Below are 144,179 nucleotides of genomic sequence, written 5' to 3'. Positions count from 1 at the left end.
AGCAAGTGAAATAGATAAAACAAAAGTGAAATAAACAAAAAATTTACAGTAAACAATACACTCACAAATGTTCCAAAAGAATAAAGACATTTCAAATGTCATATTATGTGCAAATAGTTAAAGTACAAAAGGGAAAATAAATAAACATAAATATGGTTTGTATTTACAATGGTGTTTGTTCTTCACTGGTTGCCCTTTTCTTGTGGCGACAGGTCACACATCTTGCTGCTGTTCTCTCTCTCTCTGCAGTGGTGGTGGTTGCCCATAGATAATATACTGTATGTGGCCATATCTCTCTCTCTCTCTCTTTCTGCAGTGGTGGTGGTTGCCGACGAGCGAGTGAGAAGCTGTAGGATCTCTCCTCTCCCAGGCCTTGATAGTAGAGACAGGCTTGCCTTGTTAAGTGAGCCCGTTAATATGTTAAATCACACCCCCTGATACCACGGGGGGCTCTGGTTTCACTTAACACTGTCACCTTATTCAGCCCCGCTCATCAATACACAATGCAGGAGGAGCTGCTGCTGTGGCATCGTAGCAGGAGCCTGGGTCTGGGTCTTTGTCAGGGGCCTGACACCATGCTAATGCAGGCCTGCAGATGATGAGTGGCCCATATAGCAGAGGCAGGCTAGCGCAGCAAGGCCCAGCTTATCAGCTAATGCATTTCCCGCCTCTCTCAGCCAGCCAATTACCAGAAGCAGGTAATCTAATTAGCCAGCTGTCAGATCAAGGTAGTTAGTTTCAAATTCCATTGATTTACTAGCTTCCCCTTTTAGCTTTGTGGGAATATCATACTGGTTTCTTTACAATACAGTATGACTGTAAGAATGATATATAATAAACCGTTATCCCTATTCACTGAGAAACTCTTAACATTGGTTCTGGTCATGCCTTGTTTATGTCCTACTACGTGAAGCTATCATATGAACATCAATGGTCTATTAAAGGGATAGCTATGGTGCATTCAAGTGATAGTTTTGGAGCATTAAAGGGATAGTTCGCCACCAAATCATAGTTTGTCAGAGGCTTCCATACCTTCACTGTCGTCTATGTGCAAGCTGAGACCATACTCTGTGCCATCTGTTGTGTAGATTCTGCAAGCCGGCATTATGCTAATTAGATGGTGCCAATCTTCCCGTTGTTTGGAAATGAGGACTGCAAATTTCTCCCTGTGCGTTTAGCGGAATCTACACAACAGATGGTGTGGAATATGGACTCAGCTGGACTTTTTAGGTACAGAAACGTCTGAAAAACTCTGTTTCTACAGGGCGAATCCCTGTAATAATAATGCAATACTATAGAGAGACATAGTGGAGATTAATACATTTCCCTGCGACAAAGCGTTGCGCTCTTCTCTCATGGGGCAGAATGCTAACTTGAGTTAAATGTGCATGACTCACATTTTCACACAAATCTCCCACTGACATCATGATTTATGCCTAAATTGGAGTTACCCACGCTGTGCTGAAATTAGGATTCTGCCCATGAAGACAAAACCTAAGGAATGGGAACACCCCACACAAGGCTTTTGCTCCCTTTTCTACATTTCTATTAAAGGTCTGGCTTACCTGAGAGACACTATTTGAGCACTTGCATGTCAAACATATGCTCAGCGTTTCTCCCCATCCTCTTTTAGACACACACACACACACTCAGAATCTCTGATGCACAGCTTCCTTCTCTCTTCTCACAGAAGTACAATTTTAAGCCCTGAAATCCCTCTTTACAGTCAAGACTTTGCAATACAATCCTGCACAGTTCATGATGAGAAGGCAATTGCTGTTAAATCCAATGGGAGGTTTCATGGAGATACAGATGAATACATCTCTCTTTCAGCCACATGACATCCACCCACAATTATATCATGCAACACACGGCGAGGGAATACTTAACTGGCGGGGAATCTCTCTGTGGGCAGCGCTTCACTGCTGAGTGTGCAACACCACCTGCCTTACTGAGGAGCCTCCCTCGGTTGAGGCTTTATCCGCTTCCTATCTAATATTTATTAGCTGCTGGGATATTCCTGACAACAAATCAATTTGATAGGCTAACAATGCTCTGGGAATGGTTTGTGTGTATCTGACTGTGTGTGTGCATGCTTGGGTCTGGGCATGTGGCCGTTTTGATTTAAATGTGTTTTTATTTGCATAAATGGCATGTAATAAATATCCCTCATCTTTAGGATTTACGCTCAACGGGCATAATGTTGCTGATACCTTGAGCAGAACACTGAATACCAGTATTGCTGTAAGTAACATACAGGCATACCATGAACCACAGTATAGTGCCATACCATGAACCACAGTATAGTGCCATACCATGAACCACAGTATAGTGCCATACCATGAACCACAGTATAGTGCCATACCATGAACCACAGTATAGTGCCATACCATGAACCACAGTATAGTGCCATACCATGAACCACAGTATAGTGCCATACCATGAACCACAGTATAGTGCCATACCATGAACCACAGTATAGTGCCATACCATGAACCACAGTATAGTGCCATACCATGAACCACAGTATAGTGCCATACCATGAACCACAGTATAGTGCCATACCATGAACCACAGTATAGTGCCATACCATGAACCACAGTATAGTGCCATACCATGAACCACAATATGGTGCCATACCATGAACCTTCAGTGTCATTGCATGAACAGTATGGGAGCTTCTTTCCTAGAGACACAGCGATAGTGTGAGCGGGCATTTCATAACACCTCAGTGTGTGTGTGTGTAATGTGTGTATTTGAGAGACAGAGAAAGTGTGTGTGTGTGTGTGTGTGAAAGAGAGAGAGTGTGTGTGTGAGAGAGAGAGTATGATAGAGTGAGAGAGAGTGAGAGTGAGTGAGAGAGAGTGAGAAAGAGAGAGAGAGAGAGAGTGAGAGAGAGAGAGAGAGAGAGAGAGAGAGAGAGAGAGAGAGAGAGAGAGAGAGAGAGAGAGAGAGAGAGAGAGAGAGAGAGAGAGAGAGAGAGAGAGAGAGAGAGAGAGAGAGAGAGAGAGAGAGAGAGAGAGAGAGAGAGAGAGAGAGAGAGAGAGAGAGAGAGAGAGAGAGCGAGAGAGAGAGAGAGAGGCGACAGAGATGCTGGCAACCAGCGTGAATCGACAGGGGACTCCTTTTCTCACTCACATTCCCACAGTCTGTCATCCACACACAATGAGAAAACTCCATCCCTCTCTCCATCTCCCTCTCCCCCTCTCGCATCCATCACCGTCCATGCGGAATGGATAGTGAAACAAATTTCTCTCACATACATTACGATTAAGAAAAGACTGGGGAACGTGTTTTATACCGGGTTCGATTTTTATGTGGTGTTTCGTGGTCATCCGTCATCGCACCCTTGTGCAGCACCCTTGTGCAGCGTGACCCCTGATGAGAGGTTGTCATGGTGCGCCATCAATCAACCATCAGTCCGGCAACACCACCGAACTCTCATGCCTTGCCCGATACGCCATGGTGGGCATAGGCTGGATTCCCTTCGTCCCACCCCTTTACCTCCACAGACGTGATGCAGACTTAAACTGCCATCCGTCATTTGAATGGTATTGTATAAGTGTTGTCTCTTTTCCTGTTGGAAGTTGATTCTCCCACATGCCCAAGGTGTGACATCAGAGGGGTTGAGAGATAATTGGTCTCCGGCTGTCAGGTGGAAGGAAACGCTTTGTGTATAGTGATGTGCAGTTCGCAAACAAGTCGTTATTTTTGAACAACAATTTTTACTGACTCGAGAGTCATGACTCATTTTTTCAGAGTGACTGATTCATTTTAGTCGTTCGTTTGACCTGCTGACCTCAATTAATTCTACAGTAGGATTAATACGCGCTCCTCCGGGTCAGTGGCTCCGGAGATGTGCTCCGACCAACAACTGTCTATGGCAAATAGAAATCCAAAATGGATGGTGTTAAGAGATAGATGGGTGGTGTTGAATGGAGTTGAAGGATGGGACTAATAACAACTAACAACAACTAATAACAACAAGATAACTAATAATGTAAGCATTCTGTGTCCATAATAAGTATATAGGTTATAGGTTGAGAGCTTTTGTGAAAGAGCACAGTTAGAAAGATATGGCATATAGAAGCAAACCGGATGGACATGATAATCATCGGAGAGGTTGAGGGTAGAGGAAGTTCAGGAGTAAAAACAAACAAAATATAATTATTGTAAAATTGACTGTCCATAAAATGTATATAGTATGTATAAGCTGGAAGTAGAGGCCTGGGCATTGTTGTTCACTGGTTTGCTCCAATTAGGGAAGGGGTGGTTGGGTTGGTTAGTAAGAAAGGAAATATTTTTTTTTTAAGGATATGTATATGTATGTGTATACAGTGAGGGAAAAAAGTATTTGATCCCCTGCTGATTTTGTACGTTTGCCCACTGACAAAGACATGATCAGTCTATAATTTTAATGGTAGGTTTATTCGAACAGTGAGAGACAGAATAACAACAAAAAAATCCAGAAAAACGCATGTCAAAAATGTTATAAATTGATTTGCATTTTAATGAGGGAAATAAGTATTTGACCCCTCTGCAAAACATGACTTAGTACTTGGTGCTAAAACTCTTGTTGGAAATCACAGAGGTCAGACGTTTCTTGTAGTTGGCCACCAGGTTTGCACACATCTCAGGAGGGATTTTGTCCCACTCCTCTTTGCGGATCTTCTCCAAGTCATTAAGGTTTCGAGGCTGACGTTTGGCAACTCGAACCTTCAGCTCCCTCCACAGATTTTCTATGGGATTAAGGTCTGGAGACTGGCTAGGCCACTCCAGGACCTTAATGTGCTTCTTCTTGAGCCACTCCTTTGTTGCCTTAGCCGGGTGTTTTGGGTCATTGTCATGCTGGAATACGTTTACGTCATTTAGCAGACGCTCTTATCCAGAGCGACTTTCAAATAGGAATACCCATCCACGACCCATTTTAAATGCCCTGGCTGAGGGAAGAAGGTTCTCACCCAAGATTTGACGGTACATGGCCCCGTCCATTGTCCCTTTGATGCGGTGAAGTTGTCCTGTCCCCTTAGCAGAAAAACACCCCCAAAGCATAATGTTTCCACCTCCATGTTTGACGGTGGGGATGGTGTTCTTGGGGTCATAGGCAGCATTCCTCCTCCTCCAAACACGGCGAGTTGAGTTGATGCCAAAGAGCTCCATTTTGGTCTCATCTGACCACAACACTTTCACACAGTTCTCCTCTGAATCATTCAGATGTTCAATGGCAAACTTCAGACGGCCCTGTATATGTGCTTTCTTGAGCAGGGGGACCTTGCGGGCGCTGCAGGATTTCAGTCCTTCACGGCGTAGTGTGTTACCAATTGTTTTCTGGGTGACTATGGTCCCAGCTGCCTTGAGATCATTGACAAGATCCTCCCGTGTAGTTCTGGGCTGATTCCTCACCGTTCTCATGATCATTGCAACTCCACGAGGTGAGATCTTGCATGGAGCCCCAGGCCGAGGGAGATTGACAGTTATTTTGTGTTTCTTCCATTTACGAATAATCGCACCAACTGTTGTCACCTTCTCACCAAGCTGCTTGGCGATGGTCTTGTAGCCCATTCCAGCCTTGTGTAGGTCTACAATCTTGACACCTGGGAGCCAGAAATCTTTCTGATTGAGAGGGGGTCAAATACTTATTTCCCTCATTAAAATGCAAATCAATTTATAACATTTTTGACATGCGTTTTTCTGGATTTTTTTGTTGTTATTCTGTCTGTCACTGTTCAAATAAACCTACCATTAAAATTATAGACTGATAATTTCTTTGTCAGTGGGCAAACATACAAAATCAGCAGGGGATCAAATACTTTTTTCCCTCACTGTATATGTATGTATGTATGTATGTATGTATGTATATATGTATGTATGTATGTATGTATGTATGTGTATGTATGTATGTATGTATGTATGTATGTATGTATGTATGTGTATATATACAGGTCTGGAAAAAATTAAGAGACCACTGCAAATGTTCTTAAATCAGCATCTCTACATGTATGACAGCCATTCCATTCCAGTGTCTGTTGAATTCCAACACAGGCACACCTCATTCTACTGAATTAGGTACTGATTAGGTGATCACCTGAACCGAATCTTATTTAACGAGGAAAATTATAAAAACCACTGCTGTGGTCATCACTATCCTCTTGCAATAGGACCAGCTGGATGGCAAAAACAGTGCTAATAGTACCTCAAAAGTAATATTAATCAAAAAATAACTATTGACCATGCCAAAAGAGTTGAAAAGGAAAGTTTTGAGTGAGGAAAAGAAGGGTTCAATTCTGGCTTTACTGGCAGAGGGATACAGTGAGCGTCAGGTTACTTCCGTCCTTATAATTTCAAAGATGGCGGTTCATAAGAACAAGGTCAAGCAGCAGACATTGGGGACAACAAAGCTACAGACCGGCAGAGGGCGAAAACTACTCTCTACTGACCGGGATGACCGCCAACTCATTCGAATGTCACTCAACAACCGTAGGATGACATCAAGTGACCTACAAAAAGAATGGCAAACGGCAGCTGGGGTGAAGTGCACGGCGAGGAAGGTTCGAAACAGGCTCCTAGGGGCAGGGCTGAAGTCGTACAAAGCTAGAAAAAAGCCCTTCATCAATGAGAAGCAAAGAAGAGCCAGGCTGAGGTTTGCAAAATACCATAAGGATTGGTCCGTAGAGGACTGGAGTAAGGTCATCTTTTCTGATGAGTCCAATTTTCTGTCACACCCGGGCTCTGGGACTCTATATGTTGAGCCAGGGTGTGTTCATTCTATGTGTTATATTTCTGTGTTGGGGGTTCTAGTTGTTCTGTTTCTATGTTGGCCTGAGTGACTCCCAATCAGAGGCAACGAGTGTCAGCTGTGGCTGGTTGTCTCTGATTGGGAGCCATATTTAAACTGTCTGTTTTCCCTTTGTGTTTGTGGGTTCTTGTTCCGTGTTGGTCTATGTTACCTAGGACGTTACGAGTCGTTTGTTGTTTTGTTGATTGTCCGTATTTATCACTAAAGATAAATAAACATGTTCGTTCATCACGCTGCGCCTTGGTCTACTTCCTACGACGATCGTGACAGAAGAACCCACCATCACAGGACCAAGCAGCGTGTCCAGGAGCAGGCAGCCTGGACGTGGGAGCAGATTTTGGACGGGCAGGGGTCCTGGACCTGGGAGGAACTCCTGGCCGGGATGGATCGCCGGCCATGGTGTGAGACGGTAGAGGCGCGACGGAGAGAGGAGCAACGGCGTAATCTGTATCGTCGTCGGACGGACGAGAGGCAACCCCAAAAAATGTTTAGGGGGGGGCACATGGCATGGACGACGGGGCTGACGGAGGCAGAAAAGGGGCGTATTCAGAAGGCCACCAGGTTACGGGGGCCACTGGTCAAAGTAGGGAAAGAAGGTTTAGAGGCACGGCGAGAGGTACTGGGGTGTGTTACCAGTCCGGTCCGGCCCGTTCCAGATCCCGGGGTAGAGCCAGTGGTGTGTGTCCCCAGTATGGTCCGGCCTGTTACGGCCCCTCGCACCAAGTGTACGGTGCGCGTCGCCAGCCCGGCCCGGCCTGTTCCTGCCTCTCGCACCAAGCCTACGGTGCGCGTGCCGCCAGCCCGGCCCGGCCTGTTCCTGCCCCTCGCACCAAGCCTACGGTGTGCGTCGCCAGCCCGGTCCGGCCTGTTCCTGCCCCTCGCACCAAGCCTACAGTGTGCATCGCCAGCCCGGCCCGGCCTGTTCCTGCCACTCGCACCAAGTCTACGGTGCGCGTCGCCAGCCCGGCCCGGCCTGTTCCTGCTCCTCGCACCAAACCTACGATGTGCGTCGCCAGCCCGGCCCGGCCTGTTCCTGCCACTCGCACCAAAGCTACGGTGTGCGTCGCCAGCCCGGCCCGGCCTGTTCCTGCCACTCGCACCAAGCCAGGGGTGCGAGTCGTCAGCCTGGTCCAGCCTGTTCCTGCCACTCGCACCAAGCCAGGGGTGCGAGTCGTCAGCCTGGTCCAGTCCGTTCCTGCTACTCGCACCAAGCCAGGGGTGCGAGTCGTCAGCCTGGTAAAGCCCGTTGCTGCTCCACGCACCAAGCCAGGGGTGCGAGTCGTCAGCACGGTAAAGCCCGTTGCTGCTCCACGCACCAAGCCAGGGGTGCGAGCTGTCAGCCCGGTAAGGCCCGTTCCGGCTCCACGCACCAAGCCAGGGGTGCGCATCGTCAGCCCGGTCCGGCCCGTTGCTGCTCCACGCACCAAGCCAGGGGTGCGAGTCGTCAGTCCGGTGAGGCCCGTTCCGGCTCCACGCACCAAGCCAGGGGTGCGCATCGTCAGCCCGGTCCGGCCCGTTGCTGCTCCACGCACCAAGCCAGGGGTGCGTATCGTCAGCCCAGTCCGGTCCGTTCCTGCTCCACGCACCAAGCCAGGGGTGCGTATCGTCAGCCCGGTCCGGCCCGTTGCTGCTCCACGCACCAAGCCAGGGGTGCGCATCGTCAGCCCGGTCCGGTCCGTTCCTGCCTCACGCACCAAGCCCCCTCCGTCAGCCCCGTCGTCCATGCCGTGTGCCCCCCCCTAAAAAATTTGGGGGTCTCCTGAGGGATCTCCTCCCAGACCTGGACTAAAGCATCCGCCAACTCCTGGACAGTCTGTGGTGCAACGTGGCGTTGGTGGATGGAGCGAGACATGATGTCCCAGATGTGCTCAATTGGATTCAGGTCTGGGGAACGGGCGGGCCAGTCCATAGCATCAATGCCTTCCTCTTGCAGGAATTGCTGACACACTCCAGCCACATGAGGTCTAGCATTGTCTTGCATTAGGAGGAACCCAGGGCCAACCACACCAGCATATGGTCTCACAAGGGGTCTGAGGATCTCATCTCGGTACCTAATGGCAGTCAGGCTACCTCTGGCGAGCACATGGAGGGCTGTGCGGCCCCCCAAAGAAATGCCACCTCACACCATGACTGACCCACCGCCAAACCGGTCATGCTGGAGGATGTTGCAGGCAGCAGAACGTTCTCCACGGCGTCTCCAGACTCTGTCACGTCTGTCACATGTGCTCAGTGTGAACCTGCTTTCATCTGTGAAGAGCACAGGGCACCAGTGGTGAATTTTCCAATCTTGGTGTTCTCTGGCAAATGCCAAACGTCCTGCATGGTGTTGGGCTGTAAGCACAACCCCCACCTGTGGACGTCGGGCCCTCATACCACCCTCATGGAGTCCGTTTCTGACCGTTTGAGCAGACACATGCACATTTGTGGCCTGCTGGAGGTCATTTTGCAGGGCTCTGGCAGTGCTCCTCCTGCTCCTCCTTGCACAAAGGTGGAGGTAGCAGTCCTGCTGCTTGGTTGTTGCCCTCCTACGGCCTCCTCCACGTCTCCTGATGTACTGGCCTGTCTCCTGGTAGCGCCTCCATGCTCTGGACACCACGCTGACAGACACAGCAAACCTTCTTGCCACAGCTCGCATTGATGTGCCATCCTGGATGAGCTGCACTACCTGAGCCACTTGTGTGGTTGTAGACTCCGTCTCATGCTACCACTAGAATGAAAGCACCGCCAGCATTCAAAAGTGACCAAAACATCAGCCAGGAAGCATAGGAACTGAGAAGTGGTCTGTGGTCACCACCTGCAAAACCAGTCCTTTATTGGGGGTGTCTTGCTAATTGCCTATAATTTCCACCTGTTGTCTATTCCATTTGCACAACAGCATGTGAAATGTATTGTCAATCAGTGTTGCTTCCTAAGTGGACAGTTTGATTTCACAGAAGTGTGATTGACTTGGAGTTACATTGTGTTGTTTAAGTGTTCCCTTTATTTTTTTGAGCAGTGTATATATATACAGTGGGGAGAAAAAGTATTTGATACACTGTCGATTTTGCAGGTTTTCCTACTTAAAAAGCATGTAGAGGTCTGTAATTTTTTATCATAGGTACACTTCAACTGTGAGAGACGGAATCTAAAACAAAAATCCAGAAAATCACATTGTATGATTTTTAAGCAATTAATTTGTATTTTATTGCATGACATAAGTATTTGATCACCTACCAACCAGTAAGAATTCTGGCTCTCACAGACCTGTTAGTTTTTCTTTAAGAAGCCCTCCTGTTCTCCACTCATTACCTGTATTAACTGCACCTGTTTGAACTCGTTACCTGTATAAAAGACACTTGTCCACACACTCAATCAAACAGACTCCAACCTCTCCACAATGGCCAAGACCAGAGAGCTGTGTAAGGACATCAGGGATAAAATTGTAGACCTGCACAAGGCAGGGATGGGCTACAGGACAATGGGCAAGCAGCTTGGTGAGAAGGCAACAACTGTTGGCGCAATTATTAGAAAATGGAAGAAGTTCAAGATGACGGTCAATCACCCTCAGTCTGGGGCTCCATGCAAGATCTCACCTCGTGGGGCATCAATGATCATGAGGAAGGTGAGGGATCAGCCCAGAACTACACGGCAGGACCTGGTCAATGACCTGACGAGAGCTGGGACAACAGTCTCAAAGAAAACCATTAGTAACATACTACGCCGTCATGGATTAAAATCCTGCAGCGCATGCAAGGTCCCCCCTGCTCAAGCCAGTGCATGTCCAGGCCCGTCTGAAGTTTGCCAATGACCATCTGGATGATCCAGGGGAGGAATGGGAGAAGGTCATGTGGTCTGATGAGACAGAAATAGAGCTTTTTGGTCTAAACTCCACTCGCCGTGTTTGGAGGAAGAAGAAGGGTGAGTACAACCCCAAGAACACCATCCCATCCGTGAAGCATGGAAGTGGAAACATCATTCTTTGGGGATGCTTTTCTGCAAAGGGGACAGGATGACTGCACCGTATTGAGGGGAGGATGGATGGGGCCATGTATCGCGAGATCTTGGCCAACAACCTCCTTCCCTCAGTAAGAGCATTGAAGATGGGTCGTGGCTGGGTCTTCCAGCATGACAACGACCCGAAACACACAGCCAGGGCAACTAAGGAGTGGCTCCGTAAAAAGCATCTCAAGGTCCTGGAGTGGCCTAGCCAGTCTCCAGACCTGAACCCAATAGAAAATCTTTGGAGGGAGCTGAAAGTCTGTATTGCCCAGCGACAGCCCCGAAACCTGAAGGATCTGGAGAAGGTCTGTATGGAGGAGTGGGCCAAAATCCCTGCTGCAGTGTGTGCAAACCTGGTCAAGACCTACAGGAAACGTATGATCTCTGTAATTGCAAACAAAGGTTTCTGTACCAAATATTAACTTATGCTTTTCTGATGTATCAAATACTTATGTCATGCAATAAAATGCAAATTAATTACTTAAAAATCATACAATGTGATTTTCTGTATTTTTGTTTTAGATTCCGTCTCTCACAGTTGAAGTGTACCTATGATAAAAATTACAGACCTATACATGCTTTGTAAGTAGGAAAACCTGCAAAATCGGCAGTGTATCAAATACTTGTTCTCCCCACTGTATATATATATATATATTTGCGAGAGAAAAAAACATATGGGGGATTGGAAGTGATGCAGACAATTACATTGATGGAAGTTACAATCTATCTGCAATATTAAAGCTGATCTACCCCCTAAAAAACAAACAAAAAAACAACAACTGTCTATCAGGTGCATGAGGGGAAATAGATAATGCTGCACGTAGCATAGAGAAGAAAAAGGCATGTTTAGAACTGATAATTGATCGCATGGTGCAATAATGAATGCAATTAATTGATTATTAAGTGTTATGATGGACACAGCTTTGTAGAATCAAAACATACACAGCCTCTGCTCAACAAACTAGAACTCGAGAATGAATCGTTTGAGGGGCTGCAGTTTGCGAACGATATGGTGCATATCACTCTCACCGCAGTCAAGCAATGCATTCCGTCAAGAGTCGTTCACACTCTAGTCCGGTTGCATTCACAACTAAATCTCGTTTCAAATCAAATGTATCAAGAAATAATCATATTTGTTTGCCTAGCAATCAACAAATGTACATTGTTTAAAGCACACTTTTACAAGTCTCAGTCACAAAAGACTGTGATTTAGAACGTATGAATGAGATGCTTATAGAATCATGACTCTTTCGAGTTTTCAGTTCATCGTTCGCCGGTAGGGGGTCCTGTGTGCTCTGGGCATTACTGATTCAAGTTAACAAAATGAGTAAAAAGATTTGTTCTTTTGACTGAACGACTCAAAAAGATCTGAGTAAAAAGATCAGTAAAAATGACCGAACTTCGCATCACTATTTGTGTAAGGCTGGCTGGTCTTGTCTTCACTCACCACTCCAATGACACTTGGGTCAGAGCCATTAAGAAAACATGGGGTCACCTCTATGATATGGTATGTGTAAACCCCTACCATATACAGCAGGGGGCACCATGCCATTTGGTCCCATTCAAAGGAGATGATACCAAATTGTTTTATACGGTACAGTACAGTCTCTTTGCCATATGGACATGTATTTTCGGCCACAAAGACAGAGGATATCGAAAGCTTATTTTACGAAACACTATTGATGCTTGAATATAATCTTTCAGAGTCTAAATCTAAGTAGAAATAGGGTTAAAGGGATACTTCTGGACTTTGGTAGTTTCGCGAGCCAATGCTAACTAGCGTTAGCACAATGACTGGAAGTCTATGGATATCTGCTAGCATGCTAGCAGATACCCATAGACTTTCAGTCATTGCTCTAACGCTAGTTAGCAATTGCGCTAGCACTAGTTAGCAACTTCCTTCAAACCGCTCGTAGAGACATCCGACTCTGGGGAAATAGATAAAGGGCCTCACTGCCAAAATCTAGAAGTATCCCTTTAAATAGACACAAGAGGCAGTGGGAGGCTGTGTATGGTCGCTCAGGGTAGCACTCGACTAATCATTTTTCTGCAGAAATCAGGGGGATTATGAGAAACACTCCCTTTGCCCTTCACACTCTTAGGGAAAGTCACCAACATCCACAATTAGGCCAGATCAACAACCCTCCCACAGATCCCATCCACTTAATATCCTGTGAAATCATATTTGACTCCTCAGAGGAAAAGGGAGAAACAATAAAATGAAGGCTTCTAAAGAGAAACAGGGCAGTGAAGGGATAGAGAGCAGATAGAGATGCTGTGGGTTGAGAGACAGCTGGACGGTACATTTCTGTTGGCCCTCTTGGTTTTTCCAATCCCATACAGTTTAAGTGTGATGTGATCATTAGCATAATCTTTAATAATGTAATTGTTATCATTTACTATTCCATTATCTCTTCTAGACTAATGTAACTGCTATAGTCAAAGCTGTAGTGTGTTTGATATCAACCATAATGACATCTCCGGCAAGAATGCAAATGATGCCTTAGATGCTGTCAATCACTAGCCTGGCGTGACAAAGACCATAGGAGTTGACAAGACAACACAAATAGATTGTCCAGGCTAGTCAATCACCAATTTATATAACAAATGAGTCCTTCGGTGTGACAAGACACATTTTCTACTAGAAAGTGCCTGCTTATCAGTTCAGAAAGTTCTGTAATCAGATTATCAGACGATGTCAAAGCTTTATTTTTCCCAAACCCCCAATCGCTAATTACCACACCCCCCTTTCGTCTTTAAAAGCAGAAAATATAACTGTAAACCTGTGGACAAAACAGCAAGCACCTCTAATTGCAGTGCTGTGGGGTAAGGACTGAAGCGCAGAGGAGCCCAGTCAGTTTTTCAGGCGAACAGGAGACTAAGAAGACTAAGGCGGAGAGTTAGCTAATCCTCCACTGTGATTACTCAGCCAACCCATTCAGGAGGAGCACACAACAGACCTACACTCTCTGCTACCACGGGGAGATGATAAAAGCATCCAGGGGCCAGATAGGATCTGGGGGTTTTCATTAGGATGTAAGGCAGCATTATCGGCCACAACATCTGAATTTACCCCCCTCCTTTTCCACTTTCTATCGCTCTCCTCCCTCGTTTCTAATACAATCTGTTTTTCGCCCCTCCCTCTTCAATATCAGGCTACCTCCTGTTTTTTATCCCTTACCTCATTAGACCTGTTCTTTCCCTCCATTTTCTTCTCTCCAAAAGTGTTTAATTGGAATTTTGAGCCTCAGTTCTGCTTATGACACAGTGGTCCTGAAACATGAACTTAATACACTAAGGTCTCCTATCGAGAGGTTGTTAAAAAATTACATTTGTTTAATTTGCATTAAGGTGTCCCTTTCACATTCAAGATACGTTATCATTACTGATCGTTCGTCGTCACTGGCCTTCTAGCCACTGCTGCTCCTCATCTCATCATTCCATTTGTTTTGTCTTGTTTATTATACACACCTGGTTTCAATTCCCCTCACCAGTACCTGTATAAGTGTTTCCTCTGCCCCCTTGTCTTTGTGTGTGATTGTTTATTGTGGAGGTTACATGAGCTCGGTGGAGCTCCTTGTTCTTTGTATCGACATATACGGAATAAACCTTTATTCTGTGATTTACCCTCCAGCGCCTGACTCCGTCCAAATCACACGCAACAGAATTACACACCCGCCATGGAGTCAGCAGGAGAAGAGCCCATGCCTGGAGTTGTGGCACGGGTCCACAAGCATTCCAGGATGCTAGCCAGCTTGGGAGAAGCGATGGCTCGGGTTCTCCAGGTCGTCCAATGCCTGGAGAGGAGAGGACCTGACCCGTCGGGACCAGCTGAGCGACTGGATCCGGCCACCCACACTCCAGCACCCCGAGGGATTAATCTATCCCGACTGAGGGAGTTTGACGGGACGGCTGCCCGCTGCCAGGGATTCCTCCTGCAGCTGGACCTCTACTTCGTGAACATCAGCCCGGCTCCATCGGAGCGGGAGAAGGTGTCCGCCCTCATCTCCTGCCTCTCTGGGAAAGCCCTGGAGTGGGCCAACGCGGTCTGGAGAGAAGGAGGAACCGTGTTGGACAACTACGGGGAGTTCGCTCGCATCTTCTGGGCAGTCTTCGACCACCAGCCCGAAGGACGAGAGGCGGGCGAGCGTCTGGTCCAACTGAGGCAGGGGACAAGGACCGCGCTGGACTTCGCCCTGGAGTTTTGGATCCTAGCGGCTGGGTCCGGGTGGAACGAGCGGGCCCTCATCGACAGCTTCCGGTATAGCCTGCGAGAGGACGTCCGAAGGGAGCTAGCCTGCCAGGATGCCATGTTAACCTTCGACGAGCTGGTGGACCTGGCCATCCGGATGGACAACCTGCTGGCTGCTAGAGGACGTCCAGAGAGTGGCCTGCCCGTTTCACCCCCCACCAACTCGGAGTCCATTCCGATGGAGCTGGGTGGGGCAGCGATCCGGGAGACCAGAGGAGGACAGCTTCAGTGTCACTCTTGTGGTCTGGAGGCGGCAGGCAGGGCACTCTCGCATCACCCCAGGTAAAATGACCTTTATGCCAAAGCAGAGAAGTGTCTGTTTTTCCAGCAGTCTGTCTCCTTCCTCGGATACCGCATTATCACCTCAGCTGTGGACATGGAGGGAGATCACATTTCAGCTGTGCGTAATTGGCCGACTCCAACCACGGTAAAGGAGGTGCAGCGCTTTATTAGCTTTGCCAACTACTATCGGAGGTTTATCCGGGGCTTTGGCAAGGTCGCAGCTCCCATCACATCTCTGTTGAAGGGTGGGCCATCCCGGCTCCGCTGGTCTGCTGAGGCTGACAGGGCCTTCAGTAACCTGAGGGTTCTGTTCACCTCAGCCCCGGTACTGGCCCATCCCGATCCATCACTACCGTTCGTAGTGGAAGTGGATGCGTCCGAGGCAGGGATAGGCGCTGTCCTGTCTCAACGCTCGGGCACGCCATCCAAGCTCCGCCCCTGTGCCTTCTTCTCCAAGAAGCTCAGCCCGGCGGAGCAGAACTCCGACGTTGGTGATCGGGAGCTGTTGGCTGTAGTCAGAGCACTGACAGTGTGGAGGCACTGGCTTGAGGGGGAGAAACACCCTTTCCTCGTCTGGACGGACCACCGTGACCTGGAGTACATCCTGGCAGCGAGGAGGCTGAACCCTCGCCAGGCCAGGTGGGTCCTATTCTTCACCCGGTTTGAGTTTACTCTGTCATACATCCTGGGTACGAAGAACGTGAAGGCAGACGCGCTGTCACAGCTGTACGACACAGAGGAGAGGCCCATAGACAACAACCCCATACTCCCGGCCTCCTGCATTGTGGCACCGGTAGTATGGGCGATTTTTTTTATTTTTTATTTTTTATTTCACCTTTATTTAACCAGGTAAGCCAGTTGAGAACAAGTTCTCATTTACAACTGCGACCTGGCCAAGATAAAGCAAAGCAGTGCAATAAAAACAACAAACACAGAGTTACATTTGGAATAAACAAAACGTACAGTCAATAACACAATAGAAAATCTATATACAGTGTCTGCGCATGTAGTAAGTTATGGAGGTAAGGCAATAAATAGGCCATAGTGCAAAATAATTCAATTTAGTATTAACACTGGAGTGATAGATGTGCAGAAGATGATGTGCAAATAGAGATACTGGGGTGCAAATGAGCAAAATAAATAACAATGTAAATAACAATATGGGGATGAGGTAGTTGGGTGGGCTAATTACAGATGGGCTGTGTACAGGTGCAGTGATCGGTAAGCTGCTCTGACAACTGATGCTTAAAGATAGTGAGGGAGATAAGTGAGATTTTTGCAGTTCGTTCCAGTCATTTGCAGCAGAGAACTGGAAGGAATGGCGACCAAAGGAGGTGTTGGCTTTGGGGATGACCAGTGAGATATACCTGCTGGAACGCATACTACGGGTGGATGTTGCTATGGTGACCAATGAGCTAAGATAAGGCGGGGATTTGCCTAGAAGGGATTTATAGATGACCTGGAGCCAGTGGGTTTGGCGACTAATATGTAGTGAGGGCCAGCCAACGAGAGCGTACAGGTCACAATGGTGGGTAGTATATGGGGCTTTGGTGACAAAACGGATGGCACTGTGATAGACTACATCCAATTTGCTGAGTAGAGTGTTGGAAGCTATTTTGTAAATGACATCACCGAAGTCAAGGATCGGTAGGATAGTCAGTTTTACGAGGGCATGTTTAGCAGCATGAGTGAAGGAGGCTTTGTTGCGAAATAGGAAGCTGATTCTAGATTTTACTTTGGATTGGAGATGCTTAATGTGAGTCTGGAAGGAGAGTTTACGGTCTAACCAGACACCTAGGTATTTGTAGTTGTCCACATATTCTAAGTCAGACCCACCTAGAGAAGTGATTCTAGTCGGGCGGGCGGGTGCAAGCAGTGTTCGATTGAAGAGCATGCATTTAGTTTTACTAGCGTTTAAGAGCAGTTGGAGGCAACGGAAGGAGTGTTGACCAGCTCGGAAACCAGATTGCATAGCGGAGAAGGTACGGTGGGATTCGAAATGGTCGGTGATCTGTTTGTTAACTTGGCTTTCAAATACTTTCGAAAGGCAGGGCAGGATGGATATAGGTCTGTAACAGTTTGGATCTAGAGTGTCACCCCCTTTGAAGAGGGGGATGACCGCAGCAGCTTTCCAATCTCTGGGGATCTCAGAAGATACAAAAGAGAGGTTGAACAGGCTAGTAATAGGGGTTGCAACAATTTTGGCGGCTCATTTTAGAAAGAAAGGGTCCAGATTGTCTAGCCCAGCTGATTTGTAGGGGTCCAGATTTTGAAGCTCTTTCAGGACATCAGCTATCTGAATTTGGGTGAAGGAGAAGCAGGGGGGGGCATGGGCAAGTAGCAGCGAGGGTGCAGAGCTGGTGGCCGGGGTAGGGGTAGCCAGGTGGAAAGCATGGCCAGCCGTAGCAAAATGCTTATTGAAATTCTCGATTATCTTAGATTTATCGGTGGTGACAGTGTTTTTCTAGCCTCAGTGCAGTGGGTAGCTGGGAGGTGGTGCTCTTATTCTCCATGGACTTTATAGTGTCCCAAAACTTTTTGGAGTTAGTGCTACAGGATGCAAATTTCTGTTTGAAAAAGCTAGCCTTTGCTTTCTTAACTGATGGATGCGGACATAGAGTGGGCGGTACGCACAGAGCCATTGTGGTCCTCTGTAGCTCAGCTGGTAGAGCACGGCGCTTGTAACGCCAAGGTAGTGGGTTCGATCCCCGGGACCACCCGTACACAAAAATGTATGCACGCATGACTGTAAGTCGCTTTGGATAAAAGCGTCTGCTAAATGGCATATTATATTATTATATTATATATTATTATCTCCACCTCAGTGTCCAGCTGGGCTGCAGTACGTGCCTGCTCTTGTCCGTGACAGATGACGCAGATGCTAAGCTACAGGACTGTTTTGCTAGCACAGACTGGAATATGTTCTGGGATTCTTCAGATAGCATTTAGGAGTACACCACGTCAGTCACTGGCTTCATCAATAAGTGCATCGATGACGTTGTCCCCACAGTGACCGTACGTACATACGCACTGAGCTAAAGGGTAGAGCTGCCGCTTTCAAGGAGCGGGACTCTACACCGGAAGCTTATAAGAAATCCCGCTATGCCCTCCGACGAACCATCAAACAGGCAAAGAGTCAATACAGGACTAAGATTGAATTGTACTACACCCGCTCTGACGCTCGTCGGATGTGGCAGGGCTTGAAAACTATTACAGAGTACAAAGGGAAGCACAGCCACGAACTGCCCAGTGACACAAGCCTACCAGATGAGTTAAATAACTTCTATGCTCGATTCGAGGCAAGCAACACTGAAGCATGCATGAGAGCATCAGCTGTGATCATGCTCTCCGTAGCCGATGTGAGTAAGACTTTTAAGCAGGTCAACATTCACAAGGCCGCAGGGCCAGACGGATTACCAGGACGTGTACTCTGAGCATGTGCTGACCAGCTGGCAAGTGTCTTCACTGACATTTTCAACATGTCCTTGACTGAGTCTGTAATACCAACATGTTTCAAGCAGACCACCATAGTCCCTGTGCCCAAGGACACTAAGATAACCTGCCTAAATGACTACCGACCCGTAGCACTCACGTCTGTAGCCATGAAGTGCTTTGAAAGGCTGGTCATGGCTCACATCAACACCATTATCCCAGAAACCCTAGACCCACTCCAATTTGCATACCGCCCCAACAGATCCACAGATGATGCAATCTCTATTGCACTCCACACTACCCTTTCCCACCTGGACAAGAGGAACACCTACGTGAGAATGCTATTCATTGACTACAGCTCAGTGTTCAACACTATAGTGCCCTCAAAGCTCATCACTAAGCTAAGGATCCTGGGACTAAACACCTCCCTCTGCAACTGGATCCTGGACTTCCTGATGGGCCACCCCCAGGTGGTAAGGGTAGGTAACAACACGTCTGCCACGCTGATCCTCAACACAGGGGCCTCTCAGGGGTGTGTTCTCAGTCCCCTCCTGTATTCCCTGTTCACCCATGACTGCATGGCCAGGCACGACTCCAACACCATCATTAAGTTTAATTAAGTTTTCCGACGACACAACAGTGGTAGGCCTGATCACCGACAACGATGAGACAGCCTATAGGGAGGAGGTCAGAGACCTGGCCGTGTGGTGCCAGGATAACAACCTCTCCCTCAACGTGATCAAGACAAAGGAGATGATTGTGGACTACAGGAAAAAAAAGAGGACTGAGCACGCCCCCATTCTCATCGACGGGGCTGTAGTGGAACAGGTTGAGAGCTCCAAGTCCAAACACACCAAAACAGTCGTGAAGAGGGCACGACAAAACCTATTCCCCATCAGGAAACTGAAAAGATTTCGCATGGGTCCTCAGATCCTCAAATAGTTCTACAGCTGCACCATCGAGAGCATCCTGACTGGTTGCATCACCGCCTGGTATGGCAACTGCTCGGCCTCTGACCGCAAGGCACTACAGAGGGTAGTGCGTACGGCCCAGTACATCACTGGGGCTAAGCTTCCTGCCATCCAGGACCTCTATACCAGACGGTGTCAGAGGAAGGCCATAAAAATTGTCAAAGACTCAAGCCACCCTAGTCATAGACTGTTCTCTCTGCTACCGCACGGCAAGCGGTAGCAGAGATGTGGTCCTCTGTAGCTCAGCTGGTAGAGCACGGCGCTTGTAACGCCAAGGTAGTGGGTTCGATCCCCGGGACCACACGTACACAAAAAAATGTATGCACGCATGACTGTAAGTCGCTTTGGATAAAAGCGTCTGCTAAATGGCATATTATATATATTATAAGTCTAGGTCCAAAAGGCTTCTCAACAATTTCTACCCCCAAGCCATGAGACTCCTGAACAGCTAATCATGGCTACCCGGACTATTTGCACTGCCCCCCCACCCCACCCCATCCTCCTCTTTTACGCTGCTGCTACTCTGTTTATTATTTATGCATAGTCACTTTAACTCTACCCACATGTGCATATTACCTCAACTACCTCAACTAGCTGGTGCCCCCGCACATTGACTCTGTACCGGTACCCCCCTGTATATAGCCTCCCTACTGTTATTTTATTTTACTGCTGCTCTTTAGTTATTTGCTTTTATTTTTATTTTTATTTAATTAACACTTTTTTTCTTTTACATTTTTTCTTTTAAAAAACTGCATTGTTGGTTAAGGGCTTGTAAGTAAGCATTTCACTGTAATGTCTACACCTGTTGTATTCGGCGCATGTGGCAAATAAAATTGCATTTGATTTGATATATGGACGCCATCATTTTGTTTTCTTCGTACCGCTGTTGTCTTGTCACGCACAATGAGTTCCCTAAAGCTGTCATTTGCTTGAGTTACTTCCTGGTAATTTGGCACACTTCCGATTATGTGCCTGATTTATGATGTTCCGGGGTGTCCCCCAGGGTCCTGACCCGCAGGTGACAGGGAAACCTGCGATGATGAGTCTGCTCTGAAAGCCTTGCTTCCATCACAGAAGCTGAGCTAAAAATAATCTGCTGGTGAGATCACCTCTCCATAAACCCTTCTCATTGTCTCTCTCACACAGACAGTAGTGCAGTTGTTGTTTTTTACCTCAGGTGTAATTGGCAATGAAGCGAGAGTAAATCCTATCTAGTGCAGTTTAGTTGGTGAGGATTTTGAATAAGTATTTGTGCACTGGTCTGGTGTAGTGTTTGTTTTTGTCTGTTTTCTATTCCCCATGGCCATCTTTCAAGACAGACCTGAGGTGTGTGGAGTTTTGTTTAGCAGTGCACACAAACTTGGGAAGGAATAGTGTGAGGGGTGATGCACTGCCATGGTTTATTCAGATTTACAGTAGCCTAAATCAAATACAATTTATCTCGAGTAAGGACCTAAAAAAAACAATTTAATTCCGTTATATTCCGTTTTAATTCTATTTTAGGCTACCCTCACTACTAGTTTAGGCTAAGGTAATATCAATCTTCCTTCTACAATTCATATGCCATTGACTTTCAATCTGGTATTTTACTGTATTGCGAAATAGAGGCATAGACTATGCAACAACAATAAAATGGACAGCTATTATCAAAATACTGTCTAGGCTTAAATTGCATGCATTCCGACATTTCAATGATGACCATATTTCAGAATTGTATCAAATGAATATCAGCAAAATGGCAACAATGTCTGCAGCCAAAAGAGGCAAAAGCTCTCTGTGGAGAAAATTCCACTGCGCCCTTTTCTGTTTTTCAATTCTGATCCAGTTGCCTGGTCACGATTCAAAGCCTCACCGTGGAGAGCCTTGTGATCGTACTGCAGTTGGAGTCTGCCTGCATGGGAACCCCCGCGCCCCCTCCTCCCTTCTCCACCCCGCCACTGCACTGCTCTCCACTGCCAAGACCTAAAAATAGAACCAGGAATCCCCACATCAATTTAGAAGAGAAACGTCACAAGATCATAAAACCCTCGCCTCTCCCACTGGGCAAAAACTGGTTGAATCAACGTTGTTTCCAGGTCATCAACAAAAAACTCGATGTGATGACATTGAATCAGCGTGAAAAACGGATTGGATTTGCAAAAAATCATCAGCATAAAGGAATTTCGTATGTTTTTCACCAAACAATTCACCTAAATCTAATGACATTGTGACATATTTTGTTAATTTCACGTTTAATTCACATTAGTTGACAACTCAGCCAAATGTAAATCGAAACTAGACGTTGAAGTATTAATCTATCACCGCAACTGTCATAATTTTATATCAGCATGGATTGGTAAAATCAAAATTACACCGACCTTGTAAATCACTCTGAACGCCCTATGTCATGAATTTCATGTCAGGATGGTGTAAGTAAGCTTTTATAACCGACACACGCAAGCCCCACAATTAGGCAAAAAAAAAAACGTGTTTATGCTCTGGAAGCCTGTCCTTATCAAAGCACAAACATCCCACTGGACATAGACATCATTTCAACTTCTAGTTGAGATTTTTGGTTGAGTTATCAAATAACGTGAATTCACCATAAAAAATAAAAAGTAAGAAGTAAATACGAAATTCCCTTACATTGAGGACTAGCAAATCCAATTAGTTTTCCACGTTGATTCAACTTCATCACATTGCATTTTTTTTTTTAAATGACATGGAAACAACGTTGATTCAACCAGTTTTTGCCCAGTGGAATGCACCAATGCGCAAAAATATAAAACAAATTAACACCCATGGTCGGAATAATTAGACATAATAACGCTGCACTTCCAATGTCAAAGTGAAACATGCTTGGCAACACTATTTAACCGGGTTCTTTCCCCAGAGCTCATTAGCACAGGCGACAAGAGACTGTCAGTGGGAGAGCCTATTCACCCAAAGTATCTAGCTGGGTAAGAGTATTGATTTTCTTCCTGTCGTTTATAAGCTCCGTTGATGTGTCTTCCTCCAGGAAAAGCCTGCACAACCCACAGACGAATCAGGTAGGATTTTTCTCTCACATTCTATTGAGAGAAATTCTATTGTCTTTTTACTAGAGTAACAGTAAAGTGGTATGAAGAAAATGCATGATAAAATGATGCTGAATAGAGGAGAAACGGTGTGATAGCAGTTACAAAGTACATTTTTAGCCCTTAAGGCTTGGCATATGATTTTGCATTAAGGGACTAAATGTGTAGCACTTAAGGCAGGAAGGCTGTTGTTTACTTTCAATGGCCAAGCTGATTATATGGTTCCATGGTTGTAAGTGCTTGCTTGCTGTGGTCAGTTCCCTCCTTTGTGTGTTGCTATTGCTGCTGTGGCTCTGAAGGGATGAGAGGCTCGGGGTAAGTCTTTGAACCTCGCATGAATTATGAGTTTCTCTTCTACCTCTCATCCCCATATTTCGCCCAGATAGTCTCTATCGCACACAGACCTCTCCACCCACACATACTCTCCACCAATACACACTTTAAAAGCAGTGTTGTGTACAGAGCTTGGTCATGGCCATCTCTGAAATCACAAGCCTTGGACCCCCTTCAGAGTGGCCTTCTCTTTCATTGTCCTTGTCCCATTTAACGTCTCCACTCTCCTGTCATTGACCGCTCCTCCAATCTGCTTCCTCTGGGATCACAATTGGCTCAGTAGTGGGAATCTGATGATTCAGCCCAGTGGGGGGAAATCAAACTATAAGCAATGAGCATCAAGGAGCTTCTTCCTTTGTCGTTCACTGTACAGTTAGAGTACTGTACATTCTGCTTTGTCGACAGGAATCCCACTTCATATCTTTATAACTATAATCCGCCCCTCATCCTCCATCCATCCATCCATTCATTCAAAACCTCATACCTCATATCAGCACCGGGCACACCTACCCCGCACCCCGTCCCTAACGAGAAGACATGATCACGATCAGGCAGCGTAGTGGCAAGGATGCGATTTTATTTTATTTCATTTGATCCCTCGCCACGGGGACTAATTGGTTATTGGTTCCTTATGCCGCGTTCAAGACAACTCGGAACTCAGAAACTCAGACATATTTGACTTGGAAACTCGTTGTAGAAAGATGAGTTTCCCACTTGGTATTAGAATCAACCAATAGAAAGATCTACGCAAAAAAAGGAACATTAATTTGTGACGTCATCCGCGTCACTTACAGGAACAGGCTTCCTCTCTCAGAGGCGCTGTCACATGTACCTGCCTCACCCTGAAGGATGGCGAGATGCTTAGTTATTTGAGTAGCCTTAGCAAATCTAACTGATGATCTAGCTGTCGGAGATAAATTATATCCAACCATTGGGTGGTCGACTGCCAGTGCTGCTGCCTGCCGATATCTGCCTGGTTGACGAGGCCTATGCCTGTCTCTCTCTCTCTCTCTCTCTCTCTCTCTATAGGTGTGGTGTGTGATGGGCAGGGCTGTTTGAGTCACTGTCTCTTATTTCAGAGTCCAGGGGTCATTCATCATGCTATTGGCACCAATGCTCTACAAATACATTACTTACATTGGATGTCACCTCATCTGTGTCATAAAATTGTACCAAGGACCGTCACCCCCTCACTGCTCGTAATAATTACCGTTATTAGTCATCGCACTCAAGTGAAGTCGTACAAATGGACCGAAGTTTATTTGAATCAGCAGAGAGCAATCCAAGATGGCCATCACTCCTGTCCATAACATGATCGTTAGTGCTACAGCCCCATCGATGTGAATGGGGGTGTGCTGTAGACCACAATCATCTTGACTGACATCTTGAGAGCATATTGACTGTCTTGCTGACATTAAGGGAGAGGTTGTTACATTTTAGTCATTTATCAGACACTCTTAACCAGAGCGACTTACAGTTAGTGAATGCATACTTTTTTTTTTTTTTTTTCATACTGGCCCCCCGTGGGAATCGAACCCACAACCCTGGCGTTGCAAACGCCATGCTCTACCAACTGAGCTACATCCCTGCCGGCCATTCCCTCCCCTACCCTGGGCCAATTGTGCGCCACCCCATGGGTCTCCCGGTCACGGCCGGCTACGACAGAGCCTGGATTCGAACCAGGATCTCTAGTGGCACAGCTAGCACTGCGATGCAGTGCCTTAGACCACTGCGCCACTCGGCACCACACTGCCAGGTCTCTGACCTCCTCCCTATAGGCTGTCTCATCGTAGTCAGTGATCAGGCCTACCACCGATGTGTTGTTGCCTACGCTCACCACCTGGGGTCGCCCCGTCAGGAAGTCCAGGATCCAGTTGCAGAGGGAGGTGTTCAGTCCCAGGGTCCTTAGCTTAGTGATGATCTTGGAGGGCACTATGGTGTTGAACGCTGAGCTGTTGCCAATTAACAGCATTCTCACGTAGGTGTTCCTCTTGTCCAGGTGGGAGAGGGCAGTGTGGAGTGTAATAGAGATTGTGTCATCTGTGGATCTATTGGGGCGGTATGCGAATTGGAGTGGGTCCAGGGTCCCTGCGATGATGATGTTGATGTGAGCCATGACCAGCATTTCAAAGCATTTCATGGCTACAAATATAAGTGCTACGGGGCGATAGTAATTTAGACAGGTTACTTTGGTGTTCTTGGGCACAGGGACTATAGTGGTTTGCTTGAAACATGCAGGTATTACAGACTCGGTCAGGGAGAGTTTGAAAGCGAAGTCACTTGCCAGCTGGTCAGCTCATGCTCTGAGTACGTGTCCTGGTAATCTGTCTGGCCCTGCAGCCTTGTGAATGTTAACCTGTTTAGAGGTCTTACTCACATCGGCTAGGCAGAGTGTGATCACACAGTCATCTGGAACAGCTGATGCTCTCATGCATGGTTCAGTGTTGCTTGCATAGAAAGCATTTAGCTCGTCTGGTAGGCTCACATCACTGGGCAGCTCGAGGCTGGGTTTCCCTTTGTAATCCGTGATAGTTTGCAAGCCCTGCCACAACCGATGAGCGTCAGAGCCGGTGTAGTAGGATTCAATCTTAGTCCTGTATTGACGCTTTGCTTGTTTGATGGCTCAGTGCGGATGTTGCCTGTAATCCATGGCATCTGGTTGGGATATGTGCATACGGTCACTGTGGGGACGATGTCGTCGATACACTTATTAATGAAGTCGGAGACTGATGTGGTAAACTCCTCAATGCCATCGGATGAATCCCTGAACATATTCCAGTCTGTGCTAGCCAAACAGTCCTGTAGCTTAGCATCTTCTTCATCGGACCACTTCCGTATTGAGCGTGTCACTGGTACTTCCTGTTTGAGTTTTTGCTTGCAAGCAGGAATCAGGAGGATAGAGTTATCGTCAGATTTGCCAAATGGAGGGTGAGGAAGAGCTTTGTATGGGTCTCTGTGTGTGGAGTAAAGGTGATCTACAGGGATTAGAGCCTGGTCCGGGATGAGCAGTATGTCCTGCGCCACCGACTCGTTGAAATATAAATCTTAATCCAAATCGAGGCTAGTGATCGCTGTTCTGATGTCCAGAACGTATTTTCGGTCATAGGAAAGGATGGCAGAAACATTATGTACAAAAAAAGTTACAACAATGGGCTGTAGTGGAGCGGTCGAGAGCTTCAGGTTCCTCGGTGTCCCCACCACTAAGGATATATCATGGTCCACACACAACAACACAGTCGTGAAGAGGGCACGACAACACCTCTTCCCCCTCAGGAGGCTGAAAAGATTTGGCATAGGCTCTCAGATCCTCAAAAAGTTATACAGCTGCACAATTGAGAGCATCTTGACTGGCATCTTGACTGGCTGCATCACTGCTTGGTATGGCAACTGCTTGGCATTCGACCGCAAGGTGCTACAGAGGTTGTGTATGGACCAGAACATCACTGGTTCCAAGCTCCCTGCCATCCAGGCCCTACCCTAAACCCTAACCCTCACCCCTACCCTTACCCTAACCATAACCCCTTACCTAACCCTAACCCTAACCTTAACCCTTACCTTAACCATTTGAAATGTAAAGTTCAATGGCGTAGGGATGTCCCAAGGTTCCCGAACAGCAAGGACCAAAACATGATGGCGAAACCTTGAAAGAGAACTCCCTTCCATATAAGGCAGAGGAGCAGAGATATCTTTTAAACCTGACGTCTCTTTAAAACCTCTAAAAGTCTAAGCTGTTATTTGATTTGGAATTTTAGGACCTTTAGGTATACCCCATAGAAACACATTGAATAACACATTCATAAATGGCAAAAAAGACAGTCAAAAAATACATCATAAGAAATAAGGTTTCAGGAATTTAACCCCTTATTTTTGTTGGCACAAAACTATACCTCCATACTTCCATTCATTTGTATGGGTTACCTTCAGACGAGTCCCATGACTCGTCTGGGGACTGTAGAGATTTTTTAAAACACTATCATGTTCATGAGTGTCTCCAATTTCCACAGTGGGGTCATATTAGTTTGTAGCCCAAACGGTTCGGATGCTACAGACAGATGTTGGCACATCAGAGTTACCGACTTCAGATGAGTCCCGTGGGGCTTGTGGGGGTCGTAGAGCAAAACGGAGAACCGGTCGGACAATACAGACGTTTTCGGGAGAAGACTGATTTTCGGGATGTCTCATGGTCTGACAAACACTGCTGTAGCTCGGACACCTTCCACCACAGATGCAGAAGGCCGACATAGGCGGATACGGTGGATTGAGACGCAGCCCATGGAAAAGAGCTCTACCTTAAACTGACAGATTTTGATGGGGATTTTTTTATTATGTTACTTAGATTGACACACGGGTGCATCAATAGACTTTTAAGGATTATTTAAATGTAAAAACCACAGCCTCCAAGCACAGCCCCTAATCTCTCTCCTTCTTTCCTGTTTCCACAACAGCTGTCGGCTCCACCGTCTCACAGTGAGCACAAAGAGAATACGAGGGAGAGGGCATCTCTCATTACACATGGATAGATTCACACAGAGCCTGTTGGACTCAGAGAACAGACAGGCACAGATTGTGCACTGTTTAACAGAATCATGTCATGATGCTACGCTCTTAGAAAACAAGGTTCCAAAAGGGTTCTGCGGCTGTCCCCATAGGAGAACCCTTTTTGGTTCCAGGTAGAACTCTTGGGTTCCATGTAGAACTCTCTGTGGAAATGGTTCTACATGGAACCCAAAAGGGTTCTACCTGGAACCAAAATGAATTATTCAAAGGGTTCTCCTATGGGGGCAGCCAAATAACCCTTTTTTGGTTCTAGATAGCACCTTTTTTTTCTAAGAGTGTACACATGCATAGGTGTTGAGTCTGACGCGACATGGTGGGTTGGGGTTGGGGTTGGGGTTGGGGGCGGGGGGCACACCTTTCACCTTCTTAAGCCCAGGTGATTTCTCCTCAACTCATATTGATTGTGAGATCTAGGCAGTGGATTTACATACAAAGTCAGAAGTGTTTAGCTTTACCACAGGATTTGTTATTACACCCTTGTTCATGTGTAATTACATGTATTAGAGATTGTACTACTCTCCTAGTGCTTGTTGTTCTTTTAACCTCTTAAGGCTTTTAATAGAGATCTTACACGGGCAGGAGTACAAGTCTTAAGAGCACTCTGATCTCAAATGCAACATTTATTACACAATGCAGTGGCATACCTACAGGTTATACACATATATGATGTTGAGAATTGATAGATCAATACAACATTACTATTTCCTCTGTATCCTCACAATTGTAGTTTTATCCTACACCTTACATCATGTAGTGCTTCATTTTGTTGTCTTCTTTGATCACATCACAACATATTTTCTATCTCCCTTCTGTTCGATAGAATATTTTTTTGGTTCCTCTAACCTGCACCTGCTCTTATTACATACAACATCATCACTCTCTCACAGAGACATTTTCGTGGCTGCTTTGCACTTTCTTCTTCTTTCACTGTAATTACAGTCTTATTATCTGCTTCCTGTGTTACGTGTAACTCCTTCCCTTCCCCTCATCCATGTTCTCTACACTGCCATTTATGTGTCCTTGGGCTTCCGAAGTATTTCTTACGGATGTCACACAATATACTTCCTAACGCAAATGGCCAAGCTAAGAGGGATGGGTACCGGTATGTGGGCTCAATCCAAGAGGAATTAAATAGACATGCCAATCTTTTTTTTTTTTTGCTAGAGAAAGAGAGGATGGGAGGAGTGGAGTGTGTGAGTGAGTGAGATAGAGAGTGAGTGTGTGTGTGTTTGGGTATGCACACGCTTCTGCTTGTGTGTGTGTGTGTGTGTGTGTGTGTGTACGCTCATGTTCGTGGACGTTTGTGTTTGTGTAAGAGTTGTAAAGTTTGATTTCATTATTTATGTGGCAGCAGTGACATTGATTCCCAAACCAGCAAATGAAACTCCATCTTGCCATGGAACCCACACAGGTCAAGGCGACCAATTACTTAATGAGAATGATCAGGTTTCTAATGTGCCTCTGGCCAGGGCTACTCCGAATTCCTGCAGTCTTTCACAGGACCTATAAAACAGTGTACCCAAGCCTTCCCTCAACTATTGAAGGAAAGAGTCAACATCTGCAGTCTGAGCACCATCAAAACTCCAAATGGCTGAGCCAGCTTTGGAAAGTATTACTTATTAAGAAGTACTCCTAATGTATGATAAAAAAAGAGTTGGCTCCCTCTCTCTTGCCCAACCACTCCAGCTTCTACATAAACTGTCAAAATGTCATTTTTGAGTGTTATGAAAAGTTAGGCCTATAGGCTATGATCAGTTTTATTTTGAAATGTGTTTTTCCCCTTCGAAATAGATAGTGAACCACAACCCCATCCTTTTCTGTCATAACACTGGTCATTCACATATCATTTTGGGTTGCAACCTCACCTCCCTTTTCACTCTCCTTGAATGCTGTCCTTCTCAGTTAGTTGACAATGTCTATTTTTGTCGCTCGCTCATAGCTAACTCTCAGGACCCTGGACAGCACTCCCCCTGTCTCTGCCCCGCCTCTCTCTCCCTCGCTCTCGCTCTTTCCCTCCCTCGGATCTGTCAGCAGGTTGTCTCATAATGGCATACACAACACATCCTACCATATTGCCAGACAACAACATGCTTTTATATCAGTATGCTTTGTGTGTAACGCAATACGACAGCATCTACAGTGTTTTATATAGGCGTTGTGACCACCTCTGGTTACACATTTTGTTGTGCTCGACTATGCAGGCTGTGCGTGCTAGATCATGCCGAATTTTTCTGCCTGGTAATCCAAAACCATGTCTAGTCTTGATTAAATAGTAACCACTGACCTGCAAGTCTCAAGAATTATAACAAAGGAGGATTTTTGACGATTATTTAAAACAATTTCTCGAATGGACCAAGTGTGAATAAAGATAATGGTGCGTAAAGTCGGGTTAGGTGTCATAGGTTTTATTATAGGCTATTATTTTTCAATTAGGCCTTTCATTTCATGCTTATGTTGAATGGTTGAATGTAAGGGTTTATATAAAACTCGTATTATAGACCTATAAACTATCGTAGTGATACAACTGAGTAAGTAGTAATGGTACGATATTTAACGGGCACATTTGGTAGAGACTGCAAAAGCAGATTCAGTTGGAGAGGAAGTGATATTCTGCATGGTTGTTGTGGCAACAGTGGAAAGTCGATAGTCAAGATCCATTGCGTTTATAAATTATTGGCCTTATGTAGATCCCTTTAATCCCTATTTGTGCGATCACATCAAATATGAGAAATCCATTGCGCGCATTGTTTTCGTTAAGAATATCCACTAACATGTGTGCATATGGTTACCAATATTCTAACGAAGGCGGTGGTTTGTCCGTAAGGTGGCGTTTTAAGGCAGGTCCTGGTCAAACCTACCAATGAGACGAGTCGGCTCTATTCTGCTGGGACTGATCGCAATGAACGGGTGTCGGAGCTATACAAGGCAAACGAGCAACCACAGCAAGACTCGGCTTTTAAGGGGATGCGGCATCGATACGCGGGAGCTGTCTATCAGCACCAAATCCCGGACGAAGAGCAAGGCAGCGCGCAGAGCCGAGACCCAAACCCAGTCTCTCCAGTTTTCAGTCTGCCGCCCCCTCCTCCGTCTTTCAGAGAGCGTTCAACTACCACCTCACACTACCAGAACCACCACGAACTGCCTTGTCTGAGCCAGCCCTCTCCGAGAGGTAACCATGCCTGTCAGCCGCAGCACCGCGAACCCCCACCTCTGACAAGCTACGACATCGCCCAACGACCGTCAAACCGGGTCTGTGAACCCGAAGGGCAGCCAGCGCACCTGAAGCAGAACCTTTGGGCCGCAGTCGGCTCGCAGCCGCAGTCAGAACAGCCTGTTATTCAGAGCTGCCACTGCAGTTTTTCCGAGAAGGCGAACCTTTCTCACCAGCGCCAGCCCCTCACTCACCCGCCGCAGCCCTCCCCATCTTTGCCGCCGCCGCCAACGTCGTCCTCTTTGCTGTTTTTGCAGGAATCTAATCGCGGGGAACATTTACAAAGCAGTGCCAATTACCAACAGGCGAGCATCGTGGAACACTGCAGGGGAGAAGGAGGAGGGCTCCGAGACCAGAAGCAGTTGTTGCAGCAACACAGTCAAAGACTCCGACACAGGGACCCCTCCCCTGAAACAATCCGAGCAAACTCGCAGAAAGGGCGCACTGTAAATGTATGTGAGTCAATCGAGGCTAATCAGCGAGCATACGAGTCCCAGACTCAGGACCTGCAGCAGCTACAGCAACTCCCACTATTGCGAGCTCAACAACAGCTACTGGTGGGGAGCAGCTTGCCTATCAACTACTGCGCCAACGGCTCAGGAGAGCTATGTAGGAATAACCAGGCATCACTGCTGCAACAGCATCAGCAGCAGCAAGACGCACTGGGGCTATGTCCCCAGCGTCCGCAGCACTGTGACCAAGACTGCAATAAGCCGGGGAGGACGAACCAAGCCAACCTGCCGCAGCACCATTGCTGTGACTCCCGTGTAAGCCCACCAACGCAGCCGTACGGGGAGAACTCGTCTGCGACTGGCAGCAGCAGCAAGAGCAGCCCTAACTACGGCTCCAGCTATCACCTGTGGCCCGAGAGCCCGCATAAGGGAGAAGAGCGGATACTAATCGAGCATCATCAGGTACATTTCTAATTTGCTCATGCACCGTTGAGATGTAATAATTAGGGTCTGAGAAAGCTGTAACCTGTAAATTGACTTTAGCCTATAACGTTTCTATTCCATGGCCACGCCTGCCACATGATTTTTTTTTTTTTATATAACAGCGCTGTATGTGGGTTATTTGTATGGATGGATACAGTAGGTATGTGTTTCACAGGTAAGGTTGGTAAGGATCTATGTAACTGTGCTACTGCTTCTTCACAAATCCCTCATATAACCTATGACACCCCCGCACGAACAACGCAAGCACACACACACACACGCGCGCGCACGCACACACACACACACACACACACACACACACACACACACACACACACACACACACACACACACACACACACACACACACACACACACACACACACACACACACACACACACACACACACACCTGTTCCATGTTGCAGGAACAGCGAGTCTTTTTTTTTGCGTGTTGAAAAAATGTAATCTGTTCTCCAGCAGCTGGAGAGAACTGTCTGTTGCATCTTCACAGTAGGCTTCTCTCTCTGGTTACACGGTTTGGCATAGTACCAAAGTTATGACAACACGTTTTGTGTTTAAGCACCTTATCATAGTCCCGTTTTTCATTGGATGCTTTGTACTGCAATGTACAAACTAATGAAAGGTTTGGATACACATACTGTGCAAAAGCCAACCCATGACATAACAGACATGTAGCCTAACAGTAAATTCAGGGGGGAAAATAAATGCTGAAATATATTTGCATCAGAGATTGTGCTATTGTAAGTAATATAATTGTTTTATTTAATCTATGTCCTTAAATCATAAAAAAGGTCCTTCTTGTGAATTTATATAGCTTTTACATTAAACTATAAACTATGCATTTTCATATTATGCATGCACCCTCGCTCATCACAAAATGACCAGAACCAAAATGATTTTAACAATCTTTGAATTACCTACATTATACAATCATATTAAAAGCTTGTATAGTCTATCAGACGTGAACAACTACTGCAAGTATTCTGATAGACTCATATACTTATCTATTCATGTTTCCCTCAAGCTTCCTGCTTCCATCTTATTGACTTGCCCTTAATGAGGCTGGCTCCCCCGTTTTGAAATCCCTTAAACAAAACAATTGTGACAGCGCGAGACTGATAAAGTGTATACAATTACAGTATCCTGTAACTCAATAGCTGCTCCATATTGATGGCAGTCTGATATTGTGTCCAGCCTCAATAACATTGGTGTTTTGAAAGGTACCTTGCTGGTCCCATTGTGAGCCTCATGTAAGCACTCTTTAATTATTTCCACTTACTGGTATAGAGGTGTGCCCTTGGACAGGACAGTGGCTCCGGCTGCCGACTGGCTCATGTTGCAAGCCTATATACCTCTAAAGGGAAGATGGGGTCACGTGTGTCATCAGCAGGATGGATGGAGAGACGGAGGAGAAAGCTGTTACAGTAAAGCCTTTGTACTTCTCCTGCCAAACTGTAGTAGGACACAATCATAATCACCCCATATGAGCTTTAAGAGGTCAATACGGTATATATCACTGTGCCACTGCCACCAACCTGATACTGTGTGACATAATGCTTGGATTTATATTGAGGCTGTGTTGCTGTGTTTGCACCTTTTGTTGGCCTTTTTGCTCAGTTTTTTTATGTGTTATTTTCTAAATAACAGAGGCTTATCAAGACTGGTTGTTTTCCAAGAGTAGTCTAATCAAGTCTATCACTATTAGTGCGGTATTTATGTTGGGTATATGATTAGACTTAGGTTAATGCAATGGTGTGAGTCAAGAGCCTGCGATGTCGACAGATCCCCTGTTTTGTTATGATTAGTGGTGCTGTTAAGGCTCCAACCTTTGCTAGAAGAAACGTATTTGTTGATTTAACTTTCTCTATCATTCACCATCAGGCCTCTTGTACAAGGCCCTTTGTTTTAGCTCCATTAGGCGTGCAGTGTTGTGCATGTTTCCACTGGTTATCTTCCCGTCCTCAAGCTCAGTGCAGCCAACACCTTGAAAGTAAACACACACCAATGAACGAGCGTCACCCCCATTCATTAACAGGGGTGGAACCCGGCCACATCCTGTATGCTGGGAGTGAATGGCACGATCTCTGATAACACATTCACATTGTATTGGGGAGGTGTATGGGAAACCATTTTCCTGTGTGTCCGGCATGAAGGAGGGAGTGAGTACTAACCTAAAGGCCTTCAATAATTTATTGGGGTTTTTCCCATTTTTTTGTTCTGCATTTAAGTGCTGCTACTCTACGCTCGCTCACTGAAATAGATTTGTGTTTCCATGTTTGTTGCTATGGTGAGGAAAACCTGGCATTGTATATCTAGACCTCTCTAAGGCATTGCCTGCGTACAGAGAATGAAGGGAAAAATGCCCTCCAAGGTTTGACATACATTGTACACTCATATTGCACACACACACACACACTGGGCGGCTGCTACGGTCCTAATAGGAGATGGCTTCCTATCCTCTCCACTTGAACAGTTCACAGCTCTGTTGCGTTTCATCTGAGTGATTTTGCACAAGGAGAGGTGTATTGAATTACGTGCAGAGTCCAGTTAGATACAAAGAGTGGGGGGTTTCGTCAATAGCCCAGAGCAGTACTGCCGTAGGCCGCCATCGCTCTATATGCAAAATGTTTTTGCTCTGGTTATCCAAGTGCAATTTGTCTCATGTATATTTGACCTCTGCTGCTTGTCCCATGTATATTTGACCTCTGCTGCTTGTCTCGTGTATATTTGACCTCTGCTGCTTGTCTCGTGTATATTTGACCTCTGCTGCTTGTCTCGTGTATATTTGACCTCTGATTCTTGTTTCCTGTTTTTAATGCATGTTGTAACCTGACATTATTCTTTAGTTTAGTTTCTATTTTGTATTTACATTTTTTACTGTGTCCACACAATCACCATAGCACATTGCGTAACAAATGACCCAGGTTCATTTATATGGTAATTTTTGTGCAATCGTAGCCAAGTTAAGTCAACCACATAATGTATCACAGCCATGCATATGCTTGGTGTCTAATTATGTAATTGATCTTGCCTACGTCCTGTGTTAGGGCCATGATCAGAGGACAGGAACCTGGAGAGTATGAATAATGGCACTGCAATTTGATATTGATCATTCATCATGAGATAGAGACTGGAAAAACTTGTTATCAGTGGGATGTGTTTCATTACATCTGCCATAATGGAACCATACCAGTTGGCAGGTGTTTCTGAAAAATTATTGTAACACTAGTTCATATTACAGCAAATTGCAATTCCCTGTAATGCATGTAATACACTATAAGATTGAATGAGATAGCCCTTACAGCAGAGATAGGATACTGTATGTCTCATTTCATCCTACTGTGCCTCTTACACTAAATCAACTCACGGTTCCCTGACTGCACTAAAATATGCGTGTCTGAAAGCATCTCTCACCATTGTGAATTACATTTAGCCCAGTTAGTGCATGTGTACTGTAGCGTGTTGCCATTGTGTGGTTACCCAGGCACTGTATTCCACCCCTTTAGTTTGAAGTCTTAACCCCGGCTAAGGTCCTGGTGCCCTACGGTTTGGATTTGACTGGAGACCACTTAATTGTCTTCTGTATCAAACATAACGCTGCTGTTGTAAACCTCACCAAAAACCCTTGGGCAGATGAATACATATTTCGTGCAAAACAAAAGGTGCAGTCGAGCCGAAAGAGGAGTTTTCATGTTCAGAAACCGCCTTGAACCACTGTTTACAAAGGACACGAATATGAGTTTGCTACATTTCCACAGAGATGTGTGACAGTGTGTCACGATCGTTATGAAAAGCGGACCAAGGCGCAGCGTGATATGCGTACATACTTTATTAAATGTACAACACGAACCAAAACAACAAAACAAACGATACATGAAGTCCTGGGTTGAACACAAACCTTCCGGAACAAGATCCCACAAAATAACAGTGCCAAACAGGCTGCCTAAGTATGGTCCCAAATCAGAGACAACAAGCTACAGCTGCCTCTAATTGGGAACCACCCTGGCCAACATAGATATACACAAACTAGAACACAAACCTAGAAAACTAAACAATGAAACCTACACACCCTGGCTCAACATATAATAGTCCCCAGAGCCAGGGCGTGACACAGTGGGAGGATATCCAGTCTCTGTGGCTGAATTTAAACCCTTTTCACACCGAAATATTTCTATTAGCTGTTTCTACCATAGACTTATGGACTTAGTTATTATACAGACTGGACATGGTGTGGCATTTATTTGAATTTATAAAAAGCAAGGAGAAGTATTCAGAATAGTTACATATTTGTGTAGCCATCATAGGACAAATGTACAATACATGCCATTGTAATGAGTATCACCAGTGTTTGCATAGTGTTGAAACTGTTGTTCTTACTTGCACATCATTTGAATTGGACTCTGTTGATCCACAGTCTCAGTTGATTGAAGCATTGCAGTACAGTTTGATCTCACTGCCTTAGTGCCTGTATCTGTTTAGGATAACTCTCATTGAATTGGATAGAGCATGGCTTTTGCAATGCCAGGATAGTGGGTTCGATTATCGGGACCACCCATATGTAAACAATGGATGCACGCATTACTTTAAGTCGCTTTGGATAAAAGCGTCTGCTAAATGGCATATGCTATGTGTATAATTGTGTTTGAATGCGTCTGTGTGTGCGTGTGTGCATGCGAGATATAGAAATACAGAGAGAGTGTGTAGGCTACTTATGTGTGTGTGAGTGAGTGAGTGAGTGAGTGAGTGAGTGAGTGAGTGAGTGAGTGAGTGAGTGAGTGAGTGAGTGAGTGGGAGGGTGTTAGCAGATTTGTCCTGTTTTTTTATTGAATTAATTACTGAACTTCATTTTTAAGCCCACTTTTTATCATCATGATTTATAAAAAGATCTGAGCTGTATTTTGCGGAATGGGCACATTGACTGGACCAGGCAAAGTGTACCCACCCCTATTCTCCCTAGTAAGTGGTTCCTTCCAAGGTGCACCACAGAGCAAAGATATGCTAGGTAGGACACTAGATACTCTAGTGCGCGCAGACGGTATCGTCAAAGATAGAACGATGAGACAGATATTTCACATGACGTATAAATGTGAAGCATCCGCTTGGCGTTTCCACTCACTACCAAATATGGTAGTGAGAGGAAGCCCAGTGGCCGGCAGTGAGAGAAGATGGAACGAGATGGATTTTGCCCGAAATTCTGCAAATGTTCTCATCAATGAAACATTTGATCTCAATACAGTTTTCTGTTCCCAAAACTAGAATTTGTTACGAGTGTACAAAGTTTTGTAGGCTTTACCCTTTGCTAAAGTTGTAAAAAATAGTGGACAAAGTTTTGTAGGCTTTACCCTTTGCTAAAGTTGTAAAAAATTGCATTGCAAAAGGCGAATTGAGTTATTGCACACGCGCACTTCACAGAGTAGGTGTTCCCTAACGGAAATATGCATATGTATGCTAGAACGCGCCAATAGGATCTCGCTAGCTCGTGCTTGGCTCTGCCTACCTACTTGCTTGTTCTGCCCACTATGACTAATTTGCTCCCATTGGAAACGACAGGCTGTGGTCTATCTTAGTTATAAAAATCTTTGGTATCATCAGTGGAGGAGGGAGAAAGTGTTGAGTTACACACAGCGTTTGATTTGATTTTAGCTGTCGGTGATGGGCAGGACTCACAGAAGGTATGTTTGTAAATGAATTTGATCAAGCTATGTAGCCTATTGATTCCTTCTTGATGAATAAATAAAACACTTAGCAATTTTATGAAGTTGGCTTTAGCTAGCCAGCTAAATAGGTTCCCAACCTCATAACTAGCGACCAAGCATCTTCAGGTTATCAATCAATTTAGAGTAGCTTGTTTAACTATCTTAGCTGGCATGCCTACTGGCAAAGTTGCTAGACTTTAGAAAATACTAATTTGCTTTAATTCTTGGGTTATGATACTATATACCAGTGTGTCAGTTGTACTAAACTCCTAAGGCATAAAAGTTCTTAAAGAACCAATGTGCACCATCAATTAAAATTACAATTGAACAGGTAAAGAGGTATGCATAGATAAACTACGCAGAAAAAATATACATATTTTTGACATAGAATTAGGCATAATGATTATGGCTCTAGATTGCAGGAAAAGCTGTTTCCATCCTCACATACTTCGTGCCCCCTCTAACATAATGGGTGTATGATGCCCCTGGGTGTTAGCATACTAGTACAATCTCCATGCCACGATCTTCCCTTAAAAGCGTAAAGGGCATATGGACTCAATTGCTCCCCACAGTCTGTTGAAACACCTGTTTCCTCCACAATGATACTGGGATGCATTTCATTTGTCTTTGGGAAGATTCTCCCTCCGAGTCTTAACAACAACCTCCATATGCATCTCTGGGCATGATGTCACAAAGAGGAGGGATATCCAACATGATTCCTCATGGTGAAATTCATAGCTATGTGGTTTGATATATGTTGTTATTGTGAACACACACACACACACACACATACACACACAATGTTCATAGCTATGTAGTTCGATATGTTGGTTTGAACACACATGATGATAATGATGATGTTCATCGCTAAGTGGTCGCTATGTAGTTTGATTATCATTGTGAGCAGCCAGTGTGGCTATAGACCTTTCCATTGCTAAGGCCTTGTTGTGTTGTGCAACACTAAAACAAATATAGATGAAAATAATATGGAACCTCCCTCTCTGTGTTTCTAGCGAAAGCCCCCGTTGTGGTTCCATCCTATGGCTCTGTGGTACATCTCACTGCGCACAGACGTCAATTCAACGTCTATTCCACGTTGGTTCAACGTGATTTAGTTGAAATGGCGTGGAAACAACGTTGATTCAACCAGTGTGTGCCCAGTGGGATACAACTGCGCACAGCCCTCCATTACGGCCGTCTGATACTTAACCCCTTTAATGGACTCCCTCACTAGTCCTTTTGTCACTGTGCCAGCTTCTTTTTAACCCTTTCATGGTCAATTTTCTAACCGCCTCAATCCCATTTCTTTCTCTACAGTAAAGGATCCCGAGGGCATTAAAAACAGCAGCACTTAATGTTATTACAATAAAAACACATAATAGAAGCAAACTGTATCTGGGGGCTGTGAGCTCAATTCCCAGAACTTGTATCATGTCGGACATAATAGCCGGGCGTTGGGAGAATCCTATGGAGAATATAGGGATTTTATATTTGGGCCTCCCAACCTCAAAACAACACAGGTTGCGCGAGTAGTATAGTGTGTTAGTGTACTGACTGTAAGTGTCTGGGCAGCGGGTGGGCGGGTGAATACAAATGTGCTGCTATTCCAAATGGCTTCTGTTTCATTTAGCAGAAAAAAGAGGGTTCTAAAGCAGATAAGGAAAATCAATTAGTTTCTAGTGGGAAAGGGTGCTGCCGGAGTCAGAGCCACGTTACGTCACATATCGTCAGGGCTTTCTCTTAGAATAGACCTGGAGGACAGATATCTTGGTGTCATCTTGTGTGTTTCTGTAATTTTCCTTCTGGACTCTAAGGAGAACTAATGTTATGAGAAGGAATAAAACAGGTGTGAAACGCTTAGTACAACCTGGGTCTAATCTCCATGTTAATGCATTGCTCTCTCTCTCTCTTTCTCTCTCTCTCTCTCTCTCTCTCTCTCTCTCTCTCTCTCTCTCTATCTAAGGCTAAGGCTGGACGTATCCACAGAGTCCTCCAGTCAATCTTTACTGAGTTTGTTATGGTATTGATCCATCCTATGCTATAGGTTGTTATGGTATTGATCCATCCTATGCTATAGGTTGTTATGGTATTGATCCATTCTATGCTATTGATGTTTCGGCCTCTGTAGGAATTTAGTGGAGTTGCGTTCTGAGACAGTAAGTTCAGCGCTGTGAGACAAAGTCGTGTGATTGCACCCAGTGCTTGACTTGGACTGAAATAGGTTCCGGTACTGTTTTATATACTGTTGAGCTAATATTCTATAAGAGGAACAGGAGCTCAAGCAGTAGAACATTTGAGGTGCCAGTACTCAGCTCCGGTGAGCTCCTGCCCAAGTCCAGCACTGACTGCACCAATGAAAGGGTATTTATTGCCTGTTTTAATAACCTCAGAGTAGAATTTATGACTGTTTGGCCCTATGATGTCAAATAGTCATGAGGGGGAAAGGCTGCATAATGGTATGATGTAGTCTACTGAGTCAGCAAATGTTGTACATTTGAAAGCAGAGAGGCCTTTACTGGTTTAAAGTGTGTGTGCGTGCCTGTGTACGCGCGTGTGTCTGCACAAGCATGTGAGGGCCTTTTCCTTGAATGTGTGTATTCAGAAATGTGTGTGTGGAGGGGGGCCGACTCATACTGCGAAAATAGAGGGACACACAGGGAGAGACTGTTAGCGTGCATGTGTGTGTCTGTGTGTGTGTATTAGTAGGGTATTCCACCTAATCTAGAATATATCTACATCAATCAAGCATCAATCAAGCGGTAATTGGATTCTATGGAGGGGAATGGGCCAATAGCAAAGAGGAACACGCCAGAGAGGATAAGCAGAGCTTTGGAATGCTGCTCTGTTGCATTTACATATTCAACAGCTAGACAAAATTAGACTAGGATTGGAGTCACACATCAATGTTTAGTTTGGTGAGAAAAGTAAGGATTTGTTATATTTTTGTCACATTCTGTCACATTAAAATTCCACATTTTGTGAGGACCATTGCAAATTCTGCCAGCCAGTCTAAAGCTGTGAAGCATTATGTACTAATACCCTGGTAGTGCGCACGACTAATACCTTGGTAGTACGCACTACTAATACCCTGGTAGTACGCACGACTAATACCCTGGTAGTACGCACAACTAATACCCTGGTAGTATGCACAACTAATACCCTGGTAGTACGCACAACTAATACCCTGGTAGTATGCACAACTAATACCCTGGTAGTACGCACAACTAATACCCTGGTAGTACGCACGACTAATATCCTGGTAGTACGCACGACTAATACCCTGGTAGTACGCACAACTAATACTCTGGTAGTACGCATGACTAATACCCTGGTAGTACGCATGACTAATACCCTGGTAGTACGCACAACTAATACCGGGGTAGCTCACACAACCAATACCCGGGTAGCTCGCACGACCAATACCCGGGTCGCTTGCACGACCAATACCCAGGTATTAGCACGCACGACCAATACCCGGATAGCACGCACAACTAATACCGGGGTAGCACAAACAACTAATACTGGGGTAGCACGCACAACTAATACCCGGGTATTATCGCGCATGACCAATACCCGGATAGCACGCACAACTAATACCGGGGTAGCACAAACAACTAATAACATGGTAGCATGCACGACTAATACCAGGGTAGCATGCACGACTAATACTGGAGTAGCATGCACGACTAATACCCGGGTAAAACATATGACTAATACCTGGGTAATATACATGACTAATACCTGGGTATTAGCACGCACGACTAATATGCACAGATAATACCAGGGTAGTACAAACAACTAATACCCGGGTAGCACGTATGACTAATACCCGGGTAGTTTGCACGACTACCACCCAGGTATTAGTAGGCACAACTTCTAATACCTGGGTAGCACGCACTACTAATACTCGGGTAGCACGCACAACTAATACCCGGGTAGTACGCATTGCTAATACCGGGGAAGTACGCACGACTAAGAGCGGGTCAGTATGCACGACTAATACCCGGGTAGTCCGCCCTACTAATACTGGGGCAGCACGCACGACTAATACCCGGGTATTAGTATGCACAGCTACTAATACCCGGGTAGTACGCACTAACAATACCCGGGTAGTATGTTCCAGCATTATCTATGTTTACATTTACATTCTGTCATCGACTTATGTGCTGAACACATTCAGGGAGTCAAGTCAACGATAAATTCCAGTAAATTCCGTAATTGCGTAAAATTTCAATTAATGACTTCATGAGAACACCTCATAGATCTATGGACAATTTTCGAAACCGAGAACTGAATTCCAATTCATTCTCTGAATTGTCTGGAATTGAAAAAGTAAGACATGCTACTAATGATGTCCTACTGTATATTTCTCCCAAGAGAGTCCCACAACCTTCAGTTAGAACGCTCTGATCACAGTCTTATTCAGACTCTACGTAGAGTACTCTTAGAAAAAAGGGTTCCAAAAGGGTTCTACCTGGATCCAAAAAAGGTTCTTCAAAGGGTTCTCTTATGGGGACGGCCGAAGAACCCTTTTAGGTTCTAGATAGCACCTTTTTTTCTAAGAGTGTGTGTCTCCTTTCGAGGGGACAGCTTTGTGTGTCCTAATCAGTGCACTATTGTGATGCTTCTGAACGCCTAGTGCATTATTAGCCCTAACAATGACCAACACGGGTAATATACCTGTCTTGTCATCTCTGTAGTTTTTTTTCCTTCTTGTTTTGGCCATAATTTATTTATATTTTCATCTCAGAGGAGAAGAGGGGGATGATAATGCCGCTTCGGGAAGCCTGTAATTGTGCCTGTTATCAAACTGCAGTCATTTTAACCACAGGCGTTGCTCAAAGGACGACCCATACTGATTCCACTGAGGAAAACTCCTGCTGAGTTGTCTTTTCTTCTGGGAAATGCACGCTGACTGTTGTACATAGGATTGTACTTTCTTAGAAAGATTACAAATATGCTGAACAAAAATATAAACGCAACATGCAACAATTTCAACTGTTTTACAGTTCATATAAAGGAAATCAGTCAACTGAAATAAATTCATTAGGCCCTAATCTACGGATTTCACATGACTGGGCAGGGGCGCAGCCATGGGCCCACCCACTTGGGAGCCAGGCCCAGACAATCAGAATGAGTTTTTCCCCACAAAAGGATATTATTACAGACAGAAATACTCCTCAGTTTCATCAGCTGTCTGGGTGGCTGGTCTCAGATGATCCCGTAGGTGAAGAAATCGTATGTGGAGGTTCTGGGCTGATGTGGTTACACATGGTCTGTGGTTGTGAGGCCGGTTGGACGTACTGCAAAATTCTCTAAAATGACTTATGGTAGAGAAATGAACATTCAATTCTCTGGCAACATCTCTGGTGGACATTCCTGCAGTCAGCATGCCAATTGCATGCTCCCTTAAAACTTGAGACATCTGTGGCATAACGACACATTTTAGAGTGGCCTTTTATTGCCCCCAGCACAAGGTGCACCTGTGTAATGATCATGCTGTTTAATCAGCTTCTTGATATGCCACACCTGTCAGGTGGATGGATTATCTTGGCAAAGAAGAAATGCTCACTAACAGGGGATGTAAACACATTTGTGCACAAACTATGAGAGAAATACGTTTTTTTGTGAGTATGGAACATTTCTGGGATTTTTTATTTCAGCTCATGAAACATGGGACCAATACTTTACATGTTGTGTTTATATTTTTGTTCAGTATATATTAGTAAACCATGAGTTTATGCTGTTAACTGTGCATACTGTATAATACACAGCAATGTACAATGTATAATGTATAATATAATACACAGCAAGGATTCTAGAAGCAATTGGTCGCACCGTTTACATTGAAACGTTGTCGTTATACTGTCTATAAAAGTATGAACATTTTCAAAGCCACATAGACAGTCTGAATGGGTGGTGGTGTTTTACATGTTTACTAGTAAGACGTACTGAGATCCTGGCTGGCGCTGTTGGTTGGGTTGGACGGCCCTGCCCTGCCCTAGCCTGTCACAGAAATATGACAACGTGACAAACCGTCAACTATAGCCTACAGCTCTCCATCTCAACAGGGGCAGGCTGAGGAGGTCCCCAGGGGTCCTCTCTTTCTTTATTTCCTTCCCTCTCACCACCCTCCCTCGTGTCCCTTCATTTTCCCTGTATGAGTTGGCCCCCTCCACACATGTGCCACATGTCCGAATACACAGCAGGCAGGCACACACCTCTCTCCCTCCCCACTATTTTCCAGTTGGGCCAAGACACACACACATGCACGCACTCTTAGAGGGATGAGTAAAGCAAGCAAGCAAGCAGAGAGAGAGAGAGAGAGAGAGAGAGAGAGAGAGAGAGAGAGAGAGAGAGAGAGAGAGAGAGAGAGAGAGAGAGAGAGAGAGAGAGAGAGAGAGAGAGAGAGAGAGAGAGAGAGACAGAGAGACAGAGAGACAAGAGAGAGAGAGAGAGAGAGAGAGAGAGAGAGAGAGAGAGAGAGGCAGAGAGGCAGAGAGTTGCAGTGCTTCATCTAAACTGTTCTGCACTGTGGCTTTTCAATTTGATTAGGAGGCTCCATTTCATACGGGCAGGATGCTGTCTGCCATTCAGAATGAAATTGAAGCGTTCGCCGGGACAGACAGCCATCCCATGTCTCCTTCTGAAGGAGGATCAGCGGACAAAGTCAACCGCGGCCTGTTGTGCCCCTCACGGAACACTTTGTGTCCCAATGGCACCCTACTCCTTATATAGTGTAGGGTATAGGGTACCATTTAGAACGCACACTTTTCGTCGGGGGTGAGAAACAGGAGAGAGCACCCTCAGCATGGCAAAGAGTGTGGTTTTAAGTGGATATTATTAAATGCATCATACTTTTTTGTTTATTCTGTTTGGAAGTCAAATACGATGAACTGAAATGCATGGGAATTCACCTAAATGAAATGCATCACAATAGAGAATCAGTAGTTAAAATGTAAAAATGTAGTATATTATGTGTTGTGAGTTGCGAGGAAGGTACAGTGTGAGCTCTTATGGGATATCCATGTGAGATTTGCCTGAAGAAAAAGGTTATGTATTACTGTACATCCATCTTACCTTCTTGTATTTCTCTTGTGCTGTCTCCTATACGGTATGGACACACCCATCTAGCAGTCAGTCAGTCAGCAGTCAGTGGTATGAGAGTCTGCAGCATAATGGTCAGAAATGGAGACCGAAGCCAACGGGAGAAGCGCATTCTTCCATCTCTCTCCATCTCTCTCCATCAATCCTGTTCATTATGTTATTGGAATAACCTGTCATGGCTGCTTTTAGTTTACTTCCCTTGGCTGATACGGCAGTCACGTCATGTCCATTTGCTTTGATCGATTGTCATTTAATCACTGAACAAAGCAAACTTTGTCATTGTGTTTTATTTTCATGAAATAAAACACATGAATGGTCATTTTATTGGGGAAATTAATGATGACAAATAGCCGTCGCTAGGGAACTGTAATTGTCCCACCTTTGTAAGCAAAAGGAGAGGTGCTAATATCTAATGACGTTTAAGGTCTTTCAAGCAACATTTATAGTAGGAATGCGCCACTATCTGAAATACGTTTCATAGAGGGGTCTTAATGGCTCTGATGATGAAGCTCTTTAAAAGAGTAAAGGGGATTAGAACACTATGGTTCCCTCTAATCCTTAACCTTTAGTCTGGTCTGGTCTGTGTCAGGAGATAGCGTCAGTGGGCCGGACTTACTGTAGTACATTTCCATTATGGGAATCAGAGTTTATTTCCGAACACATTTAGAGGCATTAGGGAGCTCACTCAAGCCAAATGAAAAGGCAGTGTTGTCAAACACCCCCCGCTATTAGTTTTACAAGCCATTATGATAATCTAAGTGAACTCCCAGAAGAGCTGTGGAGATGCCGCTGGAATGCACACTCAACTGCCATTTGTATACGCTTCTGCACTTCCAAGGTCCGTGTAACTCCTCAATTCCTCTACTTTCCCACCTAATTTAATTCTCGCCTCTCCTTGAACCAGCGCTGCAATATAATCACACTCTGGATCAAGGATTTACATTTCAGTCATTTAGCAGACGCTCTTATCCAGAGCGACTTACAGTAGTGTGAGTGCATACATTTTCATACTTTCTCTTATAGGTCCCCCATGGGAATCAAACCCACAACCCTGGAGTGGCAAATGCCATGCTTTACCAACTGAGCCACACGGGATTGGGCTGAGCAGGATCCCTCTTCAATTTAGATGCAGTTTTTGACATACAGAGAGGAGACGAAGACGCATTTTTGGCTGAAGAATGTCCTTGTTTTCCCTTTGCAGAAACTCTTGATTCAGTTTTTCCTGCATCTCTGATTATAGAAGCACCACTCACTCAGTCACTCAGTCTTTTGGACACCCCAACTCTGGGCTCTGCAGGAAAGAGTGTTTCTTTAACAGAAAACAAGGTCACGCAGCACATTAATCTTTCATGACAAAATTTGTGCAGCGCAAAGAGGACATTTTCTGCACTGTAGGGTCCACTATTAGTTATATGGCTTTATTTATACATCCATCTCCATTTATTATTCATGTGCTTTTGCCCTGCAGATTTGGATGCGCTTTTCTTGAGGGACAGCTGATATGCGTGCAATGTACAGCAGAACACACAACACAGAGATTGCCATCCCTAAGCACTGATTTAGTGCAGGGCAGTGTTTCTGGTTCGTGCTTCTGGTTTGTGGACCGGCTCCGGCCCATGGGACATTGCTCAAATTGAAGTTATAAAGGAAAGGTGCTCCTCAGAGAAGGAGGACTATACTGTAGTTTCCCATTCTCTGACACCAGACCGATTTGGTGGTCTGTTTCTCTAACATCCGCTTGTGTTTTTGTCTGCCAGGCAGCCACTGAGCAGAAGAAGCTGAGCCATGCTGGATCCAAGCCCTCCCTCTCCGAGAGCAGCGGCCGACTCCCTCAGATAGCCATGAACACCTGCAAGTACAATGGCGGCGTAGTGAGACCACTGGGCAGCCTGGCGTCTTCGCGGCGCAACCTAGCAGAGCTCGACTCGGAGACGCAGCCCCTCCAGACGCTGCACAGCTCCGGCCTGGAGGTGGTGATATCCAAGGGCAACGGCGAGGACCCCAGCAAGGCGTCCAACGAGAGCCTGGTCAGGGACGGAAACGGTGCTCCTGTGAAGAAGAACAAGGACATCGGCTATAGGCTCGGCCACCGGAGGGCACTCTTTGAGAAGCGGAAGAGACTCAGTGACTACGCCCTCATCTTCGGAATGTTCGGGATCGTCGTCATGGTGACTGAGACTGAACTGTCCTGGGGAGTTTACGGCAAGGTAATTAGTGTGGGTGGTCTTTTTGTTTGTTGAATACCTCCAATACTGCTATACTCTGAGTCGCTATACACAATTTCCCCACTGTGGGGGAAAACACGAGGGAGTTCTCATAGACCGCCAGCAAAAAAAGCCTCATGTTGCTTATGAATCCATTTCACACTACTTTTGGATTATAATTGAATTGTAAGGCTTGTATGAATGTCCTGCTTAATATATTGTTTGTGTCATCGTCGCAAATCAACTGCATTATACTTAAACACTTCAAATTCAACCAGTAAAATGTCAATGAGCGTTAGCATTCTAGCTAACTGCTGCATTCAAAATAGGATTTTTGCAACTATCACAACCAAATGTAATCTTAGAAACTGTTCAAGCAATAATCAAAACAACATTGTAATCCTATGAGAACTCCACCAAAAATGATTTAGTTTTGAAGTTATAACTACGTAAATCTAGGCTATGTTGAATGGGCACAGACGGCAAATGGCAGTTGTTTTCCCCCATACTTGTTTATGACGTGAATAACGACTCGGAGTATACTATGTTTAGATATGAAGTAATGTTAAACATGGTGAACACACAGTGAACTGCATAGATATCTGTGGAAGTAGAATGACAATTATTGCGATTCAAACAAAAACCTGCCTGAACATCATATTTATGAGGATGGCCTTTTTGAATTGTTTGATTTCGTATTGGAATAGACAACTACTGCAGTATCAGAGGGCAGAGCTTGGGCAAAGGGCTGTTTTCACTAAGCTGCTGCTGGTATTTTGAGAGTCACTTTGAAGCCTGCCCTGCAGCCAAACACGACGCTGCCCAATCACAATAGAGAGAGCTGCTTCAAAGTGTCTGACATTATCTCTGCCCAGCGCGTGGGAGTGTCAGGACAACCCAACATGGCGGCAGGCTGTTGTAATTTCAGGGTCGCCATGGCCTGGTCACGACTCCCTGACCTATCATTAGCTTCATCAACCAATCAATTTGGATTTGGGCAGTGCTTTCTGTGCAGAACATTTGTCACAGTGCACTTAAGGAAAGGTTTGGCCCCAATGTTTCCAAGACTGCACTGTTGGCTAGCGTCACCACATAGTCAATGCAACGAGCCAGCATGATAGGCCTAAGTAGTAGCTGGATTTTTTACAACTGCATGAGGTAAAGTAAGATTAAGCAGCAATGTTTTGGTTAAGTCCAGCCAATTTGAATTGATAAATTCAATATTGCCGATATGTGTCTATGAGGTTTCTATTAACCAATTTTCAAAGTAAATTTAGATTAATTGTCGAGTTGACCTGAGTTGAAATTGAACTGACCCACCCCAAGAGAGCATATCAACATCCATTTACAGCGACTTGGTCGTCCGCAGCCTTGACAACAGAGCAATGGGCAGCTTTTACAATCGCCCGTGACGATTATTTAAGAATGATTCCTATTGTTGTTTTTGTCGCTGTTGTCAGGATTACAACCCCCCCCCAATTCATTATATAACATGTTTTATTCCCACCACTATTACAGCTGATTCATCAAACCGCTTTTTACCCACAGAGGGAACTCTAGTAGTGCAGGTCCTTATTCCAAAGATCTATGACCCCTTTATAGGCGTTGCAGCTCTAGCATCCAAACGATCAATTCATCACTCCCACCACTCACGGTGGGTCGCTTCCTGCTAATGCTAGAAGGTGCACAACATAACGGCTCCGTTTCTGCATCCAGGCTACTATTAGATGAATGATGAATTAAAAGTTTGCATACTGTTTAGAGCCAATGTTTGACCTCTACTTCCTGCTACTGTCATGTTTTGAGAGAACACTGTGATGCTGTTGTTTTTAGATCAAACCCCTTTCCTCAGCTGTCTCATTAGGTTCTAAGCTAATAATATGTGATGTTTTCATTGTCTGTGTTCCTCTCCCTACTACTAGCTACATTCACTCTAAAGGAAAACCTTTTTGGAAGATAGAAGTTAGATGGATTTATTTTGGTCTTGTTCACTCCAGCCAACAATATCTTTTTATTTGTCCACCATGAAGACTGCCTAAATGATTTCACAAAAATAAAACAAATCTAAGTTGAAGATTTCTTACGCAGTTTATATTAATGCTTTTACATTTACAGTTCTGAGGTGAAGCCAAGGTATGACCACTCCTCTGAAAGTCAACATAGGTTGTACATGCTATGTAATCGTCAAAAATATTCTTAATTTATTTTATATATTTATATTTCTCCTCAATATTACTGTATCTCTAAACTATATTTCTTATGTGTCTGTCTCTCACTACAGGAATCTTCGTACTCATTTGCACTGAAATGCCTTATCAGCCTTTCCACTGTTATATTGCTTGGTCTTATAATAATGTACCATGCCCGGGAAATCCAGGTGAGTCGAAATAGTGCAACAATGTGGCAGGAAATACCTTTTCATTATGTTGTCATTTATGGGCCGGTGTGGTGATTGCCTGAATTGCTTGAACATTGAGTTTGATTATTGAGTGTGATGATGCCTATTATTGATAAATAGTAGTATTATAGTAGATTTTTTTTTAAAGTATTCAACATTTAAACAGGTCAACTTAATTGGGTATATTAGATATTTTACAGTCCTAATTCAGCTGATTTATATTATGATATTTACAGAAAATTACTGAAATAACTGGTACTTATTTTAAGGCTCTTTAAAAAGTGTGGCATCTATTAAAGCTGTAATCCACAGCGGTGAAACTGCCACGTCCGTTCGCAATATTACAACAACAAAGAAATTACTTCAAACAACGAACACAGTTTTCTTTCATCATTGCACATCATTGCACGCGAGATAGAACAGCAGAGTATGTATTACGGACTGTAAAATATAGTATATGAAGACTGTAAAATAAAGTTAATAACTAGTGTAAAATAAAGTATATAAAGACTGTAAAATAAAGTATATAACTACTGTAAAAAAGTATATAAAGACTGTAAAATAAAGCATAACTAAGCTACTTTTTGCTTCTCCCGCAGCTGTTTATGGTGGACAATGGGGCGGACGACTGGAGGATAGCCATGACGTACGAACGCATCTTCTTCATCGTGCTGGAGCTGCTGGTGTGCGCCATCCACCCCATCCCAGGCCATTACCGCTTCACGTGGACGGCGCGGATCGCCTTCACCTACACTCCGTCGACGGCCAACGCCGACGTGGACATCATCCTCTCCATCCCCATGTTCCTGCGCCTCTACCTGATCGGCCGAGTCATGCTGCTGCACAGCAAGCTCTTCACGGATGCCTCGTCACGCAGCATCGGCGCCCTCAACAAGATCAACTTCAACACGCGCTTCGTCATGAAGACGCTCATGACCATCTGCCCCGGCACCGTGCTGCTGGTCTTCAGCATCTCCTCGTGGATCATCGCCGCCTGGACGGTGCGAGTCTGCGAGAGGTAAACGGCTAGGGAGTTCCCTAAAGAGGGAAAAACCCAGCCACTCGCCACAAAAACGCACGCCCCCATCACTGTGCACTGTGTTTGTCGGCACTCACCCTTCTCTCTCTCTCTCTCTCTCTCTCTCTCTCTCTCTCTCTCTCTCTCTCTCTCTCTCTCTCTCTCTCTCTCTCTCTCTCTCTCTCTCTCTCTCTCTCTCTCTCTCTCTCTCTCTCTCTCTCTCTCTCTCTCTCTCTCTCTCTCTCTCTCTCTCTCCCTCCTTCCCCCACTTCAATCTCTCTCCCCCCTTCCCCCACTTCTCTCTCTCCCCTCCTTCCCCCCCCTCTCTCTCTCCCTCCTTCCCCCACTTCTCTCTCTCCCCCCTTCCCCCACTTCTCTCTCTCCCTCCTTCCCCCACTTCTCTCTCTCCCCCTTCCCCCACTTCCCTCTCTCGCCCTCCTTCCCCCCTTCTCTCCCTCCTTCCCCCAATTCTCTCTCTCTCCCTCCTTCCCCCACTTCTCTATTTCTCTCCTTCACCCACTTCTCTCTCCCTCCTTCCCCCCACTTCTCTCTCTCCCCCCTCCCCCCACTTCTCTCTCTCCCTCCTTCCCCCACTTCTCTCTCTCGCTCCTTCCCCCACTTCTCTCTCTCTCCCTCCTTCCCCCACTTCTCTATTTCTCTCCTTCACCCACTTCTCTCTCCCTCCTTCCCCCACTTCTCTCTCTCTCTCCTTCCCCCACTTCTCTCTCTCTCCCTCCTTCCCCCACTTCTCTCTCTACCTCCTTCCCCCACTTCTCTCTCTCTCCCTCCTTCCCCCACTTCTCTCTCTCCCTCCTTCCCCCCTTCTCTCTCTCTCTCCCTCCTTCCCCCCTTCTCTCCCTCCTTCCCCCACTTCCCTCTCTCGCCCTCCTTCCCCCCTTCTCTCCCTCCTTCCCCCAATTCTCTCTCTCTCCCTCCTTCCCCCACTTCTCTCTCTCCCTCCTTCCCCCCCTTCTCTCTCTCCTTCCCCCTTCTCTCTCTCTCCCTCCTTCCAGCATTCTGTTCTCTGTGTCCAGTTGTGTTGTCGTGTTCTGTTCATCCTCACTAGCCCACAGTAATGTGTCGTATCCCCCCCCACATACACACACACACACCACTGCCTGAGTAAAAAAAAAGGGGGGATTAATTAGCTCAGCGATCACTCCACGAATCCCTACTCCTTGTTTTAACGCTATTTTAGCAGCTTTTCCATAATTCATGAGTGTCTAATTGTTTGTTTGCTGAATGGTTTGTTTTGGTAATGCTGAGCAGCCCCAAGGATCCCCGTTCACATCAGGCTTTATCTCAAGGGGGCGGTGGGGATTCTCACAGATCTCAGAGTAAAGGGAGGAGGCAGGGAAGAGCACACTTTTTCAGACCAATTAGAAGTTTATAATTACTTTGAAGTTAAGTTGTCTTGTTTAGTTTGTAGGGGCTGAGGGAGGTGGGATGGGTTGACGTCAGCTCCTGTAAGGCTTTGTTATGACAAAAGGGCTGTAAGTCAAAAAGTCAAACAGACAAATCGTTCAACAGGAACACTCGTTGCCAGTGTGTCAGTCAGTCTGTCAGTCAGTCGGTGAGTTGCTCTCCTACGTCTTGCCTTTTGATTTCCTCCCTTTCCATCCCATACTTCCTCGCTCTCTTAACACCTCACTAACCACTTCCCCCTACACCCTTGAGCCAAGTAGGGACCAACAGAGAAAACAGTGTTTGACCTTTGGCTCCACCTCCACATGAAATAGCGAAGCAGTAGCTTGAGGTGCAACTCGGATCCAAGTTCACCAAATAGTTTGTTGGCACACATTCAAAAGAACACTCTGTTCATCAAGCCTACAGGAATGAATAGTGTATTGCTGAAGTTACTTGCATAAAGCCAACTTAAAATGATACCGTCACAAGGATAGACATGCTGTTTTTTTTCTGTCTTAGATTTAACCATGAAAGATAAAGGTGTTGCCAAATACTGTGAAAAGCATGAATAGAAAGTATGGATGACATTGTTGATGGTGTTGTATCTGTCTGGTAATCTTTCAACACTACAAAGGGAAACCATAGAACCACAGAGAAATGTAACCAAGCTCTACAGTCGGATGTCTATGGTACTTGGGCGCAACATGCGGCTGGAGTCAACACGATGAAATATCTAGAGTGGCTAATGGGGTCAGGATAGATGATATGCCCACCACACACTCCGTGCCAAACTATTCCGCAGCAGTGCATGCTATATGAGGCAGTCCAGTTATGGTTTCAATTTGAAAATAACATGTTTACGTGTGTTTAGATGCGTATGTATGTGTATGTGTTTGTATGTGTGTGTGAGTGTGTGTGTGTGTGTGTGTGTGTGTGAGTGAGTGTGAGTGAGTGAGTGTGAGTGAGTGAGTGTCTATAATGTTATGATGTACTTTCTATTTCTCCACTATGCTGCTCCACAGGGATACCATGTGAGTCCTCGCTCTCTAGCCCTGGAAAACCTATAATTTTGCACCGAGCTGGCGCCACTGATGCCCTGAGTGGGTGAGGGAGGGGGGTGGGATTGGGCGAGGGGCAGCCCCCCACAAAAAACCTGCTATCCTTTCCAAACAGAGTATGGCAAAGGGGGACTAGGTATTCCCCCCTTAGTCAGCATGAATGTGGCACCCATCAAAACCAAAGAAATATGTCAACAAAGAAAAATAAATTCAGTGGCTAGGAGCATAGGTGAAACCTATGATTTGAGCAGCACTTTGAACCAAGCGTCTCTTTCTAAACTGTTTTGTGGTAGCAAAAAGGAGGAGGAGGAGGGTGAGGGGGAGGGGGAGAGGGAGGGGGAGGAGGAGGAGGAGGAGGAGGAGGAGGAGGGAGTTTGTGCTAAAATGGAGCAGCTCCTTCAAGTCACCTTCACGAGCAAGCCTGAGGGCAATTCTCCTTTTTTTATTCCTCTTCCTTATGCAATTGTTATTGATCCATAATGTACCCACTCTTTTTAGCATCTACTTCAAAGATTTGTTGAGGAACAAAAGCTTTTCAGTCCTTTGTGTTCTCGCACATTACCATTCCATTATGTGTCTCCCCTCACATAATTGATTGAATGATGTCGTAATGGTTAGGTATTCTACGGGCTATTGTCACTTCTGCCAGCTGATTCAGTTTGCTCAAGACGTGGCAAAGGAATTTAATCTGAGATACATATTCATACAAAACATCCGTGCTTATTTGAGGAGAAAAGAAATGTCAAGTCATTTGTCTGGTACAAAATCGTTAACGTGGATTTAGGCTCGATTTGGATTTTCTTTTTAACCAAAGTTCTAACATTTAACCATATTATAATAACCCCATTAACCCGTAAGTGTTTCACGAAAAGCTCTTCCACTAGGATGATAAATAGTGAGGGTGTTGCTATCCATTCTAGCACAGTTTCCAAAATGGAGTCATGAGGAGTTTGTTTCTTCAAGGCAAATGCAGTGTCTCCAGTTTGAGGTTTCATAACATGGATTGAGTGCTCACCCGTGGTAAACAATGAAACAGCATGGGAGTCTTCATGTTTACTGATCTCGATCCCATCACTCAAAAAAGAGGCGCTTGTTTTCCAAAGTGCTGTGCGTGAGTTTGGAATTTAATCTGCTGATGCACTTTTACATTGACCACGCTCCTGAGCCAAAGGGCAGAACGGTGTGAGATTGGACGAGCACGGAGTCTGTCTGGAATAGACGGGCGAATGAAAGACACATGATGGGTGGAGGGGAGAGGAGGGGTGGTTGGCTGAGCGGCTGAGTTGGCAGGAACTGCGATGGTACAGTAGAGGGAAGCAATGCTGGTCACTACCCCCTTTGACACAGCTCCAGAGCTCCGTACTTTATCTAAGATCGTCAGTCTTTTGGTGTTCCTATCAAACTCCATTGTGTCATGATCCTTTGCGGATTTCCTACTACTGTACCCATCTAACGTGGCATGCTTGCAGTTTTTCCTCATCCCCTCCCCCAATTATGTATCTTTCCTTATTCATAACCAGCAGGCCTATTCCAGTCAGAAAGGTCCTCTCTCTCTCTCTCTCTCTCTCTCTCTCTCTCTCTCTCTCTCTCTCTCTCTCTCTCTCTCTCTCTCTCTCTCTCTCTCTCTCTCTCTCTCTCTCTCTCTCTCTCTCTCTCTCTCTCTCTCTCTCTCTCTCTCTCTCTCTCTGAAACTAAACACTTTTTTCCCGAGGCTACATGAGACCGTTGTTTATCACCCCGGTCTTCCTGGGGACCTCTGGCCATGTAACAAGCTTTGGAAAGTTAAGAGACTTTCCCTCGCCACAGATGAACAGGGTTGAGTTACTGACTGATATCCAGTATGTGTTGTTGTCACTCGGCCAGAAGATACAGTACCCACCTCCATGTAGAGCGGAATCCTAACCTGAGATACGTGTGTGCTTGAACTTTCACCACAACTAAAAGTTTTGTGTAAATCACACATTAGTGTTTGTGTGAAAGTTCAAATTCTGTGTGCTTTTCTCAGGTTCGGATTTGGCTGTTAATGAAGTGCAGGCCATATCCTGACTTGAGAGATGTGTGTGAAACCTTGAAATTCCAAGGAAGGATTACAGTGAGGGAATTAAGTATTTGATCCCCTGCTGATTTTGTACGTTTGCCCACTGACAAAGACATGATCAGTCTATTGTGATGAGGTATGAATGACGGAGTCAGGCGCAGGAGGTAAAACACTGAAATCCAGAGTTTATTCAGTGTACATGAATAAAGCGCAGCAAGCGTCAAAACGAAACTAGCACAAGGGAAAAATCCACCTTGGCTACATACAAGGAAAGAGTAGCTCAACCGAGCTACTCACTCTCACAATGAACAATCACTCACAAAGGACAAGGGGGCAGAGGGAACACTTATACACAGACTAATGAGGGAATGAGTACCAGGTGTGTGTGATTGACAAGACAAGACAAGACAAATGGAGTGATAATAAATGGAACGGTAGTGGCTAGTAAGCCGGTGACGACAAACGCCGAAACCTGCCCGAGCAAGGAGGAGGGGCAGCCTCGGCTGAATTCGTGACATCTATAATTTTAATGGTAGGTTTATTTGAACAGTGAGAGACAGAATAACAAAACAAAAATCCAGAAAAACGCATGTCGAAAATGTTTGCATTTTAATGAGGGAAATAAGTATTTGACCCCTCTGCAAAACATGACTTAGTACTTGGTGGCAAAACCCTTGTTGGCAATCACAGAGGTCAGACGTTTCTTGTAGTTGGCCACCAGGTTTGCACACATCTCAGGAGGGATTTTGTCCCACTCCTCTTTGCAGATCTTCTCCAAGTCATTAAGGTTTCGAGGCTGACGTTTGGCAACTCGAACCTTCAGCTCCCTCCACATATTTTCTATGGGATTAAGGTCTGGAGCTTAATGTGCTTCTTCTTGAGCCACTCCTTTGTTGCCTTGGCCGTGTGTTTTGGGTCATTGTCATGCTGGAATACCCATCCATGACCCATTTTCAATGCCCTGGCTGAAGGAAGGAGGTTCTCACCCAAGATTTGACGGTACATGGCCCCGTCCATCGTCCCTTTGATGTGGTGAAGTTGTCCTGTCCCCTTAGCAGAAAAACACCCCCAAAGCATAATGTTTCCACCTCCATGTTTGACGGTGGGGATGGTGTTCTTGGGGTCATAGGCAGCATTCATCCTCCTCCAAACACGGCGAGTTGAGGTAATGCCAAAGAGCTCGATTTTGGTCTCATCTGACCACAACACTTTCACCCAGTTCTCCTCTGAATCATTCAGATGTTCATTGGCAAACTTCAGACGGGCCTGTATATGTGCTTTCTTGAGCAGGGGGACCTTGCGGGCACTGCAGGATTTCAGTCCTTCACAGCGTAGTGTGTTACCAATTGTTTTCTTGGTGACTATGGTCCCAGCTGCCTTAAGATCATTGACAAGATCCTCCCGTGTAGTTCTGGGCTGATTCCTCACCGTTCTCATGATCATTGCAACTCCACGAGGTGAGACCTTGCATGGAGCCCCAGGCCGAGGGAGATCGACAGTTATTTGTGTTTCTTCCATTTGCGAATAATCGCACCAACTGTTGTCACCTTCTCACGAAGCTGCTTGGCGAAGGTCTTGTAGCCCATTCCAGCCTTGTGTAGGTCTACAATCTTGTCCCTGACATCCCTGGAGAGCTCTTTGGTCTTGGCCATGGTGGAAAGTTTGGAATCTGATTGATTAATTGCTTCTATGGACAGGTGTCTTTTATACAGGTAACAAAATCAGATTAGGAGCACTCCCTTTAAGAGTGTGCTCCTAATCTCAGCTCGTTACCTGTATAAAAGACACCTGGGAGCCAGAATTTTTTCTGATTGAGAGGGGGTCAAATACTTATTTCCCTCATTAAAATGCAAATCAATTTATATCATTTTTGATATGAGTTTTTCTGGATTTTGTTGTTGTTATTCTGTCTCTCACTGTTCAAATAAACCTACCATTAAAATTATAGACTGATAATTTCTTTGTCAGTGGGCAAACGTACAAAATCAGCTTTTGGATCAAATACTTTTTTCCCACACTGTACATGAAGGACTTTTGGTACTGTATGAGTTCGCACGTATGCATCTCGGGTTCAGAAATGGCCCTATGGGATTCAATTGCCTAGCCATTCATAAACTCGCAAAATAATTTTTCTCATTATGTTGTGATATAAATTTAACTGTACACACACTAACTGTACACACTGTATGTTGTGTGACAGATGGTCCAGGTAGACCTTCTAGACCTTCAAGCAGAGTTTGAGTTGTATTTTGTGTACCATTGGAGTATACCTCCACACTGTGTTCTTCATGCCGTTGATATTCCATGCAGTATTTATTACTGACAATTGACAAGCGGATCACGGAGGATGTTGATGTTTATCAAAGAAAGCTTTTCTAGTCACTACAGTACTTGTCCATGAGGCTGTAGTTTTAGCTTTGCTCTTAAGGCCACAATGGCTGTTTGAAGGAGATATCCTGTACGGAAGTTCTGTGTTGTTATGTCTTCTGCCATCTGATACTTTTGCTTGGTTTTCATATTTTTTGTTGTGTTGGCTGTGCTACGGCTTGTATCGCTTGCGTCATATTGTGAGACTTAGTTTCAAATAAATGTTATTACAATTTTGTTCAGTAAATGATAATGAAAATATAGACTTTCATCTTGACTCGACATGATTGCTAGAATCCATTTGGAGTGCTTGCGTTGCATTTTGGCTGGATGATGCGAGCACAATTAGGTTTGCAGTTTTTTAATTAAGTCATCACCAGTTGAGCTTATTCCCATCAGTATGTTTACCGCCTCTGACATCCTCCCTTCTTACATGTCAACAAAGTTGTCCCAAAATACTCTCTGCCACTGCTCAAATTCTCATTTAAATCAAGGAGACTTGTTAAAAATCTTTTAATGAGCTACAATGAGTTTGCTTGATATGACTGCTGTTAGTACATGGACAAGCTAAGGCATATAACAGTCCCATTTTAATGTTCTTTCCACTGCAGTGGCTTATATTAGGAGCAAATTAGCCTGTCCAACAATTTGCCTGCTCAGGGTAATACTAAAAAAAATACTGCTTGCTGCTCAATATACAGTATTGCGTTCTCAGTAGCCGGTTAAACCAGTTTTTCTCAATTTGAGGTTTAATCAGACTTGCATGCAGCATGTCATACAAGCAACAAATACTGCTTTATTTGGCATTATTCCTGTATAATGTTGTCTTTATAGGTAAGAGTTATTGATATCTCTAGCAATTATTTCCAACCAATGTTTTTGGCAAATGTTCATATGTTACTTTTTAGTACTACATCTGACAACAGGGTTTGGGAGATTCAGAACACTCATGTCATTTTTGATTGAATCCCTTGTTCATGTCATCCCTCAAATAGCTTAGAGCAGGGTTTCCCAAACTCGGTCCTTCCCAAAATCTAAAGCTTAAGCTTCAACCTGGAATATACAGCATAGACCAGGGTATTCAAATCTGTGTAGTGCTAGGGCAAAAAACAACACGTTCACCCAGGGGGGCCCCAGGACCGAGTTTGGGAAACCCTGGCTTCGAAGACACATCGTCAGCCATTGCCACTGTATGTCCCTGGGACAAACCATCTGTTTCTTGCATGACCTCATCCACATACGGTGAAAAACGGAGATAAAGAATGCTGGGGGAGATTGCCAGGGTTAAAATACCAGATGACATGAAGAGATGACCAGGGTGAAAATACCAGATGACATGAAGAGATGGCCAGGGTTAAAAGACCAGATGACATGAAGAGGTGGCCAGGGTTAAAATACCAGATGACATGAAGAGAATGGTCAGGGTTAAAATACAAGATGACATGAAGAGATGGCCAGGTTTAAAAGACCAGATGACATGAAGAGATGGCCAGGGTTAAAATACCAGATGACATGAAGAGATGGCCAGGGTTAAAAGACCAGAAGATGGTGCATCTATTTTTAACCCATTCCCATTACATTTTAGTAATTTAGCAGACGCTCTTATCCAGAGCGACTTACAGTAGTGAGTGCATACATTTTCATACTTTTTTTCATACTGGTCTCCCATGGGAATCAAACCCACAACCCTGGCGTTACAATCGCCATGCTCTACCAACTGAGCCACACGGGATGTACAGGGGTGAGTTGTGTACTTCAGGACCACCAAGAACAGTGACGTTGTTTATGATGTTGACATTCTTCAATGGTCTCTCTTGTGTTGGCTGATGCGGGAGATAGATGGCAATGTGTCACCCGTTAGGTTGTTTTCAACACTGTGAATCAAGTGGTATTCCCGTAACTCACACACATTAAAGCCCTTTCTGGAAGGAGTCGTTTAGGTCTAGTGCTCTCATCTGTACGTACTTGCAAATAGAGTTGCTGACAAAGTAAGGGAACACAGTTTGAGGGAGTTATCTTACGAACAATGACATGTCTACAACATGAAGCCTACTTCTATGGGATGTTTTGCAAGGGTGGGAGACATTTTATTTCAGACAATTCCTCTGGTCTCACACTAGGTCGAAAGTGGTGCCAGCTCTTGTCCATGCTATGCCAACACTCTACACAGTATATTGAGAGCTTCAAAATGTCATCGACTGGCTCTGCGTCCGTAGCCTCCAGTGCCCATATGACTGTAGTCTATGGACATTTGTCTGTGTCCTCTTCAAGATTCAGGGATTTTGGGGAAAACCTACCTACAGTTTTGTATGCAACTAAAAACAAAAATTCCACACCAAACCATGTCCAGTCATAAATGTAGAGATTCACAATAAGAGTATTCTTAAAGCAAATACATCCCGATACAGGGAAACATACACTGTGCAATGTTACACCATTGAAAACAAACCTCTAGCATTGTGTCGTGCTCTAATCGCTTTCACCAGCCTGGAATAATTTGGACACTACGGCACTTACAGTACTCCTCCTACAAAGGCGTAATTGGTGCCGTCAAGAGCATCCATGCAATTTGAGACAGTTCCAGTGTGTAAACCAGATATCTACCCAACCCTGATGAACCGAGTGATTGAGTGGAACTCATCATGATCTAATAAACAATGAACACAACGTAGAAGCAAATAACTTTAAGGACATATTTCACCTCTTCTTTACAACTTAACTTCACATTAATCAGAGGATAAAATAGGAAGCAGTGTAATATGTTGACAGACACGACTTCCACAAGGTTCTGTCTCAGAATTAGTGATCTGGAATGACTCATGTATTTGCCTGTTTTAGTCATAGATTGTCTAAAATTAGCGAATTAGTCACTATAGTGGTGTCCCCCTTGCTCTAAGCCTTGTCAGAGAGCACTCTGTTGAAGGCTAACGGGCTGGATTCAATCCGTATCGCAGAAGTATCACGTTGTAGCTCAATTGAAATTTAAAGGCAACGTTCCCTCCTTTGTGGAGACTGCATTCATGGTAAACGCTGCATATGTCGGGCTTTACGTTGACATTTTAACACAGATTTTCCACCATACTTCCACGATACGGATTGAATCCAGCCCTTAACAATCCAGGTGAAAGAGACAGGGAAGTCAATAACGTTGAGCTTCTGAATGGGTTTTTACTCGTCTCCAGCTTACAGATAAGAGACTGGCTATGTAAATATTCAACCCCCATCCACTTAACAATATTGCGATATTTGTCAAGGATGGTTTTCATTTTGTCGTCGCTCTCTTTGCTCTCAATATACTGGCTTTTTCAGCATGCAGGATGCGAACATCTTTTTAACGCCTGCATGGTATTGTATCGACGTGCTTTTTTTGCATGCCATACGGTTGCTTGAACCCACACTGTTCACTCTGAGGAAAAAAGGATAATGTTGTTTTTCCTAACATTGAGCATGAAGCAGAGTTGAGGTAAAGGAATCCACTCAAAAGCCATCTTTCTGTATTTGTTTTCATTAGTCCACTGTTGATACAGTCCCAAAATGTTTTGGATGTCAGCAGTCAAGTTTTCAAGATATTGGACTTTCAAGAAGCAAAGTGTCACCGGCCACATCATCATCATTATTTTGCATCATCATGATGATGTGGCAAGTGACACTTTGTTTCTTGAAAGTCCAATATCTTAAAAACTTGACTACTGACATGCAAAACATTTTGCGACTGTATCATGAGTGAACTAATGAAAGAAATAACAAAATATAGTTTTTGAGTGGAGTTTTCCTTTAAGCAGATCAGAGTTCAGCAACAACTGCTGAAGGCATGGTTAGTTCCTTAATGAAAGTGAACTGTCTAGGAGGAGATTTTCAAGAAGCCTTTCTTTTGTGAAAACTTTGGAGTTCCAACATAGTTCATCTGCCCCAGGTGTTTCAAACTGTATTTCTGCATTGATTAGATTAAATTGTTCCTGCCATTTTAATTCCACATGCTGGGTCACTGCTGGATAATTTTTACATTTTAGTCATTTAGCAGACGCTCTTATCCAGAGCGACTTACAGGAGCAATTAGGGTTAAGTGCCTTGCTCAATGGCACATCAACAGATTTTTCACCTAGTTGGCTCGGGGATTAGAACCAGCGACCTTTCGGTTACTGGCACAACGCTCTTAACCACTAAGCTACCTGCCGCCCATAATCAAGTCATTAGCATATTCCTAATTGGTATGATGATGGTCCCTTTCAAAGAAAATCTCTGGGAGCAGAAATATCATCCTCTTTATTCTTAGTAGTCATCCTGTGTACTTTTGAGAGCTGTTAGTAATCCAGCTGAACAATGAGCCTCAGTATTATGACTCCTCCTAGACAGCGCGCCTTAGCCAATCAGGGATGTAGTATGTAAAGAAAGGTAGGATTGGGCTGGATGGGTTAACATCAATATTGATGTTTGAGGTGGTGTTTTTTATCTATCTGCTGTGGTTTTAGGGTTAGTGCTATTATGGATCCTTGGGACGTCCTTACCCTAACCTTAACCCCTACCCTTACCATAACCATAACCCTTACCTAACTGTAACCTTAACCCTTACCTTAACTGTTTTAAATGTCAACTTCAATGGGGTGAAGTCAGTTGGGACGTCCCAAGGGTCCCGTTTAGACTTTATGTTTTTAGGGGCATTGGCTATCGCATGATTTTCTGCCATTTTCAACAAACAGAATGATGAAATGAAAGTGATAAAGTTTGAAGTGATGATGTTCATAACCAAACCTTTGTTCGGGTAGTTCAAACTCTTCACATTAGAGATCCAAAGTTGTTTTTTCCCCATCATGTTGTAAGAAATGAGAATTGACACTCTCCTTTCTTTAAACAAAATGATGTCGATGGTCAAATGTATTTTCCTCTCTTGTAGAGGAAAGGCAAATTATTTGGGTGCATTGATTTAGTATTTGTTGGGGATGAGTGCTGATCAAAGTGGTTATAGTATTTTAGATTGCCAGTGGTTAGTTTGGATTCAAATCCTGTAAAACTTAAAAGATCAATTGCCTGCGGTTCTCATAACGCTTAAATGCTTAGCTGCATAACTTAGTGTATGTCACTTCCTTCATTCCAATCATTTTCCATAATATTTTAATTTCTATGCTAATGAGTAGCAGGTGTGTGTCTGGATTCATGTCTATTTTTAAATGCTTCTCAATTGATATCATCCATCTTCTCAAGTTGTTTAATAGACACGGATATATACAGTATATGTTCAGTGTTTTACTGTGGAGAATTCCCAAACTGCCATCAGCATTTAATTAGATTCTTTAAAAGGATTATTGAAATCAATTATGTTTTCCCTTCCATATCATTTTAATTTGGCAACTCATTGAATGATTGAATGTGTATCTTCATTTACCACAGAGCATTGACTTAAAAGCTACAGTATATTGGAATGCGATGGCACAGCTTCATAATGTTTCACCATTTTATTTCCAACATGGATTGGGTGCTTTTTAGATGTGTAGTGCAGGCATGACGAAAGGTGAACCACTATGCACATGTATTTTCTTGCTTCTTCAACCACCTCTGTTAGTTCACGGCCTCTCCAGCATGCTCAGGTTCCCTTTACAGTATCGGTGTCACTGATGGGTATCTTCCTCTGTTTCTCTCTTCCTTACTTTAGATATCATGACACACAGGAAGTGACCAGTAACTTCCTGGGAGCCATGTGGCTCATCTCTATTACCTTCCTTTCGATTGGCTACGGAGACATGGTACCGAACACGTACTGTGGGAAAGGTGTATGTCTGCTTACAGGGATCATGGTACGTTACTTGTCATTGGAAATGAGTTTTTTTCTGTGTTTTTCATGCAATATTGCATGACTAATAGACATATTATTCCCACGGAACAGCCATGTTTTAAATTTCTGCAACTTGTTGCTTTATTCTAGAGCAGCTCAACGTCTTTACATGTTTCCCTCCAAGCAGTCACCTCACATACACTATTAATACAATAACCCAACTCAGCAGTCACCCTTCACATTATTTGATTTCTGGGCCTCACTATGTTTCTGACCAATAGGGAGCTGGCTGCACTGCGCTGGTGGTCGCCGTGGTAGCCAGGAAGTTGGAGTTGACCAAGGCTGAGAAGCATGTCCACAACTTCATGATGGACACACAACTCTGCAAACGAGTGAGTCACTCACGCTCTCGTTTTAGTGGCATCTTTGATCTTCCACCACTGAGCATTACTGTAAATGTCACATCACTTACTGTATGGGAGGTTATATTAAAATAATACAATAACTGTCGTTTATGGTTCCTGATGGAACAGGGTAAAACAAATTAATGTCCCTGGTAAGAAGTTTTTTCATCGGTTTACCATTCTCAATTCCCTACAAGTTTACCTTTCTCAATTCAGTTTACCTTTCTCAATTCCCTAAAAGTAAATCCACATAGAGTATTATGTTATGAAAAGGCAGTTGTTCGGGACACCCTGCCTTTGCTTGAGGGGTTCACATGCGTTTCCTCATTGGTCGGCAGGTAAAGAACACAGCTGCCAATGTACTCAGGGAAACATGGCTCATCTACAAACACACTAAGTTGGTCAAGAAGATCGATCACGCCAAGGTGCGGAAACACCAGCGCAAGTTTCTACAGGCCATCCATCAGTAAGTGTTGTTTCCCAAAGAACATGACTCCATCGTAAGCATGCCTGAAGCCTACGTGGATGTTACTACCTGTTGTTAAGTTGTTAAATACATGTTATTGTCTTTATTGCTCTTTGTTGTAGAGCCAGTAGCAGTAGTAGTGGTTTTAGTTGCACTGCTAACAGTATTTATGTGTAGATGTGTATCAGTGGAAGCTGCTGAGGAGATGACGGCTCATAATAATATCTGGAATGGAGTCAATGGAATGGTATCAACAACATGGAAACCATGTGATTGATGTGTTTGATTCCATTGACCCCATTCCAGTCTTTTTTATGAGCCGTCCTCCCCTTAGCAGCCTCCACTGTTGTGTATTCTTAACAGCACTCTTAGCCAGCGGCATCACTGACAGTCTTTTGTTATAATGTCCTTCCTTTCCTACTCTCAGCCATTTCCTGTGACAATATCCTGTGTGTTCGGTTAGCTAGATGTCTTATTTAGTTGTGTACTAAAACATTGACACACACACACCACACTCACCTGACACACACACACACACACACACACACACACACACACACTGTAATGGTCCTCCTTCCCCTGCCCTCCCCCTTCCTAACCCTTACCCTGTGCTTACAGTGAGAAGTGTAATGGTTCACTTGTTTCGTGGATGTTGTGGGGTTTAAAACTTTGTACTGTGTTCTGTCTTTGTTTTGCTCTATCACTGCAGAGCTCAGAAGTAAGTTGAGTCTTCTATGTTCCTCCTTCTGTTTGCTCTACATTCTCTCTCTCTCCATGTCTGCGTTTTGACATGCATGAACCTTCAAATGCTGGATGCCGGTTGTTTTGGTTTTCTTTTAATGTTCCATTTACCCCCATCCTCTGAATGGAATGACAAAAAGCATCAACATTACCACTGATGATGACATGGCAGTGGAGTGTCTGAAGAAAGTCAGAGGCATCTGGCAGTATGAGCTTGTTGGGGCTTGTCGGCTCGGCCGGAATCCATTCATCAATGAATTCGCCATCTATGATGTTACCATGATTAATATAGCTACACTATGTAGGCTATATTAACCTGCATTGGCAGACCCATCCTTGCTCCTGATTTTGTGGTAAATACTTATCTCAAGGGTTTGAAAAGTCTGTTTTTGTTTTGGGGTATTTTTTATTTTTATGGCCATCAACACTCAGCCATATCAGACACTCACAATAAAGAACACAACTGAAGTGGCCTGTTATCTTAACTCACCATAGTAGGAAGTACCCTGGAAACCAGCTTTAGAGTCATTTTTGTACCCAGCTCAGATGCCTTTCCTTCACAGACACTAGATAGAATAGACAGGGCCATGCTGATAGCCTCTCCCGTTAGATGAAGCCGAAAACAGTGATCTCCTCATGTGCACATCAATGAATGTCCTTGCATCAGAATTAGCCCTTTGGGGAACTTTCTGCCTGATCAAGTCACCAGGATGTCGATCCATTTGATTGACTGGCGTGATGTCATCACTGACGTCATTACTTTAAACCAATGCACAAATATCCTCCCAAGGTATTTTAATATTAATTGAAAGTGATTCAAAAAAAATCTTTAACCTTTATTTACCTAATCCGAGATAAGCAATCCTGTTTCCAAGGGCGACCAGATCAAGCAGGCAGATGCAGTGTTTAGGAAGTGTAGTACAGTACAGTACATCAAGATCATAAATCAGTCATATAAAGTAACCACTTTCTTCAGTGTTTTATCGGTCATTGTCATAGATTGAATTTAAGGTGCCACTGGGATAGATACTGTAAGGCACATTCACAGGGTATGGCCCTTCCCTCACACACACCCTCCACACCATAAGTGCACGTCACTCACAAGTCACTGCAAGCTCACCCAATGACAGACGTTTCTCTGATGTCCTGCCACTGAGCTAGCTGTAAGGGTGTGACAGCTGGGAGCACACATAAAGGCATGTCACCTTTATGAAAGGTTCTATTTTTGATGCTATTTATATTTATTTTATTTTTTGGGGGGAGGGTGGGGTATTTTGTTGGGACTTTTATTTGACTCATAGATTTTTGTTTACATTTTTGCATGTGTTGGTTTGGCGATGATCAGGACTGGGAATGCTTGTATATGCATGCAGGCTGCTCTCTCTCCTCCACGTCCTACCAGAGAGTTCACCTGACAAACATGTGTTGCTCTTCCCCCCTACACCTTCCTCCTCCACCCTGATGACCCACCCATCTACCACCCCCCTGCCTCTGCCCCCTATCCCCACTCTCTCCCTTCTCCACCTCCCCTCCCCTGCCTCTGCCCCCTATCCCCACTCTCTCCCCTCTCCACCTCCCCTGCCTCTGCCCCCTATCCCCACTCTCTCCCCTCTCCACCCCCACTGCCTCTGCCCAGACTGCGCAGTGTGAAGATGGAGCAGAGGAAACTCAACGATCAGGCCAACACGCTAGTGGACCTGGCTAAGGTAAGAAGGCCCCGATCCAGGCTACTGCCCTGGCTTATAAAGGCCATGCAGCAGGGTTTTTCAAAGGTTCGCAGCTGTACGCCGGCCGCAGCATTGATGTGTGTGGCATTTGCACTCCAGGTTTCTATTTTAAAATGTTCAGAAGCTGGTGCTTTAATGTGTGTTTGCACTGCCGAACCCCCACCCGTCTCTCTTCACCTGTGGTTAAAGCAGCCTGTCTAGGCTTAGGGACTAAAGCATAGGATAGCCATGTAAATAACAGGTCAACTCTGCTATTTTATGTTCGTTATTCACCTTCTCAGTAGTAGTCATTAGTAGCCTGTTCAGTTGAACAGACAGCAGGGCTTTGTTTGTCCGTGAAGTCGTTTGTAGATTATCCCCTCAGTTTATGACTCAGCTAATGACAGATATACGATGGTGAAAAATGAAGCTCAGAGAAATGCATTATCTTGTTAGCTTAATTGAGGGGCTAGGGTCCTGTGGTATTAGTCAACATCCTGACAAGACATCCTTGATCCTGAATTGTCCCACTATTATGACCGGTGGAATATAAGGAGGTAGACACTGCCAATACTCACTGTATTATTGTGGGGGCGATAATGTTAAATTCAATGTTAAATTCAAATCTCCCTACCATAATATCGAAGCCAATATGACACCAAAGTCGATGGAAATTCGCAAATCAATATCATTGGAGGTGCACAACACACTCCCCACCTCTCATCATGAGCCGTCCATCCGTTACTGAGAACCACATACCGTCCGTCACTGAGAACCACATACCGTATTTAATAAATTGCCCTGAACGAGAGCATCCATAAAGTGACCGTTACATGCTGACTAGACCGGGCAAGCGCATGTTGATTTTGTCCACCCACACCAGACGCGATCAGGACACGCAGGTTGAAATATCAAAACAAACTCTGAACCAACTACAGTGGGGGAAAAAAGTATTTAGTCAGCCACCAATTGTGCAAGTTCTCCCACTTAAAAAGATGAGAGAGGCCTATAATTTTCATCATAGGTAAACGTCAACTATGACAGACAAATTGAGAAGAAAAAAATCCAGAAAATCACATTGTAGGATTTTTTATGAATTTATTTGCAAATTATGGTGGAAAATAAGTATTTGGTCAATAACAAAAGTTTCTCAATACTTTGTTATATACCCTTTGTTGGCAATGACACAGGTCAAACGTTTTCTGTAAGTCTTCACAAGGTTTTCACACACTGTTGCTGGTATTTTGGCCCATTCCTCCATGCAGATCTCCTCTAGAGCAGTGATGTTTTGGGGCTGTCGCTGGGCAACACAGACTTTCAACTCCCTCCAAAGATTTTCTATGGGGTTGAGATCTGGAGACTGGCTAGGCCACTCCAGGACCTTGAAATACTTCTTACGAAGCCACTCCTTCGTTGCCCGGGCGGTGTGTTTGGGATCATCAAAGTTCTATTTTGGTTTCATCTGACCATATGACATTCTCCCAAACCTCTTCTGGATCATCCAAATGCACTCTAGCAAACTTCAGACGGGCCTGGACATGTACTGGCTTAAGCAGGGGGACACGTCTTGCACTGCAGGATTTGAGTCCCTGGCGGCGTAGTGTGTTACTGATGGTAGGCTTTGTTACTTTGGTCCCAGCTCTCTGCAGGTCATTCACTAGGTCCCCCGTGTGGTTCTGGGATTTTTGCTCACCGTTCTTGTGATCATTTTGACCCCACAGGGTGAGATCTTGCGTGGAGCCCCAGATCGAGGGAGATTATCAGTGGTCTTGTATGTCTTCCATTTCCTAATAATTGCTCCCACAGTTGATTTCTTCAAACCAAGCTGCTTACCTATTGCAGATTCAGTCTTCCCAGCCTGGTGCAGGTCTACAATTTTGTTTCTGGTGTCCTTTGACAGCTCTTTGGTCTTGGCCATAGTGGAGTTTGGAGTGTGACTGTTTGAGGTTGTGGACAGGTGTCTTTTATACTGATAACAAGTTCAAATAGGTGCCATTAATACAGGTAACGAGTGGAGGACAGAGGAGCCTCTTAAAGAAGAAGTTACAGGTCTGTGAGAGCCAGAAATCTTGCTTGTTTGTTATTGACCAAATACTTATTTTCCACCATAATTTGCAAATAAATTCATTAAAAATCCTACAATGTGATTTTCTGGATTTTTTTCTTCTCAATTTGTCTGTCATAGTTGACGTTTACCTATGATGAAAATTACAGCCTCTCTCATCTTTTTAAGTGGGAGAACTTGCACAATTGGTGGCTGACTAAATACTTTTTTTCCCCACTGTATATTAATTTGGGGACAGGTCGAAAAGCATTAAACATTTATGGCAATAATTTGTCCTGGGATATAAACATTGGGTTGTTATTTTACCTGAAATGCACAAGGTCCTCTACTCCGACAATTAATCAACAGATAAAAGGGTAAACCGAGTTTGTTTCTAGTAATCTCTCCTCCTTCAGGCTTCTTCTTCTTCTTTGGACTTTATATGGCGGTTGGCAACCAACTTTAAGGTGCATTACCACCATCAACTGGACTGGAGTGTGGACCTCAGTTCATCCTTCAATCACCCACGTGGGTATATGCTCCTAAAAACCAATGAGGAGATGGGAGAGGCGGGACTTGCAGCGTGTCAAGCGTCACAAATAGAACCAAGTTCTATTTTAACGCCTGGCTACGGAGATGCTCGTTGACACGCGTGAGCAGTTTGGATGCAAGGTTGAATAACATGTATGTGTACATTTACAGTGCCTTGCAAAAGTATTCATCCCCCTTGCCGTTTTTCCTATTTTGTTGCATTACAACCTGTAATTTAAATTGATTTTTATTTGTATTTCATGTAATGGACATACACAAAATAGTCCAAATTGGTGAAGTGAAATGAAAAAAAATACTTCTTTCAACAAATTCTAAAAAAAAAAATAACGGAAAAGTGGTGCGTGCATATGTATTCACCCCCTTTGCTATGAAGCCCATAAATAAGATCTGGTGCAACCAATTACCTTCAGAAGTCACATAATTTGTTAAATAAAGTCCACCTGTGTGCAATCTAAGTGTCACATGATCTGTCACATGATCTCAGTATATATACACCTGTTCTGAAAGGCCCCAGAGTCTGCAACACCACTAAGCAAGGGGCACCACCAAAAAGTGGCACCATGAAGACCAAGGAGCTCTCAAAACAGGTCAGGGACAAAGTTGTGGAGAAGTACAGATCAGGGTTGCGTTATAAAAAAAATATCAGAAACTTTAAACATCCCACAGAGCACCATTAAATCCATTATTAAAAAATTGAAAGAATATGGCACCACAACAAACCTGCCAAGAGAGGGCCGCCCACCAAAACTCACGGACCAAGCAAGGAGGGCATTAAACAGAGAGGCAACAAAGACACCAAAGATAACCCTGAAGGAGCTGCAAAGCTCCACAGCAGAGATTGGAGTATCTGTCCATAGGACCACAGAGCTGGGCTTTACGGAAGAGTGGCCAGAAAAAAGCCATTGCTTAAAGAAAAAAATAAGCAAACACGTTTGGTGTTCGCCAAAAGGCATGTGGGAGACTCCCCAAACATATGGAAGAAGGTACTCTGGTCAGATGAGACTAAAATTGAGCTTTTTGGCCATCAAGGAAAACGCTATGTCTGGCGCAAACCCAACACCTCTCATCACCCCGAAAACACCATCCCCACAGTGAAGCATGGTGGTGGCAGCATCATGCTGTGTGGGATGTTTTTCATCGGCAGGGACTGGGAAACTGGTCAGAATTGAAGGAATGATGGATGGCGCTAAATACAGGGAAATTCTTGAGGGAAACCTGTTTCAGTCTTCCAGAGATTTGAGACTGGGACGGCGGTTCACCTTCCCGCAGGACAATGACCCTAAGCATACTGCTAAAGCAACACTTGAGTGGTTTAAGGGGAAATATTTAAATGTCTTGGAATGGCCTAGTCAAAGCCCAGACCTCAATCCAATTGAGAATCTGTGGTATGACTTAAAGATTGCTGTACACCAGCGGAACCCATCCAACTTGAAGGAGCTGGAACAGTTATGCCTTGAAGAATGGGCAAAAATCCCAGTGGCTAGATGTGCCAAGCTTATAGAGACATACCCCAAGAGGTAGCTCTACAAAGGTGGCTCTACAAAGTATTGACTTTGGGGGGGTGAATAGTTATGCACGCTCAAGTTTTTTTGTCTTATTTCTTGTTTGTTTGTTTCACAATAACAAATATTTTGCATCTTCAAAGTGGTAGGCATGTTGTGTAAATCAAATGATACAAACCCCCCCAAAAATCGATTTTAATTCCAGGTTGTAAGGCAACATAATAGGAAAAATGCCAAGGGGGGTGAATACTTTCGCAAGCCACTGTATTTTGTAACGCTCGCTCACGTGACGCGAGCGGTGTGGTCAGCATGTTACACTTGCCAGCTTTTGGACTGAATAAGTTTGTAGGGTCAACAGTTTATTACATTTATAATTTATCGCTCTCACGTGCTCATTTATGTCCATTAACAACCAACAATGTGCTACCTTTTTCTAGCCTTTCTGACAATGCTAGCATCTTTTCAGCCAAATCTCAGTTCTAAAACCGGACCAAAGCACTTAGGTTGCACAGCAACAGCGCTAGCAGCTAGCTAACATCATTCTGATGAGAGGCAAGCTACAAGAAAAGGAAGCTAGCTCTATTTTTCTATGGAAACTTTTTCACATGGCTAAAGCCATCTGTGTAAACTGTTGGCCTTGGCACTTGCATGCAATCACAGCACAAACAAATAAGCACAAATAAGGTAGCTGCCATTGCCAGTTAGCTAGCCAACTACCAATAGCCAGTAATGTTAAAGATAGCTAATGCACTTTCGTACATCGCGCTGTTCCATACATTTGACCTTATTTTAGCGCCCCCAAAATGTACAGTTCAAGTTTACATACACTTAGGTTGGAGTCATTAAAACTTGTTTTTCAACCACCACACATTTCTTGTTAACAAACTATAGTTTTGGTAAGTCGGTTAGGACATCTACTTTGTGCATGACACAAGTAATTTTTCCAACAATTGTTTACAGACAGATTATTTCACTTATAATTCACTGTATCACAATTCCAGTGGGTCAGAAGTTTACATACACTAAGTTGACTTTAAACAGCTTGGAAAATTCCAGAAAATGATGTCATGGCTTTAGAAGCTTCTGATAGGCTAATTGATATCATTTGAGTCAATTGGACGGCAGGTAGCTTAGTGGTTAAGAGCGTTGTGCCAGTAACCGAAAGGTCGCTGGTTCTAATCCCCGAGCCGACTAGGGGGAAAATCTGTCGATGTGCCCTTGAGCAAGGCACTTAACCCTAATTGCTCCTGTAAGTCGCTCTGGATAAGAGGCCTACCTTCAAACTCAGTGCCTCTTTGCTTGACATCATGGGAAAATCAAAAGAAATCAGCCAAGACCTCAGAAAAAAATTTGTAGACCTCCACAAGTCTGGTTCATCCTTGGGAGCAATTTCCAAACGCCTGAAGGTACCACGTTCATCTGTACAAACAATAGTATGCAAGTATAAACACCATGGGACCACGCAGCTGTCATACCGCTCAGGAAGTTCTATCTCCTAGAGATGAACGTACTTTGGTATGAAAAGTGCAAATCAATCCCAGAACAACAGCAAAGGACCTTGTGAAGATGCTGGAGGAAACAGGTACAAAAGTATCTATATCCACAGTAAAACGAGTCCTATATCGACATAACCTGAAAGACCGCTCAGCAAGGAAGAAGCTACTGCTCCAAAACCGCCATAAAAAAGCCAGAATACTGTTTGCAACTGCACATGGGGACAAAGATCGTACTTTTTGGAGAAATGTCCTCTGGTTTGATGAAACAAAAATAGAACTGTTTGCCCATAATGACCATCGTTATGTTTGGAGGAAAAAGGGGGTTGCTTGCAAGCCGAAGAACACCATCCCAACCGTGAAGAACGAGGGTGGCAGCATTATGCTGTGGGGGTGCTTTGCTGCAGGAGGGACTGGTGCACTTCACAGAATAGATGGCATCATGAGGAAGGACAATTATGTGGATATATTGAAGCAACATATCAAGACATCAGTCAGGAAGTTAAAGCTTGGTTGCAAATGGGTCTTCCAAACGGACAATGACCCCAAGCATACTTCCAAAGTTGTGCCAAAATGGCTTAAGGACAACAAAGTCAAGGTATTGGAGTGGCCATCCCAAAGCCCTGACCTCAATCTTATAGAAAATGTGTGGGCAGAACTGAAAAAGTGTGTGCGAGCAAGGAGGCCTACAAACCTGACTCAGTTACACCAGCTCTGTCAGGAGGAATGGGCCAAAATTCACCCAACTTATTGTGGGAAGCTTGTGGAAGGCTACCCGAAACGTTTGACCCAAGTTAAACAATTTAAAGGCAATGCTACCAAATACTAATTGAGTTTATGTAAACTTCTGACCCACTGGGAATGTGATGAATAAATAAAAGCTTAAATAAATAATTATCTCTACTATTATTCTGACATTTCACATTCTTAAAATAAAGTGGTGATCCTAACTGACCTAAGACAGGGAATTTTTACTAGGATTAAATGTCAGGAATTTTGAAAAACTGAGTTTAAATGTATTTGGCTAAGGTGTATGTAAACTTCCGACTTCAACTGTAATACTTCCAGGTCAACTGTAATATGAAAACCATTGTAAAGCACAATTTCTCCCCTTCCCAGCAAAATCAATGACGAGACCTTCATGCTGCCCGTCTCTGCATGATTGAAGAAAGCAATGGAGCTCCGGCGGGTCTTTTTAAAAATGGCGGGTGGGGAAGTGAAAGCTACTGCGTCATAGTGAAAGGGGGAGATATGTTGTGTGGGGAACCGGCTTTTTTCACCCTATTTGTCCAATTTATCACCTCTAAAATGTAAATAAAACACTAAAGAGTTTATATAATGTCTCATTACATACTTATTTGAAGGTTTGTGTTGAATTTGAAAAGGGTTTTCAGGGCGGTGCTAAATTTATCTTCACAATTAAACTGTGGGTGTCACGGTTTTTGAGAGTCATGATGGCTCGCAGTGATTACGTGAAAAATTAACAATTGATTTAATTAACTATTGATGAACTCACGAGTAATTCACTTTACACTCACCATTACTCTCACAATTGATAATTTCTTGTTTTTAATCTGCGAGAGAAGCGCTACACCTGGTGGAAAGAGGCTGTACGGCACAGAATGAGTTAAATAATGCGTGCCGTTCGTTACGTCGTGACATGTCACACTTTAACGTACAGCGTCAGCAGGATCAGTTTTCTCAACTTTTCTCCAATACTATTGGCGCATTACCATGTCAATAAACGCTAAATCAAAACTTAGTTCACACCCCGGATTTTGATGCCAACACAGTCGCTACAGTCTTATTAGTTTTCATTGCAGCCTCGTTTGAATGCCGCGGTTGCCCACATATTTACAGAACGGAGTTAGCTTCCGTTAGCTAACGTTACTCCATACACTAGTCAACCTGGCATTCTTAGCAATGTAACTAGCTAACGTTACAGCCCTTACCTTATGCATTGATTCAGTACGCTCCCTCCTCTGTCAACGCAATTTTCTTATTGTCATTATAATCCACATTTGCGCTGACTGAGTAAGACAGTGTCTTTTCAATATATTCCCAAAAACCTGAAGTCGCCATCCAAGTAAAAAGTAGCCAGGGGTTGCGGGTGCACCCACGTTAAACAACACCAACATACTGTAATTGCTTGCTTGCATGACCTTTGGGCAGTCAAAAGAAAATGCCATGCTTTTTAACTTGGTTAGCTATGTGACTGTTTTCAACACATCAACTGTTTTAGACTGTTTGTTTTTTTACCAAGCAAGATAAATAAACGTTCAATCAGTACTGAGTGAATGAACAACAACAAAAGCTTCCTGTCATCACCAGACTGTCCATTTAAATAGAGTGTCAAGATAATGCGTTCATGACAGGGTTCGTACGTAAGCGTTAACGTCACCGCCATGGGATCTGAAGGTCCCGGCCCGCACGCACGATGTGTGCTTATTTTCTATTATTAGGTGGCTCTTAAAAAGAGCATTGTTGAGTGGCAATGGACAGGGACTGGGGTGTGTGTATTACTGTGCACGTCTTGCCAATAGTGTGTGATTAGGGCCCGCAATTTGGGGCGTTCCTGCATGTGGGCATATGCCGGAACGCCTCCCCCCTTGTGATTCTGGATTTCCCCTGATTGTCTATGTGATTAAAATGTGGGTCAAAAGAAAAGGGATTATTATCTGAGTTTTTCGGGGGCGAAGGACACTGTCTACTGGTGTCCTAACTAGCTATCTAGCTACCGGTGTCGCCCCCACCTCCCACCTGCTGTGTAGAGGTGTCCTCCTAGCTAGCTAGCACACATTGGGGCAACATGCAGGGGCGAAGTACACTGTCTACAGGTGTGTTAGCTAGCTACCCATCCCGCCTGCTGTGTACCGGAGTCCTAGTTGGCTAGCTAACTAGCACCCAGTGTCCTTCACTAACGCTTGCTGAACACATGCCTTCACCGTCATTAACAGAACTGCGGAAACAGTGTCCGACAGTCGGGGGGGGGGGGAGGACACTGTCTACCATTGTCCTTAGCTAGCTAGCTAGCTACCGGCATTGTCGCCCCAGCCTCTTCTTCTGTGGGGTTTATGAGCGGTTAGCGTCCAACGTTATAACCGCATCCTACTGTACTGGACTGCTCCCACCTGTGTACCGGAGTCCTGGCTTAAAAATTGACATATTAAAGTATAAAGAGGGGTTCTTGCAGATGCAGGAATGCCCAAATACAGGAACGTCCCGAATTGCAGGCCGCAATTGCACCCTTCTCCGTCTTGCTACTGCGGAGGAGAGAACGGTGGAGACAGGAGAGACCAACTCTCAACACCCCTACGGGACATCCCAGGGACACAGTGCTTAACGGCAGGTTGGCAGATTGGGTTGTACATCCCAGGGACACAGTGCTCAATGGCAGGTTGGCAGATTGGGTTCCGTGAAATGCGTTCACACCGGCTGATTAACGGAGTGCCGGGCACTTGTTTACGCACTTGTTTATCTTCTGGTCCCACTGGAACATCCAGCTCCTCCGCTGCGTGATATCAGAGAAGACCACCGTTGTCCCGGGAAACATTCGGATGACCACCTCTGGCTCAGAACACTGAACAGTTTGTGCCACTTCATGCCTTGCATTCCGAGCCACCTATAATAAATAAAATAATATGCCATTTAGCAGACGCTTTTATCCAAAGCGACTTACAGTCATGCGTGCATAAATTTTTGTGTATGGGTGGTCCCGGGGATCGAACCCACTACCTTGGCGTTACAAGCGCCGTGCTCTACCAGCTGAGCTACAGAGGACCACAATTTGTGCCACCTAATGCGACAGTCAATAATGTACTGTATTTAAATAGGGTAGGCTACATGTAGATTATTATTTGATTATTAGGATCTTGCTTGATTGTCTTGTTAAAAGAGATCAGGGAAATCTTTTCCATATTGGCTTAAATGGGTTTCTGGTTTTTCGCTTCCCTCTGGAAAATCAGTTGCTAATATAAAATTAATAATAATAACTACATTATTTCTGTTGCCGTTTGTCATTATTTTGTATTTTTACTTTACTTGTATTGCTGTGTTATGCTGTATTATAATATTGTATAATAATGTTGCATAATCACCTTCCAGTGTAAAAAAAACAAAAATACAGTTTCATTGATTGAGTGTTCAAAAATAGCTGTGGTGAAATTGATAAGAAAATAACCCCACCAATTTGTTTTTGCCCTAGTTGCTACCCCTTCTACACCAGATAGTTCTCTTTCCTGTCAACTCTCATATTGACATCCTTAGATTCAGATTCGAGTTACTTGTTTACTCTAGCATGATTTATTTATTCATTCATTTGTTCACTATTATTACCTCTTAAGGGGTCATTCGCAACTGATGTGAATTCAAAGCTACCAGGCTAATTTCCATCGGCCCTTAGGCAGAAATATGCACCGTATAGTAATAATGATACCATACAGCATTTACATGCTTTGAGAGCAATTTATGGACCAATAATACTGATAGAATACAATATTTATGTTTTAGTGCAATTTATGGCAAGTGTCAAACGACTACATTTCATATACACAATAAATACACTATACCATAATAGATCCATCACCTCGTCTCTCTCGTCCTCCTGCAGACCCAGAACGTGATGTATGACCTGGTGTCGGAGCTGCAGGAGCGCAGCGAGGAACTGGACAAGCGCATCGGCATGCTGGAGGAAAAGCTGGACTCGGTGACGGGCAGCCTACAGGCGCTGCCCTGCCTCATCTCCCAAGCCATAAACCAGCAGCAGCAGGAATTCCTGGACAGCTTCCTGCACCGCTTCCGGCCCACCTCGCTGGGCTCAGAGCGCTCGGAACGTTCAGAACGTTCCGAGCGCTCCTGGACCTCCACCGCCCGCCGGCGTCGTTCGCCGTCAACGGCGCCGCACACCTCCTCCGACAGCGGCTAGCCACCGCCCTCGAAACCGCCCAAAACGACCCTAAACCACACTACCCCCCGACGACGACCCCTCCTTTGGAGCCCCATAACGTTCCCCTAACCCCCCTAAACCCCCCTCTACGTCACATCCAAAAACCAACACAGCTATGACTGGACTTCCAGCGCGGGACTGAACCAGAAACTGCTCCAATGCAAACCAGTGAAAACGTTGACACATCCTCTAAACAACAACCTAAACGACTTAAACCGAGACAAGTAGAGATATGGTTTATGTTTTAGCCATTGTATGGCTGTTCAAGTTAGCTTTTTTTGTAAAAGCCCTTGTATAGTTAAACTGACTGAGTTCAGGGTTGCTGGGGTGAGAGCTGGCTATCACACCGGAGCGTCCTTAACCCAGTGGGGGGGGTTGTCCGTCAGTGGAGGGTCTGCCTGGGCTTGCCTGGCCTGGTCAGATCAGTCTACGGGGACCGAGGAGGACAGATGACACCTTTGTCCGCACAGAGGGAGACGTCAAACCGGTGGACTTCCCTTTTACAAGACAAGTGTCATGGTTTTTCCCCGTAAACCAAGGTGACGGTTTAAGAGGGCCTCTGAAGGCTCTGACGTCAGTTCATTATTGAATCGCACTTAAGGTGAGGGGGGGTCACACAAAAAGAGAGCAAGGGGAATGCACATGACATTACTACTGAGTAGGAAAATGTACACGAATGCCAATTTCGAAGTTTCCGTTTCCTTGTTCTTACCAAGGGAAAGTTGAGAGCGACTATCTTTTTTTAGTTACATATTGACATGTGATTTTTCAGTGCCTGAATGTACAAATAGTAGAGGGTTATTTAATTACTAATTTCAGAGCAAGTTTTTTTACGATGTTAACACTGAATACAAGCATTGCATTCCTTTTTCAGATACATTCCTCTTCAAAAACTCAAAGAAATTGTCTTAATGTAATGCATAACATTGCCTCCATTACACAATATCTCTTAATGTTTTGAAAACGTTTTTTCTTTTTTTACTTATACTAACCACTAAAAACGGAATAGGTCAGAGAGAGAGTGAGAGAGAAAAAAAGAGAGAGAACGTGTTTGAGGGCGAGAGAGTTCACTTCCAGCTCGATGCTGCACACTCATACTCATACAAAACTTTGCATTTAGATTTATGTTACTTTTGTTGTTGTTTTTTTAAACTTCAACTTCTTTTTTTATTAGGAACCTAGGATTTCTAGAGATGCAAATCTAGAGAGTTGCAGTAATGTGTTACATTATAACAAATGCATTCCCTGTTTTAAATTGACGTGAAGAAAAAAATATATTACAAAAAAAAATCCTGAAAGAATACAAATAAAGTACTAAGCTACTTGGATGACTAGAGACAGTAAATTGGTTCACAGTACCACAAGGTGTCAACGTTACTTATTACATTGACCTCCTTCAAAAGGGTAATGGATCTCCCATTTAAAAAATAATAATTGAACGTTATCAATCAAGAAAACACAGTATTACGATATGACTTTAGCAAGGAGAACAAACATTGTCAGAAAGTCAGTTAGACATGTTGTAGTCTGTCTTCCACCAAACAGTCGACCAAGTGCGGACCTGTAAGCATCCACTAACGGTCAGGCTGTCCAGAGAGAAAGCTCTTGGTTTAATAACATGTTGAGGTTACTGTGAATGGGACTTAATCAAGCATGAATCTTTTTTTTAAAAACTTGAGTTAATCAAGCATGACTCTTCACTGCCCCTCTACACACTAACCATCCACTCCAACTGAGGGATATCACTCAATTACTGTATAGTCAGGGGCGGACTGGGACCAGAAATCGGCTCTGCCATTTCTAACACACTGGCCAATTTTTTCCCTTGAGGCCTTCACAACGGCCCATTTTATTCCTTGAGGCCCCCATTATTAGCCAGATGATTATCATTTTGCACAAAAAAACTACGTTAGACAGGCCCACTAAGATAAAAATGGACCAGCCCATCTGGCAAGTCCGCCGCTGTGTATAGTCTCTCTTTAAATCAGCTTTTACACCTTCAAGTTGATTGGAGGGCTACTCGATTGTGCTCACACCTGTTCCAGGCCTACCAGCGTTAACCTCTTCATATGTTTGAGATTTAACTCCATCTGTCATCATCAAAAACAAAAGCTCCATACTCAATTATATGTTTTACTATAATTTTGCTGCAACAACCATTTCGATGGTAGGAAGATTTGGTCAAAAGATGGGGGAACCCCCATGTCCCTCTTCAGATTACATTTATGGCATGATACTTAGTATAGCACCAGTAAACAGACATCACAGGTGCTTGAATGTCCTCTCCAGAGAGTAGAGGTACTTCAGCTGGCAGAGAGGAAGCAGAGAGAGAGAGAGAGAGAGAGAGAGAGAGAGCGAGAGAGAGAGAGGAGGTACTTCAGCTGGCAGAGAGGAAGCAGAGAGAGAGAGAGAGAGAGAGAGAGGAGGTACTTCAGCTGGCAGAGAGGAAGCAGAGAGAGAGAGAGAGAGAGAGAGAGAGAGGAGGTACTTCAGCTGGCAGAGAGAGAGAGAGAGAGAGAGAGAGAGAGAGAGAGAGCGAGAGAGAGAGAGAGAGAGAGAGAGAGCGAGAGAGAGAGATTAGAGCCATACCTTATTTACTGACAGATGTCCGTTTTGCCCCATGGGGTTTGGAAGCAGCAAGAGTGGGTGTCCCGTGAATATGACCTCATTGTGGATGTCACAGAACAAATGGGACAAATGTAATAACGCAGGGGCAGATGCAGCGGGGCGCAACTTTCAGGACATTACAGAAATATAAATAGAAAAGTAATGTATAGAGAGGGTATTGCTCTCTGTATTTTACATTATACTAGAGAATTTCAGTTCTAGACATTATATTTCTTTATGATATGCCCCAGGGTTTTTCTACATGTTAACTGCCCAAACATCATTCCAATAGCTGTTACAGCAAAATAGAGTCCTCATTTTCTGAAAATAGTCCTCGCCAAAAATGCCACAATTTTACAAAGCGAGAGAGGGAAATTCATATCAATATGCTGATAATATCTGGTGAGGAAAATAATCTGAATACAATCATTCTTACTTCTATCTAAAAGAACAAGCAAAGCTGGCATCTGATTGTGTTTAAACTAGGTAAAACAGGATGAAAACTAAGTAATGTATACCATTGTTATGTGTACACTGCCACATAATGCATTTGTAGTAGCGGAATAAACCAATTTTAATGGATGGCAATTGGTGATGGTATGTTCTCTGTATGTGTTGTTATTTATTTTGCAGGTGACAGTTGTACCACAAAGAGGAGAACGTCTGGTCATTAAAAACTATCTTCAGCTATGATTTCGCTCTCCATTTTGTTGTAAATGAACACTGTGGAGGGGAACGTCCTAAAAACATGATCACCGAAGTCCTTATTGATAGAAACATATACACAGTCCTCGGGGGGACATCCAGCAGCTTAGGCCCGGTTCCAAGGGGAACTATGAGCCGTCGTCACCAATGCAAGGCTACGGGGCCACACCCATTAATGTACAGGCCCAGCTTAACGAGGCTATTTATGTCTACATGTATAAAACGATCCTCCGACGCTAACTATACAGAGTGGCCGATGGGAGAAATGATGATGCCTTTTTTCCAATAAGTGTGGCCACTCACCCCTCTGTATTACGTAACTCTCACCGAGAACTTGGAGTGTGAAAAGGTCCCTATGGGAGTCATTTATTGAATTATGTTCCCACTGCCTCTCCCTGTCTGCCCCGGAGGTTACTACCAGCTGCAATATGCTAATGCTGCTCCAATCCCTTTCGGCTAATGTGGTTGGGCATACACTTGGAGATATCAAAGAGGATAGGAAATTATCCACATTTTCAGTTTTTTTTCTCGATGGACAGTGGTGAGGAGGAGGAGGATTGGGGCTTTCTGTGGAGATGTTTCTTGGACTGAGAGTCTCCCATTTCTGCATCCATCATCCTGCTCACCCGGAGAAGGTCTGAGGGAAACAGGATGAAATGTTACAAATCAGCTTGTCTGTGGCAGGCTGCCGTGGCTTCTCTGCTTAATTTAGCTGTGAAGAGAGAGAGAGAGGCCCATTCCGGCGCCCCGAGCCATGCGTCAGGACCTGATCCATGAAACAGTGTGTCCTCCATGTCCTCCATCTCACACGATCACTTCAACCAAGGCTATAAATTCAGATCTATGATCAAATCTCACTTCTCGTTCAGAAAGCCTTGCATAAAATGTTTCAATTTTGCAAATTGGTTTTCAGAACGTGTCCATCTACGGTAATATTGAACACTGACATAACTCGTCAGCCGTCTGAATTGGTGTTTTGTCATCCAATAATACATCAACCTCTATTCAGTGATCAAAGTCACCGAAAACCAATAAATGCCATTTAATAAACAGGGAAGGTCACTTAGAGCAAAAACATAACATTTGTTACGAAGAAACGTAATGTATAGAACAGATCAGATCCTCTGTCGTGCGGAATAGAGTTCCCATCTGTTCATTCTCTATCTATGTTACATTTCTATCTGCAGTGCTCTGGACATTGTTCTCAACTGAACAAGTGCCCTTCACCTTTCACAAAAATACAACATCAACACAACAACAGCAGCTGAATAGAGGCATATTGTACAGAACAGACAAGATCCTCTGCCATCTGGAAAAGAGATTCACATCCATTCTATGCATTCTATGTCTATGTGTTTCCAACTGAACACGACCCTGTGGTGTCAGAACAGAGGACAGCAGAGGACAGGACTAGATGACGTGGCTTGAGGGCAAGACCGTGGGGGGATACAGTGCTCACTCATGTCAGGGGGTAGGAGGTTGTGTGTGGGAGGTGGGGGGGGGTTTGGACTATTTACTTCAGATGTCCTTGCCTTGAGGTTTCTCCCCATTTCAATGTGCACACTGTGCACACATGTACAATACTGTTGACCGTGGAGGAAAAGCTAGCTGGATGATAAAACAATGTCACTGCGCAATGCACTCTCCTACCCACACTCATGATAGTGTCAGTCGGAACGTCAGTGAGTTCCACAGAATTGAATTGCACTAAGTGCATAGTTGAGAGAAGACAGGAATGATATCTTGATATCATTAGGTTTTGAAATCTTATACCATACGGAAATGGTGGTGTAGGATTGAGTCAAATTGATTGACTGATGGCTGGATAGCTGCATCAAGTCAATACAGGTAACGCTGGCCATTGTTTTGACTAATGCTACAGTCATGGCAGATTCTGAAGAACATACAGACAAAGAGACAAGCATAAGGCTCCAATGTCATACCTTACGCTCTACAGCAGCTCTATATCCATGTAGGCATTCCTGTGGGAAACAAGCTCTAGTTAGCTCAGATTCAGCAGCTCCTAGATCATTCTAACCCCGGAGGGAAACACCTCACTACAGGCGAGGTGTTACTAGCTGCCGGTTTGGATTGAGACACATTGGGATTTAGGACCTGCATCGTCCCACTGAACCTGACAAAGCTGAGGTTGAGAAAAAGACAGCCCTGTAATCCAGCCATGTACAAAGCAGGTGGGGAGGAATCAGGCCCAAAGCCTTTTTACACATGACTGAGGAAACACAGTCAGTAGAGGCAAGAACATGGCTGCTGAGGTTGTGCTCTCTGTGCAGCTGGGGATAAGAATGGGAATGAGAAATGGAGAGAGTGGAGAAAGAGAGAGAGAGAGAAGAGAGGGAGAGAGAGAGAGAGAGAGAGAGAGAGAGAGAGAGAGAGAGAGAGAGAGAGAGAGAGAGAGAAGCCTAATAACTGGAGTATGCTGGCCTCTAGTGCCAGACTTGGGATCTGTTTATGGTTATGAGAATATAATTGAATTATAGATAATGAGATGAGCTATTTTGCAGATCTTAGATAGTGGTTGTAATGTGATTAATAGGGTAGGATTGATATCAAACTGAAGAGATGCCCCTGATGAATTTGCAGAATTGATTTTGTATTACCGGAGATAACCTTTTTCAGAATAAACATCATTATTTAATAGGGAAGTATTTTCTTTTCCAAAACACATTCAAAACACCTGTTGAGGTAAAATACTATTCTCTTCCAAAACACATTAAAAACACCTGTTGAGCTAAAATACTATTCTCTTCCAAAACACATTCAAAACACCTGTTGAGGTCAAATACACTGAGCATCAGAGGTTTGAGCAGTGTTCTCTCAGAGTTGTCACGATCTAGGTTTAGGATGTAAATATTTATAGCCGTTCTCCCACAGAGATTAGCCTAGCGGTGCCAGCCAACCAGCAGCACCAACACAAGGGCTGTTCAGGTTTAATATTTAAGCTCTGCTTCCCTCTTAGCTCGACCGCCTGCGATAACACAGCTGAGTCACCTGAGAAGGGCTGGCTGGGCCTGCTGTAGGGGCAGCCATTTTGAGAACAGTTTCTGCATCACAGCACTCAAAGTTCTGCTGCTCTGAACTGACCAGTGTGGAACTTGTCCTTAGCAACAACAAGGTAAGCTGCCTACATTTTAAAGGACGTTTTTAACTTCTACATTACATTATATAAACCTGACTTTCACCATAAAGAAAATCATAGAGGGATTTAATTAGGACTTTATTTTGAAGTTATAGTTTGATCATTTGTGTAGACGTTAAGCCTAAGTGTGAGTTTATTGTGAGCCAAAGTTACGTTTTAAGCCTCTTTTGTCTTGTGAGTTGTAGCAAGTAGCATACTGTAGAAATGCAGGGTTTAAACCAGAAAGCAATTTAGTTCTCCTTTTTTGAGTTGGGAGCAAGGAGCTGGAAACACCATGCTCCCGCTGAGAACCTAAACTGTTTCTGACATTGACTGCACAATGTGATAAATGAGTTTTCCTCAGACTCCTGTGAGGGAGAGGCTATTGTATGCGCTGTAAAGACAAAAAGTGTTTTACAAACATTCCGCCACGGTCATTTTCTTTCTCAAGATCAAAGATTCTTGTGGAGCTCTATTTTTAGCTGACCTATAATAACATATCTGTGCCACATCATTATAATAAAGGGGGGTGAGTAGAAAATGATGTCATATAGAGAAAAATAAGAGAGAAAAAAACAATGAACACCCTTGTTTTTCTTGCACTAATACTCGCACTTTTATTTTCTACACTCTTAGAAAAGGGTTCAAAAGGGTTCTTCGGTTGGCCCCATAGTAGAACCATTTTTGGTTCCAGGTAGAGCTCTTTTGGGTTCCATGTAGAACCCTCTGTGTAAAGGATTGTACATTGAACTCAAAAGGGTTCTACCTGGAACCAAAAAGTGTTTTTCAAAGGGTTCTCCTATAGTCCCAGTCAGTATTAGATAGAATGTCGCGGCCCCGCCTGCCTGTGGGGAAAACAAGCTGTGGTTACCTAAGTTACCCCATTGGCTCACAGAAAAAACTTGACCTTTTTCAAACACAATTTTCTTGTTGTCTGCTTGTTTTAGTCAATTGCAAAGCTACATTTGAGAAAAGTAAGTCTAATGATTACTTTTCAACATTGCCTGCTCTCAAGCGTTCTCTTAGAAAAACGTAATATTGTAGGGCTTCCCTCATGCCCCTTGTCATGATGGTGCTAGCAGCCATGTGAGTGAGTGCTAACCAGATATCGACTGGAACATTCAGCTAGCCAAGACCAACAACACAAACAAACAGACTATACAGCCAGAAATACTTTAAAGTACTACTTAAGTAGTTTTTTGGGGTATCTGTACTTTACTATTTATATTTTTTTACAACTTTTACTTCAATACGTTCTTAAAGAAAATACTGTACTTTTTACTCCATACATTTTCCCTGACACCCAAAAGTACTCGTTACATTTTGAATGCTTAGCAGGACAGGAAAATGGTTCAAATCATACATTTATCAAGAGAACATCCCTGATCATCTCTACTGCCTCTGATCTGGCAGACTCACTAAACACAAATGCTTCATTTGAGTGTTGGAGTGTGCCCCTGGCTAGCCGTAAATAAAATTTAAAGGAAAATTGTGCCTTCTGGTTTGCTTAATATAAGGAATTTTTGATTATTTATACTTTTACTTTTGATACTTAAGTATATTTTAGCAATTACATTTACTTTTGCAATGTAAGTATATATTTTTTACTTTTACTTACAATAAGTAGTATTTTACTGGGTGACTTTCACTTTTACTTGAGTCATTTTTTATTAAGGTATCTTTACTTTTACTCAAGTATGACAATTGGGTACTTTTTCCACCACTGTATGTATACAGCTGAAAGTAGTGAGTGGAGTTACAAACAGACTATACCAAACAAGTTAAATGTCTTACCTGTGATTAAATGTTTTCCACACACATAGCTACGCGTAGCCTACTTGGACACTGGGTCCCCACATTTCCCATGCCGAATAGCCTGAAGCCACAGGGCTCTTCTCACAATATCTATATCCCTACGTGGGAACCTAGTTACAATGAACAACACAGCAGCTTTTCCACATGTTTGGTTATTTCTGTATAACAAAAAATTGACAACGAAGTTGTCTCTTTTACAATGGCGGTCAATGGGAAAGAATGTTTGTTTTCCTCATTTTGTGGGCGTGGTCGAGGGGAATTCGTTCTTATGACGTGAATATCGACTTGGATTATGGGGACACCTGAAGAACTCTTTTAGGTTCTAGATAGCACCTTTTTTTCTAAGAGTGTCACACTGACTTAGCTGCTTTATTGAGGAAAAATGTACTTACTATGACTTTGATAGGTGGTTGTCTCACCTAGCTACCTTAAGATGAATGCACTAACTGTAAGTCGCTCTGGATAAGAGTGTCTACAAATGATTCAAATTAAAATGTAAATATTGGATTAATTGGTCAAAATGTTAGTCAATATTAACAATTATTACAAGCGAAAAAATACACAGCATACATATTCAAAAATGCTAAATCCCTGTTACGGTAGGCCTAACCCTGTTTTGTTTTTTGTTCCTCTATGATTCACACAGTTCCTCTATGACAAGAAAATTAACTTAATCTTTCTTCCATCCTCAATGATTAACTAAGCCCACTTACTGTATAGCAGCCCATAGCATGAAAAACTGGAGTAAAATATTCAAGAGAGGAGACATTGAGAGTGTGGATGGGAACTTCTCTTCGAAGAGAAACTCCTCGAACAATGCCCCAGCAGAGCTAACACCTCAGAGGACATTTGAGGACGACCTTTCAGATGATGCAAACTCCACTGCCCACTCATCCATCACTCCTCCACATGTACATGGAGAGGGTGATGGCGGGGACGAGGGGACCCTAAAGGACAGGTTGAAAACCCTCCTCCCCCAATCATGGGGCAGTATTCTCCACAAATTGGGGAAAGGTGATGCAGACTCTGATCTGGGTTCCACTGGGGTCAAGATTGTGCCCAATGGTACCAGGGTGAGTCCACCTGTCAGCCCCATAATGGAGAGGAGGTACTGGGACACTCAGGACTCACTGGGGACCTCCAGCAAGAGTTCCCGTAGGCCCTTGTTGAGGGACAGTCCCATAGACAGTGACCTACTCCATTATCTTCCAGAGGAATCAGAGCTGACCAGTATCCATCCAGCTGAGTACTATGCTGAGAAGGTGGAGGTCTACAAACTAAAGTACTCCTATATGAAATCCTGGCCTGGATTATTGAGACTCCTGGCTGGGTTTGAGCTTCTCTTTGGGGGTATGGTCCTCGCCTGTGTCTGTGCCTACATCTATAAGGACAGTGAGTGGTCAAACGCCTATGGACTGTATAACAACAGGCATGGCACGTCGGGGTACTCCTATAACGGACCCATGACTCCATTCGTGATGGCGGTGGTTGGGGTGGCGTGGATTATAACCATCCTCCTACTGGTGATAGGGCTGACCATGTACTACCGTACCATTCTCCTGGACTCCCCCTGGTGGCCTCTCACAGAAGGCATCATCAACGTCGCCCTGTTCCTCCTCTACATGGCGGCTGGTATCGTGTACCTGAATGACCTCAACCGTGGGGGGTTGTGTTACATGACCATAGGCATTAACCCCATAATGTCCAGCCTGTGTCGGGTTGACGGGGGACAGATGGCTGGCACGGCTTTCATCTTCATCAACATGCTGATGTACCTCATCAGCTTCCTGGTGTGTCTGAAGATGTGGAGGCATGAGGCCACTCGCAGGGAGATGGAGTTCTTTGAGAACCAGGTAGGTGGTTGATGTTTCTTCTTGATTTTTTTTTGTGCTCACTGATCCTCTTTCACCTCCCCATTCAAGTGAGGTCAATGAAGTGTATTAATCTAATGTGCTCCATTGCACTAAAGTTCGACCTAAGGATGAGCCATTATTCTAAACAACCTAGCCTAGAAGCCTCTGACGCTCTCTCTATGTTGCGCTTTTCTCTGTCTGAGGTATGATACTTATTACTGAGGGAACCCGACTCATGGTATTTCTATTGCTCATTGGCATCTGGAAGTTACTATGGGAATGGTGTCAGATCAAACAGTTCTTAGAGGTCACAGAACGTGCTGTTATGACTGGGAATGAGTAAAAAAATGCCTAAGATCTCAAAACAACAGCAACAAAACTACCCATGTGGATACGTATGGGGACACCATTGTTTCATATAGTCCTGCAGCTGGCTGTTTCAGCCCAAGTCTATTACTGTTAGTAAATCGAGTCCATCTTAACAGTTCTCACAGCAACCACCTATGGGTAAAAAGCCACAGAGCTATTGTATTTGATGTCAGATAAACAAGGGTCGGAAGTCGAGGAGTAGCCAATGTAGCCAAATAAGCTTAGTTTGTCAATTGAAGACAACTTATATGAACATTATGATTCTCGACCATATGTGTTTCATCTCTGTAGGGAGACGAAACACATATGATTGATAAAGCTGAACACTACAGTTAAATATATACACTACCAGTCAAAAGTTTGGACACACCTACTCATTCAAGGGTTTTTCTTTATTTTTACTATTTTTCACATTGTAGGCTAATAGTGAAGACATCAAAACTATGAAACAACACACATGGAATCATGTAGTAACAAAAAGGTGTTAAACAAATCAAAATATATTTTATATTTGAGATTCTTCAAATAGCCACCCTTTGCCTTGATGACAGCTTTGCACACTCTTGGCATTCTCTCAACCAACTTCATGTGGTAGTCATCTGGAATGCATTTCAATTAACAGGTGTGCCTTCTAAAAAGTTAATTTGTGGAATTTATTTCATTCTTAATGCATTTGAGCCAATCAGTTGTGTTGTGACAAGGTAGGGGGGGGTATACAGAAGATAGCCCTATTTGGTAAAAGACCAAGTCCATATTATGGCAAGAACAGCTGAAATAAGCAAAGATAAACGACAGTCTATCATTACTTTAAGACATGAAGGTCAGTCAATACGGAACATTTCAAGAACTTTGAAAGTTTCTTCAAGTGCAGCTGCAAAAATCATCAAGCGCTATGATGAAACTGGCTCTCATGAGGACCGCCACAGGAATGGAAGACCCAGAGTTAACTCTGCTGCAGAGAATAAGTTCATTAGAGTTACCAGCCTCAGAAATTGCAGCCCAAATAAATGCTTCACAGAGTTCAAGTAACAGACACATCTCAACATCAACTGTTCAGAGGAGACTGTGTGAATCAGGCCTTCATGGTTGAATTGCTGCAAAGAAACCACTACTAAAGGACACCAATAAGGAGAAGAGACTTGCTTGGGCCAAGAAACTCGAGCAATGGACATTAGACCAGTGGAAATGTGTTGTTTGGTCTGATGAGTCCAAATTGGAGATTTTTGGTTCCAACCGCCGTGTCTTTTGTGAGACGTGGTGTGGGTAAACGGATGATCTCTGCATGTGTATTTCCCACCGTAAAGCATGGAGGAGGAGGTGTTATGGTGTGGGGGTGCTTTGCTGGTGACACTGTCTGATTTATTTAGAATTCAAGGCACACTTAACCAGCATGGCTACCACAGCATTCTGCAGCGATACACCATCCCATCTGGTTTGGGCTTAGTGGGACTATCATTTGGTTTTCAACAGGACAATGACCCAACACACCTCCAGAATGTGTAAGGGCTATTTTACCAAGATGGAGAGTGATGGAGTGCTGCATCAGATGACCTGGCCTCCACAATCCCCCGACCTCAACACAATTGAGGTGGTTTGGGATGAGTCGGACCGCAGAGTGAAGGAAAAGCAGCCAACAAGTGCTCAGCATATGTGGTAACTCCTTCAAGACTGTTGGAAAAGCATTCCAGGTGAAGCTGGTTGAGAGAATGCCAAGAGTGTGCAAAGCTGTCATCAAGGTAAAGGGTGGCTATTTGAAGAATCTCAAATATAAAATATATTTTGAATTGTTTAACACTTTTTGGGTTACTGCATGATTCCATATGTGTTACTTCATAGTTTTGATGTCTTCACTATTATTCTACAATGTAGAAAATAGTAAAAATAAAGAAAGACCCTTGAATGAGTAGGTGTGTCAAAACTTTTGACTTGTACTTTACATAACTTCACACAGTTGCAGTCATCATATGAGGCAGCATGAGGCAGGTTGTTTTCACCCTTTCAGCACAGTGTACATGTGTCATCGGATGCTTTGGTATCTAATATACTTTGAGTTGTTGCATGATATCTAATTCTTCAACTTTGGCTTCAGGAGCATCTGAGGCCCATCTCAGGAGCATCCGTGGCCCAGACCAAACCTCCTAATCCCCAGACCAAGAGGATTGTGTTTGAGGATGAGATGGACAGCTCAGTGAGGGCGACCAAACGCCAGCACCTCACAGAGTTCCAGCAGGAGGAGCCAGGCAGCCGGAACAGAGCCAACCCCACAGGGTACGCCCAGAAGCCCAGAGTCATCACAGACTATGTCATGTGAGTGAGAGGATATGCCTAATATCCTGACACTGATTTTGTTTAAGGATGTGAGGCTCTCATGCTGAGGTACACGTGGAGCGACAGGAAGTGCTCATATTTGGTTAAATTGTATTAGGTGTAATAATGATATTTAGTTGACATTATCTAACATATCCTTGTGTCTTACCCTATCCCATCAGTAAATATCCAGAAATCTTCTCTATGGAAGAAAGGGAAAAATACAAAGCTGTTTTTAATGACCAGTATCAGGAGTACAAGGACCTTCACAAAGATATCAGTGCCACCTTCATGAAGTTCAGAGAGCTGGATGCCATGATGGGCAAACTCCTCAAAGATGGCAATCGTCATGAGGTGAGTGATTTAATCTAACTCTGCAAATCTGGGCCTGAGCCTCGATGGTGTTTTCGATCTCACTATGATAGATACACCACGATACTTTCCTTTTTCTGGAAGTGTAACTACACTTGAACTCAATATAATGAGCATTTTTGCTATCTTATTGTCACTGTCACTGATCAATGAGAGGTACATTGCATTCCATGTCCTGCACAAAGGCTTCCACTAAAAATAGCATGTGACATCCGCATAATACTATTTTTTAACATGAATATCTTTCATCCTTTTAACCAATTGAATTATGGGTGTTTTGTTCTGTCCATTATGTAGGAGCAGAAGAGAATCAAGCGGATTTTGAAGAAGTACGAGCAAAAAAAATTTGTACGTGGTGAATGGAGATCCCTAACATTTCTCTCACGTTTCCTCGCTCACACTGAAACAATTCCAAAAATCATTCAGCAATAATTTTAACGTTCAACTGAGATGTATTATAATTGTTACTGTTGTGTAAACACCCAGGTAATATTTGCTTTTTCAATAAAGCTGCCCGTTCATGTGGATAATATTGCTGCGGCTGAAATGGGGCCTCTAGAAATTCTCATTTAACACCTCTTACATTACAAAAAGAATCAGGCTGTGGGGAAATATGTGGAGTGATGGAGCTGCAGTCAACACGATGTGTTTTTCTTTGTGACTTCACAGAACCCTGCCTTCCTGGAGAAGAAGGGACGATGTGACTATCTGAAAGCTAAATTAAGCCACATCAAGAACAGGATCCGCAATTTCGACCAGGGCACCTTGGCAAAGGGTCGGACCTGAAGAAATAGCTCACAGAGGGAACAAAAGGAACATAATTATTCTGTTCTTGTCACGTCTTTGATTGTCATTCTCTGTGAGATTGTTTCGTTATTTCAGCACCAATTGTGTTTTTGGTGTGTTTTTTGTCTGTACAAATCAGTATCTGTGTGTTGTTCCATTGTAGCCTACATCATGTTTTGTACTACTGTAAAGATTACTTGCCCAGAAATATTGTTGTGTGAGTTTCAGTCATGGAGTGAATGAACTCATAAACCAACCCAGCGCGCAATTGTGTACCTTTGGACTTTTGCGGACAATGCTAACAGGGTCAATTCACATTGCATTGACTAACATTGCATTTACAGGGCTATACATACACACTATCAATTATTTTTTTGTATTTTTTGTATTTTCTTTATATGAATTGTTAAATATTAAAATTTTTAAAAGGGCAGTAGGGCACAAACAATCCACTTGAATCTATAACGCAGTAATGACACATTTTTATCCATAAGAATGGATGTATAAACATTTGTTTTAGTAATTTATTTGAGCAAAAATATATATTTGTATAAAAATATATTCCTGTCAAGAGTTATGCAGATAAGCCTATACAGCAGGTGCAAATACTTCCAGAAGTGTTTATATCTCTCCTCCACATTACTGATCTGAAAAACGTGATACGCAACATACAGTATAAGGTAGGCTATAGCTGTGTTCGAATACCCATACTAACATACTGTATACTACATACTTAATGAGTATATACTACATACTATATACTCAATTTACGTCACAAATAGTACGGTTAGTGCGGTTAGTATGAGTATTCGAACGAACACAGCTTTTCTCTCCAGTCTCCACATTTTGAAGGAGAGAGTGGTAGTTTTTGAAAAGTCTACTGTGTTGAGACCATAGACTGGTTGAGACCCTTGCGCACAGGCATGCGCATTGGAGCAGCCACTAGAACAGGCAGTGTCCACCTTTTAATAGTTTCAGGAGATGTAGCCTACATGCGTGAGGAAGCTTCGAAAAGTAGTCCTATTTTCTAAGTGATAATAGCTGTAATGTTATTTTGTTGTTGTTGTTGTTGCACAATGACCGTTTCAGGTAAGTGAACATTATCAGTTGGCACTACAATTATTTTTGATAGGCTGTGTTGGTGACACGAAATTTTGAATGTAAATTTAAGAACTCCATCTGGTCAGCTGTGGAAAATTAAAGTAGCATATAGGATATCATTCTGCAGTTACTTTTTTTGTTTATGTGTGTGTAAGCAGAAAAGCTGTTAAACGTTTAAGGATTGCGTTTAAGCTTTTCCTTGTTACTTTATTTTATTTCACCGTTATTTATACAGGTAAGTAAATGAAGAACAAATTCTTATTTATTTACAATGACGACCTGTCTAACACATTAATAAACAACACATCAATAAACAACAATTACATATAGTGCATTCGGAAAGTATTTAGACCCCTTGACTTTTTCCAAATGTTGTTATGTTACAGCCTTATTCTAAAATTGATTGCATTTTTTTTTTCCTCATCAATCTACACACAATATTCCATAATGACACAGCGAAAACAGTTTAAAAAAACAAAAACAGAAATACCTTATTTGCATAAGTATTCAGACCCTTTGCTATGAGACTTGAAATTGAGCTAAGGTGCATCTTGTTTTCATTGATCATCCTTGAGATGTTTCTACAACTTGATTGGTAAATTCAATTGATTGAACATGATTTGGAAAGGCACACACCTGTCTATATAAGGTCCCACAGTTGACAGTGCATGTCAGAGCAAAAACTAAGTCATGAGGTCGAAGGAATTGTCCGTAGAGCTCCGAGACAGGATTGTGCACAGATCTGGGGAAGGGTACCAAAACATTTCTGCAGCATTGAAGGTCCCCAAGAACACAGAGGCCGCCATCATTCTTAAATGGAAGAAGTTTGGAACCACCAAGACTCTTCCTAGAGCTGACCGCCCGGCCAAACTGAGCAATCGGGGAAGAAGGGCCTTGGTCAGGGGGGTGACCAAGAACCCAATGGTCACGCTGAAAGAGCTCCAGAGTTCCTCTGTGGAGATGGGAGAACCTTCCAGAAGGACAACCATCTCTGCAGCACTCAGTGGCCAGACGGAAGCCACTCCTCAGTAAACAGCACATGACAGCCCACTTGGAGTTTTCCAATAGGCACCTAAAGGACTCTCAGACCAAGAGAAACAAGATTCTCTGGTCTGATGAAACCAAGATTGAACTCTTTAGCCTGAATGCCAAGCGTCACGTCTGGAGGAAACCTGGCACCATCCCTACGGTAAAGCATGGTGGTGGCAACATCATGCTGTGGGGATGTTTTTCAGCGGCAGGGACTGGGAGACTAGTCAGGATCAAGGGAAAGATGAATGGCGCAAAGTACAGAGAGATCCTTGATGAAATCCTGCTCCAGAGCGCTCAGGACCTCAGACTGCGGCGAAGGTTCACTTTCCAACAGGACAACGACCCTAAGCACACAGCCAAGACAAGGCAGGAGTGGCTTCGGGACAAGTCTCTGAATGTTCTTAAGCCAGAGCCCTGACTTGAACCCAATCAAACATCTTTGGAGAGACCTGAAAATAGCTGTGCAGCGACACTCCCCATCCAACCTGACAGAGCTTGAGAGGATCTGCAGAGAAGAAAGGGAGAAACTCCCCAAATACAGGTGTGCCAAGCTTGTAGCGTCATACCCAAGAAGACTTGATGCTGTAATCACTGCCAAAGGTGCTTCAACAAAGTACTGAGTAAAGGGTCTGAATACTTATGTAAATGTTTTTTTATATATATACATTTGCAAATATTCATAAAAAAACAGTTTTCGCTTCGTCATTATGGGGTATTGTGTGTAGATTGATGAAAAAACAACAATTTAATCAATTTTAGAATAAGGCTGTAACTTAACAAAATCTGGAAAAAGTCAAGGGGTCTGAATAACTTCCGAATACACTGTAACTAGAGTAGGGATGGGCAACTTTTGTAGGCCCGCAGATCATTTCCCCCCAAAATAAAATACATTGTTTTTTGTTTTGTAGAAAGTCAGTCGAGGTCTCAACTGTTGAGAGTTAGAATAGTAGAATACACAAGGTGCAATTTCGAATTTGGGTTGTGCATCAGCAGTTTCTCTTGTTATGTCAGTCACTGACTGTCACTCAATTAGCCCATGTCAGCTGACATTTTTGGGTTTGTTAAATTAGTCTAGCCAGCTACAGGATCTAAACGTGTAGTAATCATGGTCAAATTACCGACCATGGGCCCCCATTGAATTTGTTAGTCACTCTTACTCAGATATCATATTCAAAACTGCAAACATTTCTCTCCACCCTATGGAAAAATGTGTAGAATTGCATGAAATGAGTTATACAATTTTAAAATATTCTCTCCGCCCTATGGCAAAATGCTTTAAAACTGCTATATTTTCGCTACGCCCCATGGCAAGCTCTGACTACGTCTGTAATGTTATTGAAAAACAGTCACATTTCTTCTCGCATTATCACATTGTGCAATAACAACCAAAAAGTTTAACATTATTTTTGTGGTCCCCAACCCATCAGTAGTTGCCCATCCCTACCATAAAGGCAACAAATCCACCAACTTTAAGGACTTTTGGAGATCATTCCAGGAGTGGTGTAAAAATTTTTGACCTTCATGTTTATATTTATAGGCCTGCATGTTTTTATTTTATTTTTTTATTTCACCTTTATTTAACCAGGTAAGCCAGTTGAGAACAAGTTCTCATTTACAACTGCGACCTGACCTGGTTTGTTAGTTGGGCAAATATTATTGTGCTTTTACTGTGGTGTGTAGGCCTATTTTTTGAATTGTATGCAAAAACATTTAATTCGTTTTCATCACTAGTAATAATTTAATACATGATATGGACTGTGGCCAGTGAATATAGCAGTATCGTGTATTTTGGATGACTGAAGCCTTGAACTTGCTTGCTTTGATGCATGTCAGCCTTTCATGAGTTCAGCTCTTGAATTATTTACTGTATCCTGCCTATCAGAGAGCGAAGACAGGTGTGTGTGTGTGTGTGTGTGTGTGTGTGTTCTAACTTTACTATCCTTTTGGGTTCCAAAAGTCCTCACAAGGATAGTAAAACAAGGAACATTTGACAAGTGGAGGCATTTCTCCGTCCCCAAAAGGAAAAATTCTATTTTAGGCTTAGGGGTTAGGTTTAGGGTTAGGGTTAAAATTAGGGTTAGAGTTAGAATTAGGGTTAGGGGTTATGATTAGGGTTAGGAGATAGGGTTAGGTTTAGTTTTAGGTCTAGGGTTAGGGGTTAAGGTTAAGGAAAATAGGATTTTGAATGCGAATAAATGTTTTGGTCCCCACTTGGATAGTAAACTATTTACTTTTTATTTTATTTTAATTTTTACTTTAGTTTATTTAGTAAATATTTTCTTAACTCCATTTCATGAACTGCATTGTTGGTTAAGGGCTTGTAAGTAAGCATTTCACAATAAGGTCTACAGCTGTTGTATTCAGCGCATGCGACAAATAAAAATTGATTTGATTTGAAAACCAACGTGTGTGTGTGTAGATCTAAACATACTGGAGCTCAGGTTAGAGTGGTGACTGTCAGAGGTAACCGTAAGGGCATAGTCACTATCATCATTACATGGCTTATATTGTACCCTGACCTCGTATATTCATCACATGTGGACAGGACACATGACACCTGGACTTAAGCAGCTGAGAGGTAGAGAGCACAGTGGAGCGCCTTGTGGAAAACACTACGTATCACTGTACACACTGCTGCTGGCTGGCTGGCTGAATTATTGAGGTCCACTGGGTTGAGTTGCAGTGGACTGATGAGTTGTGCTGGTCACTTAGGGAGAGGGAGCATTGTTGGCAACAAACCTAAAGAGAATACTGTCGGTTGGGCGAACACACGGAGAGAAGAGAGACATTCCAGGTCTATCCTATGTGTCATTCCAATGGGTTGTAATAGTACGTGATGTCATTTGATATCATGATATGATTTATATAATTTGCGATAAGATGTGATTTATTATGATAGTTAGTATGACATAATATTATGTATTTCTTGTTTTGCAGGCCTCCCTTCTCTCTGAATCATGTATGAGCCGCGGCACTATGACAGCCCACCCATCTATAGCCCTCCCTACACTGCTACCTCCAATGGATTCTACACCCACAGAAGTGTGCACTCCCCAAGGAGCAACTTTGACCCCTACCCTCCTCCCCCTGACTCATTCTATATGGAAGATAGGCCTCAGCACTTCTACAAATGGTTCTCTGCTCCTGGGCTTGTCAAAACCATGGAGGGAGCCACAGTCATCTTGTGTTTCCTCATTTTTGCCTGTGTTGCCTCCACGTTGGTCTGGGATATGCACGGAGCAGGAATAGGAATGAGGGGCTATGGAACTGGGTCAATGGGGATTGGCAGTGGCTACTATGGAGGCAGCTACGGCTATTCCAGCTCCTACATGACCCCCTATTCGGCCAAGTCGGCCATGATATCCATGGCAGCCATTAACTTCCTGGTTTCTCTGGGCTTCCTTGTGGGGAGTTTTTCTCGGTCGCCTGCCATGCGTGGTCGGAGGTTTTACCTGACAGTGCTAGTCTGTGACGTGGTCCTGGCAGTGCTGCAGGGCATCATTGACATTGTGTTTGTGATCGGTGTCAACCCCATGTCACAGAGCTCTCAGAGCATGCTCTATAACCCCATGCTGATGATGTGCCAGAACATGCAGGGAAGCCCCAGTCTGAGTGGGAGTGTGGGAGCGGGGTTCCCTGGGGGTTTCCCTATGTACAACCAGTATCTCCAACACTACTGCTACATGGACCCTGAGGAGGTGGGTCAAAGCTTTACTTCAATGCCCTCCGTAATTATTGGAACAGTGAAGCCTTTTATGCTTCTTTTGGTTATTTTCAAACATATTGGGTGAACTTACAGCACTTTTTGCACATAGTCAACCCCTTTTTAGGGCACCAAAAGTATTGGGACAAATTCAGTTATATGTGTATTACATTTGCTGTTGGTTTTGATTGTGTTTGAGATTAATTTCTATTGGGCACAAAATAATGGTAAATAATGTGTCATTTTGAAGTCATTTTTTTGGGGGGTATGATATTTTTCCGTCTGTAACTTTCATTCAGGATCATCTGTAATCATGGTAGCATCCACATTAATGTAGAAGTGTTTAGAAACATTTTCTATTCTTATTTACAATAAAAGTGACTCCAAAATGACACAGTACATTATTTACCATTCATTTCTATTGGGCACAAAATAATCTGAAACACAACCAAAGCAAACAGCAAATGCATCCAACATGTTTGTAGAGTCCCAAGCTTGATGTAGTCATTGCGTGCTATGAATTTGGAACCAAATACTTAACTTTTTAATAATTTTATACACAAGTGAATTTGTCCCAATACTTTTGGTGCCCTAAAATGGGGGGGAATATGTACAAAAAGTGTTGTAAACGGTTCACCCGATATGGATGAAAATACCCTCAAATTAGAGCAGACAGTCTGCACTTTAACCTCATTGTCATTTAAAAAAATATAAAATCCAAACTTTGAGTATGGAGCCAAAATAATAAAAAATGCTTCACTGTCCCAATAATTTCGGAAGGCACTGTACATCTTTACTTTATAAACCTTAATAGTTTACTGCTACATGCTATGAAATACTGTTGACCCCTTTTTGTTTTCTCAGTTGGATAGATGTTCTAATAAATGACAATCACGCTAGCTAATCATATTACATTTAATTATAGATACTCTTTCATCACCTAAAGAAATGAGTCATATGTAGTCATAAGGACCCATCTAATTTATCCTATGTTTCAGGCTGTGGCGTTGGTGCTTGGGTTCTTAGTAGTGGTGGTGCTGTTTGTAGCTGCATACTACGCCTACAAAACCCGCAGTAAGATCTGGCGCCATGGCAAACCCAACATGATCTGGGACCGACCTCTGCTCAGACCACCTGAACGAAATGATGTACAGGACTGGGTAAGTGGAACATTTGATTTCTTGTGGTAGGTAAATGGCCTGAAATTCACTGCAGTATTCCTTTCCTACTCACAGTGGCCAAGAACATCCATAATGTGGTTGGTTACATCACAAACAGTTCACATGTTTGACCCAGTGCTTAATAATTAATTCCTTTGGGACCTGTCACCTGGATAACTAGATCAAAAGCACAGGTGTAAGTCACTGTTGGGGGATAGCTTAAAGGTGATAGAAGCTCTCAAGATAGTGGTTGGAAGAATAAACATGGCATTGTGGTGTGATCATTGGGTGGCTGTAGTCACCGATTATCCATTATATTGACAAGATACTCTAGTAGCCGCTCTAACAATGAAAATAAATGTCTTTTAAAAAAAGGAAGGCAGTTGGAAGGAGGCAAGCTCAAGTGGAACCATTCTAGCCAATGAGAGCACTTCTGACACCATGATCTTAGTCAGATATGACTGTACTGCTCAGCAGAGCACGAGCAAATGACTCAGCTTCAAAATGTTAGTGATCAATTTAGTGATGCCCGAGCCCTGCCCATACCCTAGTTCTTGATGACAAAATAGGCCCTACCCGGCCCTAACCCAATGAATAACGTCAGGGCCCGTCGGGCTCGGATCGGGTAGCTGAATCCGGAAAAGGTTGAAAAAACGATTATGGTGTTTCGAGTCCTGTGTAGTGCTGAATTAAATCCCATCTCTTTTGGTGTTGTTTCCTCATTCTAAAGCTCCTAAACACTATGATGGTGTTTCGAATCCTGTCTAGTGCAGAATTAGATCCCTTCTTCTGGAGTTTCCAAATACTGTAAATGGGAATCCCTCTTATTGTACACAAAACATTAGGAACACCTGCTCTTTCCATGACAGACTGGCCAGGTGAAAGCTATGACCCCTTAGTGATATCACTTGTTAATCCTTAAGAGTCTATTGACACAAACGTGCATCAATCTAAGTAACATAATAAAAAAATCTCCATCAAAATCCTTCAGTTTAAGCTAGAGATATCAGATTTTTTGCAAGAGCTACATATCAGTCCTCTGCATCCGTCTATGTCGGCCTTCTGCATCTGCGGTGGAAGGTGTCCGAGCTACAGTGGTGTTTGTCAGACCATGAGAACTCCCGAAAAATCGGTCTTCTCACGAAAAAGGCTGTAGTGTCCGAACGGTTTGGCCTACAAACTACTCCACTCTATGGAAAGGGGAGACTCTCACGAATACAATGGTGCTCTCCGTTTTGCTCTACAACCCCCCACAAGTGTCACAGGACTCGTCTGAATGTAACCCATACAAACGAATGGAAGTATGGAGGTTGTTTTGTGCCAACAAAAATAAGAGGTTAAATATGTGTCCAAAAAAAAAAACATTTCCTGATCTTTCTTATATCTCCTAGATATAGGACAGACACTTCAAAACCTTACAACTTATTATTTGACTGTCTTTTTTGCCATTTATGAATGTGTTATTTCTAGGGGCTAGTAGTAAAGGCCAAATTCAATATTTTCAAATGATTGTTTTTATACCTAAAGGGGTCCTAAAATTCAAAATCAAATAGCTAAATGAACCATGGTATGACCATCTTAAAACAATTCCATATGTACTTTTAGAGGTTAAATCCACTTAAATCAGTATAGATGAAGGGGAGAAAGGTTAAAGAATAATTTTGAAGCCTTGAGACATGGATTGTGTATGTGTGCGATTCAGAGAGTGAATGGGCAAGACAAAATATTTAAGTGCCTTTGAACAGGGTATGGTAGTAGGTGCCAGGGGCACCGGTTTGTGTCAAGAACTGCAACACTGCTGGGTTTCACACGCTCAACAGTTACCCGTATGTATCAAGAATGGTCCACCACCCAAAGGACATCCAACCAACTTGACAGAACTGTGGAAAGCATTGGTGTTACCATGGGCCAGCATCCCTGTGGAACACTTTCGACACCTTGTACAGATGTAGAATCTTAATTTCATCACTTTTGTTGTCAAATTAAGATCCTACATCTGTAGAGGGCAAAAAGCACTTCAGCCCAGGGCTCAATGCTATCCACCAGTCATCCATTATGTATGCTAAATGTCCTGACCTGAGTCTTTAAATTCAGATGATGGTACATGGTAGGGAAGGTTGTTCAGATGAATTGAGTCGCAGTGCAGTTGAGTTAGAGTATATGATTCACAGTTGACAGTTCAGTTGGGATTAGTCTGTGATCCTGGTCTTGATTGGCTTTGGGTCGGATTGGCCAGCCGGTGGGTAACAAAGTATATATGTATGATTTTCTGCAGGGAGACAGAAATAGCAAAAAAATAACAAGCAATAATGATAGTACATGAATGTATAATTAGATTATCAAATGCTAGAATATTAATACATTGTATTATTAATATAATTACTAAACATATCAATAACAATATGCAAAAATAAAATACTTGGTTAAGTTATGCAAATATAGCAACAAGATAATATTGAATGTCAAAAGTGGGATGCAATAACGTGGTGTGGTAGGCCAAAGCTAGAGCATGCTAAAATGGCACTGGCTATAAAGTGTAGCAAATAACATGTGGGGTATACAGTACATCAAACAGTAGATACAACTCCTAAAGCTAGTAGGAAAATAAGCCAGCAGTATTAACTCAAAAGCAGGCCTTAATTTGCATATAAAACAAGTGCACGAAAGGTGCAAACAATGACGTGTCAATTAACAACTACATGTAGCATCAAGAAAACTGATCAATGAAACAAAATGGCTGTTTTACTTGAACTATTAGCATTAGCGGCCAAAATGCTACACAAAACAAATGTTCTTATTTGCTCTCACCTGTCTGAGTTCGTGAAGGACCCGATTACAACAAAGGTGCCTGCAAACTTGCCTGTTTTTATACTTGACCATAAAGTTTCCTAGAAGGCAAACCTGCCCACAAATGCCCTCCCTTCACTTCTATGCTTCAGACTGGGGGAATTCTGAACAGCACAGAAGCACAATGTTTGACATTCACATTTTGCCTTTAATCTAAACATTTGTCTTCTGATATGAAGGTATGAAAAAATAAAGGTGGAATTTCACCAAAAAACATTATCCTTAGGCCCTATTCAGACTTGAGATAAGATTTAACGTGCACTTTAAAAAATGATGACTGTAGTAAATGTTTTAATGAGTCCATGTTAAGTCTACTTATCTCAAGCCTGAATCGGGCCCCGTGTGATCAGTGTAACAAAGGTGGTTCAGCACAAGAGTTTCTTCCTGAGGACTGGCTGAGTGGCCTAAGGCAGTGTTTGGACAAGCAGGGGACCTGGGTTCACATCCACTTTCTCACATGAATACCAGTGATGAAGGCTCACTTTATACATGTGATTTTACTTTTAGATTTGTGTGTATTGTTGTGTATTGTTAGATATTACTGCACTGTTGGAGCTAGGAACAAAAGCATTTCGCTACACCAGCAATAACATCTGCTAAATATGTGTATGCAACCAATAACATTTTATTTAATTTGACCTCATGTTACCTCTGCTATAACTTACATAGCCCTAAACATTCTGATTGTAAAATTAATTATAATCTCACAAAGTTGCCTGGCAACTGTATCCTATAATCAGTGACAAAGTCTACCCTAGGAAAAGTATTCAATTCCCAGTGTCTTCTCTAAATGTTTTATTAAAATATTGACAGTAAATTCTATCAAAACATATAATCATTCAATATTTATGCTATAAACCATTTGCAATTTTAAAACATTTCATTATATGAGAGAGACAGTCTGCCTAAACCTTTACATGCACTGAAACACCAAAAAGTGTTTTCAAAACACTCTCTTAAAAACACAATTATTCATATTGAAGAACCACTTTGGGTGGCTCAGAGTACTTCCATTCTGTTTTGAGCCTTATTCTAAAATTGATTAAATTGTTTTTTCCCTCATCAATCTACACACAATACCCCATAATGACAAAGAAAAAAGTTTTTTTTTTAAACGGAAATATCACATTTACATACAGTGGGGGAAAAAAGTATTTAGTCAGCCACCAATTGTGCAAGTTCTCCCACTTAAAAAGATGAGAGAGGGCTGTAATTGTCATCATAGGTACACGTCAACTATGACAGACAAAATGAGAAGAAAAAAATCCAGAAAATCACATTGTAGGATTTTTTATGAATTTATTTGCAAATTATGGTGGAAAATAAGTATTTGGTCAATAACAAAAGATTCTCAATACTTTGTTATATACCCTTTGTTGGCAATGACACAGGTCAAACGTTTTCTGTAAGTCTTCACAAGGTTTTCACACACTGTTGCTGGTATTTTGGCCCATTCCTCCATGCAGATCTCCTCTAGAGCAGTGATGTTTTGGGGCTGTCACTGGGCAACACGGACTTTCAACTCCCCTCCAAAGATTTTCTATGGGGTTGAGATCTGGAGACTGGCTAGGCCACTCCAGGACCTTGAAATGCTTCTTACGAAGCCACTCCTTCGTTGCCCGGGCGGTGTGTTTGGGATCATTGTCATGCTGAAAGACCCAGCCACGTTTCATCTTCAATGCCCTTGCTGATGGAAGGAGGTTTTCACTCAAAATCTCACGATACATGGCCCCATTCATTCTTTCCTTTACACGGATCAGTCGTCCTGGTCCCTTTGCAGAAAAACAGCCCCAAAGCATGATGTTTCCACCCCCATGCTTCACAGTAGATATGGTGTTCTTTGGATGCAACTCAGCATTCTTTGTCCTCCAAACACGACGAGTTGAGTTTTTACCAAAAAGTTCTATTTTGGTTTCATCTGACCATATGACATTCTCCCAATCCTCTTCTGGATCATCCAAATGCACTCTAGCAAACTTCAGACGGGCCTGGACATGTACTGGCTTAAGCAGGGGGACACGTCTGTCACTGCAGGATTTGAGTCCCTGGCGGCGTAGTGTGTTACTGATGGTAGGCTTTGTTACTTTGGTCCCAGCTCTCTGCAGGTCATTCACTAGGTCCCCCCGTGTGGTTCTGGGATTTTTGCTCACCGTTCTTGTGATCATTTTGACCCCACGGGGTGAGATCTTGCGTGGAGCCCCAGATCGAGGGAGATTATCAGTGGTCTTGTATGTCTTCCATTTCCTAATAATTGCTCCCACAGTTGATTTCTTCAAACCAAGCTGCTTACCTATTGCAGATTCAGTCTTCCTAGCCTGGTGCAGGTCTAAAAATTTTGTTTCTGGTGTCCTTTGACAGCTCTTTGGTCTTGGCTATAGTGGTTTGGAGTGTGACTGTTTGAGGTTGTGGACAGGTGTCTTTTATACTGATAACAAGTTCAAACAGGTGCCATTAATACAGGTAACGAGTGGAGGACAGAGGAGCCTCTTAAAGAAGAAGTTACAGGTCTGTGAGAGCCAGAAATCTTGCTTGTTTGTAGGTGACCAAATACTTATTTTCCACCATAATTTGCAAATAAATCCATAAAAAATCCTACAATGTGATTTTCTTGATTTTTTTTCTCAATTTGTCTGTCATAGTTGACGTGTACCTATGATGAAAATTACAGGCCTCTCATCTTTTTAAGTGGGAGAACTTGCACAATTGGTGGCTGACTAAATACTTTTTTTCCCCACTGTAAGTATTCAGACCCTTTACGCAGTACTTTGTTGAAGCACCTTTGGCCTCGAGTCTTCTTGGGTATGACGCTACAAGCTTGGCACACCTGTATTTGGGGAATTTCTCCCATTCTTCTCTGCAGATCCTCTCAAACTCTGTCAGGTTGGATCGGGAGCTTCGTTGCACAGCTATTTTCAGGTCTCTCCAGAGATGTTCGATCGGGTTCAAGTCCGGGCTCTGGCTGGGCCACTCAAGGACATTCAGAGACTTGTCCCGAAGCCACTCCTGCGTTGTCTTGGCTGTGTGCTTAGGGTCATTGTCCTGTTGGAAGGTGAACCATCGCCCCAGTCTGAGGTCCTGAGCGCTCTGGAGCAGGCTTTCATCAAGGATCTCTCTGTACTTTGCTCTGTTCATCTTTCTCTTGATCATGACTAGTCTCCCATTCCCTGCAACTGAAAAACATCCCCACAGCATGATGCTGCCACAACCATGCTTCACCGTAGGGATGGTGCCAGGTTTCCTCCAGAAGTGACGCTTGGCATTCAGCGGGCTGTCGTGTGCCTTTTACTGAGGAGTGGCTTCTGTCTGGCCACTTTACCACAAAGGCCTGATTAGTGGAGTGCTGCAGAGATGGTTGTCCTTCTGGAAGGTTCTCCCATCTCCACAGAGGAACTCTGGAGCTCTGTCAGAGTGACCATTGGATTCTTTGTCACCTCCCTGACCAAGGCCCTTCTCCCCCAATTGCTCAGTTTGGCCGGGCAGCCAGCTCTAGGAAGAGTCTTGGTGGTTCCAAATTTCTTCCATTTAAGGATGATGGAGGCCACTGTGTTCATGGGGACCTTCAATGCAGCAGAAATGTTTTGGTACCCTTCCCCAGATCTGTGCCTCGACACAATCCTGTCTCGGAGCTCTACGGACAATTCCTTCAACCTCATGGCTTGGTTTTTGCTCTGACATGCACTGTCAACTGTGGGACCTTATATAGACAGGTGTGTGCCTTTCCAAATCATTACATTTTACATTTTAGTCATTTAGCAGACGCTCTTATCCAGAGCGACTTACAGTTAGTGAGTGCATACATTTTTCATACTGGCCCCCCGTGGGAATCGAACTCACAACCCTGGCATTGCAAGCGCCATGCTCTACTAACTGAGCTACAGGAGGCCTAAATCATGTCCAATCAATTGAATTTAACACAAGTGGACTCCAATCAAGTTGTAGAAACATCTCAAGGATGATGATCAAAGGAAACAGGATGCACCTGAGCTCAATTTCAAGTCTCATAGCAAAGGGTCTGAATACTTATGTAAATAAGGTATTTCTGTTTTTTATTTGTAATACATTTGCAAACATTTCTAAAAACCTGTTTTCAAATCAAATCAAATCAAATGTTATTTGTCACATGCGCCCTGAATACAACAGGTGTAGACATTACAGTGAAATGCTTACTTACAAGCCCTTAACCAACAATGCAAATGTATTAGCTGTTCAGGAATATTATGGCTTGGGGGGAGAAGCCTTTTGGACCTAGACTTGGCGCTCCGGTATCGCTTGCCGTGCGGTCGTGCGGTAGCAGAGAGAACAGTCTATGACTAAGGTGGCTGGAGTCTTTGACAATTTTGAGGGCCTTCCTCTGACACCGCCTGGTATAGAGGTCCTTGATGGCAGGAAGCTTGGCCCCAGTGATGTACTGGGCTGTACGCACTACCCTCTGTAGTGCCTTGCGGTCGGAGGCCGAGCAGTTGCCATACCAGGCGGTGATGCAACCAGTCAGGATACTCTCGATGGTGCAGCTGTATAACTTTATGAGGATCTGAGGACCCATGCCAAATCTTTTCAGTCTCCTGAGGGGGAATAGGCTTTGTCATGCCCTCTTCACGACTGTCTTGGTGTGTTTGGACCATGATAGTTCGTTGGTGATGTGGACACCAAGGAACTTGAAGCTCTCAACCTGTTCCACTACAGCCCCGTTGATGAGAATGGGGGTGTACTCAGTCATCTTTTTTTCCTGTAGTCCACAATCATCTCCTTTGTCTTGATCACGTTGAGAGAGAGGTTGTTATCCTGGCACCACACGACCAGGTTTCGAACCTCCTCCCTATAGGCTGTCTCATCGTTGTCGGTAATCAGGCCTACCACTATTGTGTCGTCAGCAAACTTAATGATGGTGTTGGAGTCGTGCCTGGCCATGCAGTCATGGGTGAACAGGGAGTAGAGGAGGGGACTGAGCACGCACCCCTGAGGGGCCCCCGTGTTGAGGATCAGCGTGGCAGATGTGTTGTTACCTACCCTTACCACCTGGGGGCGGCCCGTCAGGAAGTCCAGGATCCAGTTGTAGAGGGAGGTGTTTAGTCCCAGGATCCTTAGCTTAGTGATGAGCTTTGAGGGCACTATGGTGTTGAACGCTGAGCTGTAGTCAATGAACAGCATTCTCTCGTAGGTGTTCCTCTTGTCCAGGTGGGAAAGGGCAGTGTGGAGTGCAATAGAGATTGCATCATCTGTGGATCTGTTGGGGCGGTATGCAAATTGGAGTGGGTCTAGGGTTTCTGGGATAATGGTGTTGATGTGAGCCATAACCAGCCTTTCAAAGCACTTCATGGCTACAGACATGAGTGCTACGGGTCGGTAGTCATTTAGGCAGGTTATCTTAGTGTCCTTGGGCACAGGAACTATGGTGGTCTGCTTGAAACATGTTGGTATTACAGACTCAGTCAGGGACATGTTGAAAATGTCAGTGAAGACACTTGCCAGTTGGTCAGCACATGCTCGGAGTACACGTCCTGGTAATCCGTCTGGCACTGCGGCCTTGTGAATGTTGACCTGCTTAAAAGTCTTACTTACATCGGCTACGGAGAGCGTGATCACATAGTCATCCGGAACAGCTGGTGCTCTCATGCATGCTTCAGTGTTGCTTGCCTCGAAGCGAGCATAGAAGTGATTTAGCTCGTCTGGTAGGCTTGTGTCACTGGGAAGCTCGCGGCTGTGCTTCCTTTTGTAGTCTGTAATAGTTTTCAAGCCCTGCCACATCCGACGAGTGTCAAAGCCGGTGTAGTACGATTCAATCTTAGTCCGGTATTGACTCTTTGCCTGTTTGATGGTTCGTCGGAGGGCATAGCGGGATTTCTTATAAGCGTCCGGGTTAGAGTCCCACTCCTTGAAAGCGGCAGCTCTACCCTTTAGCTCAGTGCAGATGTTGCCTGTAATCCATGGCTTCTGGTTGGGGTATGTACGTATGGTCACTGTGAGGATGACATCATTGATGCACTTATTGATGAAGCCAGTGACTGATGTGGTGTACTCCTCAATGCTATCTGAAGAATCCCGGAACATATTCCAGTCTGTGCTAGCAAAACAGTCCTGTAGCTTAGCATCTGAATCATCTGACCACTTATTTATTAAACCGAGTCACTGGTGCTTCCTGCTTTAGTTTTTGCTTATAAGCAGGAATCAGGAGGATAGAGTTATGGTCAGATTTGCCAAATGGAGGGCGAGGGAGAGCTTTGTATGCGTCTCTGTGTGTGGAGTAAAGGTGGTCTAGAGTTTTTTTCCCTCTGGTTGCACATTTAAGCTGGTAGAAATTAGGTAGAACGGATTTAAGTTTCCCTGCATTAAAGTCCCCGGCCACTAGGAGTGCTGCCTCTGGATGAGCGTTTTCCTGTTTACTTATGGCCTTATACAGCTCATTGAGTGCAATCTTAGTGCCAGCATCGGTTTGTGGTGGTAAATAGACAGCTACGAAAAATATAGATGAAAACTCTCTCGGTAAATAGTGTGGTCTACAGCTTATCATGAGATACTCTACCTCAGGCGAGCAAAACCTTGAGACTTCCTTAGTCTTACCGGAGTCAGCCGTTCTATCATGCCGATGTAGCGTATATCCCGTCAGCTGTATGTTGTCCATGTCGTCGTTCAGCCACGACTCGGTGAAACATAAGATATTACAGTTTTTAATGTCCCGTTGGTAGGATAAGCGTAATCTTAGGTCATCCAATTTGTTCTCAAATGATTGAACATTGGCTAATAGGATTGATGGAAGAGGCAGTTTACTCGCTCGCCGTTGGATCCTTACAAGGCACCCCGACCTACATCCACGATATCTCAGTCTCTTTCTCATGCAAATGACGGGGATTTGGGCCTTGTCGGGTGTCTGTAGGATATCCTTTGCGTCCGACTCGTTGAAGAAAAAATCTTCGTCCAATACGAGGTGAGTAATCGCTATCCTGATATCCAGAAGCTCTTTTTGGTCATAAGAGACGGTGGCAGAAACATTATGTACAGAATAAATTACAAATAACGCGAAAACACACACATAATAGTACAATTGGTTAGAGGGCTGTAAAACGGCAGCCATCTTCTCCGGCGCCACTTCTTCACTTTGTCATTATGGGGTATTGTGCTAGCTGTGCCACTAGAGATCCTGGTTCGAATCCAGGTTCTGCTGTAGCCGGCCGCAACCGGGAGACCAATGGGGCGGCGCACAATTGGCCCAGCGTCGTCCAGGGTAGGGGAGGGAATGGCCGGCAGGGAGGTAGCTCAGTTGGTAGAGCATGGCGTTTGCAACGCCGGGGTTGTGGGTTCGATTCCCACGGGGGGCCAGTATGAAAATAAAAAAGAATAATGTATGCACTAACTGTAAGTCGCTCTGGATAAGAGCGTCTGCTAAATGACGTAAATGTAAATGATGTAAAATGTAGATTGATGAGGAAAAAGTGAAGGGGTTTACATTCAAACACCCTCCAAACGCCAGATCTCAGCTTAGGTGCACAACTTTTCATGGTTTCACTATACAATGATGGTGTTTTGAGTCTTTCTATTTTAACAGTGAATGGTTTCCACTAGTTACCACAGCCACAAAGTTAAAATGGTCTCTATCAAAACAGTTCATGAAAACAAGCGTTTAATATAAGGTTAGGTTTAGGCATAAGGCTATCAGTGTGGTTAGGTTTAAAATCACATTTTAAGACGATACATTTTAGAAATAGGCGGGGTTTATGACTTTGTGGCTGTGGTAACTAGTGACGACCAGGCACAACGCCGATATAAAGAGTTTTTTCAAAAAATTGCCGGGATGTCACGTGTCCTACTATATATCAGTACACTCGTAATTAACAACCTAATCATTAAGAAAAGTATATTCGATCAAATAAGCCACATGTAGTAAATAAGCCATTCAATGTTTTGTTAACCAAATTCGACACTTTCTCATTCACCTCCATATAAAAACTCCACCTGCTGGGGAATACATATTTCGGGCCCAGTTATCTGCTTAGCCACTACCTCTCTGCTGTAGTTTATGGAGAGTAACATTACCTCTTCTCACTGGCTCTCAGGTGTTTGTCTATGGCACACCTGGTTTCACTGGGATTGATCATTAACCAGCCAGGCGATAACAGGCATTGTGAGGACCCATATAAGGTAATGGAGTCCTATTATCATTGCTATGTATTTACTCGAAATGGTTTCGGCCAATCCAGGCACTGAGTTGTTTAAGCAGGTATATGGCACACATTGGCCATTTGGATATGTTTCTTTAGGCTATCACTAAAAAAAACGTTACATTGAAAGAGCAATTGGCAGCTTGTAAAGCATGAATCCAAAAATATATATGATTATAACAAATAAATATATTATTATTCACTTATTCAGAAATTATATTTCCTAGCACTAACAATTCACTGAGATACTATAACCTCGTAATAGAGCATACAGTAGTAATGGCTTCTTGTGAGGAGCTGGTTTCATACGTGACCTGTCTGGGTCCCTGGAGAGTTCATTACGTTGAGTTATTATAGACAGTGAGAATATTGCCCTACTGAGTTCGCCAGAGCACTGATAGAGTGATAGGCCTTCTGCTCTTCACTCTGGTACCCACATGTATAGCAGTGATTCATTTACTCCGTAGAAGCCCCACTTCCTCCATTTTCTCTGGTAGAATGTATTACATCCCGTGCTATATATCTCAAACTGTTAGGAAACGTATTCGCAATCAATTATTCCACAGTGGCCTATATCTTATCCCAAGTATCTGGCAGCTTCTTGTCGTGTGGTGCTAACTCGATGCACCCTCTGATTGCAATGAGCTGCTTGCCTTGCAGGGAAGCATATATAATGCATGTGTCATGTATAATGTATTAAAGCATTGAGTTGCCTTGGTGTTGCTGCAAACCTCTACAGTACACGCTTCTTAATCAGTCAGTCTGCAAGGTGCAATAGTATCGCTTCATTTCACAGAAATGGTGTTCGTGAAAATAAGCTTCTTTTTTTGTAGATTTTAGTTTTAAAAAATAAATTGGCCCCATATTGAAAGAACATTGTGGTTATATGACTAAATAGCCTTGGTTTCTCTAATGACTGCCTCGCCTGGTTCACTAACTACTTCTCAGATAGAGTTCAATGTGTCAAATAGGAGGGCCTGTTGTCTGGACCTCTGGCCGTCTCTATGGGGATGCCACAGGGTTCAATTCTCGGGCCGACTCTATTCTCTGTGTATATCAATGATGTCGCTCTTGCTGCTGGTGACGCTCGGATCCACCGCTATGCGGACGACACCATTTTGTATACATCTGGCCCTTCATTGGACACTGTGTTAACAAACCTCCAAACGAGCTTCAACGCCATACAACACTCCTTCCGTAGCCTCCAACTGCTCTTAAACACTAGTAAAACTAAATGCATGCTCTTCAACCGAACGCTGCTTGCACCTGCCCACCCGACTAGAATCACTACTCTCGGCGGGTCTGACCTAGAGTATGTGGACAACTACAAATACCTAGGTGTCTGGTTAGACTGTAAACTCTCCTTCCAGACTCACATTAAGCATCTCCAATCAAAAGTTAGATCTAGAATCGGCTTCCTATTTTGCAACAAAGCCTCCTTCACTCATGCTGCCAAACATGCCCTCGTAAAACTGACTATCCTACCGATCCTTGACTTTGGCGATGTCATTTACAAAATAGCCTCCAACACTCTACTCAGCAAATTGGATGTAGTCTATCACAGTGCCATCCATTTTGTCACCAAAGCCCCATATACTACCCACCATTGTGACCTGTACGCTCTTGTTGGCTGGCCCTCACTACATATTCGTCGCCAAACCCACTGGCTCCAGGTCATCTATAAATCACTGCTAGGCAAATCCCCGTCTTATCTTAGCTCACTGGTCACCATAGTAACACCCACCCGTAGTCTGCGCTCCAGCAGGTATATCTCACTGGTCATCCCCAAAGCCAACACCTCCTTTGGCCACCATTCCTTCCAGTTCTCTGCTGCCAATGACTGGAACGAACTGCAAAAATCTCTGAAGCTGGAGACTCTTATCTCCCTCACTAACTTTAAGCGTCAGTTGTCAGAGCAGCTTACCGATCACTGCACCTGTACACAGCCATTCTGAAATTAGCCCACCCAACTACCTCATCCCCATATTGTTATTTATTTTGCTAATTTGCACCCCAGTATCTCTATTTGCACATCTATCATTCCAGTGTTAATTACGAAATTGTAACTATTTTTGCACTATGGCCTATTTATTTATAGCCTTACCTCCATAACTTACTACATTCGCACACACTGTATATATATTTTCTGTTGTATTTTTGACTTTATGTTTTGTTTTACCCCATATGTAACTCTGTGTTGTTGTTTTTAATCACACTGCTTTGCTTTATCTTGGCCAGGTCGCAGTTGTAAATGAGAACTTGTTCTCAACTGGCTTACCTGGTTAAATAAAGGTGGAAAAAAAATAATAAAAAAAATATTAAAAGAAACCATATTAATAAATACTACTACTTGCTGACTGGGCAGGGATTTGGCTAGACAGTGCCTTTGAGGTTTTACACATATCCCAGCTGGGAACAGTAATGACTCGCAGCCCATCTGATCCATGTCACTGACTCTTAGTCTCGACAGACTGTTCAGTCTGTCTGCTCCTAATGATGTTGTAGGTCATTGCTGGAAGTGCTTGATGTTGGGCTATACCATCCGAGGACAACTATGGTGTGTATTATGAATACATTTGCAGCCTTTATGAATGCATGAAAGGTTTCTATATAAGAGCCTTGACCATCAGCTGTTATGACTGCTTATAACAATCCTTAGAAGGCACTGTCTATCATGCATGATACACTGGTGGTTCAAAAAAAGTGTTACCAGAAAGTCCTGTTGTACAGTGAGGGAAAAAAGTATTTGATCCCTGCTGATTTTGTACATTTGCCCACTGACAAAGACATGATCAGTCTATAATTTTAATGGTAGGTTTATTTGAACAGTGAGGCAGAATAACAACAAAAAAGTCCAGAAAGACGCATGTCAAAAATGTTATAAATTGATTTGCATTTTAATGAGGGAAGTAAATATTTGACCCCTCTGCAAAACATGACTTAGTACTTGGTGGCAAAAGCCTTGTTGGCAATCACAGAGGTCAGACGTTTCTTGTAGTTGGCCACCAGGTTTGCACACATCTCAGGAGGGATTTTGTCCCACTCCTCTTTGCAGATCTTCTCCAAGTCATTAAGGTTTCGAGGCTGGCGTTTGGCAACTCGAACCTTCAGCTCCCTCCACAGATTTCCTATGGGATTAAGGTCTGGAGACTGGCTAGGCCACTCCAGGACCTTAATGTGCTTCTTCTTGAGCCACTCCTTTGTTGCCTTGGCCGTGTGTTTTGGGTCATTGTCATGCTGGAATACCCATCCACGACCCATTTTCAATACCCTGGCTGAGGGAAGGAGGTTCTCACCCAATATTTGACGGTACATGGCGCCATCCATCGTCCCTTTGATGCAGTGAAGTTGTCCTGTCCCCTTAGTAGAAAAACACCCCCAAAGCATAATGTTTCTACCTCCATGTTTGACGGTGGGGATGGTGTTCTTGGGGTCATAGGCAGCATTCCTCCTCCTCCAAACACGGCGAGTTGAGTTGATGCCAAAGAGCTCGATTTTGGTCTCATCTGACAACAACACTTTCACCCAGTTCTCCTCTGAATCATTCAGATGTTCAATGGCAAACTTCAGACGGCCCTGTATATGTGCTTTCTTGAGCAGGGGGACCTTGGAGGCGCTGCAGGATTTCAGTCCTTCACGGCGTAGTGTGTTACCAATTGTTTTCTTGGTGACTATGGTCCCAGCTGCCTTGAGATCATTGACAAGATCCTCCCGTGTAGTTCTGGGCTGATTCCTCACCGTTCTCATGATCATTGCAACTCCACGAGGTGAGATCTTGCATGGAGCCCCAGGCCGAGGGAGATTGACAGTTCTTTTGTGTTTCTTCCATTTGCGAATAATCGCACCAACTGTTGTCACCTTCTCACCAAGCTGCTTGGCGATGGTCTTGTAGCCCATTCCAGCCTTGTGTAGGTCTACAATCTTGTCCCTGACATCCTTGGAGAGCTCTTTGGTCTTGGCCATGGTGGAGAGTTTGGAATCTGATTGATTGATTGCTTCTGTGGACAGGTGTCTTTTATACAGGTAACAAACTGAGATTAGGAGCACTCCCCTTTAAGAGTGTGCTCCTAATCTCAGCTCGTTACCTGTATAAAAGACACCTGGGAGCCAGAAATCTTTCTGATTGAGAGGGGGTCAAATACTTATTTCCCTCATTAAAATGCAAATCAATTTATAACATTTTTGACATGCGTTTTTCTGGATTTTTTGTTTGTTATTCTGTCTCTCACTGTTCAAATAAACCTACCATTAAAATTATAGACTGATCATTTCTTTGTCAGTGGGCAAACGTACAAAATCAGCAGGGGATCAAATACTTTTTTCCCTCACTGTATTTGTTAGCAATTCTTCCTGGGGTCCACACAAAACATGAAACATGACACAATACAGATCATTAATAGACAAGAACAGCTCAAGGACAGAACTACATAAATTGAAAATACACTACATGACCAAAAGTATGTGGACACCTGCTCGTCGAAAATCTCATTCGAAAATCATGGGCATTAATATGGAGTTGGTCCCCCCTTTGCTGATACAACAGCCTCCACTCTTCTGGGAAGGCTTTCCACTAGATGTTGGAACATTTCTGCAGGGACTTGCTTCCATTCAGCCACAAGAGCATTAGTGAGGTCGGGCACTGGAACTAAGGGGTCTAGCCTGAACCATGAAAAACAGCCCCAGATCATTATTCCTCCTTCACCAAACTTTACAGTTGGCACTATGCATTCAGGCAGGTAGCGTTCTCCTGGCATTCGCCATACCCAGATTTGTCCGTCGGTCTGCCAGATGGTGAAGCGTGATTCATCACTCCAGAGAACATGTTTCCACTGCTCCAGAGCAAGCTTTACACCACTCCAGCCAACACTTGGCATCGCGCATGGTGATCTTAGGCTTGTGTGTGGCTGCTCGGCCATGGAAACCCATTTCATGAAGCTCCCAATGAACAGTTATTGTGCTGACGTTGCTTCCAGAGACAGTTTGGAAGTCGGTAGTGAGTGTTGCAACTGAGGACAGACGATTTTTACGCACTTCAGCACTCGGCGGTCCCGTTCTGTGAGCTTGTGTGGCCTACCACTTCGCGGCTGAGCCGTTGTTGCTCCTAGACGTTTCCACTTCACAATAACAGCACTTACAGTTGACCGGGGCAGCTCTAGCAGGGCAGACATTTGACGAACTGAATTGTTGGAAAGGTGGCATCCTATGACGGTGCCATGTTGAAAGTCACTGAGCGCTTCAGTAAGGCCATTCTACTGTCAATGTTTGTCTATGGAGATTGCATGGCTGTGTGCTCGATTTTATACACCTTTCAGCAACGGGTGTGACTGAAATAGCCGAATCCACAAATTTGAAGGGGTGTCCACATACTGCTGTATATATAGTGTAGGTAGTATAAGTGGTCCACAGGGTAAGACTTCAGTATAATTATGAGAATGTCCTTGACATTCTGGTTAAGATGCATGAGACTTTTTGGTTCATAGCGTTCGAGGCAGGACACAGCAAAACACCCTCACAAGCACTATTATACCAATATCCATATGAAATATTTAGGCTAATAGCAATGTTGTTATGTTGTTTCAGGTGGACTATGTTGCAGAGGGGCAGAGCACTCAGCGGGCCCCTACTGTAATCTTATCAGAGAAGGCCGTCCCTGACCTCAGGACAGAGAACAGTGTTGCCTCAGACGGAGACGGAACAGTCAGCATCTACAGTGAGGAGACCTACAATGGCAATGTGTGAGTCATAGGGCTTCATATAGTCTAACGATTAGTGACCTAAACCTAAATTGAATAGTCCAGTCTAGGTAAATAGGCCAGTCTGGGGAGGATAGTCTCAGCCTGGACTGGATAGCCTCGACCCAGAGTTCCCATAGTCTCTGCCTGGAGTGAATAGTGTTTGCCTGGACTGAGTTCCCATAGTCTCAACCTAGAGTGAATAGTCTTGACCTAGAGTGAATAGTCTCAACCTAGAGTGAATAGTCTCAACCTAGAGAGAATAGCCTTGACCTAGGCTGAATAGTCTTAGGGCTCTATTCAATCAGATCCGCTTTAACCGACATCTGCATAGCGGTTGTTTTGGCGGCGGCGGAGGTGGAACTGCGTCAAATCCACAAGCGGCTCCTGGCATTATACTTAAAGCAGACATTGCCATTGGCTGCACGGAGTTGCATTAAGAGAAAACCCATGCAGCCTTGTTTACACGTTCAAACACTGGAATGTGAGATGTGATCTACACCTTGATTAGGCTAACAAAATCCTCATTCTTTTGTTTAAAGATTTTCAATTTGAGTGTAATTATTTCTATATAGCCTACACTTTCTCATTCTGAACTTCCAACATGAGTGGGACGGGTGTGGCTTCGTGACAATGATCAAGAGCAGCTGTATTCTTATTGGTAACAATAATATTACCAGAACCCTACTACTCACCCCCAGATGTAAAGCCTGATTAGACACAGGAAAACAATATAAAAAACAGTTCATAACAGTTTGAAAATGAATTAATTATTTTTTATTAAAATTAGATTTTCTCTGCCTCCTGGTTATCAATTTGACACCTTCCACTTCTGCTTTGTTGTCAATACAGATAAATGATTTTCCCTTATCAATGTTCATGCAGTTTTGACTGAATGGTCCAAAGAATAACACCATCATGTAATCATGTAGTTATAAAGGTTAACTAGCTTTACTGACAGTTTGATATTATCTCCAGTTACTATGACAACACCAATGGGCGTGTGCCTGAGCCCCTGTACCAGAACACCAGGGTCAGCTCCAGCCCCTCTGTGGAGGCAGAGAGCCTGAAGAAGACCTCCATTCACAGGGAGAGGGAACGGGATCCTACCCCCCCTTCCCAGGAGGAGACCCAGTGTGAGACAGGCTACACAACTGGTGGGGATACTGGTAACGAACTGGACCAAGACCAAAGTGACCACTTGCATAGGTGGGCCATATTTGTTGAGAAGATGGATGGATGGATGGATGGAATGAGGGATGGAGTGATAGATTAAACTTTAAAACAGACAGACTGTTTCCAACTGTTATCGGCTGTGTGTGCTGTGTCAGATATGCTAGTGGGAAAGCGTGACAGAAAGCCATTTTGTTCCAAAGCTCTCTACGTTCAAGAAAGCATTCAAGAAAATTGCAGTATTGATCTAAATGGAATTACCTGTGTCTCTTTTATTCCTGTGTAATGTGTCTCTTCAGTATGTACCCTGAGATAACATCAGACAGGCAACGGCGGCAGTATAAGAAAGAGTTTGACTCCGACCTGGCGAGCTACAAGCGTGTGTGTGCCGAGATGGATGACATCAGTGAACAGATGCACAAGCTGAGCCGAGAGCTGGACACCCTGGAGGAGCGGACGATGAAGTACCAGGTAAACAAGAAAAAACATATGCTATTACATTTTCTGGCAAAAACAATATGGTTATGCTCTCTTTACGGTCTAATATTCTCCTGATATTGGCGTAGAAATGTTAAAATAGCAAACTCCATCGTTATCTCATAATAACATTTTGCTAATTCATTGAAACAAGCCACATTACAGCACACACACAAACGCTTACTTTAATTGTTTTTATTTATAACTAGTTTTTGAGAACAAAATCAGATGAAGAGGAAGACTTGGCTCTCCCAGTAAAAGGAGTCAAGCGTTCAATCATTTCACCTAGAATTTGTCTCATCGTTGCGCATACACTGACCGTGTCGGTAACTTTTATGAATAACCACCCTTTGAGAGATCTCCTTTATATCTTAGGGAGTGGCTGATGAATATAACCGTATCAAGGACTTGAAGCGGGTGAGTTATAATTGCCCGGGGGGGCATAGCTCATGTTACTGTTCATCAAGAATTAAACACTCCCTATACATCTCCTTTCTCCATTTATTTAATTTTGGGAGATATTAATTGTATAATATTATGTAATTTTTTTAATATATTATAATTGAATATATTATATAATGTGCATTATGTAATGATATTATTCACTGACTATCTTGACCAATTGATATATCATTGTACATTTGCGATCTAATGTCTGTAGTGTGGCATTTCTCCTCTGCAGACACCAGACTATCAGGCCAAGAAGCAGCAGAGCAAAGAGTTGAGACAGAAACTATTCCACATCAAGCGCCTAGTGAAGAACTATGACAATAGCCTTTGTTGAAGCAGCCTGGGTCTGCTGTACCATCCATAACTACTCCACACAGCTGAATATATGGTACCAGGCCAGCAGTTCTTGACAAAAGACACCAACACATGCTCTTATGGGATATTGTTTGATGGTGAACAATAGTAACTTTGACTGATGCCGCTTCACACTGGTTCAAAATGCAACAGTTGAATGGTTCTTTCTCGGAAAATGATTTACACTAGGTATATTTAGATTATGAGGCTGAAACAACCACATTGAACGTGTATTTTAAGGAAAACCTTTGACTTTAGGTGAATGTTTGTTGTAGGGCATGATTGAGTGATTTTAGTGATTCATTCTGTTACATTTTTAATATGTATTCTTATGCTTAAAAAGAGAAGTGATATTCCTATGTAATTTTTTTCTGTTTTCTTGTGGTTTTATACATTTTGTACAGATCTGTTCTTGTCTCGTCTGCTCTGTGTAACATTGCAAAAGTATGTTTTCACTTATTCCTAACTACAAAAAGTATGCATAATTTTTTTGCACATTAGTGTGCTGTCTAATGTTCTATCTTTAATGTATTTAATGAAGAACAATAATATACAATTATTGTAGAATATTCTGTCTTGCAATGTGATCATGCAGTACATTCATTCCAGACATTTCTTTAAAATGTTTACAGTAGTTTTTCTTTTAAGAAAGCCCGATGCAATTCAACAGGCTTGTTGATCAATTAGTCTTCCCATGGTTTATACATCGTTTTCAGACATTAATAAACTATTTAATGCTATGTATTACATCTATTATTAAGGATGTACTTTACAGTAGTAGTTTCTGAATAAAATAATATTGCCCACATCTAACTGACATTCTTATGGATGTAACTAAGGAAAGAAACAAGCCTCACACTCACCATGTCATTTTGGTATTTTAATAATGCTTTCATACACATACAATTCCAAATCTAAAGAACTCAGCAACAACAGTAAAAGATAGTAAAACATGAATAATAGTACATTTATCTTTTGTAAATAGTATTGGTGATATGGTGTGTGAGTGAGTGAGTAAGGATATCCCACATCTTTTGAAGGGCATGAGGTAATTCCTAGTCACCGCTAGGCTATTGGACCGATTCTCAGTCTCTCACAGGTAGTGTGATGTTTTGGGATCGTAGCCTCCAAGCGCAGTCCCATTGCCAGACAGCCATGACAATAAACTCCCATATCACCTAAGTGTTGTACAGTTAGCTCCTGGGATGCATTGCTTTGTGATGGGAACACAATTGGCTCAGGAGTAGCCTCTTGTTTTGCACCAGAGTAGTGTCATTTTCACCGCCATGGAGACTCACGTCTTTTTAACACATCTCAGGGGATGGTAGAGGTATTTTTACATAAAATATAAAGGTTTTAAAAAATAACCTGTGAACTCAACATAACATTTTTTTTTTTACTTTACTTTCCAATCCCATTTGGTAGAGATGAAACACCGTTTAAAACTTTGAACAGAGCAAAAACAACATTGTGACATGCAGCAGGACAACATGGCCTCTAAAAATTATACCATCAACACCATTTTTTAAGCCTTTGGTTCCCTACATTTACAATATGTACACTTCTTATAGCTTGTAATGTAAAATAGGTTTTGATGTGATTTCTTGGCCTTTTTAAAGTACCAACTGCATTTGCTCTTTGTTTTCAGTATGGTCATAGGTGAACCATTTGGCCATAACCTTTTTGATTACATATTGTTTCAACAATCAGCCTGTCACTCATATCAGCTGCATTCGTCATCTGTTGTAGTTAAAATATCAGTCCATATTGAAAAAACAGTGTTGATTTTGAAAGAATATGTCCAGATGAATGATCTACTGTTACTGCAGTGTCCTAATAAAATATTGAATATTGAAAAAGCAGTCATTGAAAAGAAGGCGGTTTGTGGTGAACAACAATGAGAGAGGTTGCCTTAAGAATAAATCAATCAATAGCATTCTGTTGTCTTGTGAAGTATCAATCCATATTCATGTAACTGCGGCTTTTTAAAAGTTTCCCAATGCAACAAGTAAGATCCCTATGAGTGATACATGGAAACGGTCATTGAGTCCATCTGTAAGTCTCTCCACTTCATCTGCCTGGCTGATCTACTAGTTCAAATATCAAATCTATAACCTCTTTAAGGACGATTACATTTTTGGTGAAATTTCTGTGGACGATAAAGATTTTGGTGTAATTTCTTGTTCCAGTTTCATTTCAGCCCCTAGCACCTTCCCGTTTCCTCCTATCACGTTTGTGTTCGCATATCTGAAGGGGTAGGAGTGAGAAATATGGTGGAGGACCCTCTAAGTTAAGTGAAGACCCTTCAGTGAAGAGGCTGGTTTATAGTCCGTCTATCAACATGTCTGTAGAACGTTGTCGCAGTGACATCATCAACAGTCTATTGACGTCCGACATCAAACTTGTCGTTGTTAACTTTTGCACATTTTTATTCATTATTACAGAAAAATAAACTCAACAAGATCATTATTTACAAGGTAATTGCAAGCTAGCTATCTAATTACAGAAAATAGCTTATGGTTGTGAGTGTGACGAAATAAAAGCAGGGTATTCTACCAAAGAATTGTAGAACTTGTAGAGTCTTGTTGCTGTCTCAGTCAGGTAACCATGACAACGGATGCTGCGACAGGGTCAAAGTTGAACTTTTATGTGTCTCCGACAAGGAAACCAACAGTCGCAGCGACGGTCTACAGACCTATAAACCTACTGGTCTACAGGTCTATACATTCATGAAATGTTGTTTTGATCAGACACTTGTCGCATTCTATTTGTCTATAGACATGTCGTTAGACCAAGTATAAACCAGCCATAAGGATCTAAATGGAACAGACTAATAGCTCCATAATACAGTTTTCCTACCAGAATTCCAGAATTTCAAGGTCTGATGTAGATGTCGACAGTCATTGCACCGAAGGCAATGAGATGTGGAAAATGAGACAAGGTTCCAGTGACCTCTATTGGTGGGACAGTAATGTCTATATGTAAGGTGTCCCTAGTCACTATGACATGCGGATGGCATGGCTGACTCAGGTCGCCATAACGGGGCACAGTAGGTGTGTTGGCACCAGTGTGCTGGCAATAGACCCAGCTGGCACTAGGTTGGTATGGAGAGCTCAGTTCATGGAGACAGTACAGTATGCATGATGTCCAGCTGGCGCTAGTATAGGATCACACAGATGGATCATGATGATTCAGAGGAACCTGCGGTCCTTGTCGTCACTGCCCAGAAGGAGACCTCATTTTGGGGGTTACTGACCAGGGACGTAGGGCCAGCTGATGGAGCTTCCGGAGAGCTGCATGTCACGGATGAGCGTCTCGATGGGCGTCTTGCCCACCAGACGCATGAAGAAGAGCTGGGAGATGAGGTTGGCGGGCACGGCACGGAGGGCGGGCAGGCGGAGGAGCAGGCGGCCGAAGCGCTGCGGCTGACCTGGGTACTGCATCCGCTCGTATTCTGTCAGAGCCACCTGGGCCTTCTCCTGCAGAGACTCCACGTGGACAGGGTCTGTGAGCCCACACGCATCTGAGAGGGAAGGAGGGCGTGACAGAGACTTGAGGTGAGGACAGAGTGGGAGGGAGCAGTACTTAACTGAGACGGGGACCTACATACAGAATTCAGTTGGCACCAACAAAACTAAAAAAGGTCAGGTTGTACCTCCTCTGTTCTCCTGTTTTCTACACATTGTATCATCTGTATGTTTTGTTGATGATTTAGGTAATTTGAAGCAAAATAATGCACACAAAAAAATGTAGAGCTAGACAATGTGTTTACATGTAAAAATGTTACGCTCTTTGGGTAAGTGTGCAGTGCACGTTTCAATTACAATATCCACTACAACACATTTTGGCCTGTGATTGTACTCTGCACTTATACTGTTGTGCCAGGAGAGGGTGCCACACTCCTCAAATCTACCAGTATTTGTTTTTGCCTTGGCAGCAGCTACTCTTTCTGGGGTCCAAACATATTAAAGCACTTACATTACATATAAAACAAAATATAAAACAGTACATCATATAACATTATTACACCACTACATATCTGCAATACAAAATGTTTAATACCACCATACAACAATATCACAATGTGTGCGTATGTATGTGTCTGTACCTTTGTGTGTGTCTCTTCACAGTCCCCGTTGTTCCATAAGGTGTATTTTTACATGTTTTTTTTACATCTGATTCTACTGCTTGCATCAGTTACATGATGTGGAATAGCTCTATGTAGTAGTCATGGCTCTATGTAGTACTGTGCGCCTCCCATAGTCTGTACTGGACTTGGGGAGTGTGAGGAGACCTCTGGTGGCATGTCTTGAGGGGTATGCATGGGTGTCCGAGCTGTGTGCTAGTATTTTAAACAGACACCTCTTACAAAAACAAGTAGTGATGAAGTCAATCTCTCCTCTACTTTGAGCCATGAGAGATTGACATGCATGTCATTAATGTTAGCTCTCCGTATACTTTTAAGGGCCAGCCGTGCTGCCCTGTTCTGAGCCTACTGCAATTTTCCCAAGTCCCTCTTTGTGGCACCTGACCACACTACTGAACAGTAGTCTAGGTGCGACAAAACTAGGGCCTGTAGGACCTGCCTTGTTGATAGTGTTGTTAAGAAGGCAGAGCAGCGCTTTATTATGGACACAGACTTCTCCCCATCTTAGCCACTGTTGTTGCAAAATGTTTTCACCATGACAGTTTACAATCCAGGGTTACTCCAAGCAGTTTAGTCACCTCAACTTGCTCAATTTCCACATTATTCATTACAAGATGTAGTTGAGGTTTAGGGTTTAGTGAATGATTTGTCCCAAATACAAAGCTTTACGTTTTTGAAATATTTAGGACTACCTTATTCCTTGCTTCCCATGCCGAAACTAACTGCAGCTCTTTGTTAACTGTTGCAGTGATTTCAGTTGCTGTAGTAGCTGACGTATATAGTGTTGAGTCATCCACATACATAGATACACTGGCTTTACTCAAAGCCAGTGGCATGTCGTTAGTAAAGATTGAAAAAAGTAAGGGGCCTAGACAGCTGCCCAGGGGAATTCCTGATTCTACCTGGATTATGTTGGAGAGGCTTCCATTAAATAACACCCTCTGTGTTGTGTTAGACAGGTAACTCTTTATCCACAATATAGCAAGGGGTGTAAAGCCATAACACATTCGTTTTTCCAGCAGCAGACTATGATTGATAATGTCAAAAGCTGCACTGAAGTCTAACAAAAACAGCCCCCACAATCATTTTATCATACATTTCTCTCAGCCAATCATCAGTCATTTGTGTAAGTGCAGTATACCTGTGTTCAGGCTTTGTCATTTGACAAGCAGGTGCTTAGGTATCCTTAGATAACATCAAGAGAAACACTGAGTGTACAAAACATTAGGATAATAATATTGAGTTGCACCCCGTTTTGTCCTCAGAACAGACTCAATTCGTTGGGGCATGGACTACAAGGTGTCGAAAGCGTTCCACAGGGATGCAGGCCCATGTTGACTCCAATGGTTCCCACAGTTGTGTCAAGTTTGCTGGATGTCCTTTGGGTGGTGGACCATTCCTGATACAGCGTCAAAAACACAGCAGAGGTGCAGTTCTTGACACACTTAAACCGGTGTACCTGGCACCTACTACCATACCCGTTCAAAGGCACTTAAATATTTTGTCTAGTCCATTCACCCTCTGAATGGCACACATACACAATCCATGTCTCAATTGTCTCAAGGCTTAAAAATCCTTCTTTAACCTGTCTCCTCCCCTTCATCTACACTGATTAAAGTGGATTTAACAAGTGACATCAATAAGGGATCATAGCTTCCACCTGGATTCACCTGGTCAGTATATGTCATGGAAAGAGCAGGTGTTCCTAATGATTTGTACACTCAGTGTATATTTTCCCATTAAAATGTTAAAGTCTCAGCATGTTAGTAAAACAAGAAGAAAAGTATTGATATGTAGGGTTGCAAAGCTAACGGTAATTTACCAAAGTTACAGGAATCTTTGGTATATTTGGTAATTAACAGGTAATCTATGGCAATCTATGGTAATTTAGGTAATTTATAACTGTTACAAAATGTATTCATATATTGAAAATAATGCCATTGTTGATTTATTTAATTAATTAGGCTATTTTTGTGTCCATTTTGTCCATGAGTTTCTAGTGGATAGCCCATATGGTTCAAGAGAAAATAGCCTAATTAATAAAAATAATCAACAATGGCATTATTTTCAATTAACTCTGTAACTCTTCCAACAACTTTTCACAACCGTTTTCACAATTACTACCAGTTTGGTAGCCTTGCTGACGTGACCCATGTGACTTACAGCGCAGGAAGTGCTGTGACCACAATGGTCTGGAAAGGAGGCCGTTTACTAATGCAATATTTGCTCCGAAATTGTGGAACGGGTTAGATTGGTTCTCTTGATTGAGACCGCTCCTTGTTTGGATTTGAAAGTTATTTATTTTGGGTAAAATTGTATTTATTTATTTTATAATACAAAACATATACATACAAACAACAGCATACAGACCCACACAAACGTCAACTACATCACACCTGCCCAGAGCCACATGCTCACACCCCCATCTCCAGGTCTTGCATCACTCTCCGCTACATGGCCTCAAACCACACCATTTTGTTTCTCTCAGTCGCCCACGCACTTTCAACATTTAGAAAATAAAGCATTTGACCTTTCCATTGTGTTAAAAATTGAGGATTGGTTAATTTCATGTTTTTAAGTATACTTTTTTCAAGATGATTGACGAGAAATGTATTGTCCAACCCATCTGGTATCTCACTGCACCTTCATATGCCATGTCTTGAAATATGCAGACAGACGGATTAAAAGTACATTTACATTGTAATACTTATGACAGACAACTTTCTTTTTAAGTTTCAATTCCAATAGTTTATTTTTCTGAGATTGTCTGTTGGATATGCTCTCTGCAAGGTTTTGTATATCTTCCCTATCATATGAATATCTTTAGACTCAAATAGGATTCCCTCAAGATTGCTCTGATGTCCAAAAGATTTCAGATCTAAATATGAAACTTATCTAACTTGGTCAGTCCAAAATTGCTTTTGAATTTTGTCATGGAAATAAATGTATTTCATATTACCAAGTCATTTACGGTTGATATGCCTTTAGTTTTCCATGGATAAAAAAATCCAACCATTGTAATGGAAGGGGGCGTGCTCGGCCTGTGTGGCTATACATGTGGGCTATACAGGTGAGTGAGAAAGACACAGAGGAGAACCAGTTAAAGCACAGCCCCCTTCATTATCGACGCATTGGGCCGACAACATCAAAGAGCCATTCCAGACTCTGAAGTCAAGAGGTATTTAGTGTTAGTCAGACTACCAGTTTGGCGCAAAAACATAGTAAATTAAATAAAAGTATGTACAAATATGTATAATGGATATTTCATTCTGAAACCCTCATATTAAACACCAATGGTATTTCTAAAGTTGTTGGTTTATATTTAGGATAATGTCAATCTTATTTTTTTTTTAAATATATATTATTTGATTATTTTATATATTTTACATGCGAAAAGGCCACACAGAGGGCCAGAAATAATTGCAGACACCTGTTATAATCTGAAGTAGCCAAAAGGCCACCGGAAGTTTCCAGTAATATACCCTCCCTTTGCAACCCTATATGCAAGTCAAAAGTCCCAGCATGCAAGTCAAAAGTTTGAATATCTAAGTATGCATCTAAGTCTCAACAGGTTGAAAACTTGACATGTAGGTAGAAAAATCAGGAATGTAGGCCAAAAAATCTGACATGCATGTCGTAAAGTCTCAGCGTGTCCCAAAAAAATATCTAAACTCAATTATCTCAATCCACATAGTGGGAATAAAATAAACCTGACAGCTCACCTGGTGAGAAGAGGACGATGGCCTTGAGGCAGCTGTACTCGGCCGAATCCACCTGGAGCCGGGTCAACTTGTCCACCTGGTTCTGGAACACCCTCACCTGGTCCATGAAGGACACCACTCGCTCGGCCGACATGGGCGAGGAGTGGAAGCCCGCCGCGGCCAGCAGTGGGGCCATGTGGAGGGGCAGGGCGGACTGGGCTGCGTTCAGGATGAACAGCTCGCTCCAACTCAACCTGAGCAGAGCCACCTGCTCTGACACGGGCAGCTCTGGGAAGTAGGGGATGTTCCTGGCCCACTCGATGGTGCTGAAGAGCAGCCTAGCTGCCAGCTCGCAGATGTTGTCGATGCCCATGACGGCCCCGCCTGCGCCGGTGGCCTGGCCCTGTTGGTTGTACTGGTGGCCGTAGCGGCTGCTGGGGTAGGGCTCGGCACGCAGCAGCTGGGAGATGAGCTCCGACACGGGCTGCCCGCCGTTGTTGTTGTAAAACTCTGCCACTCCGATGCCGCTACCACCACCTACTGGGGTGCCCGTGGGGCTGAGGCTGGAGTGTGAGGGGGGGATACGTCCACGCTGAACTGCTGGGGTGGGGATGGAGGCACAAAGGGGGAGGGGAATGGGTTTGGGTTGGAGTTAAGAAGGTGCAGGGAGATTGGGAGGACGGAAGGGATTAGGATTTGGGGTGAAAAGTAGGGAGGGCGGGGGGGAGAAGTTGAAAAGGAGTCAGGCATGCTCCCTCGCAGTAGGAGGTTTGGCAGATTATCAACAGACGGTCTTGACCAGATTAGCACCATATAATTCCAGATTAAAGCAGCCACAATGGGGCACAGAAAGATTCCTCACTAACAGAGGGCGAAACAGAGGACTCGCATTTTTTGAGAATTCTCCAAGTGAAGGTTAACTCGAGGAATAAAAAACAAAGACAGCAGAATTCTACATTAAAATGTGTTTTCCTCAAAGATTAATATTCCTCAGGAGGTGTTCATCTTTTACTATGTAAAGATTTGTATTACCAAAAGGGGAATAAAAGATGACGCAATGGCCTTTGTGTTCATATTTATTGCTCGTAGAAAGAAAAGGAAATAATTTCCCCTCATTGTGAGGATGAAAGATTGTGGCTGTATCAAATACTGCTTCCAGCCATAGTTAACGTATTAAATGCTCCCAGCCATAGTTAACGTATTAAATGCTCCCAGCCATAGTTAACGTATTAAATGCTCCCAGCCATAGTTAACGTATTAAATATTCCCAGCCATAGTTAACGTATTAAATATTCCCAGCCATAGTTAACGTATTAAATATTCCCAGCCATAGTTAACGTATTAAATATTCCCAGCCATAGTTAACGTATTAAATATTCCCAGCCATAGTTAACGTATTAAATGCTCCCAGCCATAGTTAACGTATTAAATGCTCCCAGCCATAGTTAACGTATTAAATGCTCCCAGCCATAGTTAACGTATTAAATATTCCCAGCCATAGTTAACGTATTAAATATTCCCAGCCATAGTTAACGTATTAAATATTCCCAGCCATAGTTAACGTATTAAATGCTCCCAGCCATAGTTAACGTATTAAATGCTCCCAGCCATAGTTAACGTATTAAGCCATTGGGTGAGTAATTTGACCATGAGAGAGAAAGGGAAAGAGTTATCAATATTAGACTGAAGAGGCAGCATTCAGAGTTCCACTAGTTTTCTGCAACCGCCAAAGTAAATAATTGTGGGCTATACTCATTTTAATTTTTAATTTAACCATTGCTTAACTAGGCAAGCCAGTTAAGAACAAATTCTTATTTACAATGACGGCCTACCAAAAGGCAAAAGGCCTCCTGCGAGGATGGGGGCTGGGATTATATATATTTTTTAATATATACACTACTGTTCAAAAGTTTGGGGTCACTTAGAAATGTCCTTGTTTTCGCCTCTTCACTGTTGACGTTGAGACTGGCGTTTTGCGGGTACTATTTACTGAAGCTGCCAGTTGAGGACCTGTGAGGCGTCTGTTTCTCAAACTAGACACTAATGTATTTGTCCTCTTGCCCAGTTGTGCACCGGGGCCTCCCACTCCTCTTTCTATTCTGGTTAGAGCCAGTTTGCGCTGTTCTGTGAAGGGAGTAGTACACAGCGTTGTACGAGATCTTCAGTTTCTTGGCAATTTCTAGCATGGAATAGCCTTCATTTCTCAGAACAAGAATAGACTGATGAGTTTCAGAAGAAAGTTCTTTGTTTCTGGCCATTTTGAACCTGTAATCGAACCCACAATTGCTGATGCTCCAGATACTCAACTAGTCTCAAGAAGGCCAGTTTTATTGCTTCTTTAATCAGCACAACAGTTTTCAGCTGTGCTAACATAATTGCAAAAGGGTTTTCCAATGATCAATTAGCCTTTTATAATGATAAACTTGGATTAGCAAACACAACGTGCCATTGGAACACAGGACTGATTGTTGCTGATAATGGGCCTCTGTACGCCTATGTAGATATTCCATTAAAAATCTGCAGTTTCCAGCTACAATAGCCATTTACAACATTAACAATGTCTACACTGTATTTCTGATCAATTTGATGTTATTTTAATGGACAAAAAAAATTGCTTTTCTTTCGAAAACAAGGACATTTCGAAGTGACCCCAAAGTTTTGAACGGTAGTATATATAAATATAGGACCAAATACACATCACAACAAGGGAGACAACACAACACTACATAAAGAGAGACCTAAGACAACAACATAGCATGGCAGCAACACACGACAACACAGCAAGGTAGCAACCCAACATGAAAACAACATGGTAGCAACACAACATGGCAGCAGCACAACATGGTAGCAGCACAAGACATGGTACAATCGTTATTGGGCACAGACAACAGCACAAAGGGCAAGAAGGTAGAGACAACAATACATCACGCGAAGCAGCCACAACTGTCAGTAAGAGTGTCCATGATTGAGTCTTTGAATGAAGAGATGGAGATAAAACTGTCCAGTTTGAGTGTTTTTTGCAGCTCGTTCCAGTCGCTAGCTGCAGCGAATTGGAAAGAGGAGCGACAGAGGGATGTGTGTGCTTTGGGGACCTTTAACAGAATGTGACTGGCAGAACGAGTGTTGTATGTGGAGGATGAGGGCTGCAGTAGGTATCTCAGATAGGGGGGAGTGAGGCCTAAGAGGGTTTTGTAAATAAGCATCAACCAGTGGGTCTTGAGACGGGTATACAGAGATGACCAGTTTACAGAGGAGTATAGAGTGCAGTGATGTGTCCTATTAGGAGCATTGGTGGCAAATCTGATGGCCGAATGGGAAAGAACATCTAGCCGCTCGAGAGCACCCTTACCTGCCGATCTATAAATTACGTCTCCGTAATCTAGCATGGGTAGGATGATCATCTGAATCAGGGTTAGTTTGGCAGCTGGGGTGAAAGAGGAGCGATTACGATAGAGGAAACCAAGTCTAGATTTAACCTTAGCCTGCAGCTTGGATATGTGCCGAGAGAAGGACAGTGCACCGTCTAGCCATACTCCCAAGTACTTGTATGAGGTGACTACCTCAAGCTCTAAACCATCAGAGGTAGTAATCACACCGGTGGGGATTATGACACATTACCTTTGTTTTGGAGGTGTTCAGAACAAGGTTAAGGGCAGAGAAAGCTTGTTGGACACTAAGAAAGCTTTGTTGTAGAGCGTTTAGCACAAAATCCAGGGAGGGGCCAGCTGAGTATAAGACTGTATCATCTGCATATAAATGGATGAGAGAGCTTCCTACTGCCTGAGCTATATTGTTGATGTAAATTGAGAAGAGCGTGGGGCCTAGGATCGAGCCTTGGGGTTCTCCCTTGGTGATAAGCAGTGGCTGAGATAGCAGATGTTCTAACTTTATACACTGCACTCTTTGAGAGAGGTAGTTAGCAAACCAGGCCAAAGACCCCTCAGAGACACCAATACTCCTTAGCCGGCCAACAAGGATGGAATGGTCTACCGTATCAAAAGCTTTGGCCAAGTCAATAAAAATAGCAGCACAACATTGCTTACAATCAATTGTAAAGTGGTTATCCCACTGGCTATAGGGTGAACGCACCAATTTGTGAGTCGCTCTGGCTAAGAGCGTCTGCTAAATGACGTTAATGTGCCCTTGAGCAAGGCACTTAACCCTAATTGCTCCTGTAAGTCGCTCTGGATAAGAGCGTCTGCTAAATGACTAAAATGTAAATGTAAATGTAATCATTTAGGACCTTTAAGTTTGCAGTGACACATCCATAACCTGAGCGGAAACCAGATTGCATACCAGAGAGAATACTATAGACATCAAGAAAGCCAGTCAGCTGAATATTGACAAGTTTTTCCAACGCTTTTGATACATTTTCCAACACTTTTGATAGAAGCTCATTATGAAGCTTCAGGCTACAGCCCCTTTATCTTACAAAAATGCCTCATATCAAGGTCATAGGGATACTATATTTTACTTAGGGCTTCAATAGGCATATAGTGTAAAATGACATGGCAACCAGTGGAACAGTAGAACCACTACCATACAGATGGTATGTCATATTTCTAATCAAAAGGTCTATGGAAAAACAACCAATCAACCAAAGAACCACTGCATCTACAGGGCTACATCACTTGGGACTTCAGACTACAGTTGAGGTATAGACAGAGATGTGTGTGACTGACTAGTGCACAGGGCCGCAGGTGGCTTGTTCGTTGTATCCCACTCACTCACGCAGGCACTAGATTAGATGACAAAGAACATGGCATCGAGCCTGCACGTATGGCAAGCCATGATAGGGCCAGGATAGTTATGTGACACACACTATGGGTCAATGTAATGGTAAAAAAAAGTACAACTTTAAAACAATTGGGGGGGTTTTAGAACAGAAATTTGGCTTTGGACAGAGTCTATTGACTGGAGTTCATGTCTTTGTTCATACATGTATATTCTGCATAGAATACATAGAAATATAGCTAAAGGAAGGTGCTACTGTATGTGGACAGGATAAGTACCTTCTTTGCGCATTCCTACGTGAAAGCACTTCTCCAGGCGGCAGTACTGGCACTGGTTGCGGTGATGTTGGTCGATCTGGCACTCTCGATTCGACCTGAAATATAGATCAGAACATCTTATGCAAATCCACACAGCAATGATAATGACATTTAACTTTGCTGACACTTGTTACAGCTACAAACCTCTGGCAAAAATCTATAGTAATGTATGTGTACTGCTATAAGTTTAATGGAGAAAGGTCACTTCAATTTGATAGAAAACATTTGCAGACCGTATCTACATGATTGCATAACGTATCTAGAGGGTAGATGTAAAAAGCTGAAGCATAAAACACGATGCGAGACAAAATAAGCTTCTATTTAAATATATTCTAGGTATCTGCTGGTTTACAGAACCCGATTATATAAGTGTGTATGACCCAATCACTGTCTTTCCTTAGATGATCCATGGCATTAATATTGTATCATGCTCATGGATTTTTTAATATGGGCAGAGTGGCTGATGTAAGGATGACTAGATCGCAGTGGGGAAACTCAATTATCTGACTTCGAGGCCAGTTTTGTACAAGAAAACGTATGCTTTTGTACGACATCTTCTTGGAGATGAGGGAAAACAATGTAAAATCACTAGATAGCACACCGCAATAAAACATTTTGGGACTGTATCAACAGTGGACTAATTTAAAAAATATTCATTGAGTCTCACCTGCAGGTATAATTGAGGTTGCGGCGGATGCTCCTCTTGAAGAAGCTCTTGCAGCCCTCGCAGGTGAACACACCGTAATGCTTCCCGCTGGACTTGTCCCCACACACTACACAGTCCACCACACACGCCTTGTCATCGTCCCCGACCTCCATGTCGCTGCCCCCGGCCTGGGGCGAACCGTCCTCCTCCTCTCCCCTCAGATAGCCCTTCTCCCCCAGCCCGTTGGTGCCCCCGTTGGGATCTCCCCAGCCCCCACTCACCATGGCCATCGCTTGGTTAGCAGACCACAGAAGGAATGGGAGACAGCCAAAGATTTTGGTTGCTGCTGTCTAAACTTTCTGACTTCCTTTGTGCACCTCTGTTCAGAGTTCAAGATTCTCAGCCTTTTCATAAAATTTTATATTTTGGCTTTTTGGTCCTCAAAGTGCGTCGGAAAACTAAAATAGTCAAAGGTAGGAAAATACCCACACCCTCTTTTAACGTATACAAGAGTAGAAATGGGTTTAAAATTTGTGTGGTGTAGAATGTTTGTCCCAAAAAACCCACTAGAGCTGTTTTGTCTCCTCCCCCTCCACTATGACCTGGAAATAGTTTCGCCTTTCACTCTAGAAACTTTTGTTTTACATGCCCACTTTTCTTCTTTCTCCTTTTTCAATTATTCACTCTTTTTGTGTTTTTTTTATTTATTTATTTGGCCCCAAGTCCTTCGACGGCTGTCTTTTAGAAGAGCTTGCTGTTCAGTCGAATGGTTTACACTTCAGCCAAGACACAGAACCTTTCACAGGAAACAATGAATCAAACACACATTTTCAAAAAGAGACCAAAACACACCCCACTCACTCGCACTTTGCACATGATTAGAGAAGGAAATTCTCTCTCACTCCATTCTCTCTCTGCCTTCTCTCTCTAGCAACAATGGCTGAAAAAGGACCTCGCTAGCCCTGGAGACGAAGCAGTGGCCACCCCTCGTAAAACCGTCATGCTGTTTGCCTTCCTTATAGTGTCTATGTGGAGTCCTGCTGCCTTTCTGCAATATCTTACTTATATCCTGACATTAGAGATAAATAATACAAAAGCCTTGTATTGTATGCTTACCGTTGGAAGTGCATTCATATAATATGTCAACGTCTTCTTTTAGCTAGATCACCCTTACAGCCATGGAGAGGGAGGGTACAGACAGAGTGAGGCAAGAGACGGGTTTTCCAACAATCCTCTGAGCACCAGCAACATTCTGGTTGACAAAAAGAGCTCTTACAGGTCACCACTAGAAAAACAACTTGATGTTTCACAGCACACTGTATGGCTATATCCTCAAGGCACACAAATAACTACTATCAAGTCTCAACCGTGGCTACGGTCTACCCGCTGTGTTGTACAAAATCAACCAGTCGATCTGGCTCTCTTCAAAATGATCTTCAACTCAAGTAAGTGCCCTCTCTTCCTTGTTTGTTGTTGCAGAGGGCTAGGCTGTAGCAATATCATCTGTGGTAGTGGCTTGACCGGTCTGTTTCAGTCCCTCCAAAAATAGACAGCACAGATTAGGTTAGAAATCCTAAAAGCGTCCTTTCCACCCCTCAGAAGTAAGAGAAGCTGCTTTATAAGCATCCGTGTTAGCCTCTCCCTCCAGTCTTTTGTCAGTGCTTGCCCACCGAGCACTAACGACTTGCGGCCTAGCCCTGTGCTCCGACCGTGTGGGTGCTTCCCGTGGCTGAGGGGGAAGGGACGGGGCTTTCTCTCCTCAGAGTCCACAAAATTGAATTAAGATTTAAAAAGAAGGCTAGGCTCTAGACAGACTGGCTGTTGTGAGGCACCACATATACCGTCCTCTCTCTGTGTCTGTGGGTTTCTCCCTCTCCCTCCGTTTTCCTCAGCTTGTGTGTGTGAGCTAGCAGAGAGAGAGAGAGCGGGAGGGAGGGAGGGAGTGTGCAGGGAGGGGGATGGGGGCATGTGTGTGCTCAGGGATTTGACACTGCTATTCAAGCCCTGTGGTTGCCATGGCACCAGCTGCCTTATATGGACATTGAAGTCAAAGAGCAGAGAGTGGGCTGTGGGGCTTATCACACACGGTGAAAAAGAATGTGGAGGTTCGCTCTCCTCTGAGAGAGGCATGACCCCAAGGCCTGACTCTAAGCACACGGCCAGAGCTACCCCCGACCATGCCAAACAACTCGAAGCCCTCCTACAAATACACAAGACATGGTTCTCTCAGCTCCCACCACATAGGGTGGGATTTCTATGGCGTATTGTCAAGTGACTTGTTTGTTTACTCTGTTCCTACAGACAAGTTATGCAATAGACCGCTTGAAATTTGAACATTTCATACCTGAATCCCTCCTGATAATGTCGATAACAAAACACAGATTCCTCTACAACCTTTGACTTCAGTAATATGAGGTAGGCCTACACATGTTTTCTCAGTGTAATGCATTAACCCTGCAAATTATAGCCTGCACTTTGATATTAACTCCTGGCCAATGAATAGTCAGCTTAAGACCAATCTCATTGTGCTAAAAGAAAACGCCACGTTTTGGTCATCGCCATTTCACAAAGGTCCTCTGTCCCCTTGCTCCCTTGCTTTGTGGAGCACATGGTGATTTGTGTCTGAGGTTAACCCCAAAGGTCACGCAGACTTTCTCACCCCTGCCTCGCTATGCCCAGGGTCATCCTAGATCAGGGTTCTCCAACTGGAGGCCCGCGGGTGGTTTTATTTGGCCCCCCAAGTTTTCTGAGCATTAAAAAATATATATACAGTATATATTTTTTTTATTATTATTGATCATTTTCATTGTTGGACATAAAATACTGTAAAAACACCAGGAAATCAGCTCCAACTAATTTAAATTTTGGAAATCGGTTCCCAAGTATTCACACGCATAATAGAGAGACGTGATCGTATACAAATGTAAGCAAGGTTTGAAATTATTATGTTTTAGTCAAATATTATATCAGTTTGGGCTTCTTGTGGTTAATTTGCAGTCTACAAATTATTTGTAATTATGTTCTGGCCCCCCAGCCATTTGCTCAAGAAAAAAATTGGCCTGCGTCTGAATCTAGTTGATGATTGTCCCTGTCCTAAACTGTTGGTCTTTCTGGGTCTGCTTCTTCCTGACGGTCTAGTTGATGATCCCTGTCCTAAACTGTTGGTCTTTCTGGGTCTGCTTCTTCCTGACGGTCTAGTTGATGACCCCTGTCCTAAACTGTTGGTCTTTCTGGGTCTGCTTCTTCCTGACGGTCTAGTTGATGACCCCTGTCCTAAACTGTTGGTCTTTCTGGGTCTGCTTCTTCCTGACGGTCTAGTTGATGATCCCTGTCCTAAACTGTTGGTCTTTCTGGGTCTGCTTCTTCCTGACGGTCTAGTTGATGATCCCTGTCCTAAACTGTTGGTCTTTCTGGGTCTGCTTCTTCCTGACGGTCTAGTTGATGATTGTCCCTGTCCTAAACTGTTGGTCTTTCTGGGTCTGCTTCTCCCTGACGGTCTAGTTGATGATCCCTGTCCTAAACTGTTGGTCTTTCTGGGTCTGCTTCTCCCTGACGGTCTAGTTGATGATTGTCCCTGTCCTAAACTGTTGGTCTTTCTGGGTCTGCTTCTTCCTGACGGTCTAGTTGATGATCCCTGTCCTAAACTGTTGGTCTTTCTGGGTCTGCTTCTCCCTGACGGTCTAGTTGATGATCCCTGTCCTAAACTGTTGGTCTTTCTGGGTCTGCTTCTCCCTGACGGTCTAGTTGATGATCCCTGTCCTAAACTGTTGGTCTTTCTGGGTCTGCTTCTCCCTGACGGTCTAGTTGATGATAATAAAACAAAAGCGGGAGAGAAGAAAAACAATCCTGGCTAAAAGTGCAGAGAAACGTCATGAATCTGATCAGACATATTACTATGATGGGATTTTAACTGAGACAAAAAGACGTACCAAAAACGTGTCACTAACACCAACGTATCTTTTTTCTTTGTCTAGATCATACAGATAATTAAAAGAAATTCCTGAGCCCAAACCCTTCCCCCTGGCTGTGTGTGTGTGTGTTTCTGCAGTCTTGCCTTAGTGGCGGTTCAAAGACCATGGCACCCCACCCTCAATGCACACACACACACACACACACACCAGCACAGGCACACACACACACACACACACACACACACACAAAGTATGTGAGCATTAAACAGATACACACACACACGAGTTCACACACACACACATTGTGTTATACTAAATCAGACATCAGAGACATGCCAAACATTAAAGGCTAAAATGCATAATCTTTTCAGCACCACGTTTTGAGCTATAACAGTGGGAGGTTGAAGTGAGGGGCCTAAATTGGTGTGACGGTTGAACAAGCACTCTTAGGAATGTACCAAGCCCCTGCTATGGTAGCAGCATGTTAATTAGTAGTAATTTAGCTTGGCAAACTGCTGCTGTGGAGGTTGAAGTCAGGAGTAGTTTCACAGGCTTTAGCTAATGTAACACTAATGTCGGATTTAAGAAATTATCGTTATTTCATGACGCAATTTATGTAGCTCGTCTCATGAAAATGTTGATCTTGAAAATGTTGTGGAAGAAAAGGAAGGTCAACAGTTTCAATATCTTCTGAGCCCCCATCCCCCTCCACACACACACACACACACACACACACACACACACACACACACACACACACACACACACACAGTGGTAGTAGTATGGCATAATTACATACCACAAGGCTTTCCAACTAAGTGTAACCTGATATTAGTCATTACTACTACGAGTTACATCCCCTAAAAGCCATAAATTAGATCTCTGTCATTTGAGATACAGATTGCATGGCGACTTCATTGCATTACTGCAGATCCAACCAGCCGGCTGATCCTTAGCGGACGACAGAGGACAGAACTGCACAGTTTCCTTCTAGAAATAGTTTGCTCCATTTTTTGTAAGGCTCTACTTTGTTTTGACATGAGAAACCCTCCACACAAAATACCTTACTTGTTGCTGTTGTTGTTGTGGGTCAATGAGGGGGTCCAGGGGTGTCTTGGAGGGTTTTCGGATTACGTGGGTGCTGGGCACTCCAACAACAAACCAGGACACCCCCGTAAACATTAGAAATAGCAACACTGGTCCAGCCTAAGGCACTCCCAATAGTCAATGTGTTATTCGAATCCTGGGTGTTGACGAATGTGTACTCAAGCATAGCGGCATATGGAAAGTAGCCTAGGTTTTCAACACAAACTGATAATGGACATTTACACGAGGGGGACATTTCATCGCGCTCCAATGACTGTCAAACTGTTTGACCTGCAGGGACAGCTTCTCTCCGAGACCGGCTTCACCTTTGACCCCACAGGAATAGGCAAGCCTGGTAATAAAAACAAAGCCCTTTGTCTGAGTCAAAGGAAAACATCTGCTGGACTGAGGAGGGATTAAGGTCGGGGACTCATCAGTCTTTTCTTCCACAGAAGACCCTCTGATTAGAGTAGAGGTGTTTGGAGGAAACCAATCCCTCCATTACGGAGTTCCAAATCCCATGGCTTAAAAGGCATGGTTTGAAATATGTAATATGCATAACAGAGGAGGCTGGTGGGAGGAGCTCTAGGAGGATGGGCTCATTGTCAAGACTGGAATGGAATCACTGGAACGGTACCCGTGTAGCTCAGTTGGTAGAGCATGGCGTTTGCAACGGCAGGGTTGTGGATTCGAAAAAAGTATGAAAAAAAAATGTATGCACTCACTAACTGTAAGTCGCTCTGGATAAGAGCGTCTGCTAAATGACTAAAATGTAAATGTAAAAATGGTATCAAACACATGGAAACCCCATGTTTGACTCTGTTCCATTTATTCCATTCCAGCTGTCCTACTATAGCTCCTCCCACCAGCCTCCTCTGATGCATACAGTATTCAAAATACCTATCTCTCCCTATGAATACAGTAGTCTTATCGCAAGGCTACAGAAGCCCGGCGCTTACCGCAGCAAGTCTTTTACATTTTTTTATTACGTTTGGTCTGAATGAGTAGCCTCAAAGCATGATAGTTCAATAAGAAATTATTTCTATTGAAATAGAAAAACCTTCCTGCTTTGATGTTATCATACAGACTAATAATTAATGAATGTCTGATATTCTCCAGACTGATAATTAATGAATGTCTGATATTCTCCAGACTCAACAATGGTACAATATTTCCATATCACATAATGCAAATCGCATAATATATGTAGAAAACATAAGCTGTATGCTATATGACCAGCCTTGTCATTGCCAACCTCCTTTAGATGAAAGACTGTGTTTTAAAGCATGAAGGTAGACTCAAAAATGTTTTTATTTTATTTTACATATAACTCAGACTTCCTACACAAGTATTTAGCACCACATTGGTTATTTGTCTCAGGAGGGTTAAAACAAGAGTCTGCTAACCAGCTAAGGCATTTACCACACCCCCACTCTCCTCTGTGACTCACCTACAGGATCCTATTCTGCTAATGGACCTGTGTATAGCGCAATGCTGTGATAAAGGTAATCAGATCCTCCAGAGAGCAGTAAGTCATTTGCTGAATGCAGAAAATAAGAGACCTCCATGGCTCAATTTCTGGATCAATCTGATATTCAGATATTTATTTACATTTACTTGAAATTATTAGCCATTATATGTAATGACTCAAATTGAAAAATATCAGTCGTTCACATTAAATTACCAAATGCATGGAATTTCAATACACGGTCAAAATAGACTCTGGTAGTGTCTCCGACTGCTGGATTAAAAAGGAATTCCATGCATATGGCCTTGCAGTGGGCTCTTGGTCACTTCATTGAGGGATCATTGATAGCAAAACAATAACTGGATAGTTGCAGTCGGTCTACAGTATTGTCTTTAGTGCATCACATGCTCATTTTGGATTTATACATACAGTGCCTTGCAAAAGTGTTCATCCCCCTTGGCGTTTTTCCTATTTTGTTGCATTACAACCTGTAATTTAAATGGATTTTTATTTGGATTTAATGTAATGGACATGCACAAAATAGTCCAAATTGGTGAAGTGAAATGAAAAGTGAAAGTGGTGCGTGCATATGTATTCACCACCTTTGCTATGAAGCCCTAAATAAGATCTGGTGCAACCAATTACCTTCAAAAGTCACATAATTAGTTAAATAAAGTCCACCTGTGTGCAATCTAAGTGTCACATGATCTGTCACATGATCTCAGTATATATACACCTGTTCTGCAAGGCCCCAGAGTCTGCAACACCACTAAACAAGGGGCACCACCAAGCAAGCGGCACCATGAAGACCAAGGAGCTCTCCAAACAGGTCAGGGACAAAGTTGTGGAGAAGTACAGATCAGGGTTTGGTTATAAAAAAATACCAGAAACTTTGAACATCCCACGGAGCACTATTAAATCCATTATTAAAAAATTGAAAGAATATGGCACCACAACAAACCTGCCAAGAGAGGGCCGCCCACCAAAACTCACAGACCAGGCATGGAAGGCATTAATCAGAGAGGCAACAAAGAGACCAAAGATAACACTGAAGGAGCTGCAAAGCTCCACAGCGGAGATTGGAGTATCTGTCCATAGGACCACTTTAAGCCGTACACTCCACAGAGCTGGGCTTTACGGAAGAGTGGGCAGAAAAAAATAAGCAAACACGTTTGGTGTTCGCCAAAAGGCATGTGGGAGACTCCCCAAACATATGGAAGAAGGTACTCTGGTCAGATGAGACTAAAATTGAGCTTTTTGGCCATCAAGGAAAATGCTATGTCTGGCGCAAACCCAACACCTCTCATCACCCCGAGAACACCATCCCCACAGTGAAGCATGGTGGTGGCAGCATCATGCTGTGGGGATGTTTTTCATTGGCAGGGACTGGGAAACTGGTCAGAATTTAAGGAATGATGGATGGCGCTAAATACAGGGAAATTCTTGAGGGAAACCATACTGCTAAAGCAACACTTGAGTGGTTTAAGGGGAAACATTTAAATGTCTTGGAATGGCCTAGTCAAAGCCCAGACCTCAATCCAATTGCGAATATGTGGTATGACTTAAAGATTGCTGTACACAAGCGAAACCCATCCAACTTGAAGGAGCTGGAGCAGTTTTGCCTTGAAGAATGGGCAGAAATCCCAGTGGCTAGATGTGCCAAGCTTATAGAGACATACCCCAAGAGACTTGCAGTCTTGTAATTGCTGCAAAAGGTGGCTCTACGAAGTATTGACTTTGGGGGTGAATAGTTATGCACGCTCAAGTTTTCTGTTTTTTGTGACTTATTTCTTGTTTGTTTCACAAAAAGAAATATTTTGCATCTTCAAAGTGGTAGGCATGTTGTGTAAATCAAATGATACAAACCCCAAAAAATCAATTTCAATTCCAGGTTGTAAGGCTTTCGCAAGCCACTGTAACAGTAGCTCTTTCTTTATAGTTAGTTTGCCTGACGTGTGGGATACATATACTAAATACACTTCTCTTTTGAAGACCCTTAACTTGATTTGTGTAATTCAATGTGGAGGAAAACTTTCTAACTGCATTTACTAGGTCTCGAGTACACAGTAACTCAAGCGAAATTTATTGTTTGTCTAAATTTTTTATGTTTTGAGGGGAAGTTCTGGTAAATAATGCACTACTGTATAAAATCTAAGTGGTTCAAGCCATGACTAATTCAAGACAAATAATCTGATCAAACAAGCCCAACCATGAATAAGTCAATACAACCTTTTTACTGTGATGTTCTGTGCTGTTTTTCTGCCTCGACAGAACAGTACTAGTCAAAAGTTTGGACACACCTACTAATTCCAGGGTTTTTCTTTATTTTTACTATTTTCTACATTGTAGAATAATAGTGAAGACATCAAAACTATGAAATAACACATAACCGGTGCCCCTGCACATTGACTCTGTACCGGTACCCCCTGTATATAGTTATTTTATTTTACTGCTGCTCTTTAATTATTTGGTATTGTTATTTTTTACTTATCTATTTTTTTCCTTAACACTTTTTTTTTTTTTCCTTAAAACTGCATTGTTGGTTAAGGGCTTGTAAGTAAGCATTTCACTGTAAGGTCGACACCTGTTGTATTCGGCGCATGTGGCAAATACAATTTGATTTGATTTATGGAATCATGTAGTAACCAAAAAAGTGTTAAACAAATCAAAATATATTTTAGATTTTAGATTCTTCAAAGTAGCCACCTTTTGCCTTGATGACTGCTTTGCATTCTCTCAACCAGCTTCATGAGGGAGTCAACTGGAATGCTTTTCCAACAGTCTTGAAGGAGTTCCCACATATGCTGAGCACTTGTTGGCTGCTTTTCCTTCACTCTGCGGTCCAACTCATCCCAAACCATCTCAATTGGGTTGAGGTCGGGTGATTGTGGAGGCCAGGTCGTCTGATACAGCACTCCATCACTCTCCTTCTTGGTAAAATAGCCCTTACACAGCCTGGAGGTGTGTTTTGGGTCATTGTCCTGTTGAAAAACAAATTATTGTCCCACTAAGCACAAACCAGATGGGATGGCGTACTGCTGCAGAATGATGTGGTAGCCATGCTGGTTAAGTGTGCCTTGAATTCTAAATAAATCACTGACAGTGTCACCAGCAAAGCACCCCCACACTATCACACCTCCTCCTACAAGCTTCATGATGGGAACCACACATGCGTAGATCATCCGTTCACCTACTCTGCGTTTCACAAAGACAAGGCGGTTGGAACCAAAAATCTCAAATTTGGACTCATCAGACCAAAGGACAGATTTTCAGCGGTCTAATGTCCATTGCTCGTGTTTCTTGGCCCAAGCAAGTCTCTTCTTCTTATTGGTGTCCTTTAGTAGTGGTTTCTTTGCAGCAATTCGACCATGAAGGCCTGATTCACGCAGTCTCCTCTGAACAGTTGATGTTGAGATGTGTCTCTTACTTGAACTCTGAGGTGCAATCTGAGGTGCAGTTAATTGCCGATTTCTGAGGCTGGTAACTCTAATGAACTTCTCCTCTGCAGCAGAGGTAACTCTGGGTCTTCCATTCCTGTGGCGGTCCTCATGAGATCCAGTTTCATCATAGCGCTTGATGTTCTTGAAATTTTCTGGATTGACTGACCTTCATGTCTTAAAGTAATGATGGACTGTCATTTCTCTTTGCTTATTTGAGCTGTTCTTGCCATAATATGGACTTGGTCTTTTACCAAATAGGGCTATCTTCTGTATACCACCCCTACCTTGTAACAACACAACTGATTGGCTCAAACGCATTAAGGAAAGAAATTCCACAAATTAACTTTTAACAAGGCACACCTGTTAATTGAAATGCATTCCAGGTGACTACCTCATGAAGCTGGTTGAGAGAATGCCAAGAGTGTGCAAAGCTGTCATCAAGGCAAATGGTGACTACTTTGAAGAATCTCATATATACAATATATTTTGATTTGTTCAACACTTTTTTGGTTAGTACATGATTCCATATGTGTTATTTCATAGTTTTGACGTCTTCACTATTATTCTACAATGTAGAAAATAGTAAAAATAAAGAAAAACCCTGGAATGAGTAGGAGTGTCCGAACTTTTGAATGGTACTGTATATTCTTCAACTTTGTTGATATTTACTTATTTCTTCTCCAAGAAGTCCGTTCATTCCGTCATTCCATCACACGTCCATTTCTAAAATTCTCTCTGATGTAGATTGGTTGGAGGGAAAGTTGGTTGCAGGAGTTGCAGTTAACACTAGGTGGCAGTATGTGTTATGGACAGGAATAAAGTTATTCTAATCTATGAATTGCAAATACCTGATACATGAAAAAATAAAAAGAGGTCCAATTCTAATTCAATAACAATCCATGTTTATGATCCTGCCCTTGTTGACTCTCCCTCTGAGATCTGAAAGCATTAGATATGGTAGAAAATATAACAGTACCATATTGTTCTGTGACATTCCTAAACGGCCATCTACAATATTACAGTGAAGGAGTTGATAGATTTCTAGGAGGCAGGTACCCTAGGGGAAACGCAACGTTCCAACACTTGGTCCAAAAAAAACAAAATGTTATTCTGACAGCACTGACCAGAATACCAGTTGTTTATGCTCCAGATAAACAACCCATTTCATTCTCAATATTCAACATTTTGTGTGTACTTCTGTGTTTGTCCCTGATATCCTGCTTTTGTTCCCAAGCTTTATCTGTGATCTGTCCTGATGGTAACAACTCAGATGAGATGGCCAATACCTTGGTGAATTACTGCTTCCTCTAAAGACAGGGTTGGCAAGGCAACAATGGCTGGCAGGCAGGAAAAGTTCTGGCTTTCATTCTGCTGCTGTGTTTGGGGTCTCCTGTCTCCTGAGAGACTGACTGTCAGCTGCCCACGTCAGCAAGTTGGGTTGAGACGCAGAGCATCAAAGGGCCGCTGGCTCCGATACTTGATGAGAATGTCTGTGGAACAACATGTGCTATGGTCCTGACACATGTGGTCCTCTGTAGCTCAATTGGTAGAGCATGACGCTTGTAACGCCAGGGTAGTGGGTTCGATCCCCGGGACCACCCATACGTAAAAATGTATGCACACATGACTGTAAGTAGCTTTGGATAAAAGCGTCTGCTAAATGGCTTATTATTACATAACTTTTGGTGCCGTGCACCGGAAACCATGTTCATAATGCCATAGAACAGTTGAGTTTTTCTTGGAAATTAGGTCTTTACAATGTGCCATTTTGAGAAAGGTAGTTATGGAGGAAGATAATACATACAGATCAAATCTTCAGAGCAGAGAATATCTTCAGAACAATGATCAGAACAAAGGTTAATGGAGCGTTTACCTGTTAAGAGTGTGAAAATTAATGTACCTAACCACGCCACATACTTGTTAACAGTGGCCTTTCCTGACCTTACAACTAATCAGAGAGAAGATAAAGGTTGACGTAGTGTTTAGATCAACAAAAATTGACGATCATCATATAAGATACAAAAAACAATAGTGTACCTAATACCTAGGTACACTAATACATCTTACTTACATAGACTGGTAAAGTCTAGGCACACCTTGTTAAATAGGACTGTTATACCTGAAGAATTTTCCTAAAACTTGCCTAAGATTATAATCTCCTTCAGAGCATGTCATTTCAGGACCACTATCTCTTGTCACGTGCTCACATTGTCATTTAGCAGACGCTCTTTTCCAGAGCAACTTACAGCAGCAATTAGGGTTAAGTGCCTTGCTCAAGGGCACATCACCAGATTTTCAGCTAGTCGGCTCCGGGATTCAAACCAGCAACCTTTCGGTTACTGGTCCATAGCTCTTAACCGCTAGGCTACCTGTCAAACAAAAGGGCAGCTGGCACCGCAGGGGGCTAAGGTTGGGTGAATGTGGTCTGAACCACCTCCTGTGTGTGTGTGTGTGTGTGTGTGTCTGTCTGTGTGTGTGTGATGTTGTGTTTGTGTGATGTTGTATACATGTGTGTATATGTGTGTGTATGTGTGATGTTATCCTAACCCCTGACATGATGTCCAGGGGTGGAGAGTGGGTCAAGGAAGGAGTTCCCAGAGTGGGAAGTGTGGCGAGGCGTTTATAAACTCCTGACCATGTTTACACCTCAGACACAATCCCGTCTTCTCACACGATATTACGCTCAGCAGAAGAAACGTCTGGAACTTTACTGTTTGGGCTGTCAGTGTGTGCTACCTTAGGTCAGAAGGGGGATACTATCTCCACTACCAGGGTCTGCCTACGATATCTCACATCTTATTGATTTATTTTTCATTTAATTTGGGAAAGAAGAGTTCAGTGCTTGGGGTTTAACGCTCTCTACTTGGTCCTCAAGAAGTGGACCCCATTTGAACCATCTAATTCTGTCTGGGCTTGGCTGTTTCTCAGTAAGGGTGTTCTGTTCTGTTCTGTACTATACTGTACTGTTCTGTATTGTACTGTACTGTTCTGTGCTGTTCTGTATTGTGCCTCAGAGGCTTAACAGCCATGTACAACAGCAGCTACTCCCAGGCCAAGTTTGGCTTAGAGAGCAGGAGGAAGATCCAGAAGCCCAGCGGGAAGAGCTGCGGCTACTACATGAGGCTCGTCTTCTTCTTCTCCTCTCTGATCCAGTCCCTCATCATCGTCAGCCTGGTGCTCTTCCTGGTCTACGGGAGCTCCCCAGACGCGGCGGCCGAGAGCCGGGTCCAGGACCTGGAGAAGAGCTTCAGCCACCTCTCCATTGACAACGTCAACCTCCGGCAGCAGGGAAAGAACCTGACGCAGCTCCTGAACGCCACCCTGACTGACAAGATGCGCAACGACAGGGATATGATGAGTCTGCGTCAAGTGGCAAACAGGTCTGGCATGTTCATCGCCAATCTCAAAGGACTGGTGGTAAGAACTGAGACTGGTTTTGTTATCGATGTTCACAGGTCAATGCTAGAGGGGATTTGTGAGGTTGTGTTGGATTTTTAGGCATGCATATTTTTAAATACTTTGGTGGATCTTCAATATGTGGATTTTGAATATTCATTACAATGACAGCAGCACAGTACATACAGTGGGATCCCAATGATTGGTTTACTGAATATTAAAATGCCAGTTTAGCTGTATTAGTGGATAGGAAAACAAAACATGTGCTAAATGATTTGATTTGAGTGTAATTTAACATAAAATAACACATTACATTCAAGTCTGTTATACATATCATATATCATATCAATAATTTCAGATAGTTTCAGATAATTTCAGCAAATATACCTGAAAAGGTTAAAACAGTGTTACAACAGTCATAAACATTAACAATCACTAATCACTGTATATTCAGATTTAAG

At 43.4% G+C, this 144,179-nt stretch overlaps 4 protein-coding genes across 7 annotated transcripts in view; 3 read left to right on the top strand and 1 right to left on the bottom strand.

Annotated features, from left to right (window-relative positions):
• Window positions 1-30,463: 30,463 nt before the first annotated feature.
• On the top strand, window positions 30,464-77,109 carry LOC121580755 (small conductance calcium-activated potassium channel protein 2). 2 transcript variants are annotated; one of them, XM_041895776.2, is made up of 10 exons: window positions 30,464-31,782; window positions 46,388-46,837; window positions 49,116-49,211; window positions 49,832-50,250; window positions 62,768-62,909; window positions 63,169-63,279; window positions 63,630-63,757; window positions 64,467-64,475; window positions 66,135-66,204; window positions 76,405-77,109. In XM_041895776.2, exons 1-10 carry the CDS (start codon window positions 30,622-30,624, stop codon window positions 76,717-76,719), a joined length of 2,901 nt encoding a protein of 966 aa, XP_041751710.2. In that variant the 5' UTR covers window positions 30,464-30,621; the 3' UTR covers window positions 76,720-77,109. The 2 variants fall into 2 exon arrangements, with proteins under 2 accessions (XP_041751710.2, XP_041751711.2); XM_041895777.2 differs by lacking the exon at window positions 64,467-64,475.
• An 8,338-nt stretch (window positions 77,110-85,447) lies between these two features.
• On the top strand, window positions 85,448-118,808 carry LOC121581683. The gene is made up of 12 exons (XM_045224928.1): window positions 85,448-86,856; window positions 89,315-89,532; window positions 89,715-89,886; window positions 90,202-90,252; window positions 90,574-90,687; window positions 95,778-96,521; window positions 97,525-97,686; window positions 114,267-114,421; window positions 115,397-115,627; window positions 115,891-116,062; window positions 116,444-116,485; window positions 116,751-118,808. Exons 1-12 carry the CDS (start codon window positions 85,735-85,737, stop codon window positions 116,850-116,852), a joined length of 3,285 nt encoding a protein of 1,094 aa, XP_045080863.1. The 5' UTR covers window positions 85,448-85,734; the 3' UTR covers window positions 116,853-118,808.
• A 619-nt stretch (window positions 118,809-119,427) lies between these two features.
• nr2f6a (nuclear receptor subfamily 2, group F, member 6a) lies at window positions 119,428-132,349 on the bottom strand. 3 transcript variants are annotated; one of them, XM_041895775.2, is made up of 5 exons: window positions 131,534-132,349; window positions 130,439-131,213; window positions 129,733-129,827; window positions 124,742-125,317; window positions 119,428-120,395 (listed from the first exon to the last, which is right to left on the bottom strand). In XM_041895775.2, the coding sequence occupies exons 2-5, from the start codon at window positions 130,705-130,707 to the stop codon at window positions 120,121-120,123; spliced, it is 1,215 nt and encodes a 404-aa protein (XP_041751709.2). In that variant the 5' UTR covers window positions 130,708-131,213; window positions 131,534-132,349; the 3' UTR covers window positions 119,428-120,120. The 3 variants fall into 3 exon arrangements, with proteins under 3 accessions (XP_041751709.2, XP_041751706.2, XP_041751708.2); XM_041895772.2 differs by having other exon boundaries at window positions 124,742-125,320; window positions 131,534-132,348; XM_041895774.2 differs by having other exon boundaries at window positions 124,742-125,320; window positions 130,439-130,709; window positions 131,534-132,348.
• A 10,438-nt stretch (window positions 132,350-142,787) lies between these two features.
• plvapa (plasmalemma vesicle associated protein a) overlaps window positions 142,788-144,179 on the top strand; it is a 10,769-nt gene continuing 9,377 nt past the window's right edge. The window contains exon 1 of the mRNA XM_041895771.2: window positions 142,788-143,739. Coding sequence (XP_041751705.1) covers window positions 143,350-143,739 — 390 coding nt within the window. The 5' untranslated portion in view covers window positions 142,788-143,349. The remainder of the gene's footprint in view (window positions 143,740-144,179) is intronic.

The sequence above is a fragment of the Coregonus clupeaformis genome, chromosome 14, assembly GCF_020615455.1.
Source record: "Coregonus clupeaformis isolate EN_2021a chromosome 14, ASM2061545v1, whole genome shotgun sequence".
In the NCBI taxonomy this organism is placed as follows: Eukaryota; Metazoa; Chordata; class Actinopteri; order Salmoniformes; family Salmonidae; genus Coregonus; species Coregonus clupeaformis.
Note: the sequence above shows the minus strand (reverse complement) of the source record. Positions and strands in the feature narration are given on the sequence as shown.

What these genes read in the sequence shown, in the direction of transcription:
- LOC121580755 (XM_041895776.2), top strand. Translation starts at nt 30,622, where the DNA reads ATGCGGCATCGATACGCGGGAGCTGTCTATCAGCACCAAATCCCGGAC. An exon ending in ACACACAACTCTGCAAACGA is followed by an intron (nt 63,280 to 63,629) that starts GTGAGTCACTCA and finishes ATTGGTCGGCAG; the next exon opens with GTAAAGAACACAGCTGCCAA. An exon ending in CGCTAGTGGACCTGGCTAAG is followed by an intron (nt 66,205 to 76,404) that starts GTAAGAAGGCCC and finishes GTCCTCCTGCAG; the next exon opens with ACCCAGAACGTGATGTATGA.
- LOC121581683 (XM_045224928.1), top strand. Translation starts at nt 85,735, where the DNA reads ATGAAAAACTGGAGTAAAATATTCAAGAGAGGAGACATTGAGAGTGTG. An exon ending in CCTTGGCAAAGGGTCGGACC is followed by an intron (nt 90,688 to 95,777) that starts TGAAGAAATAGC and finishes CCTTCTCTCTGA; the next exon opens with ATCATGTATGAGCCGCGGCA. An exon ending in GAAATGATGTACAGGACTGG is followed by an intron (nt 97,687 to 114,266) that starts GTAAGTGGAACA and finishes ATGTTGTTTCAG; the next exon opens with GTGGACTATGTTGCAGAGGG.
- nr2f6a (XM_041895772.2), bottom strand. Translation starts at nt 130,707, where the DNA reads ATGGCCATGGTGAGTGGGGGCTGGGGAGATCCCAACGGGGGCACCAAC. An exon ending in AACCTCAATTATACCTGCAG is followed by an intron (nt 129,828 to 130,438) that starts GTGAGACTCAAT and finishes TCTATATTTCAG; the next exon opens with GTCGAATCGAGAGTGCCAGA. An exon ending in CATCGTCCTCTTCTCACCAG is followed by an intron (nt 120,396 to 124,741) that starts GTGAGCTGTCAG and finishes CTTCCCTCTCAG; the next exon opens with ATGCGTGTGGGCTCACAGAC.